Source organism: Lithobates pipiens, unplaced genomic scaffold, assembly GCF_037356315.1.
Source record: "Lithobates pipiens isolate NorthernLeopardFrog02 unplaced genomic scaffold, aLitPip1_a1.2 Scaffold_28, whole genome shotgun sequence".
NCBI lineage: Eukaryota > Metazoa > Chordata > Amphibia > Anura > Ranidae > Lithobates > Lithobates pipiens.
In genome coordinates, this window is record NW_027507789.1 from 47,194,180 (window position 1) to 47,338,358 (window position 144,179).

At 44.0% G+C, this 144,179-nt stretch overlaps 1 long non-coding RNA gene across 1 annotated transcript; it reads right to left on the reverse strand.

The window, feature by feature from the left end:
* Positions 1–4,809: 4,809 nt before the first annotated feature.
* LOC143934850 (uncharacterized) lies at positions 4,810–89,086 on the reverse strand. The gene is made up of 3 exons (XR_013263384.1): positions 88,404–89,086; positions 69,031–69,159; positions 4,810–6,304 (listed from the first exon to the last, which is right to left on the reverse strand). It is a non-coding gene; the product is annotated as an uncharacterized LOC143934850 (long non-coding RNA).
* Between the last annotated feature and the right edge of the window lie 55,093 nt (positions 89,087–144,179).

The following is a 144,179-nucleotide window of genomic DNA, read 5'->3' on the forward strand; positions in this document are numbered from 1 at the left end:
CAGGTGCAAGCAAAAATGCAGCATATTTTTTGTATAGTAAAACATCACCACGTTCTCTAAGCTCTGTAGCAAATTCCCTTGCAAGATACATATTCCCATGCGAAGGGAACCGATTAGAAACAGTGGGATTGATTTACTAAAACTGAAAAGTGCAAAATCTGGTGCAGCTCTACAGTTAAACCAATCAGCTTCCAGGTTTTTTGGTCAAAGCTTAACCACTTCAACTCCAAAGTGTACAAAGGGTATACCCCCCCCCCCTATGACCAGGCCATTTTTTTTTAAACGGCACTGCGTTACTTTAACTGGCAATTACGCGGTCGTGCGACACTGTACCCAAATAAAATGGATGTCCCTTTCCCCACAAATAGAGCTTTCTTTTGGTGGTATTTAATCACCTCGGTGTTTTTAGATTTTTTGTGCTATGAACAAAAACTCTGACAATTTTGAAAAAATAAATAAATAAAAGATGTTTTTACTTTCTGCTATAAAACAAAAAAAAAAAAAAAAAAAATCTAATTTCTTCATCAATTTAGGACAATACGTATTCTGCTACATATTTTTGGTAAAAAAATCCCAATATGCGTACATTGTATGGTTTGTGCAAAAGTTATAATGTCTACAAACTATGGGATATAATTATGAAAATGTTATTTATTTATTACTAGTAATGATGCAAATCAGTGACTTATAATGGGACTGTGATATTGCGGTGAAATATCGGATACTAACGGACACTTTTGACACATTTCTGGGAATCGGCGACACTAATACAGTAACCGGTTCTAAAAATATGCACTGCCACTGTACTAAGGACACTGGCTGGCAAGGGGTTAACAGTGGCACTTAAAGGGTTAACTGTCTGCCTAGCCTGTGTTTTATTACTGTGTAGGATGTGCTTTTAATAAGGGAAGACATGGATCCTTATTCCTGCTTTGCAGAGACACATGATCCATGCCTTCCCTCTTGTTAGAACGGTGATCTGCCTTGTTTACATAGGCTGGCTGGCGTTCTGCCTGGATGCAGGGTGATCAGCAGGGACTGACAGACATTGAATCTGCTGTATTCACCAATCAGCTTCCACAGCGGGAGCGAGCCGGCGGTGGTACGCACTTGTGCCCCCTTACCTGGAAGTGCAGGATCACATATATATATATACGTGATCCTGAGCATAATGGCCACCCTGGAGCAGTTAAACTACTACAGAGCAGTCGCAAGTGATTAATTGAACAAGCTGAAGTTAGAAGCTGATTGGCTATCATGCACAGCTGCACCAGATTTTGCATTCTCCAGTTTTAGTAAATTACTCCCAGTGTATTTAAATGAGAACTGAATTCAGCCAGTCCCTTGACTTTCTATTGGGACAGATCACAGTGATCTTCTTGCAAAATGTTGTTTGCAGTCAGCCCAGACACCCTCTCTTAAAGGGTTTGTAAACCCTCTTTTAAAAAAATAAAAAATAACAAACATAAACTTATCTCCATTTTGCACCGTCTCCTCTCTTTGCGGCTCCTCCTCGCATTGGTTAACCCACCAGAAGAAGCGTTCTCCTGTGGGGGTTACCTTGCGGGCATGCTCCCGAGTCCATCATTTGTGTCCATAGACACAAAATGGCGGACTCAGCCCCGCCCTCTGGCACCCGCATCATTGGATTTGATTGACAGCAGTGGGAGCTAATGGCTGCGCTGCTGTCAATCTATCCAATCAAGAGAGGAAGAGCGCATCTCCGCCGAGGGAACATAGGGCTCAGGTGAGTAATATGGGGGGGCGGGGGGGCTGGGGGGCCAGTCAGTGTCAGAAGTTAATTCACCTTAATGCATAGGATGCTTTAATGTGAAAAAACAACAAAGTTTACAACCCCTTTAAGTGACATCTAGGTGATGAAAAAACTTAGACAATAAGCAGTAGACATATGCATGACGAAAAAAATTGTTTTGTTTTGTTTAGACTCGTTAATCTAGTTATTTTGATTTGTTAAATTTGGTTGATTCGTTCAATCCATATTCGCGATTCGTATTCGGAATTCGTTTTATGTCTTTTTCGGATTTTCTTCAAATTTACCGATTGAAAATTTTATATTTTTTTTAGATTTAAATGTGGCAAAGTGAACAAACGAAAGAAAAATCTTCATCAAATGATCACAATGACTCTTTAAAAAACAGGATTATTCCGAAATGGTACTCTAATAACACACACAATCTGATTTCAGAAACATGTTTTACAGTTCGAATTTGAATGGAATTTGATGTAAAATTATATTCAATTTTGCAATTTGAATTTCGGAAATTTGGATGAATTTTGTTTTCGTTATTCGGAGCATTCGGTAAACTTTGTTTATACTTTGGGTATTCGGATATAGCCGAATCTCTGAATAACGAAAAATTTTGTCCGAATATCAATTCTAAACAAACCGCACATGTCTACACCAGGGAGAGACATGGATGTTGCAGAGAAGAATCCTTCCCTTCCACACTGCCAAGGCGAAAAAAAGGAGAATCGGACTCAGCCTTCCATCACGTGACCGCTTTTTCATGTATTTGTATGTTTCGTTTTTTTTTTTTAACAATTTTTTTTTTTAATCATCAAAGAGGTGATTTCAAGTTTTTTCAAATTAATGATTATATCGAGTTTTTTTTTTTATTATTTTCTTTTCATTGGTAAAATAAACATCCTTCCAGTTCAACATACCACCCACAATGATTAGAACAAAGAAGAATCTCCCAGAATCCTTTTCTAAACATCCAGATCTGTTTAATTCTAAAATTCCACTTTAAGGAGTCTTATTTCCACTGCAGATGTGCATTATCCAGAGTGGTTTCAATTTATCAGGTATGAATTGTTTACAGCAGAATGATTTCCATCTTTCTCTCTCTTTTTTTTTTTTTTTTTAATAATAATAAAAAATACATTTTAGGTTTTACAATTCTGCAGCGGTTCTGTCCTGACATGAGCCACAGTAAACTCTATTAATGGACTCTCAATTGCAAATCATTTTTTAAAATATGCTTTGCAGTATGTTTTACACAGTATTTATGGCCCTGTCTTGCCATTACATAAGCAGTTATTTTAGCTTTTAAATAGCAGTTTACAGAGGCCACAAATTTCAGCACTCCCAACACTGTGATTAGCAAACTGTATTTTCTAGGTCATTACAGAAAGTAATGCAGATAGAAATACATTTATTTTATCTGCCACCCTACAACTAAACCTTTTTTTTTTCCTTACAGAAGCCATTAGATATCCCTTGAATGGTTCAAAACATATTTTTTGAGTTTGCAGAAAATTGGTTCAGCAAGCCAATGCCTAATAAGATTATAGAAGTGCACTTAGTTACTCTTATTAAATTGCTTTAAGAGAAAAAAAATATCTAACGATTAAAAAAAAAAAAAAAAAAAAATTTAACATGAAGGCAGGCCAAGCAAATATAACCTTATACTATTTCCTTTCTCTTGGTATCCCTTGGGACCTGAACTGGGATCATTATGGATTCTGCCAGTTCAATGTAATTATTATGTATGCTTTCTAGGCTAGATTACAATTGGCTAGCAGGAAGCATGACCATCTAAAAGGATTTTCAGAGAAATTGTTAATTATGAAATAAAAAGTCCCCATGATGAGATGGAGGTGATGCCCAGCGGGAGCTAAAGGTAAGCATGCAGACATTCCAGGAGCTTTCTTTGCACCAAGGGTGTTGGTTAACGGAGGGCTGAGCTACCGAGGTGGGTCCATATTTGATTGCCGCTCATTCCATGCCTTAATTATATCTTCTTACATTTTACCATTCCTCTGTGTGGGACTTTAACATGACAACTAAGGAGTTACAAAAATCTGTTTCTATAAAAGTATAAATTCTGATTGCCTCTCGGGGGATCATAAAGGAATTTTTTCCCCCTGCTGGAGCAAATTGGATCATGCTTTGCTGGGGTTTGTTGCCTTCCTTTGGATAAATTGTGGGTATAGGATTGTATATATGGGATTGTTTATTTTTATTGTTTTCCTTTTATAGGTTGAACTAGTCTCAGTTTAGGCCAATTACTATTATTGTACAAAGTTTTGTTAAAAAAACGCAATAAGCGTATATTGATTGGTTTGTGCAAAAGTTATTACGTCTACAAAATAGGGGATAGTTTAATGGCATTTTTATTATTATTATTTTTTTATTAGTAACGGCAGCGATCTGCATTTTTATCATGACTGAAACGTTATGGCAGACACGTCGGACACTTTTGACACTATTTTGGGACTATTTTAATTTATACAGCGATCAGTGCTATAAAAATGCACTGATTACTGTGTAAATTACACTGGCAGGGATGGGGTTAAACACTAGGGAGCGATCAAGGGGTTAAGTGTGTTTTAGGGAGTGATTCTAACTGTGAGGGGATGGACTACCTAGGACATGACAGCGATCACTGCTCCCATTGACAGGGAGAAGTGAAACTCTGTCAAGCCACAAGGCAGAACGGGGAAATGCCTTGTTTACATAGGCATATCCCTGTTCTACCTCTCCACACCACATTCGCGGGACCCGCAGGCACGCCCCGATAGGCAGGAATTTTAAAGGGACGTACCTGTACACCCATTTGCCTGCCTTTGCCATTCTGCCAACGTATATGTGTGTGCACTGGTTGGAAAGCGGTTAAAGGTGGTGATTTTTTTCTATACCCACTGTATATGTAATGAATATGGGACTGTATTTTATATAATCTATAGACTATATGGATGGTTTTGCACAGTCATTCATTCATATGATACTTATATATTTGTTTTAAGAATTCACAAGGCACAGAGGTTGATTATTTAGCACAGGATTTATTATTGTTTCAGCAGTGCAACACAATTATGCACACATTGCCAAAGTAATCTATTTACTTTTTTGTTTGGCAGGTTCCTGCACTGCACAGTCGTTGGTGGATCTAAAGGAGATTGCGCATTCAGATGGTACCATGTATTGTCAGCTTAAGGCTAGGCGCCACCTGTTGGCACAACTCATATGCTGCATGAAGTGCAGCTTCTGTTTGGAATCTTTTTGGAGCCGATTAAGAAATTACTTTAAAAACCTGTGTTTTTAAAGTAATGTGGGTACGATGTACCCCATACATACATAGGGTGGGGGGCCGGGATCTGGGGGCCCCATTATTAAAGGGGGGCTTTCGGGATTCCGATAAGTCCCCTGCTCGCAGGCCCTGACAAACAACAGGCAAGGTTGTTGGGAAGAGGCCCTTGTCCTCATCAACATGGGGACAAGCTGCTTTGGGGTGGGGGGCCGCAGGGCGCCCCCCTTCCCCAAAGCACCCACTCTCTCATGTTGAGGGCATGCGGCCTGGTACGGTTCAGGAGGGGGGGGCGCTCACTCGTCCCCATTCCCTTTCCTAACCGGCCAGGCTGCGTGCTCGGATAAGTGTCTGGTATGGATTTTGGGGGGACTCCCACACCGTTTTTTCAGCTTAGGGGGGTTCCCCTTAAAATCCATACCAGACCCAAGGGCCTGGTATGCTCATGGGGAACAAATGCAGGTTTTTTATTTAAAATTTGGCGTAGAGTTCCCCCTCGAGAGCTGATTATTCTCTGATTGGCCACGGCCAAAGACGTGTTGTATGTTGCCCGAAGTCATGTTGAAGAAGCTCCAAGTCGCGCTGTTATTCATACTCATGTCCAAGTTGCCTCCAAAAGTTGTGCTGGAAGTCGTGTTGCCCCTTTCAAACCAAAGACATGCAAGTAGGTTCATTGGCTTCTGTCCAAAATTGGCCTTACTATATGAATAGGGACCTTGGCTTGTGGGCTCCTTGAGGGTAGGGACCGATGTGAGTGTGTAATGTACAGGGATAGGGACAATTGTAGACACTCGGGTTGAACTGGATGGACTGGTGTCTTTATTCAACCTTACTAACTATGAATGGTTCAGGAGGGGGGGGGGGGCGCTCACTTGTCCACATCCCCTTTCCCAACTGGCCAGGCTGCGTGCTCGGATAAGCATTTGGTATGGATTTTGGGGGACACTCATGCCATTTTTTTGGCGTAGGGGGGTTCCCCTTAAAATCCATATCAGACCTAAGGGCCTGGTATGCTCGTATAGGGGGAACCCATGCCGGTTTTTTGTTTTAAATTTGGCGTGGAGTTCCCCCTCGAGAGCTGATTATTCTCTGATTGGCCACGGCCAAAGTCTTAAAGTCGTGTTTTTAGTCGCCCGAAGTCATATTGAAGACGCTCCAAGTCGCGCTGTTATTCATACTCAAGTCATGTCCAAGTTGCCTCCAAAAGTTGCTCTGGAAGTCGTGTTGCCCCTGTATGAATGGACTCTAATTTTCTAGCAAAAAACAAAACAAAAAACAAAAAAGATTTTAACATAAATAAACAAAAAGTTACAGAAAAATGGCTGGTCCTTAACTGGATATTCCTTTTCCAAAAATGATATAACAGATATTCTAAGGAGCAGGTTATCTTAAATAAAAACATGCACACTATTACTCCGACTGCATGGAAACCTACACATGGACAGTCATTTTTCTGTAATTATATTTAAAACGGCAATGGGAAAAAGGTTAAGCTTCAGGAGTTGTCCTAAGTTCCTATTCTGCTGTCTAATTATTCTTTTAATGACAATGAATAGTTGCCATGACGACTCTCGGAGCACATACAGTGCATTGATGGATATTGAGAGCTGGATAACTAAATGTAGAGAGTTTCATTATGAGACAAAGTAGAGAATGGAGCAATCTCTAATGAATGTAATGTATGTTGATTGGATCTCTATTTTACAAAAAAAAACACTTATTCAGCAAGGCAAAAAAAAAAAAAGAATAATAAGCAAAGTGCAACCAATCAGAGGTTGTAATTCAGATTAGGGCGGCATCCCATTGGTTTTTAGTAGACAAATAGACTGGGAGTCAAAAAGTTTGATGGTTTCCTATATCAGCTGCCTTGCAAATTACTAAGAGTGATTTAGTTGAACATTAAAGTGAGTCATTTAATTTCAATAGACAGATATTTGAGTGGTTGGATGAGCCCGTCTGTCTGACCACCCGCTGATAACTTTAGTGGAAACAAATTGCTAGTAGAAAGCCTTTCATCCCAGAAGAGATTCTGTATTTATTTTATGCAAAATGGGCCTCTGCTAGGACCAGTATCTGTTTTATACTGGCATTTACAACAAAGTGACATTTAAAGTAGAACTAAAGGCAATATTTTTTTAATTAATTTTGGATAGAGTAATTCAGGATTATAACCCCTGTCAGCATTTTGCCATCTGTGTCCCATTAGGTAGACTTCCCTTGACTTCCTGTCCAATAGACAAAACAGGAAGTGAGAGAAAATCTGTTCAAACTAAGGGGGTCTCTGGTTATCCAGAACTAGTGTCCCCATTAGAAGATTTTCCATCTATTACTTACCTGGGGACAACCCAAAAATTTAGATTTTTTTTTTACCTTCACTTTCAAAGAGAATGGTATACAAGACAAAGGGGATGAATCCCCCTAAAGGGGACACAGACAGCAATACAATCTTACAGTGTTCTAATCCCCCTCTGTGCTATTTAAAACAAAAAAATTTAGTGACTTTAGTTATACTTGAATTCATTCTATGCACTGCAGCTGATCCATGGTGCAGAGAAATGCATTAAAGGACAGAAAGCACCAATGCATTGCAGGAAAATTAAATCCATGCTGCATTTTTATGCACCACATTATCCACACTGTGGGCTCCACAATAGTTTTCTGTGTGAGATCTGTGTATTTTAAGTGCAGAAAAATGCAGGTGCTCACAAAAGGGTTTTTCTAACCCACGTACATATATTTTTTATGTGTTGTGTTGAATTGTATCAGGTCACCCTTGTTTGATGTAGGCTAACATCTAGTGGTGGATTTGGAGCCACTATAACATGTTTACTTATGTTATTTGGGGTCTCTCTGTGTCCTCCCTAGGGATGAGCTTTGCGTTCGAGTCAAACTCATGTTCAACTCAAACATTGCCTGTTCACCCGTTCGCAGAACAGCGAACAATTTGGGGTGTTTACGGCAAATTCGAAAAGCCCCGGAACACCCTGTAAAAGTCTATGGGAGAAATCGAAAGTTTTAATTTTAAAGGCTTATATTGTCATAAAAAGTGTTTAGGGCATGCAACCTGGCAGGCCGCAGGAAAAGAGGAGGGGACTTTAAGCATTATTAAAATCATTGCTCCCGAAAAAACGGCAATTTTTAAAACTTTTTTTGCATTGATACATGTCCCCTGGGGCAGGACCCGGGTCCCCGAACACTTTTTATGACAATAACTTGCATATAAGCCTTTAAAATTATCACTTTAGATTTTTCATGTTCGAGTCCCATAGACTTTAATGGTGTTCGTTTGTTCAAACAAATTTATTGCCTGTTCGCATGTTCTGATGCGAACCGATCTGGGGGGTGTTCGGCTCATCCTTAGTCCTCCCTTCCTGTTTAGCGCTATTAAGTTAAGTTCTAACAGAAAAAAGAGAGAAATAGAACCCTATTGTCTCAAAACTAGGCAGACTGTAGGCATAACAAGAGTTCATTTACATTAAAAGTTATTAACAATTTTTTATTTTTATGAATATTTAAAAAAACAACTATATAAAATCAAGATTACACCCTCTATATTCAATAGATCAGAAGATACCCAATCCCAAATATGGAGATACAAATCCAGCCCAGCAGTATTATATGGTATAGAAAAAGTCCAATAGAAATAACATGTATGATGTCAGCGTGGATATCGGGAATCAAGTCCACAGTTCCTCTATACTCATATGTCAACGCGGTTCGCAAGATTAACTTGCTTCCTCAGGAGTCAGGACTGATTGGGTTGTTGCTTCTATAGGGTTCAAGCTGTATTGTATTGGATGAGTGGCATATATCTTTAGGGAAAACATTACATTTAGTATACATTTGTATTCGTGTACATGTGTCTATGCATTACATTTGTAAAAGCCGTTCAAATATTATATGTTAGTTATACTTGCATGACAAGTATAAGTTCTAGCAGTGTTAGGACTTCGGAGAGACAGGGCTTATGAAAGTCATCATCCTTTTACACAAAAGACTGGCAAAACATCCTCTTTACAGCAATCAGTGGCGGTTCATCCATTAAGGGCGCACAGGCGCCACCCCCTCTCTCCAGCCACCCCCCTGTAAAATGGATAGATTCATGCATTGCATGATTCTATCCATGGCCTCTGTAGCCACCCCCTATTTAGGCGCCTGGCCCCTTTTTGGACACTGGGCACCTAAATTCCAGTAGGGGGTATTTTTAAATCACCTGATTAGAACCATAGGCTCTAATAGGCTTCAAAAAAGGTAGACTCGTGGCGCAGAGCATTGCACTACGAGCCCACCCAGGTGTGTTAGCAAAGCAAATGAATATGGAGGATGCAGGAGCTGTCGTTTGCCCGTCCCACAGCTCGCCGCCGCCACTTAGATGGGAAAACTGTCGGTCTGACAGTGTGCGAGCGGGGGGGGGGGCACAGTGGCTCCATATTATGGGCACTGGCTTCATATGATGGGTACAGAAGCTGCATATGATGGGCACAGAGGCTGCATATGATTAATAGAACATTAAGGAATGACAGTGCGTGTATAACCTGGTCTGGCCAATCCAATGGACAAACAGACAAAGCCTAAAGCCCATGAGCATAGCATAACCCCTCAGGATTTAAGGACAGACCAGGAAAGTATTTAAAAAATATTGTTTATTATAGAAAAATTGGTTTGAAATATAGTAACAGTAGAGAAGAGTAGAAACATTAAAATCTATTTCGGTGCAGAGATACAAACATTACTGTAGCTGCCCTCTAGTATGATGGACTAGTGAACGTAGCTGTTAGAGATGATGCATCAGATGAATTTAAAACCAATTTTTCTATAATAAACAATATTTTTTAAAAACTTTCCTGGTCTGATGGGCACGGAGGCTGCATATGATGAGCACAGAGGCTGTGCACATAAGCTGCATATGATGGGCAAAGAGGCTGCATATATTAGGCACAGAGGCTGCATATGATGGGCACAGAGGCTGCATATGGTAGGCACAGAAGCTGCATATGATGGGCACAGAGGTTGCATATGATGGGCACAGAAGCTGCATATGATGGGCACAAAGGCTGCATATGATGGGCACAGAAGCTGCATATGATGGGTACATGCTGCATATGGTGGGCACAGAGGCTTCATGTGATGAGCACAGAGGCTGCATATGATGGGCACAGAGGTTGCATATGATGGGCACAGAGGTTGCATATTATGGGCACAGAGGCTGCATATTATGGGCACAGAGGCTGCATATTATGGGCACAGAGGCTGCATATGATGGGCACAGAGGCTGCATATTATGGGCATAGAGGCTGCATATTATGGGCACAGAGGCTGCAAAAGCATAAAAAAAGAGTTTTAATAATCATCATAACCTCTTTCTTTTTTTTTCCTTTCTCTTTTTCTCTTTTTTCTTTGCCTTTCTCTATATTTAATTATGGTTATTAATGCTCAATCCTTAATCCTTAATGTACACTTGCAAATCAATCTTAATATTTTTCATGGAAATCTATGTTAATGCCCATGGGTATATTAGCAATACTTATACTTAGGGAACCTATGGACTTTACTTTACGTTTTCATGTTGCTAATTGTGTTTCTTTTCTTTTGTAAATATCTATAAATTTCTACAATGAAAATTTCAATAAAAGTATATTAAAACGAAAAATACTGGCCATACTTTTAATTTATCATAACCTGAGTTCTATGTAACTGCAGCAAGACTTTAGAAAGCTCATCACATGTAAGGAGGGGGGTTCTGCTCCTAGAGCCTGTGCTGCGCTATCTCCTTTCGCTTACTGACACAAACAAATTCAAGCTTCCAAAGCATGCTTAAATCCGACTAGAATAAAAAAGCAAAGTGATTTTGCCAAAATACATATTGTTAGTTTAACAGTAGGAAAGGGTTAAAATCTTGATGAGGTTATTTTTGCTGTCTGTGTCCTGTTGGGGGGGGGGGGGGGGTATTCCTTCACTTCCTGTCCTGGAGACGCAACAGGAAATGAGAGGAAATTTCCCTAAGTGACTGGATCTCAGAGAATTGTTACTAAACATTGGAGGATTTTCCCTCACCTCTTGACTGGTGGCAGCTCAAAATGTTATGATTTCCGTTAACCATTTGTCTTGGTGATGATGGTTTGCAAGAGACATAAAGGGGTGAATCTCACTAGCAGGGGCATGGAACCCAATAAGAACTAAAAAGGGATTCATTCTTCCTCACTCTAATTATATTTTAGTGGAGAGGGGATTGGTTACAATGCATTATATCCATTATGTATCAAAGCACTGGACTTTATTGGTGTGCACAGACTAAAATATTTTGTTACCAATTTTTATTAACACATCTTAATTTAAAATACATAAATGTATTGCAGTTAAAATGCTTAAACACCTTATTTCCTGAGAGAAAACTCCCCAACGGCTTAGACATGCTGTAGATGGTATCAAGGGGTTCCTTATTAACCTTGTGACCGCCTTTACGTGTTTTGTGGTGACAAGGCCAAATTTTTCAGGAGGACTCCAAGGTTCAATTCTTATAGTAGCAGATTCCACTTGATAAAGACCCCCATTAAAGTACAACCAACACCAAAAACCCTGGAGGGAGGGACACAGAGACCCTCAACAGGAACAGCTATGTTAGGGGTATATATGGTGTAAATACCCATGGAGGTGGAGGGGGCAAACCCAATTGTTCTGTAGTTAGTAAAATATATACTCTAACTACAAGATTGAAGAAAGTTCCTCAGGTGATTTGTTTAGCAAGCCATCCAATTTAATCAGGACTTGTACGTTCTCTCCATTGAGCAACAAAGGTTTCTTCAATTTTTTAACATATTCAATCAGGATATAACTCAATTTACATTCTTACAACAACGGGTCCATACAAAGAGAGAGATTGCTTGCCCCCCTTTCGTGCCTTGAAGCCTCCTTCCCTAATCTATTCAAAACTAAGAAAAAATATGTGTTTACATAACGTGAACTGGACTTTTTGACTTTAGAACAGTTGTACAAGCATACTACAAATATTTTTCATTTTAAATTTTCTGGGGAAAGTGATAACATTTCATGCCCTAATATCAGAGCCAAAAATGAATTGCGCTGCAAAATAATGATAATAACTGAGCGATACATACCGTATGGCCAGCAAGACCAATTAAAGGAATCCAACTAACCTTATATTTTTCCCCATAAGGCTTTGACTCGGCTTCTCTGAACATCTTTTCCAACAAGGAGCAGTTATTTAATATGGATAATTAGACACTGCAGGCTATTCATGTTGAAGGCTACCATAGTTAATAGGCTTGCAGATCATTATATTAAGACCATAGCATCCACATGCTTTAGCACTTGCACATAAGACTAGCAGAACAGGCTGCATTAGGGTGTTTTTTAGTGTCAATGTATTCTTTTAGTAATCTTACCTGGCATTGAGTGAGCAGCCCACATAAATCTACAGCAGGTGTAACAACGCCGGGGGATGCAGACAAAGGATGGACTCACTTTCTATAAATATGCAGCTGTTAATTTAATTACAGGTGCAACTTAACCTGCCAAGAAAATAAGTATATTATTTTCACTGGCAGAGTTGAAATAAAAGTCAGTTAAATAAAATGTTTGTTTAATTGACCACACTAGTTAGAAAGATCAAAGTAGCTCTCCATACACCAAACTACATTTTGTTCACATATTGTATATGCTGCTTTTTTAAAACCCTTCCTGGGTATTACTGTAATAATTGGCCCATGTTGTGGTGATAGTGTGGTGACAAACACCAAACTCTGTGGGAGAATGAGGAAACACTGTGCCACCCTAATTTTCTTTTAAATACGCCTCTTGGTAACAAAAAGCCAGACTTAAATCTTATGTCTGAGATTTCATATCTGCATTAATGGGAGGTGACAACTTTTATGGAGCACAGCCCAGCTTAGAAAAAATTTGACCAAAGCAAAGAAAGTTAAATAGACTGTAGAGGGGCCAGAAGCTTCCACTAGCAGGGTCTGCAAAACGTTCCTAATACGGGCTTGTAATAAATAGTCTGTAAGAACAAAACAACCAAAGCCAAACTTTATACATAATTCATAATTCCTGTTGTGATGGAGTTACCTTCCTAAAAAGTAGTCATAAGAATAGAGAAGAAGATACCATATAGTTAGACACAACGTATTCTTATATTACAAAGGCCAGAAAGCTAATAAGACTCATTCAACTTCTTAGGGAAAACCTACATCGGCATTATACATTTGGTATCTAACACATTTTAATTTAATTTAACTAAATAATATGCTGGTTGTTGGATTGTGAAATCTTTTCAGATGCAAATATAGATGTATTTAAGGTAGTTGGCCTTTACGTATGCATCTGCTGGAACATAATAAAATACTTCAGTACACCCATCAACAGATCCCTTGAATCCTTTGATTGGGTGTGTTAATGTTTAAGCCCCCGTACACACAGTCGGACATTCCGGCAACCAAATCCGTCGGATTTAGTTTAGATTTAGTCCGGAAGAGGTCCGAAAGTGATGTTGCATACAACATGGTCGGACTAAGTTGTCGGAAGTTACAGTTGCCAAGAACGTGGTGACGTAAGCCGCGTACGCCGGGACTAGAAAATGGAAGTTCAACACCACGTCGGCATCCTTTGGACTCCTTCTGCTGATCTCGTGTCTATCGCGTGTTAGTAGAAGTTTGGTGAGAGACGATTCGCACTTTTCAGATTTGTGCTTCAGTTCAGTACTGCTCTTCAGTTTCTGCTTGTCTTTGCGTATCTGATTATCAGTGCTTGTAGTCAGTAAGCATTTGTTTCTCATTGTGGACTATATCTTGGTATAGTACGCTTTGATTTGCATTGCTTATTGTCGGCTTGCTTCTGCTTTTCAGGTCGTTCTTTCAGGCATTGCTGTTTATCGGTGCTTTCTGTTGTCCGTTCTGACCAGCCGACCGCTTTAAACCGTTTCGTGTACATACTCGTCGTAGAGTTTGTGCTGTGCAGGGGCTTGGTGTTGGGCTTTTAGCTTTCACACAAGCCCGGTCCATGAAAAAGAAGAGGAGGCGTTTGTGGACCAAGAATTGGTTGCGCCAGCGTGACCAGTTCTCGCACATGCCTTTGCTCCGGAAGAATAATCCTGATGATTTCAGGAATTATCTCCAGATGATGGACCCCGTTTTTCACCGTCTGCTGGCTTTGCTGTCCCCTTACATCACCAGGCAGGATACCTGCATGCGGCAAGCCATCACTCCGGAGCAGAGGCTCATCACCACGTTGCGCTACTTGGCGACAGGGAGAAGCCTTCAGGACCTGAAGTTCTCCACAGGCATCTCCCCCCAGGCTCTGGGGATCATAATTCCAGAGACCTGTTCTGCCATCATTCAGGTCCTGCAGAAGGACTATATGAAGGTAAGTTTTCTCCTTTAACATCACATTCTATCTATTTAATGATTGCTAATGTCTTGTATTTCTTTCCTCATTCCCTAATTACCATGATTGCAATATGCTCTAATTCATATGCTTTGCCCCTTTGTCCTCATGCATATTTGCCTTCACTAATGTCCCCACCATGCTCTTCTGGGCCCATAAAACTATAGTCTAGTCACTTAGCAATGTCTTTTGTCAGCTCCATAGTATTGCTTTCCCCTAAACACCCCCTAAAATTTCTACAAATGTTATGTGTGTGCTTCAATTCATGCAGAGTGCCCTTTTTTTTGGTTGGGCCAAACTCATTAGGAACTCCCCTCCCCCCAACTGCTAGGTCAGCTGATAGCAATCCTCTGACTTTACCAAACCCAATACACACTATACCTACCTTTTTTATGGTCACATTGGACGAATTCACCAAAGCATGTAGTGCAAGGGCCTGCCTCAATACTTTCAAATGCTATATGTTATTTTTTTCCCTATTATTATCCTGATAGGTAATAGCAGAATGTCAAAATGTGCTTCCATTTTTTTTTCTTTTTGGTATTATGAGACTTCTTACCTTTCCGGTGGGCTGCCAATAGTGTAAGTAAGGAGGGGCTTCCCAAAGTATCACACATTATTTAGGCATTCAGCTCTCAATCAAGTGGGTTACCAAATCAAGGGTTACCTGTCCAAAACATCCCCCCCCCTCATTTTTTGCAAGGGCCCATCAGATGGGGGGGGGGGGGGGGGGTGGCGATGATTCTGATAAGGGGACCATATACTTTAGGCTTTAAAAACTAATTTCCCAAAATGTTATACTGATCTTGGCCAAAAATGTTGGCGTCTAATCTGCTTCAATGTTGATGTGCAAAATTACAAATTTTTTGTCTTGTTTCACTCCACAGTTTCCTTCAACGCCACAGGAATGGCAGACTGTGGCCTCCCACTTTGCCAGTCGTTGGGACTTTCCCAATTGTGGAGGTGTGTCAGAGAGTTGCCCGTAGCGGACATGTCACTGGACGCGCTGCGGGGCATCGATGTGTGCTGGTGTGTGCTGGCGCTGCTGGGCGTGCGCGCAAGCGGTTGCGCGTGCACGTGCGTTGGTGCGCGTTGGCGCCAATCGGCCTACTTAAGTGTTCCCCCATGGTGTGCTCGGTGATGTCCGATCTGCAGCTTCCTGTGCCCTGTGGCCTGCGACTTTGCTTGTGTTCCTGAACTCCTGTTTACCCGGCTCGTCCCTTGGATTTTCCTGTCTGCTGCCTGCCTTTGACCTCGGCCTGTCTCTGACTTCGCATCTGCCTGCTCCTTTGTACCATGCTGCTCGCCTGTTGCCAACCCTGCTTGTGACCTGGACTCGAACTTGCTGATCCCTTTTCTGCACTGTCTGCCTGCTGTCATATGTGCCTGTGGCTGGACCTGCTCACCACCTTCTGCTCTCATCTACTCCTGCATCCAGCTGTGAGAGTCTGTCTACCTGTCTGAACCCTGCTGTCGGATCTCTCCTTCAGCATCTAACCCGCCAGGCTCTCATACCCGTCTGCGCTCCCGTGCCTCCTGTCCATCCTACCAGGGGCCGTGAACCAGACCTGTAAGGGAGACCTTCCCCTGCTATTTCAGGCTCACCTGTCAGGTACGTGGGTCTGACAGTATCGGACAGCCATGTCTGAGCCCGAGCAGGGAGCCTCCCCCATGGAGGAATTGTGAAGACACCTGGCGGGTCTCACTCAAGCCGTGAAGAGTCTGCAAGAAGGCTACACCAGACTGGAAGACCAAATCCAGGTACTGTCGTCACACCAACCAGGAGTTTCCGCTGCCGGACCAGCATCAGCACCCTCCGTAGTAATGCTGCCTCCCGAACCCAGGGTACCAACTCCAGAGAGATTCTCTGGTGACCGCGGTAGGTTCCGGTCCTTCCGCAACGCTTGTGAGCTTTACTTCACTTTACAACCTCGCACCTTCTCCCTGGAAGCGACTAAAGTGGGCTTCGTGATTTCTCTTCTGTCTGGTGAACCCCAGTCCTGGGCCCATTGTCTCCTAGAGCAGAAGTCGCCCTCCCTTGACAGTCTGGATACCTTTTTCGCCACTATGTCCCAACTCTATGAGGATCCCCAGCTGAGAGCAACTGCGGAGGCTGCCTTGCCCTACAGCAGGGGCGCTGGGCGGTAGAGGACTATGTGGTGGACTTCAGACGTTGGAGTTCTGATACAGAATGGAATGATGCCGCCCTGCGCTACCAGTTCCGCATGGGTTTGTCTGATTCACTCAAGGACGAACTGGCACGGGTCGGTGTCCCCCAGTCTCTGGAAGAGCTCATCAACCTCTCCATCCAAATCGATCAACACCTTAGGGAACGTCGTTCTGAGAGGTCCTCCAGCCAGTTTCGGCCTACTTGGGTCCTCCCCAAGGTTCCTAGTGCTTCCAGCTCTTCTCGGCCGACCACCCTAGCTCCTCCGGCTCCGGGACCTGAACCCCCTGAACCCATGCAGCTGGGTCTCATTCGTCCATCCCTCACTCTGGAGGAACGGCAACGTCGAAGAGCCAGTAACCTGTGTATGTACTGCGGGGAACCAGGTCACTACGTGAGATCTTGTCCTAACAAGATACATAAGTCTCTTCCGATTCCTTTCAAGCATGCTCTTAATCTGCCCAAGTCTACTTCTCACCTACTCTCTCTGTCGTTCTACAGCTTCCTGACAAGGATATCCCAGTTCCAGTCATAATTGATTCCGGAGCCTGTAGTTGTTTTATTGACCAGACATTTGCTGCCAATCACCGCATTCCCCTCCGACCGAAGTCCCAGAGCCTGGCGGTGCACCTTGCCGATGGCTCCATCCTAAGTTCTGGTCCTGTCACCCAGGAAACCATCCCCTTGCTGGCCACTATGGGTCCTAACCACCGTGAACTCCTTTGCTTGGACGCCATCTCTTCACCTCTTTTTCCCATTATCTTGGGAATGCCTTGGCTACAAGCCCACAACCCCAACATCGACTGGGCCACAGGGAGGGTTGAGTTTCTTTCCAGCTACTGCCAACAGCACTGCTTTCTTGAAGTCCCTTCCACGTCCACTCAGCTCCTCAGTCTGGACTCTGACCCTGAGTCACCTCAAGCAATTCCTGAGCCCTATCGGGATTTTGCGGATGTGTTTAGCAAGAAAGGAGAGGAAACCTTACCCCCGCACAGATCTTACGACTGCCCGATAGAGCTTCTACCCGGAACCGAGGTCCCTTTTGGAAGAATTTTCCCGTTAACTGAGCAAGAGCTGGAAACTCTGAAGGGCTATTTAGATGAAAACCTCAAGAAAGGCTTCATTCGCCCATCTACTTCCCGAGCTGGGACCGGCATCTTTTTCGTTGAAAAAAAAGACCACTCTCTACGACCTTGTATAGATTATCGGGAGCTAAATAAAATTACCATCAAAAATCGCTAACCACTACCCTTAGTGCCTGAACTCTTCCAAAGACTGGGATCCGCTGTTGTGTTCACCAAGTTAGATCTCTGCGGTGCCTACAACTTGATCCGCATTCGTGAGGGGGACGAGTGGAAGACTGCCTTCTGTACGCGGTTCGGGCACTTCAAATACCTTGTTATGCCCTTTGGTCTGTGTAATGCACCTGCCACTTTCCAACACTTTATAAACGACGTCTTCCGTGACCTGTTAGATTTATACGTTATCGTTTACTTAGATGACATCCTAATCTTCTCTTCCTCAGTCTCTGACCATCGCAGGCACGTCCGAAAGTGTTGACTCGCCTTAGGCAGCATAGACTTTACGCCAAGTTGGAAAAGTGCGAATTTGAGCTCCAAAGCATACAGTTCCTTGGCCTGGTTATCTCTGTTGACGGTATCAAGATGGATCCTCGGAAAGTGTCCGCTATTCTGGATTGGCCCGCTCCTACCAATAAAAAGGGTGTCCAGCGTTTTATTGGCTTTGCCAATTTTTATCGGAAGTTCATTAGGGGCTTCTCTGCTATAATCGCCCCCATCACTGAATTGACCAGGCAAGGAAACCATTTCTGTTGATCCCCTAAGGCCCAAGTTGCTTTCCAGAAACTGAAGGAAATTTTTACTTCCATCCTAAAGCACCCGGATCCTGCCCTGCCTTTTGTCCTTGAGGTGGACGCTTCGGAAATCGCGGTAGGGGCTGTACTCTCCCAGCGACAAGGTGCCAAGGCCCTTCTCTTCCCTGTGGCCTTTTACTCTCAAAAGCTCTCCGCAGCGGAGAGAAACTACGATGTGGGGGACCGGGAACTACTGGCTATAAAGGCAGCTTTGGAGGAGTGGCGTTACTTACTGGAGGGTGCTGCACATCCAATCCTGGTCTATACCGACAATAAGAATCTGGAGTATCTGAGAACGGCTAAGAGATTGAAACCACGGCAGGCGAGGTGGGCACTGTTCTTCTCCAGATTCCACTTCTACATCACGTACAGACCCGGCTCCAAGAACATCAAGCCAGATGCCCTCTCCCATATGTTTCATAACTCCCAAGATACCTTGCTTCCAGATACCATCCTCCCTGCTGGAAATGTTTTGCTTCTCCAGGGGGACCTCCTGTCCCGGATTAGACAAGCTTCTGTGGGGTGGTCCCCGTCGGTTGAGAATGTTGTGAGGTCACAAGATGGCTTGTCCCTCAAGGAAGCTGGGTCCTAAGTTTTTGGGTCCCTTTGCAGTCAGGAGGAAAATTAACGATGTTACTTATGAGTTGGACTTACCCGGTTCCCTAAAGATTCATCCAGTCTTCCATGTATCTTTGTTAAAACCTGTTACTCCTAATCCTTTCACTGGCCGGAACTCGGGCCCACCTAAACTCGTAATCGTTAATAATGAAGAGCAATTCGAAGTGGAAGCGATACTGGACTGTAGAAGGAGGGGTAACCAAATTCAGTATTTAATCAAGTGGAAGAGGTATGGTCTGAAAGATAACTCCTGGGAACCTGAAAGTAATTTACATGCGGAGGAACTGCTCAGTGCTTTTAAAAGTGCCAACTTGGATAGATTGGCCCGGGTGGGCATCCGGAGTCTGCCCTTGAGGAGGGGGCACTGTCAGAGAGTTGCCCGTAGGGGACATGTCACTGGGCCTTCTTGCGGGGCTTCAATGTGTGCTGGTGCACGCTGGCGCTGCTGGGCGGGCGGGTGCGCGTGTGCAATTGCGGGTGCGCGTACGCGAGCTGGTGAGCCTGCGTCGGTGCGCGTTGGTGCCAATCGGCCTACTTAAGTGTTCCCCCATGGTGTGCTTGGTGCTGTCCGATCTGCAGCTTCCTGTGCCCTGTGGCCTGCGACTTTGCTTGTGTTCCTGAACTCCTGTTTACCCGGCTCGTCCCTTGGATTTTCCTGTCTGCTGCCTGCCTTTGACCTCGGCCTGTCTCTGACCTCGCATCTGCCTGCTCCTTTGTACCACGCTGCTCGCCTGTTGCCAAACCTGCTTGTGACCCGGACTCGAACTTGCTCATCCCTTTTCTGCACTGTCTGCCTGCTGTCATCTGTGCCTGTGGCTGGACCTGCTCACCACCTTCTGCTCGCATCTGCTCCTGCATCCAGCTGTGAGAGTCTGTCTACCTGTCTGAACCCTGCCGTCAGATCTCTCCTTCAGCATCTAACCCGCCAGGCTCTCATACCCGTCTGCGCTCCCGTGCCTCCTGTCCATCCTACCAGGGGCCGTGAACCAGACCCGTAAGGGAGACCTTCCCCTGCTATTTCGGGCTCACCGGGTCTGACAAGGTGCAATTGATGAGAAACACGTCCGCATCGTCCCACCCCCCAACTCGGGGTCGTACTATTATAATTACAAGGGGTTTAATAGTATCGTGATGTTGGCGGTGGTGTCAGCGACCTATGACTTCCTGTATGTGGACGTGGGGCAAAAGGGCCGGATGTCGGATGGTGGAGTGTTCTCACAGACGGAATTATACTGGCGTCTGCAGAGTGGCAGTCTGGGCTTGCCACCACCAGAGGAGAATCAGGAAGGACTCCCGTTCATCTTTGTCGCGGATGAGGCGTTTGCCCTGGCAAACCATCTGATGCGGCCTTTCCCGATGAGGACCCTCACCCCGGATCAGAGGATCTTTAATTTTCAGCTGGCCAGAGCCAGAAGAGTCATGGAGAACACTTTTGGAATACTGGCCAGCTGGTTTGCGCCTTTTTTTAACGCCAATCCACATGGCGGAATATAAAATCAATCACATAGTGCTTGCCTGCTGTAGTCTGCACAATTTCTTGAAAAGACATTCAGCAAACTATGTGGTCTCAGTTGGCCCAGATGCAGACTTGCCAGAAAATGATAATCTCACGGCCCTTGAAGCTGCTCGTCCTGGCTTGCCCCCCCAAAGCGCCCCCGCGAGGTCCGAACCTAAAACATGGAGTACTTTGTGGGTATTGATATGCCAGACAATGTCTGAGAGGCATTTTTGTAATAAGTTTTTCTTTGAAACTACAATAATCTTTGTTTTCATTTACTGCTTGGCTTGGTTTTAGGTGTCTCATATGTAAATTTATAATGTTTGTTGTGCCTTTTTCTACAACAGTGCAAACCCAAGTTCTGAGCGAGATGAGGGGACAGTCTCTTCTTCAGATAATCTTATTATGTTGTGGGTCTGCTACACACACACCTTGTTTTTTTTAACTAATGTATGTAGTGCATTACTGACCAAAATCTTGCTCATTTTCCGCACCATGGCAGAAATATGTGGGGTCAGGAAAATAGCATGATTGGCAAAATTTACACATCACTGTGGGTGTTAATTACTAAAGGCACATCCACTATGCACTACAAGTGCACTGCAAAAGTGCACATGAAACTGCACTTGGAGTGCAAAGTGGAGTTGCCTTTAGTAAATAACACCCATTTTTACAGAAAACAACAACTTTACTCCAAATACTGCTTTTGCGCATTGAAAAATGAAGCCACACATTTTTGATAATTTAACTTTTTAATCAAAGCACATTCACATGTTCATTTATAAAAGGGTTTTACAACAAACCAACATATTGGGTGTATCAAAAACATTATTTGCGGTTATTTTTTTGTAACTTGGCGTTTTGGTGTAAACAGGCATGTATCAAAGCGTAACATACAGAACACAGGAACTTACAAAGTTCAACTTTGAAAAGTGAAGACAATATCAGACATGAGTATGTACAAACTGGGCTGATATTGCTGTTATCACATGGGGTGTCACCCCTGGAAAAGCCAAAATTGGTAGATGCACACAGTGTGTCAACATGTGCTATCTCCCATCATGGGGGATCAATGTACATGTTTTGGGGCTGCAACCCCTTCATCTCAGCCACTTTCCACAAAACACGTACATTGATCCCCCATGATGGGAGATAGGGCATGTTGACACACTGTGTGCATCTACCAATTTTGGCTTTTTGTAAAATACTAAATTTGTTTTTTCAAAACACAAAAATAAAACCCTAGCTAGTTTGGATTGTTTCAGACTCTCCCCAAAACATCAATGAGGTTCTTCATTTTATTTTGAAGATCATTGATGTTTTTCTGTATATTTTCTAAATCCCGATTGCACCCCATTATCTCCCCAATCAGGATCTGGGCACTTTCACTGGTAAAATGTGATTCTTCTTCCACATCACCTAAAAAACAAAGCAAAACAAAACACCATGTATTATAAATATGACAACATACATTGATGAGCTTACCGGAAGCTGTGGTCTCCGACACTCATCTGTTGTGGTGACAATTTGTCCAACTTAAACGATCTCTCCTTCCTCCTCCTCTGGTTCTGGTGTTGGAATTTCGCCTTCTTTGGGAGGTGTGGTGTTCCTGGTGTCCTCAGACTTCCCGTCTTCTCTCCTCTATGAGAATGTAAAAAAGGAATACTTAGCACACAGAGGGCAGAAATAGGAATATGAAGCATTGCTTGGAAGTGTGGTACAATTGTGTTTTTTGGCCGAGTTCAAAGGTGAGAACATTATTGTGGACACTTTGTTAAGCTGAAATACTTACCCGCAGAACAATGTTTCTTACGAATGATTGAACCCATGAACTTGAAAGTGGCCATTTTAAACTGTACAACATGAAATCAAAGCACATGGAGCAGTATGCAAGCAAGAATAATCATATGAACACACGACAACTACTTACTTTTTTGAAGAACACGCTTGATCCTTCTGTACTGATCGTGCTCCCTCAGTTTCAGGTCTGACCAGCGTTTTCTCAGTTGATCCTTGGATCGTTGTACCTCAAAATTCTTCTGAAGACTCTTCACAATTTTAGTCATGATCTTGGCCTTTCTGATATTTGGGTTTGGGTAAGGTCCATACTTCCCATCATAGTCGGTCCTCTTCAATATGTCCACCATCTCCAACATCTCTCCAAAAGACATATTTGAGGCCTTAAATCTTCTCCTCCAGGATCGTGACGTTTCAGGCTCCGGGCTTTCCTCGCCCTCCTCCTCGTTAGTGGAACTCTGATTGCGCACCTGTGTTCTCTCCGCCATGTGCTCTCCCCACTGCACTGAAAGAGAAGGGGCAGGGAATAGTCTAGAAAGAACGTCAGGGGCGGGCGGAGTTTCACGCATGAACACTGTATATAAAACGCAACACGCATGTGTCATACGTACGATCTGTGAACCGAGTGAGGAGCTGACGCGCCGATCGTGCAAACGAAGGTACAATTTTTTACTTGGTACATCACTAGACTAGACTGCTTCTATCTAGGCCTATGTTGGGACAAGATTAGGAGGGTTGAGCATGGCATTATTCGTCTTGCAGAAGAGATGAATCCCTTCTAAAACTCCCAATTTATGGGGCTATTCCTTGATCTGCTGAGGGAGCTGCCCTGCCTGTGGCAGAAGAACAACCCCTTTTATACTGACCAAAGAAATAGAAAGGCAGCGCTGGAGAAACTTCTGGCTTTGGTGAAGATCATGGTCCTCACAGCAGACATGACCTTTGTGAAGGGCAAAGTTGGTGCCCTGAGGTGTATATATCTCAGGGAGCGAAAGAAGCACCATAATTCCCTGCGATCAGGAGATCCAGATGCCATTTATTACCCCAGGATGTTGTACTACGAGAGGCTGCATTTTATGGCAGACCAGGGGGAACCCACGCCACCACTCTCCAGTCTTCCTTCAAGGCTTCCTTCACCCCCAGCTGAGGCTTCTGATGTCCAACCTGGGCCTTCCAGGCAGCAACATGTGGAGGGACCCAGCTTGAGACAGGTATAGCATTGTTGAACATATTTCTTGTTGTACATTTAATGATGTTAACTAGATGTTATTATTGATCAGTAAGTTGTGATTTAACAAAGTGGTTTACATCTCAATAGACAGTAGTAACCAAAATTTTTGGGCCAAGAATGAAAAATTCTGGGCTCAGAATGATAGTCTGTTCTATTTGGTAACATTCAATTTGCAACAGTCATGAGCACAAAATTGTGTGATTGATGAGCACAAAACTAAAACTATGTCCCATTTTCATACACAGGAAGACCTCAGCCAGGGGGAGGCTGTGGCAAGTGGCAGCCAGGAGGTCAGCCATCGCCCTCCTTCTCCTCCTCCTGCCACAACTACAGGAGCCGAGCCACAGCCTCGAAGGATGCCTGGTGGGAAGTGCCTAAGGAAGACTAGAGAGTGATGGCCTGGGTTCAGTTTGGTCTGACAGAGGATGAAGCCTCTTGTAGAACCACATCCTGGGGACATAGATGGCATCTGCTCTTCTTGATCTCTCGGACTTCTGGACCAGACTTCTCTCCCTGAAATATGTACTCCTCAGGCCACCAAGTTAGCATTTTCTAATTAGTTCATGTCTGCCCTGGGGGCCAAAGGCTTCGCCAAATTGACAAGTTTCTCCAGCGATGCCTCCCTATTTAGTTGTTTGACATCTAAATAAAGGTTTTTTTTTTGTTTGAAGAAATACAGGCAGGTACATTTCAAAAATACAAAGTGAAATAAACAACAAGGGGCACCAACACTAAACAACTGTAGTATAAAAAAAGAAAAACAAAATACAAAAAAGATAATAATGGTGTTGTGGTAAGTTGAAATCCAAAACACACCCCAAAAAATGCAAAGATGAGCAAACTGTCAAAAAAAGGAGATGTTGATGAAAAAAACAAACCACAAAATTCACACAAAAAAAAGAAGATTGTGTAGATTTTTCTTTCTTTTTTTCTTTTTTTTGTGTTAGACTTTTTCAAATATCAAATTGGACTTACTCTGCTAGTGAATTGGACACTGCAGCAAAAACTAGGTGACCCTTGCTTGGAAATTTTTTACTTTTATTCTCTCTTATTTTACTGTTAAATATATCTGTTCTGTAATATATTTTCTGTAAATATTTTTTGCACTGTTTTCTTTTTTTTTTTTTTTATTAAAAAGACATTTAAAAATCGTTAATCTAAATCTCTGAATGCTCTATATAGAAATTAAGAATTTTTCCTCTTTGAAAATGCTATTGTAGTGTATAGTTGGGGAGCACTTTACAAGCTTTATTGATGGGAATTGTGAAATAATAGAGATACTGCTGGTGTATTATGTTTAGATTACAGAATTATCATTATGAGTTACAGGATGTGTCTATAAAAAAGGGTGCAGATAAAATAAATACACAAAAAATATATATATTTTTAGGTACCGTATATTTTTTACATTTTAAATATTTAGTGGGTAAGGTGCTGAATGCATCTATTGAGGTTAAATGGTTCTTTGTCAAACTCTCACAAAGGTATCATTCAGTAATAAAACAGAGGATTGTAAAACTATTTTATTATTTATACGTTTATGCATTTGAACTGAAAGTCTCCTAGATCTCAATGGAAGAAATGATAAGCTTTTTGGAAAAGAATGTGGATTTTGGAAATTTACTGCAAAAGGTCAATAAAGTGTTTTCAAATAAAGTATTGCCAAACCAAATAGATACTGCAATTATAGATACTGTTAGAGAGATCTGTAAAAAAACCTATGAGAGGGTATATAATCCTAATGAGAGATGGCCTGTTTAGAGAAATATGTAAAGAGAAATATGTAAAAGACAAATATGTAAAATAAGAGATAGAAGTAACATTTGAGTAAATATTTGGCCTAACTTCTGAAAAGACACTCAAGCATTTGCAGAGGTGTGGGATAAGATACAAACAAAATATACTATGTATTGTAATATCTTTTTGAAAAGATACACTTACCACTAGTAACATAAATATCCAGTTTACGAAAAAACAGAACATTAACAGATAAAAGAAAATTAAACCATATCCCGACTTTGTATCTTTGGAGAGAACACCAGCTAAACGTGTACAATGGCATTAAGATATGAGGAAACATAAAAAAATGTAAGCCCTTGTACACACGGTCGGAGATTCCGACAACCAAATCCGTCGGATTTTGTCCGACGGATTTTGTCCGACGGATTTTGTCCGAAACTGTTGTATACACACGGTCGGACGAAGTTGCCGGAAAATCCGTTCATTCAGAACGTGATGACGTTATTTCGTTATGACGGGACTACGTTCAGGCTAGTAGCCAATAGCTTTGATGTAGGAATTTGATCTGAGCATGCGTGGCACTTTGTCTGATCGGAATTCTCTACACATGATCGGAGTATGTCCGATCGGAGCATTTTGTCGGAAAATATTTCCGGCATGTTGGAAAATTTGGTCCGACGGATATTCCGACGGAAACAGTCCGATGCAGACCACACACAGTCGGAATATCCGACAAAACGCTCCGATCGGACACATTCCGTCGGAATCTCCGATCGTGTGTACAAGGGCTAGGATGGACTGTGTATGATGGAAGCTTTTCACAACTGTAAAAGTCTACATGTGGTTTTACATAGAAGATAGGTAAACACAAATTCCCTAAATAAATGAAAAAGCGGGTACTTCTACATCAAATAAACCAGAATTGGAAAAAAAACCAATCAAAGAGGATTTTTATTCCAACTCTGTTAGGGATTATTGAAGGAATGTGCATATACTCTCACAAAATGAGGAAGAGGAGCAGTAACTCAAACAGAAACCAATAGCCACCAATGTTAGAAATGGAGATATAAAGGAAGAACAGGACAAAATGTGAGTGTTTAATCTATCATTATTTGAGTTAGGACCAGAACTTCAAAAGTTGTTGGAGAAGGGATTATCCTTCATGCCAACAGTGGACTATGACCTGTTTGAGTGGGTCAAACACCTAAATATGTTTGCTAGGAAATTAGAATTAAGAAATGAGTACATCTATAATAGATATGGGCGCCGTCAATAAATTCGTTTCGTTCCGTTCCGATTCATGTTAGAATTAATTTGTACTTCGTATTTCGTGTCCGAAATTCAATTTTAATTCGTACGAAATACGAATTGTCGTTAGGTTCGTTAACTTGTACGAACGTTCTTTACGATGAATTTAAAGGAAAAAATATATACCTCAATATGACAATATGTCCAAATTTCGTTACTACGGAAACAACACGTGACTTGGTTGACCAATCAGAGGTTTTCTTCTGCTGCTGAGGCCTACAGGGCAGGCCCGATCATGTGACTTCCCTTTGTGGGTTAGTTAGTGTAGTGGAGCAGATCACACGATTATTTGTCTGTGCATCTGAGTGAATATCTTTGCAATCCTTAGCTTTTCATTGTTCATTTTAGTTTATATCAGTTGTAGTTTGCAAGTGTATCATCTCTTAGGCCGCGTACACACGGGCGGATTGTCTGCCCAACTTAGTCCGCTGAACCGTGTTTCAGCGGACAATCCGCTCGTGTGTGGGCTTCAGCGGACTTTTTCAGCGGACAGTCTGGCGGACTAAGTCTTTGGGAATTTCCGTAATTTTGTCCGTCCAAACTTGGTTTCAGCGGACAGTCCGCTCGTGTGTAGGCAAGTTGGACGGACTAAGTATGGCGCATGCTCAGAAAGGATTTACACGGCCGAAGGTTGCATTGCAGTGTATTGGACGTCGTTTTTCTAGTCCCGTCGTACGTGCTGTACACGTCATCGCGCAAGCTTTCAGCGGACTGTCTGTTCATCGTGTGTGGTCAAGTCCGTTCATTCAAATGTTGGACGGACTGACTTTCGGATTGTCTGACGAACTTAGTTGGGCAGACAATCCACCTGTGTCTACGCGGCCTTAGTGTTTCGTTTCTGGTTTTATTTGTTTTTTGGTTGGTTTTGAGAGATCATTTTTTTTTTAATTTCTTGTTTCATTTAGTTAATATTTTGTTATTTTCTGTTGGTATAATATTTTTTTTGTACATTTGGTGATTTTGGTGTTAGTTTGCTGCAATCAAAATCATATTTTTTTTGTCTACATTTTTCTAACTTTTAAAGGAAAAATGAGCAGCAAACAAGGCCAAAAAAGTAGTAAGAGTGCTGCTGGGAGAGGGAGAGCTATGAGCCGTGTACATGAACAGCAGGTGGGACGTTCTGTCTCTGCGCTCTCAGAGCTCAGCTCACCTCCCATAAAGCTGAGGCGACTGGGAGTGAAGACTGCTGGTGGTAAAGAGCCTGGCAAACAGCAGACATTTGCATGTCGCAAGCTGTCCCAGGATTTACCTCCTAGAACCAGCAGCACAATTCATAGCAAAAGTGGCGCTACCACCTCTGCCACTGCTGCTGGTAACATGCTGCCCATTGGTACCTTTTATGGAAGAGGGCATGCCAAATGGGTTCCCAGTGCACATACATTTGTGCAGCCAAAGCTGGAGATCCTGGCCATGCAGCAGGAAACAGGTCAGGAGGCCGAGGCTCATGATGATGTCACCACCACCATTGCTGCCAGTGCCATCACCATCAGCACTACAGGGAGCTTGGCAGTGGTCAGCAAGGAGACAGAGTTTACTGCTTCTAATGATCACTGTTCCCTTGGCAATGTGAAAGAGGTGGAAGCAGGCTTCCCTGACATTGTTGTAGACAAATTTAATTTCCAGCCCTCTACCCATGTTGGCACCACAGACAGCCCAGAAAGTATCTCCCCTCAGTCCCCACTACTTTTTTCTCCTGAAAAGACCCCTGCCCAAGTGCTTTCTAAGCCTCCAGCATCAGAATGGGCCAATGCAACCATTAGACCTCAATCCATCACAGCACCCAATATACCTGGGATGTTCAGGTCTCTTCCTCCCGCTCCTGCCGAACCTCAGAAAGAGAGTGTGACCACTGTAGTGGAAGGTATTCCATCAGGCAGTGTCCGAGGTGGTGGCTAACGTTCCAGCATTTGGCAGCATTTTCAAAGAATTGGTGTCGGTCAGAAGGCCAAATGCAATCACTGTGGCAGGGAGGTCAGCTGGGGCCGAGACATAGGGCATCTCAGTAACAGTGGCATGAACCAGCACATGCGAGTGCACCACCATGCAGTGCTGTTTGGAGGAGTGGCCATGATACTTTTCTCCCCTAACACCAAAAGGGGAACCAATAGTGGCACCACCACAGCCACCATCCCACATCCAATCTATACCAGCCAGGCCACCCTGGAAGATTTTGGTGGCTTTCAGAGTAAGGGTATGTCTCGGGCGCAGGTGCATAAAACAACACGCCTGATTGGCCAGCTCATTGCAGTTGGAGGAGCACCTTTCAACATGGTGGAAGGTGAGCCCTTCAAGCAATTGATGCAGGCTGTTTCACCACAGTACCGTGTGCCATCACGTAAGACCTTCAGCCAAACTGTGGTGCCAGCCTTATACAGGTCTTGTGTCGGGGTGCTCAAGGAGGAGATTGGAAGGGCAGGTGGACAGGCAGTACACCTGACCACTGACCTGTGGAGTGCGTGTAGTGCCCAGCATGCCTTCCTGTCCCTGACGGCACATTGGTGGCAGGCCAAGGTGTCCCATGATGTAGTTCAAACATCTGGATCCTTGTCAGTAGTTGACAAACATGGGTACAGTTCCTTCCTCCTGCACGCTGAGGTGCTTGATGAAAAGCACACAGCGCAAAATATCCTGCAAGCCCTGCAGAAAATGTTGTTGCAGTGGTTTGGACAGGCAGACAGCAACTACCGGATTTGACTATGTTGTCACTGATGGAGGCAGCAACATGGTCAAGGCTGTAAGGGATGGCAGCTTTGTGGGTGTGCGCTGCCCAGCCCACCTTCTCCACCAGGTGGTAACTGACAGTTTTCGGTTGGTGGAGACCATTTCTGGTGGCGATGGAAGGCTGTCCAAAGTGGTGGACTCTTGTCGGAAGATGGCTGGCCACTTCCATCGGAGTGTGAGGGACAGCCACCTCCTCAGGGTGGAACAGAGGAAGGCAGGCCTTCCAGAACACTGCCTAAAACAGTATGTGGGGACTAGGTGGAATTCAACCCTAGCAATGCTGGAACGCATCCTTGAGCAGCAGAAGGCTCTCCATGCCATGGCCTGTGATCATAACATTGGCATAGAGAGACCTTTAGGCAGGGAGGACTGGGCCATAATCGGGCAGATTGTGGCAGTCCTCAAGCCTTTCCTCTCTGTCACAGAACACCTAAGCCGCGAGGATGCCAGCATTGGTCATGTGCTCCCACTCTTCAACCACCTTCAGAGCAAATTGGAGCAGTTCAGGTCGGCTGAGGAACCTTTGCCTGGTGGTGGCCCTCAACCTGATGTGTTGGCTCTGCTAAACACATTTCTGATGGAGTTGGGCAGGCGCACACAGGAGTTGACCGCCTCTTGCCCAGAACTGATGCTGGCTACCATGTGTGACCCTCGCATGAAGGGCAAAATGGCTGTGCAATGTAGTGCTCTGACAACATGGCGGGACAGACTAATCGACAGGGTGCGTCAGAGGGAAAGGCAGATGGTAAGTCTGGGAGAAGGGGAAGAGGAGGAAGAAGATATTGAAGACCCCCTCTCCCATGCATCATCTACATCTAGTGAAGTGATCAGAGCTCCTGCCAGCGGAGCATCTTCTGTCTTGGCTGAGGCACTTGACACCCTAATGGGAACCTCCAGCATAGTGCACCCCAAGAAACCCATATCAGCAAAGGAGGTTGTGATGTCCTATTTGTCAGCCCCACCAGTGCACCCCACCACAGATCCAATGTTTTTTTGGCAGGGGAAGAGCGAGGAGTGGCCTGCGCTCGCAGATATTGCCAAGGAGCTACTGTCCTGCCCTCCGACAAGTGTCCAGAGTGAGCGGGTGTTTTCTGTGATGGGAAACATCCTGTCACCCCAAAGATCCCAGTTGTCCCGCCTGCTAATGGAGCAGTTAGCATTTTTGAAAATCAATTTGCCAAAGCTGGGGTACCCCTCCCTCACTCTGAACATTCCTTGAACTGACTGTCTGCAGCAGAGATGGCCATTTGGTCTTAGTAGTTGGTCCCTGTCCCTCCTCCACACAATCCCTCCCCTCAATTCTCATCTACCCCTATTTGCTTGTGACATCATCTGGGATGGACGAGAAGAGAGTGCCCTGATGTGCCCCAATGTGCCCTGATGTTCCCCAATGTGTCCCAATGTGCTCCAATATGACCTGATGTGCCCCAATGTGCTCCAATATGCCCTGATGTGCCCCGATGTCCCCCGATGTGCCTCGATGTGCTCCAATATGCCCTGATGTGCCCCAATGTGCCCTGATGTGCTCCAATGTGCCCTGATGTGCTCCAATGTGCCCTGATGTGCCCCCACCATTCTTCTCATTTACACATATGACTGCTAGAACAGATAAAAAGACATTTAGGAAAATTGATCAAGCTTGAAGCGAAAATAATCTGGAGCAGTTGCCCATGGCAACCAATCAGCTTCTCTTCAGTTTGTTCCATTAAGATTTGAAAATACAAGAGAGAAGCGGATTGTCTGCCATGCATCGCTGGTCCAGTTTTCGCCTGATCACCCCACACTGTTTGGGGTCACCGGGGATGTGCGGAGAGCACATGCTTGGTAACACCAAACTATTTCCAGTGACCCCGCATATCCCCGCTGACCCCGTACAGTGCGGGGTATAAAAACTAAAGCAGCTGTGCATGGCAGCCATGTGCTCATTATGAGGGGCTCCCACCATCCCTGTGCTGTGCTGACTTCCTTCTGGGGCTGTACCCCTGCTATGCTCAGTATGTCAGCACAGGAATGGTGGAAACCCCTCATAATGAGCACAGCAGAGGTACAGCCCCAGGAGGAAGTCAGCATAGCACAAGGATGGTGGGAGCCCCTCATAATAAGCAAAATGACTGAGTCGTCGATGCGACGACAACTGATCCGAAATTCGTAAACAAAAGTTCGTATTGCATACAAAATTCGGACGCATGGCAATTCGTATTCCGGATTCTCCCGAACGTACGAATTTAGGGAAATTCGTACGAATTTGCGATTCGTACGAAACGAATCGCACATGTCTAATCTATAAAGAAAAACCTATTCCTTTGATGGCAGAAGAAGAGATAAGTAACTTACAAGTCCCTACACAGGGAGAATGAGGACTAAGCATCTTAAATACTGGGTTCATTTACAAATTTACATTAAAAGAAAGCTTTAATGTGCGGCTTCCCTCCTTTTACAGTTTATACCAGGCATATTTCCAAGCCATTGGGGTCTTTGAACTGATCTTAAGTTTGGTAGGGCAAGATGTAGTTGTCCCCTAGTGTAAAATAAGCCTGAGGTATACCATGTTAATGTACCAATTAGTGTCTTGAAGAAGAACTGGGTTTACCCCACATGGACAGTGCATTCTATACCGATTGTGCAGTTTCTACTTTTGGAAGTCGTTTTTTCTTTGCTTTTTTATGTTAACATTTTTGCACCACTAACCATTCTGTATGTACTTTATTTACATTGCGGAAGAGCCGCATTCTTTGTCTTAACTTGTGTACCCTTGTGAAAAAGAAAAATATTGGAAAAGAAAAGAAAGCTTTAACACCCCCATTTGTATCATAAGGTAATATCCATTTCTTTGTAAAAATAGTAGAAAATTAAACTACAGTGCTCCAGTTTTATGTGATCCCCTGTGCCATCAATCATGTCAACATGAGGAGAGAGTGCTCCAACAATGGCTGGAATGCTTGTGTGGTGACGTCACCCATAGGCTTACTCAGTGTTGAGACAAGATCATCTGATGCCAGGGGTGAAGATGGCAAACTGCGCCCCCGTGGGTCTCCCCTGCTGAGCTGTTGTGTTCTGAATGTGGGAAGCCCCTCCTGCCAGAACACTCCGATCAGCGCTCTGGGCTGTGAGTTGACACATATGATCAGCATCTCCCAGCCATGAATCATTGGCTGGGACCTGCTGAAAGTCTCCTGCTGTGTCAAATCACAGTGGTGTAGGTGGGTGGGGACATGCGCCCAAAACCCTGAAACAGGCAGCAACGTATGACTGTAGCTTCCACCCTTTTGCAGTATATGTACTGTGATGGGTCGGCAAGTGGTTAATTACCAATGGTATTTGTAATCTGCAGCATGAGGGGGTTAATGTATTTGTCACTGGTCACTGATGTATTATTGCTCAGGCTGCATATTACAAATACCACTGGTAGATCCCCCCCCCCCCCCACCAATCCCAATCCAAAAAGTTAACTCCATATGCAGATGGCAATCTGCTTACTTGTGGGATTACAAGTGCTTGGATCCTCCTCGGCTCAGCAGCTCCTCTATGTCACAGATCTGGCAGCAGCATGCTATGACCCTCTCCTCTGGGTCCTTGCCAATCCCTCCTCCCGCCGGCGGCTGACTTCTCAGTGACATTGCGCCAGGCCAAGCCTACGAAGCGCCTGTCAGGTGGGGTATAGCCGCCGACAGGGAAGTGGAGGGCTGGGCTATGCTAGTGTTATGCCGGGTGCAGGAGTGCCCTCGACACATTGTTACAACTATTGCCAGACGGCCCCCGCTTAGTGTGTTGGTCTCACACACACACAGATTTTAGAAGCACTTCACCTGCACTGCATCCCCCTTACTTGAGTAAATTGTACTGCCCAGGGCATCTGCCCCTTCCGCCCCCGTTGTTCTGGCCTTGGGCTTACTATGGGCCAAATCATTGTCATCAGTCTCTCCTCTCCCCTGAAGCCGCTGCTAGCTGAGAGAGAAGAGCCAATCACATGATTGGACTGGAACGCCCTGAGAAAGGTAGGTATATACATTTTTCTTCCACAGGGTAGTTAGCATAGGTGTTACAAGTGGGTGGGAGCAGTTTTAAGATTAGATAGTTTTAGCCTGCAATTCTACTTAAAAAAGGACTACAAAAATGACAATCATAATAATAATGAAATTGTAATAAAAGCACCCAACAATGGCTAGAATGTTGTTGTAATGAATAAAGAACAGTATCTCAAAAAGTGCTAAAAATGCTTCGCAATACAGAAAACTACCAAATCTTAACAAAGGATCTAACTCAATGATATTTAAAATTTCTGCAGAAAATGTTAAAAAGAGGACTAGACTTGGAGATCACTTTGAAAGAAGATTATAGTTTTATGCTGAATAAGAATCCAGCAGTTGCAACTTTTTACTCACTGCTAAAAATACATAGGATGAGAGTGACCCACCGAGACATCCAATCATCTCTGGATATCAGATTTTAACCACCTTGCGCCTGCAATATAACCGAAAGACAGATACAACGTGGGCCCTAATTACGCTCCCTGCACGCGTGCAGCTGGTAAAACCTGTGATAACTGTGTCCAGTTTGTGTAAATGGCCAATCACAGCAGTCATTTATCAAGTGATCACCTCGTCCAATGAGAGATGATCTCAAATGTAAACATATCTCATAGTGTCACAGTGCCATAAGTGTCATCAGTGTCACACAGTGCCTCATATGAGGGCTGTCAGTGCCATCAGTGTCACACAGTGCCACATATCAGTTCTGCCTCATCAGTGGATCCTCATCAGCACCTATCAGTGTAGATAATAAGTGCTGCTTATCAGTGCACATCTGTGCCCATCAGTACAGGCTTATCAGCACCCATCTGTGCAGGCTCATCAGCACCCATCTGTGCAGGCTCATCAGCACCCATCTGTGCAGGCTCATCAGCACCCATCTGTGCAGGCTCATCATCACCATGTGTAAAAAATTATTTTCAGCTGAGGAGGTGTACAATATTCTTAGCATGGCCGACGAGAGCAACGGGGAGCTCTCTGTATCCGATTCTGACTCTGATGTCAATTACAAGACAGTCCTAAGCAGTGGGACACTGACAGACTCAGAGGAGGAAGATAGTCTGCCCGCTATACAAAGGCGTTCTGGTGACGAGGAGACAGTGGCACCCACCAGCACCGCAATGCCATCCACTAGCAGTGCAGTACCTCTACAAGAAATGCCAAGTACTAGTGGGGTGTCACCTCAGCCCCAAAGGGTTATGACCCAATGTCAGCCTTCCTTATGCCCTTCATAACCCCCTGTGGCTTCCTCCTAACTCAGGAGAAGCTAACATGCCCCCTTTCACTGGCCAGCCAGGAGTCCAGGTGGACACAGAGAATTGTGCCCCAAAAGATTTCTTTAATTAAATTTTTTCAGAGGACCTGTTATTATCTATTGTGGCCCAGTGAAACCTGCATGCCCAACAATTGTGTCATGGTTATGCAGTAATCTTCCTCTGTTTGACACTTCCACCTGGTGGTTTTTAAAACCTCTCCTCTAAGCATGGCTCCACCCCAGGCCCTATCAGGGAACCCTATATTAACCTGTGCACTGCAAACCAGAGGTGCTGATCAACCATTGTGCATCCATTGTGTATTTGGCTTCCTGTTTCCTGCTTTCCGTGTGCTCTACATTTGTCTCTGTTACCGACCTTGGCGTGTTCTCAACGATTCCTGTCTGCTTGTGACCTTGACCTTTTGGCATGTCCTCAACCATCTCTGTCTGCCTGTGACCCTGAACCTTTGGCGTGTACTCTGTTTTCCTGTCTGCTAGTTGCCCTGACCTCTGCCTTATCCCCTTACTATCCTTGTCGTCCCAGCCTGCTGCTTCCTTCTCCTGTAGTCTACTGTGAGCGTGAGCTGTGAGACCCTAGGGGCCGCGACCTGGACCAAGACTGCAGCGAAGTCCATCCTCACCACTGGAGGCTCTGGCGAACACCTGCTGGCTCTTAGACTCTGAGCCCTGGGGAATCTATGCTCCAGCTCCTATTGGGATCTGTGTTCGTGATCCTGTAGACCTGTGTCCTGAATCTCCCTGGGTACAATCCGCAGCAGTCAGTCCTAAGGTCCACTACCTAGCGGTGCACTTCCGACTCCTACGGAGTGCATCTGTCACCTGGTCTCAGGTGACCTGACAAATTGATATCAAATAACCCAATGTCCCATCCATATGAGTGGAGAGACCTAACAGTGGAGTAGTTTAAGAATTTTTCTGGGCCTCACATTCAGCATGGGACTCACCAAAAAAAAGGAGTTCCGTTCATATTGGCCAACCTACCCTATCCATCACATGCTGATCTACTCAGCAGTAATGCCCAGAACCAGATATTTAATGATAATGAGGTTCCTACATTATAACGACAATACTCAGTGCTCTCCCTGAAATGAGCCAACATATGACAAGCTTTATAAAATGTGCACACTTCTAAATTATTTTTCAGAAAAATTCCAACAGTTATTTACTACAGACCAACATATATGTGTGGATGAGGCACTTGTCAAATTTACCGTAAGGCTGGGCTTCAAGCAATTTATCCCCAACAACAGGGGTGAAAGTTTATAAATTATGCGACAGAGTCACAGGGTACACCTATGCCTTTATGATGTACAAAGGGAAGGACATCCAGCTGCATCCCCCTGAATGCCCAGACCACATAGGATCAAGCAGGAAAGCCATTTGGGACCACATATACCCACTCCTGGAAAAGGTTTATCACCTGTATAGATAACTTTTACACCAGTTTGCCCCTTTTCTGCAACCTTCACAAGAAGAATACTCCAGCATGTGGCACCATAAGAAACAACAGGAAGGGCTTCCCTCAAAGGCTCATTAATATGACGCTAAGAAGAGGGGAGTTGTGAGTCTGCGAAACAAAGAAATTTTGGCTGTGAGGTAGAGGGACAGAAGGTAGGTCTACATGCTGTCTTCAATCCACAATAACACCTATGTGGAAATCCCCAAAAGGAATGGCCAGACCCAAAAGCCAACAGCCTACGAATAAAATTTGTTCATGGGGGGAGTCGACTTCAATGATCAAATGCTCGAACCCTACCTTGGCGCAAGATGAACATACCATTGGTATAAAAAAGTCTACATTTAATTTTTTAATTTGGCCATATACAGTTCCCATATAATCTACCACAATCCCACCGAAAGACCCCAACCCTTCCTTGGCTACCAGGAGGAAATCATCACTGCCCTTATATTCCCTTATAACGGCCCACCAGAAAACATTCGATCAGATATGATAAGCAGACTCTAGGAATGCCACTTTCCCGATAATATCCCTCCCAGACTGTCACGTATCAGATAAGACCGTGTATAAGTGAAATATGAAGATTTAAGGCAAGTGAATAATATAAATACAACCACACAGTGCAATAAACCAACTAACAGACAGAGACTCCCAAATAACAACAGACAGATATGTACAAAATGGGAAATACCAGGATCATAAACAAAGCCAGGCCAGGGTCATGCACAGAGGATCAGCAGATAAACAAAAGGGCAGTTTCAGACTCAGAGATACAAGCCAGGCCAAGATCATACACGGGGAGATTAGCCGATGGGGGAAGGAACACAGGATAGGGAGAGGATGGACGGATCAGACTGCAGCGCAGGAATGACAGGAACAGGTGGGACAGGGTAGGGACCAGGACAGGGAAACAGGATCAGAAACCCGGGTAACAAGTTCAGGGCACAGGAACAGGTTTAGAAATCAGGATTAGATCACACAGCAGCAGATCAGGGCGCAAGGACAATACCAAGGCAAACATGTTTGTGTTTGCTGGGTATTTATATGCGTGTAATTGGTCTCAAGTAACACTGAAGGACGCCAGTACTGTGGCCCAAAGATGACATACTACTATCAACAGGGAAAAGCTCCCCTGGCAGTTCCAGACTGCCAGGAGACACCTGCTGGTGGACCACAGTACTGCACGCCAAATATCAAGCAGTGACACCAGCGAATGGAACTTTCCCTGACACAGACCAACAAGCTAAAAAAAAAGAAGAATCTAAAAAATGTAGCGTGTGTACCAGAGGAGGAGTTAAAAGAGACACCTCTTATTATTGTCCCCAGTGTCCTTTCCAACCAGGCCCCTGCATAGGTGACTGTTTCCACTGTTACCATACTTCTCTACATTATTAGTGAAGTATGGTAAACATAATCCTCAATTCTTGCCATTTACCTTGAATGAGCCCCTGCATGCTCTTGAAGTGACCCTGGCCTGTTATTCGACCACGCCTTTGCCTGACACTTTTGTACATACTTCAGCCTGCTCCGGAACTGACCCTGGCCTGCTATTCGACCATGCTTCTGCCTAATGCTTCTATACATACCTCTGCTTGCTCTGGAACTGACCCTGGACTCTTTGACCATGTTTTTTGCCTGCCTCTTGGACTGATCTTGTACCCTGCTACTGGAGTAGTGGGATTCATAACACAGGGGTCTCACATATGTGAGGGGCTCCAGAATTGTTTTTCTGGATAAAGAAAACACATTTTTTGATTTTCTCATGCCCAGGTTAGGGTCTGGACACTGAAGGCTCCAAAGAAATTTGGGTGGGAGAAGCCTCTACCCCTGTTCCCATTCTGTCCTGACTGAGGCCCTACTTTTGCCTGCTGCCTGTAGGACTTACTGCCTTAATGCCTCTGCCTGCCCCACAAACTGACCACACCTCTGCCTGCTACCTGTCCTATGGACCATGTTGCTGCCTACTACCAGGACCAATTGTTTGGCACTGCTGACAATATGTCTGCCTGCACTGACCCTGGACTGTATATGGACAGTATCCCTGCCTGATACCTGTACTGATTATGGACAGCATTCCTGCCTGTTGCCTGGACAATTCTGTTCGCTGTCGCTGACCAAGTCCCTGCCTGCTGCCTGGACCAGTGCTCTTCTCCTGTGGACAACTGCCCTACTAAAACCACAGGTAATCTGTGGAAAAAAATTACATGTTCATAAGACTCATTATGCCTCATAGAATATATACGTTGGGGGGTTTGCTTTACAAAACTGGGTCATTTTGTGGGTGTTTCCATTGTCCTGGTGCTCCAGGGCCTTCAAAAGTGTCAAAGGTAGTCAACAAGTTAGATGTGTAATTTATGCCCCTAGAACACCTGATGGTGCTCCCTGCATGTTGGGCCTCTCTATGTGGCTAGGTTGTGAAAAAGACACATGTGGTATCGCCATACCCAGAAGGATTAGCAGAATGTGTTTTGGGGTGTAGTTGCAAGTATGCAAATGCCATGTGAGAGAAATTACCTGTTAATATGACAATTTTGTGAAAAAATAAAAAAATTCAAATTTTGCAAAGAATTGTAGGAAAAAATGACAACTTTAAAAAACCATGCCTCTTATGAAATACCTTGGAATTTCTACTTTGCAAGTTGCAACTTTGGGGGTATTTGTAATTTCCTGGCTTATTAGTGTCTCAATTTAGTCAGTACATCAGTTGTGATCAATTTTCAGGGATTAGCACCATAGCTTGCAGACTCTCCAAGTTTCACACAAACCAAATAATATACACTTATTTGGGTTATTTTTACCAAAGCAATGTAGCAATATCATTTTTAGCCAAAATTTATGTAGAAAAATTACTAATTTGCTAAATTTTATAACAGAAATTAAGAAAAAAATATTTTTTCCCAAAATATTTGTTTATTTTTTCTTTAATAGCGCAAAAAATTTAAAACCCAATGGTGATTAAATACCACCAAAAGAAAGTTCTATTTGTATGAAAAAGGGACAAAAAATTCATATGGGTACAGTGTTGCATGAGTAATTGTCATTCAAAGTGTAAGAGCACTGAAAGCTGAAACTTGGTCTGGGCAGGAGGGGAGGTTTAAGTGCCCAGTAGGCAAGTGGTTAAGCCCCTGCACAGTGTCAGAATTTTTTTTCTATTATTACTAAATTATTTTTTACAATTAAATTTTTTCACAATGATTGTTGGTGGATGGGTGGACAGTGACAGTAGGGGAGTGGACAGTGTCAGCAGGATTTTGTTTTTATTATTTTATTATCTATTCTTTTTTACAATTTTATTTTTTCACAATGATTTTTTTTCAGAGTGCTTCTGGGAATGGGGGTAGGTGGGGGGGGGGGGGTTATGAGGCAGTGGTCTGTGTCAGTAGGGCAGTGGACAGTGTCAGTAGAGCAGTGGATGAAGTCAATAGTTTTTTCATTTTTATGTATTTTTTTTTCAATTTCGTTTGTATTAAAATTTTTTCACAATGCTTTTAGGAAGGGGGGGATGTTGGTCGGTGTTGGTAGGGCAAGTGGGGGGGTGGTCATTAGTAGTTTTTTTTTTTTTTTTTTACCCATTTTTATTCTTTATAATTTTTTTTCAATTTTTAATATTTATTAGATTTTTAAAAAAAAAATTATTTCAGTTATTCACTTTACAGTCAACAAAGAGGACAAGGGGGCACTCTTTACGTCTAGAGGAAAAGAGATTTCATCTCCAAATACGGAAAGGTTTCTTCACAGTAAGAGCTGTGAAAATGTGGAATAGACTCCCTGCAGAGGTGGTTATGGCCAGCTCAGTGGATTGCTTTAAGAAAGGCCTGGATTATTTCCTAAGTGTACATAATATAACTGGGTACTAACATTTATAGGTAAAGTTGATCCGGGGAAAATCTGATTGCCTCTCGAGGGATCAGGAAGGAATTTTTTCCCCTGCTTTAGCAAATTGGATCATGCTCTGCTTTTTGCCTTCCTCTGGATCAACTGTGGGTATAGCATTGGGTATATGGGCTGGTATGATATTTATTATATATATATTTTTTTTATTTTATTTTTGAGGTTGAACTGGATGGACTTGTGTCTTTTTTCAACCTGACTAACTATGTAACTATGTAACTATGTTTTCTACCCCTGTGGGAATCCTTTTCTGGCTGCTGTGTTTGCTGACCAAATAAACATGGGCAGGAGGCCCTTAACCTTGCACATGGCTGGATCACCTCTCTGAGAAATCTCTACTTGAAGCTAATCACCCACAATGGATACACTATATTACCAAATGTTTTAGGAGGCCTGCCTTTACACACACATGAACTTTAATGGCATCCCAGTCTTAGTCCGTAGGGTTCAATATTGAGTTGGCCTACTCTTTGCCGCTATAACATCTTCAACTCTTCTGGGAAGGTTGTCCACAAGGTTTAGGAGTGTGTCTATGGGAATGTTTGCCCATTCTTCCAGGGGCACATTTGTGAGGTCAGGCACTGATGTTGGATAAGAAGGCCTTGCTTGCAGTCTCCACTCGAATTAATCTCAAAGGTATTCTAACGAGTTGAGGTCAGGACTCTGTGCAGACCAGTCAAGTTCCTCCACCCCAAACTCGCTCATCCATGTCTTTATGGACCTTGCTTTGTGCACTGGTGCGCAGTCATGTTAGAACAGAAAGGGGTCATCCCCAAACTGTTTCCACAAAGTGGGGCGCATGAAATTGTCCAAAATGTCTTGGTATGCTGACACCTTAAGAGTTCCCTTAACTGGAACTAAGGGGCCAAGCCCAATCCCTAAAAAAACAACCACACACCATAATCCCCCTTCCACCAAACGATTTGGATGAGTGAACAAAGCAAGGTCCATAAAGACATGGATGAGTGAGTTTTTTGAGGTGGAGGAGTCCCGACCTCAACCCGATAGAACACTTTTGGGGTGAATTAGTGCGGAGACTGTAAGCCATGCCTTCTTGTCACACATCAGTTTCTGACCTCACAAATGGATTTCTGGAAGAATGGTCAAACATTCCCATAGACACACTCCTAAACCTCGTGGACAGCCTTCCCAGAATAGTTGAAGCTGTTATAGCTGCAAAGGATGGGCCAACTAAATATTGAACCCTATGGACTAAGAGACTAAGACTGGGATGCCTTTCATGTGCGTGTAAAGGCAGGCATCCCAATACCCTTATCTTTGTGCCGGTTGAAAATAATAAAATATCGAATTGGCTGATATAGAAACACTAACCCTTTTAGGCACTTTACCGTACATTGATAGCTTCAAGCCTACATTTATGCCTTTCTTTCTAAAACATAATTTTCTCGACCGCTTATATATTTTTTTCCGTGCAAAACAAACCAGCTGGATTATTTCTGAAGTTGTCAAACATTTTTACACAGCATTATTCAGAACTGAAAAAAAAACATGCAAGGTATGCAACCATTAGATATAAAGGAACAAAGAGAAAAATATATTTTTGTGCTATAACTACCCACACATGTACATGACTCACTTCTAATGGAAAAGCATTCTGTAAATTTCTTATATTCTCATCTGAAGATTTGGCAGTAATAGAGCCTAATGGAACAAGATGGGGTAGCACTAAAACATCTTGATTGGCATTATGGGCCCTCAAGGGTTTTTCTAAGTCAGTTTTCACCGTTATGGTGAGCACCTGCATTAAAAAAAATTTACCGGTGAACTAATAGGCTTCCTCCTGAAATTTACTCCAGTGTGTTTATGTAATTTTGAAGATATAAATGTTAAGCTTTTTTAGCACCAAAGACTAAAGCCTCACACACACGATTGGATTTTCCGCAGACAAAACCTCAGACTTTTGTCCGAAGGCGTGTGCCTGGATTTCGTCTTGCATACAAACGGCAAGGAATTGTCGGCCAACAAACACGAACGTACTGACATAGTATGTGGTTTTTCAGCTCTTTAGAATCACCCTTTGGGCTCCTTCTGCTAATTTCATGTTAGTAGAAGTTTGATGAGTGTTGATTCGTGCTTTCCAGTTCGCGCTTTTCATTTTGTGCTTTCGGTTTGTTTCTGAATGGCCGTTCGTGAAACAGATATGGTGCGGAATCGGAGGAGGAGTTATTGAACCAAAAATTGGTTGCTTTAGTAATCGTGGCCAATTATGTCATATGTCTTTGCTGCGGGAGCTCCAGGAGAATAATCCAGATGAGTTTCGGAATTATCTCCAGATGACGGACCCCTGCTTTCACAAACTCTTGGCATTGTTGTCCCCCTATATTAGGAAGCAGGACACATGCACAAGGCTTTTATTTAATTTTTTTGGTATATTTTCTATATTTTTGGATGCACTTTTTGGTTAAGTTCTATTGGCAGAGAGCATGTCTAATTTTATTTGTTTTCTTTTTTTAATGCACATACACAAATACGCATGCACATACACAAAAAATGTGTAGAATAATATTTGACTATGTGTTTTACTTCAAATGACAGTTTGGCAGTAGGCAGTTACATTTAAAAAAATACAAAGTAAAATTGACAAGGGACACCAACATAGTTGTATCTTTGATCTTAAAAACTAGGGGATAATGATGTTGAGGTAATTTGTTACATAGTTACATAGTAGGTGAGGTTGAAATAAAAACCATCAAGTCCAACCCATATGTCCATCAAGTCCAACCCATATGTGTGATTGATTATACTGTATGTCAGTATTAAATTGTATATCCCTGTATGTTGCTGTCGTTCAGCTGCTTCTCTAATAGTTTCTTGATACTATTGATGCTCCCCACTGAGACCACCACCTGTGAAAGAGAATTCCACATCCTTGCCCCTCCTACAGTAAAGAACCCTCTACGTAGTTTAAGGTAAAACCGCTTTTATTCTAATTTTAATGAGTGGCCACAAGTCTTGTTAAACTCCCTTCTGCAAAAAAGTTTCATCCCTATTGTGGGGTCACCAGCATGGTATTAGCTTTGTTGCCCTTCTTTGTACTTGCTCCATTTCCAGTATATCCTTCCTGAGGCCGGTGCCCAGAACTGGACAGCATACTCTAGGAACAGCCAAACCAGAGTTTTGTAGAGCGGGAGAATTATTGTTTTATCTCTGGAGTTGATCCACTTTTTAATGCATGGCAATATTCTGTTTGCTTTGTTAGTAGCAGCTTGGAATTGCATGCCATTGCTGAGCCTATCATCTACTAGGACCCCCAGGTCCTTTTCCATCCTAGATTCCCCCATAGGTTCTCCCCCAGTGTATAGATTGCATTCATATTTTTGCCACCCAAATGCATTATTTTACATTTTACTACATTGAACCTCTTTTGCCATGTAGTTGCCAACCCCATTAATTTGTTCAGATCTTTTTGCAAGGTTTCCACATCCCGTGAAGAAGTTATTGCCCTGCTTAGCTTAGTATTGTCTGCAAATACAGAGATTGAACTGTTTACCCCATCCTCCAGGTCGTTTATGAACAAATTAAATAGGATTGGTCCCAGCACAGAACCCTGGGGACCCCACTATCCACCCCTGAACATTCCGAGTACTCCCCATTTATCACCACCCTCTGAACTCGCCCTTGTAGCCAGTTTTCAATCCATGTACTTATTTTGTACAGTAAACGTTTAGGTGGAACTGTATGAAATTTTTTTGCAAAATCCAGATACACCACATCCACGGGCCTTCCTTTATCTAGATGGCAACTCCTCATAGAAGGTTAATAGATTGGTTTGGCAAGAACGGTTCTTCATGAATCCATGCTGATTGATTACTGCTAATGATACTGTTTTCATTACTAAAATCTTGTATATAGTCTCTTATCATCCCCTCCAAGAGTTTACATACTATTGATATTAGGCTAACTGGTCTGTAATTCCCAGGGATGTATTTCGGGCCCTTTTTAAATATTGGTGCTACATTGGCTTTTCTCCAATCAGGTGGTACCATTCCAGTCAGTAGACTGTCAGTAAAAATTAGGAACAATGGTCTGGCAATTACTTGACTGAGTTCCCCAAGTCCCCTCAGTTGCAAGCCATCTGGTCCCGGTGATTTATTAATGTTAAGTTTCCCAAGGCTAATTTTAATTCTGTCCTCTGTTAACCATGGAGGTGCTTCCTGTGATGTGTCATAAGGATAAACAATGCAGTTTTGGTTACTGAAGCCCCCCGATTCTCTTGTGAAGACTGAGGAGAAGAATAAATTCAATACCTTTGTCATCTCCCCATCCTTTGTAACCAGATGTCCCTCATTCTTTATGGGGCCAATATGGTCTGCCCTCCCTTTTTTACTTTTTACATACTTAAATAATTTCTTGGGATTTTTTTTGCTTTCCTCCGCTGTGTCTTTCATGTTCTATCTTAACAATCTAGGATGGAAAAGGACCTGGGGGTACTAGTAGATGATAGGCTCACCAATGGCATGCAATGGCAAGCTGCTACTAACAAAGCAAACAGAATATTGGCATGCATTTATAAGTAGATCAACTCCAGAGATAAAACGATAATTCTCCCGCTCTACAAGACTCTGGTCTGGCTGCACCTTTACATTTCTTGTTGCATTCTTTATAAAATCTGAATGCTGATGATGATCCCTCAACCTTGTTGCTTTGCTTTTATATGCATTTTTACATTGGAGTTAAGCCATCCAGAACATTCTTAAAGCAAACCCATCTCTCCTCCATGTTCTTTGTCTAAATAAAAAAAAGAAAAAAAAAAGAAGCATAATAATATTATATTTGATATCACTAGAAAAAAAAGCCTTTGAAAATGTGTTTGCAATAACACCATCAGTATCACCAGCAAAGCAGCTTCATTATTATTCCATTAAAGAAGAAGAGAATGTGCGCTGCATTTTCGAGATTTCATAATTTGCCACAGCACAAATGTTAATTCTCCATTACGAACGCTAGTTTACAAGACCGACCGCTTCTGACTCGTCCTTGCTTTTGAGCATGCGTGTTTGTACTTTGGACTTTTGTCCCATGGACTTGTGTACACATGATCGTAAAATCCGACAACACACATTTGTTGGTGGAAAATTTGAAGACATGCTTGTTGGCAGAAAATCCAACAACAATTGGAGCACACACACGGTCAAATTCACCAACAGCCTGTCATCGAACATTTCCCATCGGAAAATACGTTTGCGTGTACGAGGCTTTAGAGGAAAAGTGACAGTGTGCCATTAAAATTCACACACTGTGCTCCTGTCTAGAATCTCAGCTTTAGAACCTTTCTACGGTTTTAAAAGTTCACATAGAAAAGCTTAAGAATCCAGTTAAAACATGAACAGGAAAAGAAAAAGTCCACAGAAACAGTTGCAGAGTTTGACAATAAAAGCTCCAGTCTTGGCATGAGTCCATGAACAACTGGTCTTGCTAGTTCTACTCCATTATAATCCAATGATAGAGGCAGCAGTCATAAGCCATTGTGTATCTCCACATTTCATATTAAATTGTACTGTAGAGTTTTCTGATTGGCTGAGGCTGAAATCGCTATTGCAAAGGCTGGCAAAGGAATAAGGATTTTCAACAGACTTCTAATGGAAAATGCTATTTATCTTCCCAATAAATGCCACAGCTGTGCTAACGGGCCTATTGTAAGACATCGAGAAAGCTAAAAATAATTTTGTTTGGTGTAGGCTGCAGAGAGGGAAGGAAACGAGTTTGGAAATAAGAAAGTCTGTTGCAGTGTTAAAGGATAACAATCATTAAACATCGAACAACAACTAATTTGTCAATTAATTAATTTTACTCTCTGTCTTATACCACTGAGGCATTGTTGATGTCTTGGGTAGTTGTCCTATTGTCTCTATCCATTGGCTGTTCTTGGCAAGCTGTATGGATGTGGATGGCAGGCCTTTCTTCTATGTGAGATATGCAGACTGGGGGTTCGATCACCTAGAGGAAACTGTGCAGACTGCTCTCTAATCACCCTGTCTAAGCTCTGACATTAACATAGACCATTGGGAATGCTGCAGCGAGGGTTGATGTGTGTCTCTTTAACCACCTCAATACAGGGCACTTACACCCCCTTCCTACCCAGGCCATTTTTCAGCTTTCAGCGCTGTCACACTTTGAATGACAATTGCGCGGTCATGCTACACTGTAACCATGTGAAATTGTTATCTTCCTCTTCACACAATTAGAGCACTGCTTTGGTGGTATTTAATCACTCCTGGGTTTTTTTTTCAAAAAAAAGACCCAAGTTTTTGAAAAAAATAAAGTTTTTCTTATGCCGTGTACACACGACCGAACTTTCTGGGCAGGCTAGGTCCAACGGTCTTCCCGATGGACTTTTGGCGGACTTCCGACTGACTTTCTGAACGAACGGACTTGGCCACCCACAATCACCCCAAAGTTCGAAGGATTTGACCGTGATGACGTACGACCGGACTAGAACAAGGAAGTTCATAGCCAGTAGCCAATAGCTTCCCTAGCGTCGGACTAGCATACAGACAAATAAATTTTTTGACCGGACAAGAGGCTATCGGAAAGATTTGAAACATGTTCTAAATTTAAAGTCCGTCTGATTTTTCGACAGCAAAGGTCCAGTGAAGCCCACACACGGCCGAATTGTCTGACGGATTTGTACCGTTGGACCTTTGCTGTCGAAAAGTCTGACTGTGTGTACATGGCATTATGGGCACTGATAAGGTGGCACTTACAGCCACTGATAATGCGGCACGTATGGGCACTGATTAGGTGGCACTGATGAGGAGGCACGAATATGCTGCACTTATGGGCACTGATATGTGGTACTGATGAGCACTGATAGGCGGCACTGATGAGTGGTACTGGTGGGCACAGATTGGTGGCACTGGTGGGCACAGATAGGCAGCACTGGTGGACACAGATAGGAGGCATGGATAAGTGGGAGTGATGAGCATTGATGGGCAGCAGTGATGGGCAGCACTGATAGCCAGCACTGACTGGCATCACTAATGGCCACTGTTTGCTGGCAGTTGTGGGCACTGATTGCTGGCACTTGTGGGCAGATTGGTGGCAATTGTGGGCACTGGTTGGAACTGATTGCTGGCAGTGGTAGGCAATCATGGCTGGCACTGGTGGGCACCTAATTATAGTCAGAGCACCGATGATCAGCACCCCCTGATTCTATACCCAGCTGTCACCTGTGAGGAGATGCCGCTGATCGGCTCTCCACTCCTCACACTCTGTCAGTGTGAGGCGAGGAGTGCTGAGTACCGGCATCTTCGTGTTTACATGTGACCATGTGACTCCTCAGTCTCTCTGACATTTACCCCCTCACACTTATCGGCTATTCCCTAAGGTCAAAATGACAGTCGTCTGGTGCTGTATAAATACTGTAGCTTCAAAAGCTGCTGTTGTCAAAAAAACAAACCATTTGGCACAGTGTTTATAAACGCTGATCATATGCAAGATAGAGATAATCAAAGTAACTGACAAGTAAAAAATTGTGTTCCCTTATTAACCTGTGGTTTAACCGAAGTCCTAATTAACTAATTGTGTCTTTCTCCCCTTAGCTATTATATTCCTGATGATTGTTTTGTTTGTTTATTTCTATTTTTCTAATCACTAATATTTAAACATTTCTTTTGTTTTAATTTACTGTGCAAAATTGAAACAAACCCTTATTTCATTTGCAAATACATTTACAATGCATTGCACTTAAATGTTAATGCTGTTTTAAACAGGACAAATAATAGAATAAAATGCATACTTTTTATCCACAGTAACAATCATTTGTTAAATCAAAACTGATTTTTTTTTGTGTTATGTGCCTATGGATTGCATTAAAAATAAAATAGTTTTTGCAAGGCAACATCATCAAATAAAAGCTTTGTTTTTCTTAAAGAAAAAAAAACATCATGTGCACATTTATGTAATGCAAAAATGATTTTTGAAAATGGAATATACTTTCAGTAACTGAATATGAAAGGAACAAATACGAATGTGACAAAAACTCATAAAAAACTAAAAGGAACAAATATAGCGCTAAATAATAAAATTAAATTTAAATAGTGAAAATAGAAGAAGAGTCCACTAAAGTTCATCAGGATGAATAATGGATTCTCGAGACTAGGAGGTCAATCCTATATGGGGAAGTTCAGCAGACAGCTGTGCTTAGAAGAGTGGTAAGATCTGGATAAACAGGTATGATGAAATACTCTTACCGGAAGGGGTGGACCTGTGTGTCAGCGACACCAGATCCTACGAGCATAAAGCGATAATCACTTATCACTCATAGAGGACCTCATAGAGCCGGCTGCTCCAAGTGATTATTGCTTTATGCTCGCAGGATCTGGTGTCGCTGACACACAGGTCCACCCCTTCCGGTAAGAGTGTTTCATCATACCTGTTTATCCGTATCTTACCACTCTTCTAAGCACAGCTGTCTGCTGATCTTTCACATATAGGATTGACCTCCTAGTATCGAGAATCAATTATTCATCCTGAGGAACTTTAGTGGACTCTTCTTCTATTTTCACTATTTAAATGTAATTTTATTATTTAGCGCTATATTTGTTCCTTTTAGTTTTTTATGAGTTTTTGTCACATTCGTATGTAGCTGCTGTATGTATTATTTCACTGCAATTTTAGCGCAGTAATTATCACGTTCTCCAGTAACTGAATATGACCTCTTATTTCTGGCTAGTGAATATAACTTTTCTATTTTTTTTTAATAGAGGCACAAAAAAAATGACTAAGGCCTATGCAATAGGCTAAAGCGATTCAATAATGACAGGTATCGTTTCCTTTTATTTGATGGATTTAATAAAATCGTATATATGTTTTATTTTTGAGGCATGGTGGTGCCGGATTTTTTTTCTCTTTGACTGGAAAAAATAAATAAAAATAAAACAAAATATATTTAATGATCAATTAGATGAAAAGTTACATTTATGCTATTGGTGGAACCTGGTGAGTGGAGTCAGTCCTGATTTCTTATAGGTCTAGAATACGAGATACCCCTGCCTTAATTCCCAGCCCTATTCCTCCCCACCGAGTCTTACATTCTCCACAATATAAAAATTTTAGAAAAGGACTAACCCTTTAACAACAGCATGGAATGCTTAAAATATGGTTTATAATCGTATTTATTTTACTTTAGTCCTCCTGTATTATTTGTCTAAAAGATATAGTATACAGTATAAATACCAACATTATTACACTTTATTTAGCACATACATGCAATAAAAATTGATATTATTTGTTTCATTTTTATTTTTTCTGATATTTCTCATGTTTTTTAGTGTTTATCCTAAGCAACAAAATGTTCTCTTATTGTCTAGAGTGAAACAACTTAAATACATACCATGAAAGGATTTACATAAATCATAAATGTACTTATATTCCAGTGTATCTTGATTCGCATTTCAAGTGTGTGGGTGTTTTCTGTACAAAATAAAAAACATGCATTGTATATGCCATCCTTTGACTGATAAATAAAAAAAATAAAAATAAGATTACCGCGGTCATAAAAATAGATGTGATGGAGCGTTGCCCTGTAAGATTAGTCTTCTCGATATAATTTGTTTCCTGTGACCATAGATTCATTTGTGTGAAGTTTGTGATGTATGTTCTGTAGAATTTTAACAGCAAATTGGTTACAAATATTGCCAGCAGAGAAACAGAGAGAATAAACTCAGCACCTTCCTTAAAGGGAGAGAATTCACTGCCATATTCTATTTATTGCAAGATTACCGTGGTTTATTGCAGAACCATGGAGAACGAATGTAGTCACCCTCAAACAGAAAGTCAGATCATGGCAACAAAAAATGGAATTTAGGCATTTAGACATGGCTGAAAGCAAGTGACTTTTTTGAGTTAAAGAAGTTGTAAAGGCAGGTTTTTTTTTTTTTGCATCTTAATGCATTCTATACATTAAGATAAAAAACCTATTGTGTGTAGCAGCCTCCCCAGCACCCCCTAATTACTTACCTAAGTCCCATCTCTTTCCTGCGACACTCCTCCTGATTGGCTGGGACACAGCAGCGGCGCCATTGGCTCTCGTGCCTGTCAATCAAAGTCAGTCAGCCAAACAGTGCCCATTTGCAGCCCGATCTGTGCCCATCTGCAGTCTAATCAGTGCCTATCTGCAGCCTAATCAGTGCCCATCTGCAGCCTTGCTCCTCGCCGCAGCCTGATTAGTGCCAATCTGCAACATTACTTCTCACTGCAGCCTGATTAGTGCCCACCTGCAGCATTGCTCCTCACTAGTGATGGCCGAACGGTCCGCCCGTTCGGCGGACTATTGGCACCATTCGCCCGGCGGACTTCCGTGTTTACTGTGTAAAAGAACTTTGACCTATAATGACACATCCATCATGGGGTACAGGGCAGCCAATTAAGACATTACAGCACATGGACACTTGGACATTCCCCCTAACTTATAAATACACCTGATCCGGCGTCCATTTTACATTCTTTCTTCTGTCACTATAGGGAGAGTTTGCTGTGTGGAGCAGGGAGAGATTACAGTGACCCAAATCGCTAGCTATTTGGTACACAAAAGTTATTTTCAGGACTGGTATAGGTGTTAGGTGTAGTTCAGGATAGGCAGTGCTGTGCTAGTAAATGTTGCAGCAGCCTGAGTGTCTTTTGTCAGTTTAGAGAAAGGGACAGGACGGTGTGTGCTGCAGGGACTGCCAGTTTAGTCATTAGCTGTTACTATCAGGTCCACAAAAGTGCTATTTCAATTATTGTTCCAGTAGCCTCTGTTTTGTCAGTTTATATAGGGACAGGCAGGAAGCAGTGTGTGAGGCAGTGAGGGTCAGTTTAATCAGTAGCTGTTACTATTAGTTCCAGAAAGGTTCTCTTCAGGACTGGTATCAGTGGTATGGTAATAGGCTTGTACACGTATAATATTCTTTCTTCCAAATATAGAAAGAATATTATACTTGACTGCTGCCCTTCTGCTGCAGTCTGCTAATCATTCACAACCCACTTGTTCCACAAAGCTCCTTATAAGGACTGGTAACTTGGTCTGTCTAGGGTGCTACAGTACATAGGGTTGAGTGAGGTACAGTCTGCCATTCTATAAGGACTGGTATAGGTCCACAATACATAGGGTTGAGGTGCACTACTGCTGACCGCTGCCCTATACTGCAGCAGTCCTTCATCGGTATAGGGACTGACGTACAGTCTGCTAATAACTCACACACAACCTACTTGGTCCACAAAGGTCCTTATAAGGACTGGTAAGGTATAGGGTACTACAGTACATAGGGTTGAGTGAGGTACAGTCTGCCATTCTATAAGGACTGGCATCGGTCCACAATACATAGGGTTGAGGTGCACTACTGATGACCGCTGCCCTATACTGCAGCAGTCCTTCATCAGTATAGGGACTGAGAGTTTTGGTCACAGGGTCATTTAAAAAATGACAGGCAGAGGAAGAGGCAGGCCCTACCGCAGGGGTGGTAGGGGTAGGGCAGGAGCAACAGGCTTGAGCCAAAGTGGGAAGTTGCGGAAGGTGCATTCAATTACTTTAAAGGACGCACCAGACTTGGTTGAGTGGCTCGCTCAGCCTTACTCTTCTGCACCCTCCTCATTCTCTCGATCTGCACCCTCTTCTTCACTCTCTGCTATGTGCACCCCCAAAGACACTACCACCAACAACACCACCACCACCACATACCTTCCGCTTGAGTCACAGGAATTATTTTCCGATCCATATCAAGACATTTCTGATGCGCAGCCACTCTTGGTATTGGACCAGGAAGAGGAGGCAGCAACAACCGCTACTCAGCAGTCTGACGACAGTACCCAGATCAGCCCAAGGAGGAGGTTGGTCCCTGGTGTTGCTGCCTACTCCGAGATCTCTACTTATAGCGGTGGGGAAGGTGACGTTGATGATGACGTGTCTAGTGCCCACAAGAGAGGAAGAGGAGGGGAGTTCAGAGGGAGATATGGACCAGCAGATAGGGAGGAGAAGTAGGAATAACTTACATTGCACAGGAGGGACAAAGCAGACTGCAAATGTATCAGGAGCGAGTCATCGACCATGTTCGGTCACATCTGGCGCTCCCAGGACAATGGTACATGGCTCCACAGTGTGGGCTTTTTTTAACGTGTCCGCTGCTGACAATAGCGTTGCCATCTGTAATCTTTGCAGTCAACGCATTAGTCGCGGTAAGCCCAACACTCACCTAGGGACGACCGCCTTAAGAAGGCACATGAGCAGCCATCACTGAGCCGAGTGGGAGCAACGGAACACGCAAAGCCACACTGCAGGCTCTCACCATCCAGCCTCGTCTTCTACTTCTCCTTCTCCTCTCTCCTCACAATTGTCCTCCACTCCACCTTCCATCACGCCAAGCTTACGTTTTTCTGCAAAAAGGCAGGCTTCCGTGGGCCTAATGTTCGAGCGTAAAAAAATGATGACGCCAGATAACCCTCTTGCCCAACGGTTGACGGCTGGCTTGTCAGAACTCATAGCCCGCCAACTACTGCCATATAAACTGGTGGACTCGGAGGCCTTTCGCAAATTTGTGGCCATTGGAACACCACAATGGAAGGTCCCAGGAAGGAAGTATTTCTCACAGAAGGGCATCCCAGAGCTATATGGCCATGTTCAGCGGCAAGTGAATGTATCTCTGGCACACAGTGTCGGTGCCAAGATACATCTGACCACAGACACGTGGTCTAGCAAACACGGGCAGGGAAGGTATATCACTTTTACTGGGTGAACCTTCTGACGGCCGTCAAGCATGTAACCCGTGGCACCCGTGTAGATTTGGTTTTACCGCCACGGATTGAATGCAGGCCCGACTCTTCTTCTCCTCCTCCTACTCCATCCTCCTCCCTCTCCTCATCAGCTGACTCCTCCTTTTCCGCTGCTAGCGTCTCTTCCGCTGCGCCGCCCAAGCTCCCCAAACCTATTCGACATGCCAGATGAGACGTTGCCATGCCGTGCTGCGTCTGTTGTGCCTGGAAGCCAAGAGCCACACTGGCCCGGCACTCCTTTCAGCTTTGCGTTCACAGGCAGATCAGTGGCTAACACCGCTCAATTTGACAGTTGGTAAAGTGGTGTGTGACAACGGTGCCAATCTGCTTAGCGCATTGAAACAGGGCAAAATCACGCACGTGCCATGCATGGCACACGTCTTAAACTTGGTCGTGCAGCGATTCCTTGTCAAATACCCTGGGGTCCAGGACATCTTGCGGCAGGCAAGGAAAATCTCGGCCCATTTCAGAAGATCTTACACGGCCATGGCTCGCCTTGCTGACATTCAGCGGTGACACAATCTGCCGGTCAGACGTCTTATTTGCAATTGCCCGACGCGATGGAACTCAACCTTCTTTATGCTTGATAGGCTGCTACAGCAGAAACGTGCAGTTAACGTCTACCTGTATGAACTCTGCGGCAGAACCGGTTCTGGGGAGCTGGAGTTTTTTTCACCGCGCCAGTGGCTGCTCATGCGCGACGCATGCAGACTTCTGCGCCCATTTGAGGAGATCACCAAACTGGTCAGTCGCAGCCATGGCGCCATCAGTGACATGGTACCTTATGCCTTCTTTATGGAGCATGCATTGCATCGTGTCATTGATCAAGCTGTGGAGGAGCAGGAGCGGGAAGATGAGGAAGTCGCAATGCTGGATGAATTCTTAGGGGGGGCTACTCTATCTGAGACAAGTGAACAACAGGAGTCTGAAGAGGAGTCAGAGGAGGGTGGTGCCGGGGCGGATGAGGAGGAGCAAGAAGAGCATGCTTTAAACCTTTCTGGGATCCCTGTTGTGCGTGGATGGGGAGAGGAGAATGAAGAGGACGACATTATCCTGGATGATGAGCAGGAGCCAGGCCACCACACCGCTTCCACTTTAGTGCAAATGGGGGCCTTCATGCTCCAGTGTTTTAATAGGGACCCCCGTATAAAAAGCATAAGGCCGCGTACACACGCGCGGACTGTTGGCCCAACCTTGTCCGCTGAACAGTGTTTGGGCGGACAGTCCGCTCGTGTGTGGGCTTTCAGCGGACAGTTTCAGCGGACAGTTGGACGGACAAGGTTTTACGGAAATTCCGAAAAACTGTCCGCTGAAACCTTGTTTCAACGAACAGTCCGCCCGTGTGTAGGCTTGTTCGTCAAACTAAGTTCCGCGCATGCTCAGAAAGGATTTTCAAGCCGAAAGTTATAATGCAGTGTATAGGACGTCGTATTTTGTGTCCCGTCGTACGTGCCGTTCACGTCATCGCGCACGGTTTCAGCAAACTGTTCGTTCGTCGTGTGTGGCCATGTCCGTCCATGCTAAGTTTGAGCGGACTGTTCGCTCAAACTGTTGGACGGACAAAGTTGGGCCAACAGTCCGCGCGTGTGTACGCGGCCTAAGGGTCAAGGACCAGTACTGGGTGGCAACGTACTTAGACCCCCGATACAAACACAAAACGGCGGAAATGTTACCGCCGTCACAGAGGGCTGTCAGAATGCAGCACTTCCAGGCCTTGCATCGAGAAATGCTGCATTCTGCTTTTGCGTGCGCTGGCAGAGGAGCAATTCCCACTCCCAGAGAAGGAGTTGCGGGTACCAATCCAACAGCGCCTGCAAGAAGAGGCCGGTTTGAAGATGTGTTGGTGACTTCAGATATGAGGTCATTCTTTCAGCCGACCCATCGACAGGTGTCATCCGGATCCAGCATCAGCGAACACCTAGACCGTCAGGTGTCCGACTACATCGGGTTAACGGCCGATGTGGACGCTCTGAGGAGTGATGAACCCCTGGACTACTGGGTGGGTAGGCTTGACCTCTGGCCAGAGCTTGCCCAATTTGCAATCGAACTGTTGGCTTGCCCCTCATCCAGTGTCCTGTCCGAAAGGACGTTAAGCGCAGCAGGGGGGATCGTGACCGATAAGCGTACTCGCCTAGCTCATGACAGTGTTAACTACCTCACATTTCTAAAAATGAATGAGGCATGGATCTCGGAGGAATTCAACACATGTGACCAGTAGACCATGTATATGTCTATAAACAATTTTTTTAATCGAGCACAGAGACCTTCTTTCTTCATTTGGCTCACTTCCTTGTCCAAAAAAAGCACACCGTACTATATGCCCGTACCCTCCTCTTTGAAGAGGTTGAGCGGTGTCATATTTCTACTGGGGCTGCTTATTATGAGGGACTCCCACCATCCCTGTGCTGTGCTGACTTCCTCCTGGGGCTGTACCTCTGCTGTGCATATTTTGAGGTGCTCCCACCATCCCTGTGCTATGCTCATTATGAGGGGCTCCCACCATCCCTGTGCTGTGCTGACTTACTCCTGGGGCTGCTTATTATGAGGGGCTCCCACCATCCCTGTGCTATGCTCATTATGAGGGGCTCCCACCATCCATGTGCTATGCTGACTTCCTCCTGGGGCTGCTTACGGTGCAGGTGTCAGTGCTGTATATCACGGTGCTGATGTCAGTGCTCTCTGTCACGGTGCTGCTGTCAGTGCTGTATATCACGGTGCTGGTGTGAGTGCTTTATGTCACGCTGCTGATGTCAGTGCTCTCTATCACTGTGCTGCTGTCAGTGCTGTATATCACGGTGCTGGTGTGAGTGCTTTATGTCACGCTGCTGATGTCAGTGCTCTCTATCACGGTGCTGTTGTCAGATCACTCTATCACGGTGCAGGTGTCATTGCTGTATGTCACGCTGCTGGTGATCATCTCCTGCACCCTCTTCTTTGCCTACCCTGGTCCCTGACCTTCCCTCTCCTCCATTGCCTTCATGCACTCCACAGTCCTGAATTGTCACAACAATTTCCCATATAAAAAAAGAATGCTTGTAGTTGTCGATCCCAGATTCACCTCATACATGTGTTATGTCATTGGCCATGTGGTGGGACTATGTTTGCACAGCTATTAATTATTTTGTGGCTGCAAATTTGACCTGTAGGTTTGCGAAGTTCGCCTCCCATTGAAGTCAATGGGGCCCGCCGCGAACGCTCCGGTTCGCGAACTATCGGCCGCGTTCGCGGTCCGCATTCGCGAAATGTCCCGTCGGAAGTTCGTCCATCACTACTCCTCACTGCAGCCTGATCAGTGTCAATCTGAAGCCTTGCCAAAATATAGGCTGCCACCAAGGGGAAGGAGGGGATGAGCGATGTCAAAATAGAGCCGGATCTCCTGTGTACTTGGCTCGGTGTCATGCCCAGTCCTGCCCCTTGGATCCTATGATGGACAAAACGCCGGTCCAATGCCGGGACGTCAGTGCTATAGGCCGTCCAGGGGGCGGGACTGAGCATGACTGCAAGCCGAGACGAATGCACTATTTCATCCCCTCCTTCTCCTCAGTGGCAGCATATATCGATGTATAACATGCACACACGATTTCCCCCCTACTTTAAGGGGGGAAAAGTGCAATTTAAAAACAAAAAACTAAATTTAATGTTACTTTAAAGGATAACTAAACCTTTTTTTTTGTTTTTGTTTTTTAAATAACAAACATGTCATACTTACCTCCTAGTGTAGTTGGTTTTGCACAGAGTGCCCCGATCCTCCTCTTCTGGGTTCCCTCAGCGGTGCTTCTGGCTCCTCTTCTTCTCGAGTGCCCCACTGGAGAAGTGCTCTCCCTCAGGGCACTCGCGCAGGTGCGCTCCCGTGTCCTGCTGCTGCGTCTATTAACACAGACAGCATGACTCGGCCCCGGCCCCAGGCTCCTATGTCATTGGATTTGATTGACAGCAGCGGGAGCCAATGGCTGCGCTGCTATCAATCTATTCAATCAGGACCCGAGACACCGACTGGAGCTGGTGTGCTCGTTCTCAGCGCTGGAAAGATGGAGCTCAGGTTATTAAAAGGGGGAGTCTTGGGGGGGGGGGGTGCTGCACTATAGAAGGGCTTTCATCAAATACATAGAATGCATTAAGGTGAAAAAGCATAAGGGTTTACAGCCCCTTTGGCCTCTTGCACACGATATTTCTGTTTGAGCATCTACTTTTTCAGACTTCTTTTTTTAATGTATTTTCACCCATATGCAGTCGTGTAATTTTCACGCAAATTCACACACATTTTTGTGCATGCGCAGAAGCTTGTTCCCAGATTGACAATGTCAATGAACAAATCTGTGTGCATTTGCATGCAAACGTGTGCGAATGCGCACATTTGTGTGCATGAGGTGTAAATTACTGACCAAAAATGCATATTTTTCTATATTTTTTTTTCATTTTTATGCAATTTATTACAATTAATGGACTGTATTTTAGCTCAGTACAAAAAATAAGCTGTAGTGTACAGAGCATTTTCAAGCTGCCGTGTGCAAGAGGCCTTTAAGTGTAAGACACTGCTGACTCCCCGCCTATTTTTAGGGTGATTTATTATTCTTGGTATTTATTGCGTACATTCGTTTTGGTTGGTTGTGAGGTCCATAGCAGCGTACTTCATATTTAATTCCTGCTGCCTCCCTGCCTCTTACATAGTTCACTGATGCTTTATGGGCCGAATTCCGATGGGTCGAATTCCAAACGAACTTTCTTTCGAAAATCAGAAATTTTATGTGTTTTATCATAAGATGGTGCCATCATTCACTTTGAAATTCGACCAACTAAACTTTCAATATCTCCTCATGTTGCTACAGAAAATAATTTGCGTGGTTGTGAGTAGTGATGGACGAACGTTTCGCCCGGCGGTCGTTTCGCGGCGAATTTCCGACATTCGCGGTCCGCACGTTCGAACGCCTTTTTCCGTCGTTCGCCGCGGCGGACTTACGTGTTTAATGTATACAAGAACTTTAACCTTTGGTGACACGTTTATCATGTGATACAGGACAGCCAATTGAGACATGACAGCACATGGACACTTGTACATTCCCCCTAACCTATAAATACACCCGATCCGGTGGCCATTTTACATTCTTTCTTCTGTTACGATAGGGACAGGTTCCTGTGTGGAGTAGGGAGAGATAAACCACTAGCTATTTGGTACACAAAAGTTCTTTTCAGGACTGGTATAGGTGTTAGGTGTTGATAGGTTTGCTGTGCTGCTGATTCTTGCAGCAGCCTGAGTGTCTTTTGTTAGTTTAGAGAAAGGGAAAGGACGGTGTATGCTACAGGGACAGCCAGATTAGTCTTTCATCATCATCATCATCATCATCATCATTAGCTGTTACTATCAAGGTCCACAAAAGAGCTGTTCCAGTAACCACTAATCGTTCTCTTTTTTTGCCAATTTGTATAGGGACAGGAAGGAAGCAGTGTTGTCAGGCAGTGAGGGTAATTTTAAAGACTTGCTGTTATTATTAGTTCCACAAAGGTTCTTTTCAGGACTGGTATCAGTGGTACAGTAATAGGCTTGTACATGTATAATATTCTTTCTTCCAAATATAGAAAGGATATTATACTTGACTGCTGCCCTTCTGCTGCAGTCTGCTAAACATTCACAACTCACTTGTTCCACAAAAGTTCTTATAAGGACTGGTAACTTGGTATAGGGTGCTACGGTACATAGGCTTGAGTGCGGTACAGTCTGCTGTTCTGTAAGGACCGCTATCGGTCCACAATAGATAGGGTTGACGTGCACCACTGCTGACCGCTGCCCTATACTGCAGCAGTCCTTCAGCGGTATAGGGACTGACGTACAGTCTGCTAATCACTAACACACAACCTGCTTGTTCCACAAAAGTTCTTATAAGGACTGGTAACTTGGTATAGGGTGCTACGGTACATAGGCTTGAGTGCGGTACAGTCTGCTGTTCTGTAAGGACCGCTATCGGTCCACAATAGATAGGGTTGACGTGCACCACTGCTGACCGCTGCCCTATACTGCAGCAGTCCTTCAGCGGTATAGGGACTGACGTACAGTCTGCTAAACACTAATACACAACCTGCTTGGTCCACAAAAGTTCTTATAAGGACTGGTAACTTGGTATAGGGTGCTACGGTACATAGGCTTGAGTGCGGTACAGTCTGCTGTTCTGTAAGGACCGCTATCGGTCCACAATAGATAGGGTTGACGTGCACCACTGCTGACCGCTCACCTATACTGCAGCAGTCCTTCAGCGGTATAGGGACTGACGTACAGTCTGCTAATCACTAACACACAACCTGCTTGTTCCACAAAAGTTCTTATAAGGACTGGTAACTTGGTATAGGGTGCTACGGTACATAGGCTTGAGTGCGGTACAGTCTGCTGTTCTGTAAGGACCGCTATCGGTCCACAATAGATAGGGTTGACGTGCACCACTGCTGACCGCTGCCCTATACTGCAGCAGTCCTTCAGCGGTATAGGGACTGACGTACAGTCTGCTAAACACTAATACACAACCTGCTTGGTCCACAAAAGTTCTTATAAGGACTGGTAACTTGGTATAGGGTGCTACGGTACATAGGCTTGAGTGCGGTACAGTCTGCTGTTCTGTAAGGACCGCTATCGGTCCACAATAGATAGGGTTGACGTGCACCACTGCTGACCGCTGCCCTATACTGCAGCAGTCCTTCAGCGGTATAGGGACTGACGTACAGTCTGCTAAACACTAATACACAACCTGCTTGGTCCACAAAAGTTCTTATAAGGACTGGTAACTTGGTATAGGGTGCTACGGTACATAGGCTTGAGTGCGGTACAGTCTGCTGTTCTGTAAGGACCGCTATCGGTCCACAATAGATAGGGTTGACGTGCACCACTGCTGACCGCTGCCCTATACTGCAGCAGTCCTTCAGCGGTATAGGGACTGACGTACAGTCTGCTAAACACTAATACACAACCTGCTTGGTCCACAAAAGTTCTTATAAGGACTGGTAACTTGGTATAGGGTGCTACGGTACATAGGCTTGAGTGCGGTACAGTCTGCTGTTCTGTAAGGACCGCTATCGGTCCACAATAGATAGGGTTGACGTGCACCACTGCTGACCGCTGCCCTATACTGCAGCAGTCCTTCATCGGTATAGGGACTAAGAGTTTTGTCACAGGGTCATTTAAAAAATGACAGGCAGAGGAAGAGGCAGGCCCTTCCGCAGGGGTGGTAGGGGTAGGGCAGGAGCAACAGGCTTGAGCCAAAGTGGGAAGTTGCAGAAGGTGCGTTCAATTACTTTAAAGGATGCACCAGACTTGGTTGAGTGGCTCGCTCAGCCTTACTCTTCTGCACCCTCCTCATCCTCTCGATCTGCACCCTCTTCTTCACTCTCTGCTATGTGCACCCCCAAAGACACTACCACCAACAACACGACCACCACCACCACCACCACATACCTTCCGCTTGAGTCACTGGAATTATTTTCCGATCCATATCAAGAGGACATTTCTGATGCGCAGCCACTCTTGGTATTGGATCAGGAAGAGGAGGTAGCAACAAGCGCTACTCAGCAGTCTGACGCCAGTACCCAGATCAGCCCAAGGAGGAGGTTGGTCCCCGGTGTTGCTGCCTACTCCGAGATCTCTACTTATAGCGGTGGGGAAGGTGACGTTGATGATGACGTGTCTAGTGATGTCACGTGGGTGCCCACAAGAGAGGAAGAGGAGGGGAGTTCAGAGGGAGATATGGACCAGCAGATAGGGAGGAGAAGCAGCAATGACTTACATTGCACAGCAGGGACAAAGCAGACTGCAAATGTATCAGGAGCGAGTCATCGACCATGTACGGTCACATCTGGCGCTCCCAGGACACCGGCACATGGCTCCGCAGTGTGGGCTTTTTTTAACGTGTCCGCTGCTGACAATAGCGTTGCCATCTGCAATCTTTGCAGTCAACGCGTTAGTCGCGGTAAGCCCAATACTCACCTAGGGACGACCGCCTTAAGAAGGCACATGAGCAGCCATCACCGAGCCCAGTGGGAGCAACGGAACACACAAAGCCACACTGCAGGCTCTCACCGTCCAGCCTCGTCTTCTACTTCTCCTTCTCCTCTCTCCTCACAATTGTCCTCCACTCCACCTTCCATCACGCCAAGCTCACATTTTTCTGCAAAAAGGCAGGCTTCCGTGGGCCTAATGTTTGAGCGTAAAAAAATGATGACGCCGGATAACCCTCTTGCCCAACGGTTGGCGGCTGGCTTGTCAGAACTCATAGCCCGCCAACTACTGCCATATAAACTGGTGGACTCGGAGGCCTTTCGCAAATTTGTGGCCATTGGAACACCACAATGGAAGGTCCCAGGAAGGAAGTATTTCTCACAGAAGGGCATCCCAGAGCTATATGGCCATGTTCAGCGGCAAGTGAATGTATCTCTGGCACACAGTGTCGGTGCCAAGATACATCTGACCACAGACACGTGGTCTAGCAAACACGGGCAGGGAAGGTATATCAGTTTTACTGCCCACTGGGTGAACCTTCTGACGGCCGTCAAGCATGTAACCCGTGGCACCCGTGTAGATTTGGTTTTACCGCCACGGATTGCATGCAGGCCTGACTCTTCTTCTCCTCCTCCTACTCCATCCTCCTCCCTCTCCTCCTCAGCTGCCTCCTCCTTTTCCGCTGCTAGCGTCTCTTCCACTGCACCGCCCAAGCTCCCCAGAACCTATTCCACATGCCAGGTGAGACGTTGCCATGCCGTGCTGCGTCTGTTGTGCCTGGAAGCAAAGAGCCACACTGGCCCGGCACTCCTTTCAGCTTTGCGTTCACAGGCAGATGAGTGGCTAACACCGCTCAATTTGACAGTTGGTAAAGTGGTGTGTGACAACGGTGCCAATCTGCTTAGCGCATTGAAACAGGGCAAAATCACGCACGTGCCGTGCATGGCACACGTCTTAAACTTGGTCGTGCAGCGATTCCTTGTCAAATACCCTGGGGTCCAGGACATCTTGCGGCAGGCAAGGAAAATCTCGGCCCATTTCAGAAGATCTTACACGGCCATGGCTCGCCTTGCTGACATTCAGCGGCGACACCATCTGCCGGTCAGACGTCTTATTTGCGATTGCCCGACGCGATGGAACTCAACCTTCTATATGCTTGATAGGCTGCTCCAGCAGAAACGTGCAGTTAACGTCTACCTGTATGAACTCTGCGAAAGAAACGGTTCTGGGGAGCTGGGTTTTTTTTCACCGCGCCAGTGGCTGCTCATGCGCGACACATGCAGACTTCTGCGGCCATTTGAGGAGATCACCAAACTGGTCAGTCGCAGCCATGGCGCCATCAGTGACATGGTACCTTATGCCTTCTTTCTGGAGCGTGCATTGCGTCGTGTCATTGATCAGGCTGTGGAGGAGCAGGAGCGGGAAGATGAGGAAGTCGCAATGCTGGATGAATTCCCAGGGGGGGCTACTCTATCTGAGACAAGTCAACAACAGGAGTCTGATGAGGAGTCAGAGGAGGATGGTGCCGGGGCGGATGAGCAGGAGCAAGAAGAGCATGCTTTAAACCTTTCTGGGATCCCTGTTGTGCGAGGATGGGGAGAGGAGAATGAAGAGGACGACATTATCCTGGATGATGAGCAGGAGCCAGGCCACCACACCGCTTCCACTTTAGTGCAAATGGGGGCCTTCATGCTCCAGTGTTTTAATAGGGACCCCCGTATAAAAAGCATGAGGGTCAAGGACCAGTACTGGGTGGCAACGTACTTAGACCCCCGGTACAAACACAAAATGGCGGAAATGTTACCGCCGTCGCAGAGGGCTGTCAGAATGCAGCACTTCCAGGCCTTGCTTCGAGAAATGCTGCATTCTGCTTTTGCGTGCGCTGGCAGAGGAGCAATTCCCACTCCCAGAGAAGGATTTGCGGGTACCAATCCAACAGCGCCTGCAAGAAGAGGCCGGTTTGAAGATGTGTTGGTGACTTCGGATATGAGGTCATTCTTTCAGCCGACCCATCGACAGGTGTCATCCGGATCCAGCATCAGGGAACGCCTAGACCGTCAGGTGTCCGACTACATTGGGTTAACGGCCGATGTGGACGCTCTGAGGAGTGATGAACCCCTAGACTACTGGGTGGGCAGGCTTGACCTCTGGCCAGAGCTTGCCCAATTTGCAATCGAACTGTTGGCTTGCCCCTCATCCAGTGTCCTGTCCGAAAGGACGTTCAGCGCAGCAGGGGGGATTGTGACCGATAAGCGTACTCGCCTAGCTCACGACAGTGTTAACTACCTCACATTTCTAAAAATGAATGAGGCATGGATCTCGGAGGAATTCAACACATGTGACCAGTAGACCATGTATATGTCTATAAACTATTTTTTTAATCAAGCACACAGACCTTCTTAATTCATTTGGCTCACTTCCTTGACCCAAAAAAGCACACCGTACTATATGCCCCTACCCTCCTCTTTGAAGAGGTTGAGCGGTGTCATATTTCTACTGGGGCTGCTTATGATATCCCTGTGCTGTGCTGACTTCCTCCTGGGGGTTCTTATTATGAAGGGATCACACTATCCCTGTGCTGTGCTGACTTCCTCCTGGGGGTTCTTATTATGAGGGGATCACACCATCCCTGTGCTGTGCTGACTTCCTCCTGGGGCTGCTTACGGTGCTGCTGTCAGTGCTGTATGTCACGGTGCTGCTGTCAGCGCTGTATGTCACGGTGCTGCTGTCAGCGCTGTATGTCACGGTGCTGCTGTCAGCGCTGTATGTCACGGTGCTGCTGTCAGCGCTGTATGTCACGGTGCTGCTGTCAGCGCTGTATGTCACGGTGCTGCTGTCAGCGCTGTATGTCACGGTGCTGCTGTCAGCGCTGTATGTCATGGTGCTGCTGTCAGCGCTGTATGTCACGGTGCTGCTGTCAGCGCTGTATGTCACGGTGCTGCTGTCAGCGCTGTATGTCACGGTGCTGCTGTCAGCGCTGTATGTCACGGTGCTGCTGTCAGCGCTGTATGTCACGGTGCTGCTGTCAGCGCTGTATGTCACGGTGCTGCTGTCAGCGCTGTATGTCACGGTGCTGCTGTCAGTGCTCTGTATTACGGTGCTGCTGTCAGATGCCTCTATCACGGTGCATGTGTCATTCCGGTATGTCACGCTGCTGGTGATCATCTCCTGCACCCTCTTCTTTGCCTACCCTGGTCCCTGACCTTCCCTCTCCTCCATTGCCTTCATTAGCTCCATAGTCCTGAATTGTTAGAACAATTTCCCAAATAAAATAAAAATGCTTGTAGTTATCGATCCCAAATTCACCTCATACATGTATTATGTCATTGTCCAGATGGTGGGACTACGTTTTACCCCCTAATAATTACCACGTGGCCGCAAATTCGACATGAAGGTTTGCAAAGTTCGCCTCCCATTGAAGTCAATGGGGCCCGCGGCGAACGTTCGGTTTCGCGAACGTTTGGGTCCGTTCGCATTTCGCGTTCGCGAAACGTCCCGTCGGAAGTTCGTCCATCACTAGTTGTGAGTAGGGATGAGCCAAACACCCCCCGGTTCGGTTCGCACCAGAACTTTCGAACGGGCCCCAAATTTGTACGAACGTTAGAACCCCATTTAAGTCTATAGGACTCGAACGTTCGAAATTAAAAGTGCTAATTTTAATGGCTAATATGCAAGATACTGTCCTAAAAAGGGTTGGGGGACCTGGCTCCTGCCCCAGGGGACATGGGTGAATGCCTAAAATGTTTTTAAAAATGGCCGTTTTGGCGGGAGCACTGATTTTAATGACGATTAAAGTGAAAAAAAAGTGAAATATTCCTTTAAATATCGTGCCTGGGGTTGTCTATAGTATGCCTGTGAAGTGCCACGTGTTTCCCGTGTTTAGAACAGTCCCTGCACAAAATTACATTTAACGGAAATAACGTCATTTAAAACTGCTTTTGGTTTTAATGTTATATCTGGTTCCTGCAATATGGTTGAAAATCATTGAGAAAATTGGCATGGGTAGCCCTCCCTGCCCATTACCAGCCCCTTTAGGTCTTGTACGGATATTAAGGGGAACCCTTTACCCATATTAAAAAAAGGAAATACGTGTGGCCCCCATGCCCTATATACTCAGAACAGCAGTATACAGGCGGTGCAAACAAGACAGGGACTGTGTAGGTTTGTTGTGTTAAGTAGAATCTGTTTGTAATTTTCAACTGTTACATTTTTAAAGTGTAGCTCCAGTCAAAAAAATCTATTTTTAAGCTTTTTGGAAAACATAGGGAAGGGTTATCACCCCTGTATAATTTGTTTTGCCATCTGTCTTTTTTCATCTCACTTGCTGTTGTCTCCTTCCGTTTGCAAGTAGGAGATGTTTGTAAGTTGGATGTTTGAAAGTAGGGGGCTGCATGGCCATATGCAGTGACCCTGTATGCCATCAGGAGAAGGTCTTATGGGTGTGAGACTACGTTCACTGATACAGGGATTCACCTGGCCCCTCAAGGTCGGTTAATCCTGTACCCAACAGGGGATGTTGAGGCCCTGGGGATGCTGTGTGGAAAGTGTGAAGGACTGTTTGTGAACCCCCGGCCATTTGTCCGCTGTCCTGCCTGTGGGGAATACTTCAATTGCACTACCAAGGGCCTACCGCATGGACTGGGCCACGGGCGTGACAACCGAGGAGTCGGCCATCGTTGCTCCATCAGTGAGGCCTTCCACAGCGGTGATACCTGTTGTTGCTGACACCCCTGAGAGAGATGCTGCTACTTCTACCACTGCCACTGCCGGAGAGACCACTTTGGAGCAGATGGACACTGCTTCAACCACCATTACTGAAGCCACCATGCCTTCTTTGGAAAAAGTGGGGCGTACAAAATCTTCCCGGAGTCGCAACGGAAGACCTCTACCGAGTCTGGCTGGACCCAATCGGTGGAAGAAGGTTGCTTTGGGGAAAAGTCAGACTAAGTAAAACTTTGGTGAATTATTTACCGGCAGAGGAGTCCTTGTCAGATACTGGGGACAATGACATTTTTGAGACACTGTCCCAGGAGTTGTTATGGGCCAAAGGGGATGATGTAGCCACCACTTGTACAGATGTTTCGGGCTGGTTATCCCTAACTTCAGGGGGTGAAACGCCAAGTGTAGAAAACCCCATCATGGTGAATGCGACTCTCCCTAAACCCGTGAATTTGCCCGCACTTCAAAAGGACTCCGCCGTGCTGGTGCAAAGGTCTCCAAATTCAAATTCCAAATACCTCCCGGGGAGGGAAGGGCCCGCGCACTGCCAAGGCTAGCACTTTATTTTTGCATATATTGTACATTATGATATAAGTATATATTGTTATATTGTTGCATATCGTGACATCTAGTTTTGCACTGCACTAGCACATTTTTTTTCAATTTTTGCATATTTTGCACTTTATGATAGAAGTATATTGCTATATTGTTGCATTTATATATTTTGGTGTTTGCAGTATCTATTTTAGTAGTCACTACTTTGTGGATATGTTTCCCAACACAGATGGGATCATCAGATTTGTTTTTGGCCACCGCTGCTCTCCTTTTTTCCATTTTTTAGTATTGTTTTTGATAAGGGGATCGAAATCAGAGCAGCGGCAGTTTGTAGTTTTCTTCAACACCAGATATTTTCAGGTTTCAATCTCAAATACTATCATTGGCACTGTGAACTTTCTCCTACATGGTACAATGCAGAAAAGGTACAGGGTATCTTGACTCAAAACAGTGTAGTAATTTATACTTTATGTTACTCTTCATCTAACTTAGCTTGGTGAGCTTATTATTATTATTATTATTATGTTTTTACTATTACATCCTAAGTATGTAACATGTCAACTGTAATTCTGTTCTAGTCCTTCACAAGCCTTTATACAGAATTGGAAATATGGTGGGTTTTTTTTCCTCAATTTTGTTAGGTTGGCTTTTATGTACACGCGATCAGATTTTCCAATGGTAAATGTTGGATGTGAGCTTTTTGGCGGGAAAGTCCGACCGTGTGTATGCTCCATCGAACATTTGTTGTCAGACTTTCCACCAACAAATGTTTGCTAACAGGTTCTCACATTTTCCGCCAACAAAATTTTGTTGTTGGACTTTCCGATCGTGTATACACAAGTCTGTCGCACAAAATTTTACAAAGGCTCGGAATCAAGTACGAGCTGGAAGCGCTCGGTCTTGTAAAACTAGCATTCGTAATGGAGATATCACATAACTATTGAACTTCCTTTTTATCGGCTCGCTGTACGTCTTGTACGTCACTACGTTCGTAATTGTAGGCCAACATTTGTGTGACCGTGTGTATGCAAGACAAGTTGGAGCCAAAAACCTTTGAACAAAATTCCACAGTTTTGTTGTCGGAAAGTCAGTGAAAGTCGTGTGAACGAGGCTTTAGAGTTATTCTTTTTAGGTGGGACTTCCATGTTAGCCAAGATAAGCAACAGCATTTGTATGTAATGATTCTTCATATGTTTTCTTATGAAAATAATAATGAATATGAAATAAATATAAATATCCAAACAATTAGATGTCAATTTTGGTATGTGTACAGTTTTCTATATATCTAGGAGAGGTTCAGCAGTGAAGTCTGAGCACGTGACGTATAACAGTCATCCCACCTTGGCAGCTTTGTTGGGGGAGGGTTTTCCTCTCAGTTTACAATTTAGACATTGGTGAATAGGGAAAGGGTGAATGATATTCAATGGTTTGGGCAGATACAATCTGGAAAGGAAGATCCATGAAATATATGATTTTCCTGAGTGATTCGACCTAGCAGTGACCTCCTACGATGAAAACAAACAATTATAAGTGATTTGGTTTGTAGAATTGAATGGTTCCTATGAAATATTCCTATGTAATATTCCATCTCCTTCTGGCCTTTGTACTTAATATCTTTCAAACAGCAATTAAAATAAAGCTTTCAATGGTCCGTGAATCTTGGTATCTTATTTATTGATGTTATGTACTATTTGGTTTTCTAATTCTTCTGCCATAAGACATTATGAATAATGAGAATAAATCTAAGACTTGCTGAAAGCTTGCCTGTAATTGGACCTCAGACTCTGTGATGACTTCAGGGAGAGGTGATAATCCATTTAAAAGAGCAATAGGTGAGCATTTGTGGAAATGAGTATTGTTACCATGGCTACAAGGAAAAGAAATTGGCATTTTTCACAGTTACAGAAACTCTTAGCATATCATAGTTTTGAATGGAAAGATCATTTTTAATAACATTGTAGCTGAGGTACAAACATATATAAAAACACCAATGAATGATTTATATATTTACATGAAATAATTATTTTTAGTTTAGTTATTCTTTTAGTATTCAACATGTGTACGTGTACATATACCAAAATTTGGACAACTGTACCTTGGCTACAACTTTTGCAAAATTCATCCCTGCCAAATTAAACAGTGCTTCCTTCGTTCCACCTAGCTGCCTATAATTTAGTTCTGGAGCGACAGCCTCCTTTGGTGTCTCCAGCCTGTTGGGTGAAAATTCCTTGAGCACTGGCCAATAACTTGAATGGGGCCATATAAAAAGACTGGAGACCCTCGATATACAGCCCCATTAAACTTTACAGGTGCGACCAGTGCTAAACTTATTTTTGTCTGATGGGTAATACACACTAGAGGAGGTTCTGGAACCAAGGCTAAGTAATTCTTTATAAGCATTCAACATGTGTACAACGTATGTACCCAAATTTGGAAAGCTATACCTTGGCTACAACTTTTGCAAAATCCATCCCTGCAAAATTAAACAGTGCTTTCTTTGTTCTACCTAGCTGCCTATATCTTAGTTCCGGAGCTGAAGCCTCCTTTGGTGTCTCCAGCCTGTTGGGTGAAAATTTCTTGAGCACTGACCATATAAAAAGCCTGTAGATCCTCGATATACAGTCCCATTAAACTTTACATGTGCAGCCAATGCTAAAGTGATTTTTGTCTGATGGGTAATACACACTAGAGGAGGCTTGGGAACCAAACCTAAGTAAGCAGATTGGGAGGAGGGAGTTAGGCAGCCCATTGGGTTAAGAGCAGAGGTCAAGTAAGGAAAACTGCCTTTTTTGTCCATTTAAAGCTATATAAGTAGCTATCCCTTGCAATGTGAGGACAGTTCTACTGAAAGGAAGTATTTTTCCTTTCTCCAGATATGGGCTTTAAAGTGGTTGTAAAGGCAGAAGGGTTGAAATCTGACCTAGGCACATATACTGTATCTGTACTGTTTTCTTACCTATCTCCAAAGCCCCAAGTCCAATGTCTTTCTGCTGCTCCGTACTTCTGTTATCAGCATGATCATTTCTGACAAGTTCTCTGACAACCGAGATAAAACCAGCCGGAAATTTGTGTCAGGGTGGGTGCTCTAAATAGATTAGTAGAGAGCTGGTTTATTCACAGCAAATTACTCCCTTCCTCTGTTACACAGTGTATGCCAAGACTACACTTCAAGTGCTGAACAGAAAGAGAACATTTCTAACACGATGTGCACTTTCTAAAGAAATAGCAAGCTCAAGACAGCAGATATATGAAAAACTTATGTAGAGAGATTTGTTTCATCTCTGTGTATCATCTGAGGTTTACTTCACTGGTTATATGTGAGGGTTTACATCCACTTTAAACACTTACCTATTCGGCACTTAAATCCTCCTCCAGCCCAGACCGCTTTTCAGCTTTCAGTGCTCTCACACTTTGACAATTACTTAGTCACGTAAAACACTGTACCCATATGATTTTTTTTCTTTTGGTGGTATTTAATCACTACTGTGTTTTTTTTAATAAAAAAAGACCGAAAAATTTGAAAAAAAATGCATTTTTCTTAGCTTCTGTTATACAATTTTGCAAATTAGTAATTTGTCTTCATAAATTTTGCCCAAAATTTATACTGCTGCATATATCGGTAAAAAAAAAATAACTCAAATAAGTGCATATTGTTTGGTCTGTAGGAAAGTTAGAGAGTCTACAATCTATGGTGCCAATCGCTGAAAATTGATCACACCTGACGTACTGAAGGCCTATCTCATTTTTTAAGACACTAACCAGCCAGGAAAGTACAAATGCCCCCTAAATGCCCCGTTTTTGAAAGTAGGCATTCCAAGGTATTTAGTAAGAGGCATGGTGAGTTTTTTGAAGTTGTAAATTTTTCCCCAAATTCTTTGCAAAATTAAGATTTTCTTTTCACCAACTTGTCATTAACAGGTTATTTCTCTCACATGGCATATGCATACTTGCAACTACATCCCAAAACAAATTCAACATAAAAAAAACTGTGGTGATAAATATCACCAAAAGAAAGCTCTATCTGCATCAAGCAAAAGATAAAAACGTCATATGGGTACAGCATTGCATGACCGCGCAATTGTCATTCAAAGTGTGACAACGCTAAGAGCTGAAAATTGGCCTGGGCAGGAAGGGGGTGGAAGTGCCTGGTAGGCAAGCAGTTAAACAAACTATACAATATATTCTTAAAAAAAAGGATAAATACAGTATATGTGTACCTAGAACACACCTCAATCTGTCCTGATATCCATCTCCTCTAATCCTTTGCACACCTGGAACATATGGGGTCCACAGATAATAAATGCACGACACCAGCCAATGGATTTGTATTTTTGAAAGGAGAAGCAACACACCGATGAGCTCATCTCTCTGTCAAAATGCAAATAGATCAGCTGTCGCCTGGTTTCTCCTATAGACTAAATAAATATTAAACATGATAATTAATTTCTTGTGACCAGGGCAGTCGTTAATATTGATTGGACCCGGGCAAAAATTTTCTTGGGCCCCCCATGTCATTTCACTCTCCACCTGCTCTGAGACATACACTAAATAGCAGCTAGACTTAAAATCAGTTAACTGTATCAGATCAGGCAGCAATTGCGATTGGTTGCCAACTGTTACAGCATATCATTACTGCTTACTGATTGGTTGCTAGAGGTTACAGCACACATTACGGCTTAATATTAGTTGCTAGAGATTACAGCAATGATTTCTGCTTGTTAATTGGTTGCTAGAGATTATTGTACAGTAATACTGCTCACTGATTGGTTGCTAGAAGTTACAGCACATCATCTCCTCACTGCAGGGGGGGGGGGGCATGATATACATATGAATGCCACCTTTATTTACATATCAATGCCTCTGTTGTTTACTTATGAATGCCGCCGCTATTTACATATGAATGCCGGTTATTTACATGTAAACACAGGGTCTGCAGGTGAGTCATCTGTACACAACAATAGGGCAGAGCATGGCAGCACTAGAACCAGCACTTCACACTGAGATATTGGGACACAGCACAGGATTAAAGCTTCAAGGGAATTTAAACTGAGATAGTTAGCAAGTATGAGGCAGCTCCTTTGGGCCCCACAACAATGACAGGGCCCAGGGCAGCTGCCCCTTTTGCCCTGCCTTAAAGACAGCCCTGCTTGTGACTTTGCTCTCTACTGCTATCAGCACATACATACTGCAGCTAAACTGATTGATTCCTTGTGCTGCTATTCTGAACTCTGCATTTGGGATTTCAAGAGGCTGAATTCAAGTCAAATCCAGGTACTTACACAAAAAAAAGACCATTGAATGAGTACTGCATTAAATTGTTACTAAACCCAGGAGCCTGCATTCACTATATCTGGTCTCCCAAGTACACAGAACATGGAAATGCAATTATTTTAGTAAATATAATATACTAATACAATACTAATAATAATAGTGCTAAATACCTTTTCTCATCAGCAGTTAGAGCCGTCTTGTGACTTCTATCAGTATCTGGTTAAAGCTTGTAGGAGGAGTTTTTATTCTCCTCTGACTGACCTATGAGGCTGCATGACTCCCGACCCTCTGTCTGCACAGTGCCGATTGGCCCTGTGCTGGTCACATGCACCCTCTAAAAAACTCTCTAGCAATACACACAAAACTGAGCATTTGCAGCTTGCCCCCAAGGCTCTGTACTATCAGGAGATGGATTGGGGACAGTGGAAGAAGGGGAGGATCAGAGAAGACAGGACCAAGCAGCCTTTTTACACAATGCAGAGGATTAACCCATAAGGTTCCACCCTGAGTATAACAGGCATGCTTTACTGTATATACAGACTGATTTTACTGTTGTAAGTTTAGTAACAATTTAATTTATGTATTTTATATTTTCCTGGAGTTCATCTTCAAATAAAACACTTGGTTCTCTGTAGGATTGTTCCTTTAAGTGGTTTGTAAAAAAAAAAAAAACATACCAAACATAACCCATCAGAGTAAAGCAGAACACGGGCTGTGACACTTACTATATAAGGAGCGTGGCTTTATTTGATAGTTTATACGATAGTCACAATAAAAAGTGAAGAATGTATAATGTGCCAAAACAAGGCAACACAGTATCCACTTCTCTATAAACACTTGTCAGACTCCGAAAAATGATTAGAAATTCAGTGTAAAGTAGTGATTTATGGTTCTGGAGTTCAAAGAGGGGATTTACTGCCTGCATGCTGCTGGGGAGAGAAGAACAAAGGAGGGGAAAATAAATGCATGTATTTAAGTACATAAGACAGGGCCAGAAAGACCTAACAATGGACCCAAGATGTCCTCATGTGAGTCATTAGTTCACATATCTCTGTATATAACTGGGCTCATGTTTTATCTGCGTGCAGCAAAGAAGTGTGCAGGCAATGTCTTTTTTTTTTTTTTTACAGTATATGGTAATTACTCTTTGAAGGTTTTCTAGCGGAGTACCTATTTGCCCATTAGGCTTATATACAGGGCGGGCCCCTTTAACTCCTTTTCCCACAATATGTGAGAAAGGGTCCCCCAAGGAGGATTGGGATTTTAAGGGCAACTAAGTAATTGTACAAAACCAAGTATTGATTTATAACAAATTGTAATTTATTAAATATTATAAAAAGCCAATATCTGCATAGAAATTGTGATTTGACTATTTAAGAACAACATCAGAATGTACAACAAACGATGCGTTTTAGGAACTTGTCCTTTCCTCAGGGGCGGTTCCTTGTGGAAGACAATGGGGGTTATTTATGAAAGGCAAATCCACATTGCACTGCAAGTGCACTTGGAAGTGTAGTCACTCTAAATCTAAGGGGTAGATCTGAAATGAGTGGAAGCTCTGGTGATTTTATCATCCAATCACGTGCAAGCTAAAATGCTGTTTTTTTATTTTCCTTGCATAAGTTGAGGAAGTAGCTGTTAAGTAGTAGTCAAGCCAGAAAATACAGGTAGAAAATGACCGTGTGTGAACAATTAAAGTAGTCAGAATGCATGATGGACACCAATGCTGGTGCTTAAAATCTCTTAAGCAGTATATCAGGAAGACCAGACATCGGGAAGCAATGATGTGAATTTTTTTACCAAAAATATGTAGAAGAATATATATTGGCCTAAATTGATGAAGACTTTTTTTTATTTTTTATTTGGGGATATTTATTATAGCAAAAAAAAGTAAAATATATTTGGGGTTATTTACAAACGGGAAATCCACACGTGCAAGCTAAAATGCTGTTTTTTTATTTTCCTTGCATGTCCCCCTCGATTCTACAGTGACTGCACTTCCAAGTACACTTGCAGTGCAAAGTGGATTTTCCTTTAGTAAATAACCCCCATTGCTTTTTTTCTCAAAATTGTCGCTCTTCTTTTGTTTATTGTGCAAAAAAAAATAAAAAATGCAGAGGTGATCAAATATCACCAAAGGAAAGCTCTATTTGTGGGGAAAAAATGGACACAAATTTCATTTGAGTACAGTGTTGAACGACTGCGTAATTGTCATTTAAAGCGACGCAGTGCCAAATTGTAAAAAGTGCTCTGGTCAGGAAGGGGGTAAAATCTTCTGGGGCTGAAGTGGTTAAAGGCTAAGTTCACCCAGAGGGTGAACTTAATTTGCAACCTCTATTTCCCTCTGTGGGTGGTGCTCCACCTGTTGGACCCCAACATGTCCCTGGTGAGGTCCCTTTGGAGAGAGGTTCTCTAGGGTTATTAGGACCAAACAGTTGGGGTTTTCCCAAACCCATACAGGGCACCAAAAGGCAGGGAGAAAGAGGAGAGGAACCAGAGGAGGGAGGAAAATCAGAACAGCAAAAAAGGCCCAGGATGTAGTAGGTAAAGGGATCTTCAATCTGAGCTATAAACCCTTACTAACATCTGAACAATTAATCTTGGATAAAGGGTTAAAGTTTGTGCCTCCAACTAGTCTGAATAAATTTCAGACGTACATGGACGTTCACAAGTTTGTAAGGAAACTTAATATAAAAAGATATATGGTTGGCTGTTCCACTAAAAACATAGGGGATAATTTCAATATTTCAACCCCACAGGTGGCTCATTTGGGTCTAGCAAACGCGTCACTTTTTAACCCTCCAGGTATACTTCCACCTGCCCTACGAGTATTTAGAGACTTAGTATTAAAAGACTTATACTCATTGGAAGTCAAAAAAACTAGGATGAATAAAAACCAACAAGAAGGCTTGGATTCATTGTGCAATAGGAAGGACTTGGTCATCAGACCAGCCGATAAGGGCGGCGCAATAGTGGTTTTAGACCGCGTGGATTACCTATCGAAAATGAGCAGGATTTTGGGCGACACCGACACCTATGTTGTCTTGCCCTCCGACCCCAAGACACAATACAAAAAGGAACTTGAAAGAATAGTTGCTGTAGGTCGTGAGACCGGGATTTTGAATGTTAAGGAGAGTCTATTTTTGATCCCACAAACCCTGCGTACCCCTATTTTGTATTATTTGCCCAAATTACACAAGAACCCTATCTGCCCCCCGGGACGACCCATAGTTAGTGGGATAGATTCTGTCACGTCCCGGGTGGGCAGATATATAGATTTTTATTTACAACCGTTAGTTAGGGATACGCCTTCTTATGTTAAGGACTCAAGGCATATTATTAACATGTTGGGAGCCATTTCAGCCAAATCTGGCATCTGGCTGGTTACAGCTGATGTTACATCACTGTATACCATCATCCCACATCATTTGGGATTTGAAGCAGTTCAATCTTATTTAAATAGATATTCTGGCCTGTCTGGTGAACAAATTACTTTTATTATGCGTTTATTAGAATTTGCGGCCTCACATAATTATTTTTGGTTTGGTAAACAATTTTACAGGCAAGTTAAGGGTGTCGCCATGGGGGCCAAGTATGCCCCCAGTCTGGCGAATATTTTTATGGCCCGTTGGGAGGAGGACGTCATCTATGCCAAAAATGTACCACAAATAGTCCTATGGGCTAGGTACATTGATGACGTCCTCCTCCTATGGGACGGTAATAGTCATGATTTGAATGTGTTCCTGGATTCTTTGAACATGAACGAGAGGGGCATACGACTTAATTATGTGACTAGCCAATCTATGATTCATTTCTTGGACCTTGTCATTACCGTGAAGGATGAACGTTTTGTTACTTCTACGTTTTTCAAGGATACATATAGGAATTCCTTCATCCCCACTGACAGCTGTCACCATACCCCTTGGCTTAATTCAATCCCGAAGAGCCAATATATACGACTGAGACGGAATTGCTCAGAAGTTGGGGAATTCCTGTCTCAGGCAGAGACTCTTACTGCAAGGTTCCTCGAGAAGGGTTACCAGCCAGATTTTTTTATCTGACACTATTAAGATGGTGACCAGTATGAACAGACAGGAACTACTTATTGAGAAAGGCCCACGAGCTGACAATGTCCAAGGGTTTGTTCCCTTTGTGACTACTTATTCTATTCAACAAAAGAAGATCAAACAACTTGTTAATAAGCATTGGCACATTGTCAGCAGTGATGCGGTATTAAAAAAGATAGTTCCAGAGAGACCGAGAATAGTCTTCAGAAGTGCCTCATCACTGCGGAACCGACTGGCCCCTAATGTCATTGATCCACCACAGAAGAGTAAAGGTTTTTTTGATCAGTTGACTGGCTTCTATAAATGTGGAAGATGTAGGGTCTGCTCCCTAAATTCTTGCCCACGCAGACGTACTACCTCTTTTGTTGGTACAGTTACGGGGCGGAATCATGTTATAAAACCTTGTATCACATGTTCCACTACGGGGGTGGTTTATTTGCTCCAGTGCCCATGTGGGTTACAGTATGTGGGTCGGACCAAGCGCCCACTACAGGTGCGCCTGAACGAACACATAACCAATATTTTGATAGGGTTCCCTAAGCCCTCTGTGTCCAAGCATTACCTGGTTGCCCATAATAAAGATCCGTCAAATACGCTATTTTTGGGAATAGATAAATTTCAGCCCCATTGGCGTGGTAGCCTTTTGGTGAGAGGGATCTCAAGACTTGAAATGTCTTGGATCCATTGTTTAAAATCTTATATTCCATATGGATTGAACATCGATACCGATATTAACGCCTTTATTGATAATTCCTGAACCTGCTCTTTCTATTCTAATATATAGTGTAGTATTCTCATTTATTATTACCATTTTTATTTAGAGTATTATTGTACAAGTTATGGGTATATTTGTATATTTAACATATATTTTTTATTTTTAGTGTTCCTTCGTGTAAACCTGCTCTGAGATGCTGATTAGGCCCAAAATATTACTAACCAAGTATATAATTGAATTGGGGTGGTAATTATTTATTAATTATTTTCTATTTAAATTTTGGATTATATATTAATTATGGGCACATTCTTTGTAAGATGGGCACATCATTAACTTATTTTCTATTTCTCTTTTGGTTTATTCCTATTTTTATTTTGGTTTATACCCATCAACTATGGGTATATGCTTGTAATGGTTTGTTGTATTGACAACTTTCCCTTTCAGTTATATTAATTCTCACATAATTAATATATATATTTTTTAGGTATACACATTCACTTAATTAATTTAGGGCTTTTACACATATTTTTTTGCACTGCATACACTTTTTTTTGCTCTATACACATATTTCTGATTTTATATATGTTCGACATTTATATGTCTTATATATTATCGTTTTTATATGTTTTTGTGATGTGTACTCCTATCATATGCACATCTCCGTAGTAATTTTCAGGTTTCATCACTATATACTTATATGTATATTTTTTATTGTCTTGTTGACATATACATGTATGTAGTTTTTATTTATATATCGGAACTCATATCCCCACTTGCGATCTGGTTTTTCCAATATCGCATTTATGGTGGAAGTTTCCGGGACTATCACTTAGTACCACTACTATTGCTAACCTTTGCCATCAGGTACGGATCTGCAATACCCTTTTTTTCTTCCTTTTTTCCTTTTCCCCTTTCATTATATGGGAATATTAGTTACTTTTGCCATCAGTTAAGATGGCATCGGAGGCCGGATCTCACATCTCAGAACGAGGTCCGGGCATAAAAGGTGGTGCGTTGCTGCGTTGCCCGTTCCCCATTGACAACGTCATCTATGACGAAACGCGTCTGGGAAGGTACGCAGTGACGCCACCACGCTCTACGAGGGGAGGACGGGACGCTTGTTTGAATGTCGGCCGGCGTTGTTTAGCTCTGTTTCGATGCTGACACAAAGTTATTTTATGTAAGTGTGATACTTTTATTTTAATAAACTATCCGAACGGTTTTACACTATGGAGGCATCTCTTTTTCTTTGATGTTGTTACCGGTGATACACGTGACGATTGACCATTGAAGCTCTAAAGGCTGGGGTATTGCCATATACCTACGTTAAGGGGTATCTGGATGCAAGAACCTTGATTTGATGTCCTACCACTCTGCTTCGGATTAATACCAATAAGGCTGTTACTGTTTTTATATCTGGTAAGCGCATCACTTATCTGGTGACGGGCACAGATCTACAGTTGTGTGTGGACTCACGGTGGTGACTTGCTAATCTCTGCTACATTGGAACATTTTATTGGACTTTAATTTTTTTTATTTTTTCCCAAAAATTGTTTTTATTTCACATTGATTATATGTTTCCTACTCAAATATTTTTTTGTGATTGTTATATGCACGATAAGTGATCGCTTTTGGCAAACAGACATTTACCCTGTAAGAATGCCATTTAACCCTTCATTCACCTTTATCTATGCAGTTAGTTTAAGCACATAGTGCTACTGGCGCAGCTCTCCACATTTTCTTTCATTTATTTCAGTGCTTGTATCCCATTCAGAGCTGCTGCCTATAGTTTATGTTTATTATTTTTCTATCTTTTAGTTATAATTAATTTGTATATTTCTCTCATGTAATTTTCTCCTGAGCGCAGTTTATTTATTCTAAGTTCACCTTTGTTCGCCTTTTTTTCTAAATTCCAGCTCCCCTATGTACCAATTTAGCATTAATGTACTTCTTTTGCAAAAATAAAAAAAACTTTCCATTTATTCTACATACACTTAACTCACTGTCCTCATGGCTGTTTGAAAACACTGCTCCAATACATCTGCCTTACTTCCTGGACAGACTTTAGGTCATGACACAGGAAGGAGTTGACCTACTGATCTCATTAGCACACACCCTGCATCATCTACCCTCTGCTGGTCAACTCTTTCCTGTGTCATGACCTAAAGTCTGTCCAGGAAGTAAAATAGTAAAGTTGAAATTTGTTACTGTTGTACTTAGAGATGCGGATACATCCGAATTTCCAAATAACGAACATCTGGTTTGAATTTCACTTTAGAATGAATGAGCCACACATGTCTAGTTCTCATGTCCTTGGGCTTTGGATCCCTCCAGCTGTTCATATATGTTACCAGAAGACTGGACTTAGCTGAGGACACTGTTTATGAGGATAAGCACAATATATTGTTTGCATTCTGAACTGTTTTAATGAAGTATTGACCTCAGCTAGCACTCTGTTGTTATAGAGAGTGTCTTATAGATACTATGCTAGGCAGCCATGTTACCCTCATTGAGTCACTGCTGTGAAGAGTCCAAGCTTTCATGATCTTGTTTGTAATATTCTGCAGTGTATGCATGCTCTTTGCCATTGTGTCTCTCTTTAGCATTATGATTCTAACTTGCACCTGTTTAGTAAACCGAAAGTTACAGTTATGCCACATACACACGATTGGAATTATGGTCAGAAAAAGGTCTGATGGTTTTCCCGATGGAATGCCAATGGAATTCCACTCAAGCTGTCTTGCCTACACACAGTCACACCAAATTCCAATTGTTTAGAACGTGGTGACGTACAACACGTATGACGGGACTAGAAAAAGGAAGTTCAATAGCCAGTAGCCAATAGCTTCTGTCTCGTAGTTGAATCTGAGCATGCGTGAGTTTTTGCGTGTTGGAATTGCATACACACGATCGCAGATTTCCGACAGAAAATTTTTCCATCAGGAAAATGGAGAATATGCTCTCAAATTTTTGCTGGCGGGAATTCGGCCAGCTAAATTCCGATGCACGGTCACATTTTCCGATGAAAAGCTATCATCTGTGTTTTGCTGGCTGAAATTCTGATCACGTGTACGCGGCATCACTCTCTGTCTGATCATTCGGCCTGTTACCCATTCTGTTACAGTTTTAGTGCATTTTGAAAGATAACGCTAGTCCCATTTGAGGAACAGTTAAAAGGGTCAGCCCACTCAAAAGTGACATTTTTAGTTATATAAAGCCACTGGTTTCCTTATACATATGTTTAATGATCTTTAACAGAAACATACACCTGTCACAGAGTTAAGGTACACTATATTACCAAAAGTATTGGGACACTTGCATTTGCACGCACATTAACTTTAATGGCATCCCAGTGTTAGTCCGTAGGGTTCAATATTGAGTTGACCCACCCTTTGCAGCTATAACAGCTTCAACTCTTCTGGGAAGGCTGTCCACAAGGTTTAGGAGTGTGTCTATGGGAATGTTTGTGATGTTGGATGTGAAGGCCTTGCTCGCAGTCTCTGCTCTAATTCATCCCAAAGGTGCTCTGTCGAGTTGAGGTCAGGACTCTGTGTAGGCCAGTCAAGTTCCTCCACCCCAAACTTGCTCATTCATGTCTTTATGGACCTTGTGCACGAGTCCAAAAAATTTGGTGGATGGAGGATTATGGTGCGGGGTTGTTTTTCAGGGGTTGGGCTTGGCCCCTTAGTTCCAGTGAAGGGAACTCTTAAGGCATTAGCATACCAAGACATTTTGGACAATTTAATGCTCCCAACTTTGTGGGAACTGTTTGGGAATGGCCCCTTCCTGTTCCAACATGACTGTGCACCAGTGTACAAAGCAAGGTTCATAAAGACATGGATGAGCGAGTTTGGGGTGGAGGAAATGTAAAAAAAAACTAAGCTACTTTAAATACACCCCTAAAAGAAAACATGCCCTTGTAACAAAATGGAGCAATTGCTTTCAAGCAAATTTAAACCCATGCAGCTCAATTAAAAGTTTCTGAATCTTTACTAAAAGTTTTTTTACTTTTGCGAAGTTTCAGTAGTTTTGTGGCCAAATCAATTTAGACAAAGTCCCTCCATTCATCCCTAGTTGCTAGTTGTTACCCTATAACAGGACGTGCCATTAACAAGGACCTTTGTAATATCATAGCCCTGGCTTGTCAGCCCCTATATACCACTCAGCAGCCCATCATGACTTCTGTGCAACTCATATTTCTCTATCTGTAGGTGACTTATGGAGAGAGCACAAGGAGTGAGGAGAAGAGGACTCTTCGTTAGTCATGCCAACAACAAGAGAAGAAGGTACCGTAACTGGGTGTCGGGGGGAGGTGTTAAGAGCAGGGAAAATTGAGGAGAGCATTCGAATTGGTGCTTGGAAAGGATCCTGAGCAGTACATGCAGGGGTGAGAGAGGCAGAGGGGGAGCAGTATGCCATGCAGGGAAAGCTTTGCGGACCCCTCCGCCGAGGACCTGAGCCAGAGGAAGGTGCACTCAAAAAGTATGCCAGCATTGCTGAGGGTCTAAGGGTCAGTGCAGCCTAACCCTCATCCACCTCCATCTTGCCTGAAGGAGCTACCATCTGAGGACAGACTGAACCCAGAAGGACATCCTTGAGGCATCAGAGTTTTTTTTTTCAAATTATTATTATGTTTTTTTTATTTTATTTTGCTGCCTCCTTCCTTTTTCCTTCTATTTCCCTTCTTGAAGGGGAGAGGGAAGGAGGAAAAGGTCTGTGTCTTAAACAGAGGACAATGCAAGTTATACGTATGCTCGAAATACATTGGCATTTAAATCCAATATTGAATTAAATAATAATTTGCAAGCTACATGCTTAAAGAAGGTGTGATTTAATGGTAATATATGTGTAATTTGATATATTGTATACTGTATTGTCTTTCTATTTGAAATTGCAATAAAAAATGATTACTCTATATATATAAAAAAAATCGGAGTGGCGAGCTGCCTTTAGATTCTGCTACTTTGTGAAGATACCTTTATTGCCTTTTGGATTATAAACACCTTCTTGTCTGAGTTGAGTGCTCTATTATAGAGTTTAAAGGGCCTAATGCTGGTAGGATGTGTATGAATTCCCCCTGGCCAGTGGTTAGTTAGGGTCTAAAGATAGCAGTTTGGCCCGGTAGCTAGCCGTATATCTCTCACTCTGGTTTGGGGAAATATTTGCTGTTATTTACATTTGCAATGTTGTTCTCTACTGACCCAGTGCATTTTGGCAAGGCTTTTCACTGTCAATAAATGAGAATGAACACCAACACCATTTACCACATTGCGCTATTGTATTAATCATTGTTATGGACCACTGCATTATATCAGTCCTGTTGACTACCTCTTTTCTGGCACTCTATGACACAAAGTGTGTTAATAGCACAATCACTAGGTGATTATACTGTATATATATATATATATATATATATATATATATATATTCACCACCAACTTTATTAGGTACACCTTGCTAGTTCTGGGTTGGTCCCCCTTTTGCCTTCAGAAATGCCTTAATTCTTCGTGATATAGATTCAACAAGGTGTTGGAAACATTCCTCAGAGATTTTGGTCCATAGTGGCATGATAGCATCACACAGTTGCTGCAGATTTGTCATCTGCACATCCATGATGCAAATCTCCTGTTCCACTAGATCCCAAAGGTGCTCGATCGGATTGAGATCTGGTGACTGTGGAGACCATTTGAGTACAGTGAACTCATTTTCATATTCAAGAAACCACTGGTGAGGTGATTTGAGCTTTGTGACATGGTGCATTAGTCTGCTGGAAGGAGCTATCAGAAGATGGGTGCACTGTAGTCATAAAGGGATGGACATGGTCACCAACAATACTCAGGTAGGTCATGGTGTCTAAACGATGCTCAATTGGTACTAAGGGGCCCAAAGTGTGCCAAGAAAATATCCTCCACATGATTACACCACCACCACCACCACCAGCCTGAACGGTTGGTACAAGGCAGGATGGATCCATGCTTTCATGTTTTTTTATGCCAAATTCTGACCCTACCGTCTGAATGTCGCATCTGAAATTGAGACTCATCAGACCAGACAATGTTTGCAGTCTCAAGGCACACCGATATGCTGTAAGATTGTTATTGGATTTCAATACACTTTACACTTTTTTTGGGCTTGGTTTCTATGTTCCCCATATTGCTTTTAACATTGTGATCACTATTTTTACTCTTACTTTAATTTTGTATGCTGGTTTTATGCAAATAAACAGCCAACTTGTTTTTTGACCTACAACATAGGAAGCCGTTGTTCCTTTTTTTTTACAAACTACCCGCTCGGTGAGCCTTTTTAACACCATTTGGCGACTCATTGTTTGGTGGCTACCTCCTCACCCTCGGATTTTATCGAGAGTGGACTAGAGTTCCTGAGGACATCGCAGATTGTTCCCTATCGGTTAAAGGACCATCTGTGACCTGCCACATTGTTCCTGCAAGATCGAGGATTTATCTGTTCATGCTCGGTTGACCTGGTGTTGCCCACACGCAGGTCCATTGGCTCTGGTAAGAGTAGCCACCTTTAATATACCTGTTTGATGTCACTGTCTTCAGATGCCCATCAGAGCATCCTCTGTTTTTCCATTATTATTATCTATTATTATGAACCACTGTATCTGTGATTGACTCATCGATCTATGTGACTGATTTATTTTTATATTTAGTCTTCACTGACTTGTTTTTTGTTTTTCATCTGTTTAGGTGTTGGTTATTTCATCACTGTGTTTATTATGAGCACATTTTTTGTATTTTTTACAGTATATTAGCACTGTTCTAATTGCTAACGCTACATTGTTAATTTTCCTCTATATATGAATTTTATTTTTGAACATTCGTGTGGAGCAGCTGTCCTACGTTTTTCTTTCCACAGGTTAGCGCAATCATTTTTTTCACATTCCACAATACACTTTAACAGGTTGAGCATATGTTTTACGTTTAGATTTTTTTTTTTAGTTCTGAAAAACCCTACAGCTTAACCACTTAAGGACAGCCTCCTGCACATATACGTTGGCAGAATGGCACGGCTGGGCACAAGCACGTACCGGTACTTTGCTCTTTAAGTGCCCAGCCGTGGGTCCTGAGCTCCGTGACCCGGTCCTGAGCTCCGTGACCATGGCCCTGGGGCCAGCGGACCCGATCGCTGCTGGTGTCCCGCGATCGGGTCACAGAGCTGAAGAACAACGAGAGGTCTGTGTAAACAAACCTCTCCCCGTGCTTCCTACTAGGGCTGTCACCGATCATTTTTTCCCTGTTATAGGAAAAGACGATCAGTGACGTCACATGCCAGGCCACGCCCCCTACAATAAAAAAATAAACACATAACATCATACATAACCCCTCCTCGCCCCCTAGTGGTTAACTCCTTCACTGCCAAAGTCATTTACACAGGAATTAGTGCATTTAAATAGCACTGATTGCTGTTTAAATGACAATGGTCCCAAAAATGTGTCAAAAATGTCCGATGTGTTCGCCATAATGTCACAGTCACAATAAAAATCGCTGATCGCTGCCATTACTAGTAAAAAAAAAAAAAAAAAAAAAAAATATTAATAAAAATGCTATAAAACTATCTCCTATTTTGTAAACGCTATAACTTTTGCGCAAACCAATCAATAATCACTAATTGCGATTTTTTTTTACCAAAAATATGTAGAAGAATACGTATCGGCCTAAACTGAGGAAAAAAAAATATTTTTGGGGGGATATTTATTATAGCAAAAAGTAAAAAATATTGAATTTTTTTCAAAATTGTCGCTCTATTTTTGTTTATAGCGCAAAAAATAAAAACCACAGAGGTGATCAAATACCACCAAAAGAAAGCTCTATTTGTGGGGAAAAAAGGACGCCAATTTTGTTTGGGAGCCACGTCGCACCACCGCGCAATTGTCAGTTAAAGCGACGCAGTGCCGAATCGCAAAAAGGGGCTTGGTCCTTTGGCTGCAAATTGGTCCGGGGCTTAAGTGGTTAAGAACAATGGTATGGGAACTAGAGCATGTGAATTCTCTAAAAAAAATAAAAAATTCCAATCCTAACTACTAGGAGCCTATTGGTGGCTGTAGGCAACACAGACAGCTCTCACGTAGCACATGCTGATGAACGTGACAGTGTAGCAACCATACATTACCTAATCCTGTGCAGTAACTCCAAGTTTTCCATCTATCCTATGAAAGAGGGGGATGACTCACCCAGAATTCACTGCTCATAAACCTTCTGCAAAACATGTTTTCAAATGAATAGAAGCCAAAGTACTTTTAAAAAAAAAAAAGTAGTTACAAAAATGATGTTTATAGTGTACACTGCACAGGCAATGTGATTGAAGAAAAAATTACATTTGCATAAAATTTCACTTATGATCTGCTCTACATAGAAGGATGATTTCATATTTCTCTGACATCCAGAGGAAAAACTGCCATGGAAATTTCTTCCTATTAAGTTCAATTAAATAAGCGCTTAGCCTCTTAGGCATACAGTATTTGAGTAGAAATGTTTTGTCAGAAAAGCTTAAATGTAATTCTCTCTCCTAGCGGAGACAGAACAAGCCTTTTCTGCCTCACACCTAGAGAGCTGCATGTCGTTTTGGGGTTTCTACCGCAATCATTTAAATCCACATATGTAGAAATGAGGAGGTGCATAGCAAAAGAAAAAAAAAAGAAAGCAACATCACTGTTAAGTGCAAAGGTTTCAGAGCAAGGAATTCATGATGTTGTATGCAGGAATCACATCAGGGCCATGTCACATCTACATGGGTATTTTGACTTTGAGCAAGTAGAAAAAAGTGTTCTTTCATGCCTTAATCCCTAGTAGTATTAAATCCTCAGCATTTTTTCATTTTTTTTCTTTGAATCCTTTATTTAAATTTATGCATCAAAGTAAGGATAATATGAATGGGTACATAGAGGCCATGAAAAACAATCATCAGCGGAACAGAAAATTGTGCTGGAAAATAAATTAGCCACTAGCACAATACAGATATATTTCCTAACTTGAACTACCGTTGAGATAAAAGGTGTGGAACCTCATTGAATCCCTTTAAACATACATCTTGAGGTAGCGCCTAGTGAGAAAACAAAACAAGTTCAAGGAGCACAAGAATCAGAATATCTGCACATATACATGATGTGCACGTACACCAAAAACCTTTTTTATTTTTTTAGAAAATATTTTCAAAAAGGGGAGAGAAGCACCATAGGGTAACAAAGATATGGCCCCAGCTCCCACCTATAACTGGCCTTCACAGCAAGGAACACATGGAAGGGCAAACACATTAAAGACAAAACCAGAGAAAATTCCCAGCTCAATTCACCAACCAGTCTGTTTGCCAACCGAATTAACCTGTCCAACAGTATGCGTTAAAAACAGGGGTTTAGTTAGTACACATTTGCAAACGTATGCGTAAGCTGCAAGGCCTCTTCGTGGCACTCTGTATTGCTTACAGTCCTTACACTACTAAATTTATGAGCGTCTCCACAGTGGGAGCACATGCATTCTAATGGATAGACCTGTTGGACGGGTTAATCCAATGCATATGCAGGTCACCCTTCATCCCAACCATAGGCAGCCAGAGCAGAGAACAGGCACAGGGCCATACACTCATTCTACGCCATACATTAGCAACAGGGGAGGGGGGCTGCTTTCAAAAATGCAGCGCAGTGCACCTGCAGCTTTCCTGGGAGTTAGCTGCACTTTGCCATAGACTTCTACTATATCCCGCGGGTGTGGTGCACTTGCAGAAAGCACACCAAACCCACAGAATAAAATAGTGTGTTTCCCTGGTTTGAGGTCGCGGGCCACATGAGAGGGCTCCAAGGGCCACAGATTGGGCACCACTGTAGTCCCTGCAAGCAAGGGTGACTTTATAGGATGCTGCCACCCTGAAAATCTGGGGCACCAGCTTAAGCAGGAACATAGTCAAGGATTAAAGGATAAAGAAACTGCATATTCTGTAAGTCATTAAATCAGTTTCTGAAAGTGTTTAAAAGACTGAGGGTTTAATATTACTTTAAAGTCTAAGTTCACCTTTTCCATGAAATAGCCTGTGCTGTCAAGGGGCCCCAATGGGTATTAAAAGACTGCGTGACTTTGAAAAATGTCCATTCATTTTATTATCATACTCACTTAGCAATCCCTATGTCCAGCCTTGTTTCTAGAACATGAAAACTATTTTTCCTAAAATCTACCAGTTTTCCCATCCTAGCAAAAAAGCAGGATGTGGTAATTACTAACTGGGAGTTTTTTGACCAGGCTTCCGGGAGTGGGGGGGCCTACAGGTATGATAATAAAAAATGATTAACATTTTACAAAGTAGTGCTATTTTTCAAAACCTACAGGGGCTCCTCGAATGCATAAGCTATTTTATGGAAAAGGTGAACTTTAAGCCCTTTAAGTTGAACTCAAGGCATAGCACTCCTACGTTCCCCTCTCAAGTAATCACTGGGTTAGCTTAAAAATAACTTACCCAAAAGCCCCAGATTCCAACCCAAGCTCACAGTTACATAAACTGTTGGGTCCCGTGTTTTCAATTTTTTGGGGCAAACTTATAAAATCTGCAGGGGATCAAATACGGTACATATTTTCCCCACTGTATTATGTTATATTATATTTTTATTATAGAAATGTATATTTAGTATTTATTATATTTATATCTCTTTTTTAGGTATGAACTCATTAACAATTTATAATGATATTATACAATATGAATGAAGATTTCACATCATCACATGAACTGTGTATATTGTTTTTTCAGCAAGATGGACAATTTCTGGTGTGAATTCGATTTTTGCACAAATAGGGGCGGAGGATTATTATTTTGTGTTTGTATGTTGATGACACTATGTTGAAAGCAACATTTTTTATGTGTACCATTTTATTGATGCATTTTATAGAATGTAAGTATAGAAATCACAAGAAGATGTTTTTCAGATTAACAAAATTACAGTATGTTGGTCCTATGTATAAATAACATTGTAAGATTTTATTTAGGTACCTAGTAGTGCTCCACTATTTGTATTGATGTAATTATTGATGATATAGATACACATCAGAGTGCTGGCTAGCTGCTATTTTATGGGTACTAGTGATGGTGTGGTAGTGCAGGAGAATATAAAGATATATTTTACTTTCCTTATTACAAGGTAATATGTACGTATGCATTATGGAGGAAATTAGTGCTTTAGACACACAACCCCCTTCATGTCATTAACGTCTGAAATGTTGTACATAGTATAGGGCTAACAAGTCAATGGATTGCTTATGGGGGATTTGAATTATCTGGATTTTTTTATATTGTATATACAAGTATCCTTTCACTCTGACTATCCCTATCTATATAATTAAGCCCATGTTGGGTGAAACGCGTTGGAACAGGATGGTGTGCAGGTGGGGACTCTCTGTGTGTTCATGCTGGCTAAGTAAAGTTTGACAATTGACAGCATCGGCGTGTGACCTTGTGCTCAATTAGTGACAACAAAATGGAGTGCAGATGGTTTCCTTTGGTATGCTGCTGATATGAACAGGACCAAAACTTAGAAGGATTAGGAGCGATATGGACCAGTGTTCTTTATCCCTAGATTTGCACAGACAAAAAAAAAATGTTGGCTTTGGATAAGCTTTAACCCCTTTACAACTGCCCAACACAAATGTGGGCAAAAGGGTGGACTTTAACGTACATATACCACACATATGCATTGCTGATTGTGTGCTCACCAGCAGACAGACTGAGCTGTTCAGCTTTCAGTGGTGTTTGCATTTTGAATGGCAATTGCGCGGTCATACAACACTGTACCCAAACAACATTTTTATATTTTTTTTCACACAAATAGAGCTTTCTTTTGGTGGTATTTAATCACTACTGGGTTGTTTATTTGTTGTTAAAGAAATAAAATAGATTGAAGATTAAAAAAATAAAATAAAAAAGGTTTTCATCGTTTGGTATAACATTTTGCAAATAGGTAATTTTTCAACTTCACTGATGTGCACTGATGAGGCTGCACTGATGGGCACTGATAAGGCGGCACTGGTGGGCACTAATGGGTACTGATGAGACGGCACTGATGAGGCTGCACTGATAGGTGGCACTAATGGGCTCTGATAGGCAGCGCTGATGGGCACTGAGGTGGCACTTATAGGTGCCACTGGTGAGCACTGATTGGCAGCACTGGTGGGCACTGATAGGTGGCACTGGTGGGCAATGATAGGAACTGATTAGCAGCACTGGCGGGTACTGCGGCAGGGACTAATGCCCCTGTAACAGTTACCGGCTGTTACGTACCTGGTTGGAGGCCGAAATGCCGAGAGGGCTCCTATTGCGGCTGAGTGCAGTACACCCCTGAAGTTGGGTACAGAGGGTGTAGTGCCCAGAGAAGCACAGGTTGCCAGATGGATTCCGGAGATAAGAGCTGGTGGGCACCTGAAGGACACCAGGTAATGCAGGAAGCACAGCAGAGTTAAAGTCTATAAGAATCCTCGGTAATACTTGGCAAGGTGTGCATAAGGAGCAGTAGTGGAAGACAGGCCAGGGGTCAAACACAGTAGATCCAGCAGGAGGATGAGGCAGGTTGCAGAAACGGGGACAAATCAAAGGTCTGGTATCAGGAAGCAGGCAGGAACAGGTAATTGTAGCGAAGTCCGTAATACTAGCCGGGATCAGGTATAGGAGAAGACAGCAAGTCGGTAAAGCAAGCCAGGGGGTCAAAACCAGAAGAGCAGATCAGACAGGTCAGGAACAAGCCGGGTTACAACAGGAATCCAAATAGTACTTTCACAGAGGTTCAGGAACACAGGAAGACTGACAAACCAGCAACTGCAGACACCAGCAGACTTCCTTATATAGGACCATGTGACCTGCTGGTAGAGATACTGGGTCCTAAAGTCCTTCTCCTGCCAGAGATTCTGGGTCCTAGAGCCCTTCTTCTGCTGTTGGCTCCCTGACAACTGACACTATAGCCAGTTCTCCTACGGCCATTTCCCTGACATCGGCTTTCCGTTTCTCTCACGCTGGTTGTGAGGAGAAAAAAAGCAGATAACTGGCTTCTGTTTACTTCCATGATCAGCTGTCATTGGCTGACAGCTGATCACGTGGTAATGGGCCCACTGTGATTGGCCCTTTACCCTGTTTTGTGATCAGCCGAGTCGACAGGACTCAGCTATTACAGGGCACGTGGCCCACTTGCCCCAGGGGGCGAGCAAGCAGTATGTTAACGGGAGGACGTCTATTGACGCCCTCCTGGCACTGGAAGCCCATGCCGTCATTCAGCTATAGCATGGACAGAAAGTGGTTAAAGGGATGCTGGGGTTAATGGGAAGGGGTTAAAATTAATAGTAAGGGCTTATATAAAGTAATGTTTTTAAGATGCACTTTTTTTTCCTAGGACGCACATTATTTGTGGGTTTTGTTGACACCTTTTCACACATTCATGTGCGACGCTCATGAATAACAGAACGTAACAGAACATGAGGCTATATGCATTATGCAGGCAAAAGCTAAAAGCAGCCTTTGAAAGCTAGGAAAGCTAAAAAAGCAGCACAAATACAAAGCATTAAACTCACGATAAAAAAAAAAAAAAGCTGTAATATCAGCATAACAAAAAAGAGGACTTTATTTCACTGTGTATTTACAACAGTTTGGAAGCTAAATTAAATGCAAAACCGTCTATGTTTATGAGATCTAAATCAAAACAGAAGATGATTTATATGCTGGATCACACTACAAAAAGCACTTGTAACTAAATTCTTAACTTGCTGAAATGAGTAAATGCTAAGAAAAAAAAATGCCAGTGGGACTTAAAGCAAACTTGTTACAAAGCGGGCCAATTGAAAATGAGAATATGATGAAAAATGCTTAAACAGATGTTGCTTACAGGGAAAGCATGTTGTTAAAATGTTCTATAAATCCAGAAATATCAGTAGCTGAAGTTATGTCCAAATTTAGACTTTTATTTTAAAAAGGCTTGACTCCAGCTCTGCTGCTTCTTGTGCCTCATATTTGCTCCTTGTGGGGAGCTACGTCATTATTAGGGTGCTTTGGAAAATATCAGGGGCGGGGCTAAACAAAAGTCAAGATTTGCCCTTAACTTCAGCTGTCTAAGGCCGCGTACACACGGGCGGACTGTTCGCCCAACCTTGTCCGCTGAACAGTGTTTGGGCGGACAGTCCGCTCGTGTGTGGGCTTTCAGCGGACAGTTTCAGCGGACAGTTGGACGGACAAAGTCTTTCGGAAATTCCGAAAAACTGTCCGCTGAAACTGTGTTTGAGCGAACAGTCCGCCCGTGTGTGGGCCTGTCCGCTGTACTTTCGAAATGAGCGGACTGTTCCCGCTCGGAAAGTCCGCCCATTTCGAGCGCGTGTACAGGTAGGCGGGGCCCGCGAAGGAGACGTCGCGGGCTCCGCCGCCTGGAATGGGCTTAAAGGGGAACCCCAACGCCGAAAAAAATCGGCGTGGGGGTTCCCCCAAAGTCCACACCAGACCCTTGTCTGAGCACGCTACCCGGCCGGCCAGGAAAGGGGGGCGAGCGAGCGCGCCCCCCCTCCTGAGCCGTACCAGGCCGCGTGCCCTCAACATGGGGGGGTGCCTTGGGGAAGGGGGGGCCGCGCGGCCCCCCCCACCCCAAAGCACCTTGTCCCCATGTTGATGAGGACAAGGGCCTCTTCCCGACAACCCTGGCCGTTGGTTGTCGGGGTCTGCGGGCGGGGGGCTTATCGGAATCCGGGAGCCCCCTTTAAGAAGGGGGCCCCCGGATACCGGCCCCCCACCCTATGTGAATGAGTATGGGGTACAATGTACCCCTACCCATTCACCTGTGAAATAAAGTACAAAAAAAAACACAACACAGGGAAAAAATATTTTATTGCACAGCTCCGGGGGTCTTCCGTCTTCGGGGGTCTTCTCGCCGGACTCCTCCGCTATCTGTGTGTAGCTCTTTTACTAGCGGAGGAGTCCGGCTTTCTTCCTCCCCGCCGCCGGCCTCTTCTCCCGACTTCGGGGGTCTTGTCCCCCTCTTCGGTTCTTCTGCCGGGCCACCGCGCCTTCTTGTAGCTCTTTTGCAGGCGGTGGCCCGGTCTTCTGTCGCCGCTGCCTTCCGTTCTTCTGTCGCCGCCTTCGGTTCTTCTGCCGGGCCACCGCGCCTTCTTGTAGCTCTTTTACAGGCGGTGGCCCGGTCTTCTGTCGTCGCCGCCGTCGCCGCCGCCGCCTTCCGTTCTTGTTCTTCTTCTTGTTCTTCTTCTTCTTCTTCTCCAGGAGATGTTGACTCGACGAGCTCTCCGGCCGGAATGCCAGAGCCGCGCTGTGCGGTCACTTATATAGTGACAATGGGGCGGTGTCACATGGTATATGTCACATGGGTTGGTCACATGGGTTGATGTCACATGGGGACTATGACATCGTAAGGGGGCGGGGTCACCATGTGACCAACCCATGTGACATATACCATGTGACACCGCCCCATTGTCACTATATAAGTGACCGCACAGCGCGGCTCTGGCATTCCGGCCGGAGAGCTCGTCGAGTCAACATCTCCAGGAGAAGAAGAAGAAGAACAAGAAGAAGAACAAGAACGGAAGGCGGCGGCGGCGGCGACGACAGCGGCGACAGAAGACCGGGCCACCGCCTGTAAAAGAGCTACAAGAAGGCGCGGTGGCCCGGCAGAAGAACCGAAGAGGGGGACAAGACCCCCGAAGTCGGGAGAAGAGGCCGGCGGCGGGGAGGAAGAAAGCCGGACTCCTCCGCTAGTAAAAGAGCTACACACAGATAGCGGAGGAGTCCGGCGAGAAGACCCCCGAAGACGGAAGACCCCCGGAGCTGTGCAATAAAATATTTTTTCCCTGTGTTGTGTTTTTTTTTGTACTTTATTTCACAGGTGAATGGGTAGGGGTACATTGTACCCCATACTCATTCACATAGGGTGGGGGGGCCGGTATCCGGGGGCCCCCTTCTTAAAGGGGGCTCCCGGATTCCGATAAGCCCCCCGCCCGCAGACCCCGACAACCAATGGCCAGGGTTGTCGGGAAGAGGCCCTTGTCCTCATCAACATGGGGACAAGGTGCTTTGGGGTGGGGGGGCCGCGCGGCCCCCCCTTCCCCAAGGCACCCCCCCATGTTGAGGGCACGCGGCCTGGTACGGCTCAGGAGGGGGGGGCGCGCTCGCTCGCCCCCCTTTCCTGGCCGGCCGGGTAGCGTGCTCGGACAAGGGTCTGGTGTGGACTTTGGGGGAACCCCCACGCCGATTTTTTTCGGCGTTGGGGTTCCCCTTTAAGCCCATTCCAGGCGGCGGAGCCCGCGACGTCTCCTTCGCGGGCCCCGCCTACCTGTACACGCGCTCGAAATGGGCGGATTTGCCTCCTCCTTACGTGGGCGAGTCCGTTCATTTCAAAAGTTGAGCGAACTGTTTGCCCAACCTTGTTCGTCAAACAGTCCGCTCGTGTGTGGGCAAGTCCGCTCATGCAAATTTTGAGCGGACTGTTTGACGAAACTGTTTGACGAACAAGGTTGGGCAAACAGTCCGCGCGTGTGTACGCGGCCTTAATCTATGGATAGCTTTGGCATTTTCACTGACTGGGGTTGATTTACTAAAACTGGAGAATGCAAAATCTAGTGAAACTGTGCATGGTAGCCAATCAGCTTCTAACTTCAGTGCGTTTAATTAAGTTTTGACAATAAAACCTGGAATATGATTGGTTTCTTTGCACATCCGTTACAGATTTTGCACTCCCCAATTTTAGTAAATCAATCCCAGTATGTCTTGTGCTCATCATATGTTCAGTTTATGCCATCGCTGAACCCTATTTTAGCAAATGCTAGTTGTGGGGCTGTTATGCTGATCCAGAGGCTTCAATTCTGAGTAACCGACCTGCAATTTTCAGTATTATGCTGAAGTAAGCAAAAATGTTGATTTGGCCATCAGTGAAAGCTCTCCAAAATGTGACCCCCTCAATTTCACTGACATTAAACAATAGCTATATCCTCCAAGAATATTTTGCATTAAGAATACAAGTTTAGATTTTTTAAAGAACATTTTATTTATTAATAGACTTCTTTTTAAAACCGGGGTTTTGTGTCACTGTAAGCTGCTTGAAAAAAAGTGATTTATTCATTTTTTCCTTTATTTGTAGGGTTTTTGTTTAATGGGTGTTTTGAGAGTAGTTCAGTTTATATAATTTAGTTCTGTTGGTATTTGTTTTTTTTTTTTTTATGTGTGTGTGCATTTTATCAACATTTGGGTACTATATTTTTGTATTTAAATTTTTAATGTTACTGTTTATTTTAATTTAACTTTTTTTCACTGTTTTATAATGTGTGAAAAACGGTAAAAAATAACAATAACACCATTAAGGTATAATTTTTGGTAAAAGACCCAAGATAGCTGAAATGAGCTTCTGTAACTTTCTGGAGTCATTTAAAGTCCATTGCACATTTAAAAACAACTAAAAAAAACACCTTCTTTTTCTGATTTTGCTGAAGCTTCGAAGCAATGAAAGCTCTCAGTTTTGCTCATCCCTAATCAGAAGATCTAAAATTCCTCTAAAATCACTATGTGCAAGCCGTGGTGGTAGCCTTCATATTCCTCTAGGTAAGGGTTACCTTTAAAATGCTTACAAAGCCTAAAATAAAACTTTTGCAACTTATCAGTCCTTAAAGTGATACTAAGCACACACACTGTTTGTTTTACATTGTCCCTTCCATTTCTGTATGTGAATGATGGCACTGTAATTTTTTAATAAAATAAACATCTAAGTACCTTTTTCCTAATCGATATACAGCTGTCACATGACCCAGATCTTTCCCATCCTGTTTGCTGGAAGACACAGCTTTTGGAATATAGATTAAAAATAAATAATTAATATCAATACGCCATTTTAAATTGTCATGCAAATATATATTAGAAATCATATATTTATTATTGTTGGCAATAACATGTTGTGGGTGAGTTTCTGTCAGCCACAGGTTGTCACCCCCCTCCAGCCTGTGTCTTAGAATAAGAGAGAGGCGAAGCCTCCCATAAACTACGTGTAATATCCCACCCCCATTATGTAGAGCTGGTTAGTGAGCATGAAGGAGGCTGTCATTTTCCACTGTTGATACACCCACATGTGTGACTCTATAGTCACATGGCCTGCTCAGATGTGATAAGGAGGAAATGCTCTGCATAGAAACTCACTGAAAACTTAACATGCGCAGAGCTGCCAAAACTGCTGTGCAAAATCCCTAGCTGAATTGGGAACATGAACACAAGGGGGAGATAAAGAACAGTAGGATCATCCAGTTTTTTTGCAGAATATAGAAAATGAATCCCAGACTGTGTGAGTATGAACAGCATGGGATACACCATTTTTTGATAGTTTTTTTATGATGTGGGTTTATACTTTAAAAGTACTGGTTGAAATAGTTTTCTTTTAACAATCTTATTTTTCTTTATTTTCACCTTTTGCTAGTAACACAGTTACAGTCCTAGGGTGACAACGCTCACGCTCCCTTCCCTTTCAGGAAAACAGAAACAAGATAGGGCTATGGAACCACACCCATTTATTATTATTCATCATATGGATGGGCTAAGTCATGTAGTGCTCAAAAAAAATCTAACTGTTGACAGTAAAACTTATCAAACTGCTATATCTAAAACACTTTTAGTGGTATATTTAACTGACCAAAAGGGACCAATTAAGAACAGTTAATTGTTAGGGTTTGTGACAGGAGTCACTTTGGGTGGGTGGCCCGTGGAACCCAGCTTACCTTAGAGAGGTCAGGAAACTCCTTGTCCAGCTCCCCAGGCTCCATTTGTGTGTAAGTTCCTATGTATGTCTATTAGGGACACAGGATGACCGAGAAGCCACACTTCTTTCAGCCGGGCCTATGGGGTTAATGCTTGTCACTAACGCTACCCCACCCTCTTTACTATGTGTATAATGCATGTTTCAAGCATGAAGACCAGAGGTAAAGTACGAAATGGGGAAAATTTCCTCATGTGTCCTTTCCAGTGACAAAGTTGGCTGCATGCCCAGTTCTTGTTTATAAGATTTGTTGAAATGTTTGAATGTACCTGTGTCTCGCTTGTGTTATTGGATGTAAAGTTTACCCTGCCCTGTGTCTCTGTGACAACATGGAGGGGGGATTGTCTCCAGGGATATATACTTGAGTTACAGTGAGTTACAGTGAGTTACGGCTAGTGACTGGGTAGGCTAAGGGATCTTGGATCCTGCTGGTACCGGACAAGGGAAGCATATAAGGCGGACATACTCCTCAGGAGTAAGGGGGTCCATCACAGGGTTTACATTAAATGAGAGATGTTATTTGAATACAAAGTAGAACAAATTAATTGTATATTTCTTTTTCTATTTGGACTTAATATACTATTGTAACGTTCAGTCCTTGTCATTTATCAGTTGTGACATAAGTAGGTATTTGCTGCTACAGGGCTAATTCCTGGAATACATAACCATGTGGATATACAGTTTTGTATGCAGGAGCCAGTTAATTTTGGCAATTTTGATTTAGCTGTAAAGTGATCAATGTAGTTGCTGGTCGAATTTAACCAAACCAGAAACTCTAAACATACCTCTAAAAACGACTTAGGCAACATTTTTGTTTCTCTATTGGGTATAAATCAACTTTTCTTTTTTTAGAGGGTGTATTTTGTGGGCACAGGGTGTATTTGGGGTAGGTTAGTTTTTTGTTTAATTTAGTGTTTTGTTTTTTACTCTTTTTTTTGTGCTTATTTGATAACTGTGTATTTTTCTCTACATTTTTTTATTTGTTTGTTTTGTTTTTTTAACTTCTGGGATAAAATTGCAAAATAGGGGTGTGTTTTTGCCACACCCCTAATAACCACCGTAATTTCTCCTTAACCATTGCTCTATTGCTTAATACCAACATTTGTACAGTTTTGTTGAAATGTCCAATTTTTGCAGGAAATATAAAAACTGTCAATTTTGCTCCTCCCTATTTTGTACCAGAAGAAGATTAGCAACTAAATGAGCATTGCCCTTTTTAAAATTTGTTAACCAAATGAATACATCTAGCTAATTCCTCACTCATGTGTTTTCAATACTTTCCGAGCTTATAATGCCGTTCTCCAATTTTTGGAGAGTGAACTCCAAAGGGTTTGTGAATAAAGAACTCTAAAGAGCAATGTTAAGCTCTTTACACCCTTAAGAAGAACCACCATAATTTCACCTTAACCGTTGACTCTTAGTACCAAAATAGACACATTTTGCTAAAATGTCCAATTGTTACTGAAATTTTGGGGATGTGGAAACTCTCAGTTTCACTTATGCCAATTCCATATCAGAAGAAGGCATTTCATTGGCAATCAAATGTGTATTTTTATTTTTTTATTTGTTAAAGTGAACCCATCCCAGACTGGCACTTGTATCTGAGCTGATAATGCTGCCCTCCAATTTTTAGAGAGTTACAATAAAGAACTCTCCTCCATAATGACCCCCACCGCTTTCCCTGTGATAATCTCAATCCTTCCCTGTAGCGTGTTGGCCTTCCCACAGGTCCTTAGTTTTAGGTCTCTCATTAGGTACTATTGGAAGATAGCAGAGAGATGTTGGAGTCTGGTTGCAGCCCATATACAACCAATTCACATTCGGTGCTGCTATTGATTGATATCACACCCAGGCCATTCTCTGAAGCTATAATCAATATGCATAATCATAGCTCTGTGTATATGTGGTTGATAACACATCACTAACTGTGTGCTAAGAAAATTGGATAATTGTAGGCTAATATACCCACTTTCCTGTTATATTATCTGCTACAGTTCTACCCCTGAATGCAGAGAAATAACACAAACAGGATCTTACGGGGAAAATAAATTGAACCTTAAAGGAAAGCAGAGTTAGGTTTCTGGACTTTTGGGTAGCATCTAAGCCATATTAGTCCAATTAGTACAGCTCAAGAGGAATTGGCTAAACCCAAGCAGAAAAACATTCTTAGGTGTGCTGCCAATATTATTCTTCATTTTTAGGGCTAAGGACATTTTCCTTGTCCTTTTATCGTCTAACTGAACTCTCAAACAATGTTATCATCCTTCCAAGTTATCTTCAGTAAATTACAAATTATCTCCCCCAAATGAGGATATAGTGATGAGAACTTTGTAGTTCAAATTTGGGGAGCAGTCAAAGATGACAACAAGACAGATACAAAGGAGTGAGTGATTGTAGCCACCCAGGACCAGCATCTTCCACTGGAAATTAAAGAAGAAGAAAAAAAAAAAAGATAAAAAAAAAGAGAACAAATGCAGCTACCACACCTGAGGATCAATAATTGTGAACTCAAAATATTAAATTCCCAAAGTGCATATATAGCAATAAAATGAAATGTAAGCCCTCATTGATGTATTGTGACTGCAATACTCCAGTGGATATGGTGAATAATCACATACAGAAAAAAATGTAAGTATTTTTTAGGTGTGCAAAAATATACATTTAAAGTGCAAATAAACAATCCATATACAAACTCATAAACAGATGTGCGCTTACCCCTACAATGATGACACAAATATATGGAAACAAAGTGCAGAAAAAAGTCCATACAAAAACGTGCTAATGAGCTTTATAGGTGTAGAACAGGGATATGCAATTAGCGGACCTCCAGCTGTTGCAGAACTACAAGTACCACGAGGCACAGCAAGACTCTGACAGCCACAAGCATGACACCCAGAGGCAGAGGCATGATGGGACTTGTAGTTTTGCAACAGCTGGAGGTCCACTAATTGCAGATCCCTGGTGTAGAAGAAGGTATTGAACAACTATGCACATGGAAGGACATAGTTGTCAAACCCACGGACAAAGGTAGGGGCATTGTGATCCTTTAACAAAAAAATGTAAATTATATGGAAAGGATTCTATCGGATACTGATATTTACGCCACTCAGAAGTAATCCCACTTTTGCTTATAAAAAGGTCTTAAGATGTTAGTGGATAGCTGATCCAGTGAAAGAATCCTAAGTAAGGAGCAAGCTTTATTGTTGCCCTTAGCCCCCAGGGTACCAGTGATGTATGGTTTTCTATAATCCATAAGAGCTTACAGAACCTCCAGAGCATCCCACCATAGATTTCGTTACAGCAAGAGTGGGGAAATATATTGTTAGTTACAGCCTGTCAGGTCTGGGCTCAGCCCTTCCTTCTCTGAGCTGGCCGCTCAGCTGTCGGCTAATTGCCAGCTCCTATCTTTCCATAGCGACTCACCTGTTGATGATATCCTGCTCATCACTCCTGCCTAATTAAGCCGTCCAGCACAGGTGATCTCTGCCTTCGCCTTGGTCACATCTCTAGAGGCGCTCTCCTGTGTTCCTGTTAAAGACTTTCTTGGCTGAAATTCCTTCTGGCTCCAGATCCTGCTTGCTGTTCTACTACGCTCATCTCTGGCTCCCTGACGTTTTGTCTGACTATCCGTTCCAGTTCCTGAACTCTGGCTATGTTTTGACTAAGATTACTCTGTTTACCTTTTTTTATTATTAAACAAGTGAGATTTAACGTTACTTCTGTCTCAGTCTGATTCATGTTTTCTGACACAGCCACTAGTGATGCGGACCCTTTTATTTTTTATGAACACAAAACATGCTATTAACATCTTTAAAGACATGCTGGTAGGTTAAATGGCTCCTGTCTAAATAATACATATGTAAATTGACAGCGCTATATGATTAACTGAAATAAATAGATTAAATGAATAAGATGTGTAATGGCAACATGGATATATTTTAGCTACGGTACATATAGCTTCCCTATACAATGTCTTATCACATTGATTAGGCAATTAAGCAGTTCAATACTTCTTAAACCAGGATACCACCTTGCCTGAGATTCACAAAAAAATAAAATCGTTCTCCACCCTCTGGAATGTTGGAATAGAGCATGAAATATAACTACTTCTGGTTTGGGGAATTTTTTTATTTACAAAATAAAAGTGCAACCAAGGGAGACAAATTTCCTCCCAGTATGGCCAAACTATATATGGCCAAGTGGGAGGAGGATATAGTTTTGACTGACAAAAAAACTGAGCTTGTATTGTGGAGAGGATACATCAATAATATTATTCTTGTTTGTAACATTTGACATTTGATCCTTTGTGTCTTGTAGTTCAAAAAATGTGGTTTATATATTGCAGTGCCAATGAATATATTGGAAATATAAAAAGAACATTCAGGGGGCATATTGTGTTAAAGCACTATTCCACATATCATAATAAGAATCCAGCTGGCACTTTGTTCACTGTAATAGACAAACATATTCAACAATTGAGAGGGAGCAACACCAGGCGAGATATATCACGATTAGAGACCAGGTGGATTTATGAATTAAAAACATATGCACCAATCTGTCTCAATATAAAATGGGACATACATTGTTTTATTATTAATCGTTAATCATATTATATTATAAACCTTCTTTTTATTACATTATTAGTCGGCTAACATCTTTTTGGATAGTCAAACTTTGATAGAAACGTGTATTCATATGTACTCTATATTTTAACGGGCATTATTAGTGGAGTTGTAAGTATTGTATCTATGTATATGAATTTATATATATATATATATATATATATATATATATATATATATATATATATATATATATATATGTTCCATTTATTGGATTGTTTTTTCCATATATGATTTTTATTAGTAAATTTTTGTATTTGTAAAATGCTTTTTGTTTATCAGTTTGAATTAATTGATATTTTAGAATGCCTTCTGTAGAGAGCAATGATTGAGACATGGAGCATTATTCATCAAGATTGAAAGGAACTTGTCCTCCTTTTCTACATCAGCCATTGGGGGATTGTATATCTGCATAATGGGCCCTTATGCTTTATGCCCATCTATTCAATGAGCACTGATCCCCCTCTATATTTCCTCTTCATATAGCTTGGTAAGGAACATGTGTCCCGGGACCCTGATGACATCACATATGACGAAATGTGTAGGCAAGAGACAGGACACATGTTAACACATATGCGTGCTGACTGGTGACCATCTTGGATTGCTGCTGCTATTTTATACATTGTGAGTGTATTTCTGTCCAATAAGGGGTCTTATTTTAATGGTTTTATACTGTGGGCAATGTCCCTGTGATTTATATTTATGCATGAAATACTGATCCCTCTGAGCTGGATGGGGGCTTTGTGGTTCTTCATCCCGTTCAACTTGTCAGTGTCAGAAGACTGAAGGAGTTCTGAGTTACTTCACGCCTTAGAGAAATATGTAGTCTAAAGCTTTTTATGACAATTCTATATACGAGGGTCATAACCTTCTGGTAAGCCTTCTGTACACATTGTGTGTGTTAAGGCACAGTAATGGAGTTTTGGACATCCCTTCACTGGCATCAACAAGGGAACTGTTTACAGGAGTGTCACATTTAACGCTCACCATCATGTTTTTGCTCAAACTTTTGCCAGCATTGTGTTTCTGTATATTTGTGTCACATATAAGGTTGTGCACACATTTGTTGTGCGAGTTTGTACATGGATTGTTTATTTGCACTTTAAATGTAAACTTTTGCACATATAAAACATATTACATTTTTTTTCAGGTGATGTGATCATTCAGCATCTCCATTTGAATTTAACATTTTATGTTGCTATCACAATATATAAATGAGGGTTCACATTTTATTTTAGTGCAATATATGCAATTTGGGTGTTTAATATTTTTGGTTTCACAATTTTTGTTTGCACTTGATATAACTTTCATATGTATTTTTTATGACACTGTAATTTTATTGTCTTTTTGTATATTGTATCAGGATTTAGTGGTAGCTGCTGACCGTGGATACTTCTTAACCACTTGACCTCCGGAAGATTTACCCCCCATGACAAGGCCATTTTTGGGATGTGGCACTGTGTTAATTTAACTAACAACTGTGTGGTCATGCAACCTTGTACCCAAATAAAATTTGTGTCTGTTTTTTTCCCCACAAATAGAGCTTTCTTCTGATTGCCACTGTGTTTCTTATTTTTTGCGCTATAAACAAAAAAATCGGTAAACTTTCTGCTATAAAACATATCCATTAAAAATTTTTAGACCCCTTTCACACTGGGGCGTTTTTCAGGCATTTTTCAGGCATTTTTCAGGCGCTTTAGCGTTAAAAAAAGCGCCTGTAAAGCACTTGAAAGAAGCCTCATCTGCAGTCCCAATGTGAAAGCCCAAGTGCTTTAAGAGCCCTTTCACAATGTCAGCGCCCGAAAAACGCTCGTAATGCGTCGCTTAAACTAGCAGCGCTTTACCAGCATTTTTCGATCGTTATTGGGGCGCTTTGCTTTTAACCCCTGCTAGTAGCCAAATAAAGGGTTAAAAGCGCCCACAAAACACTGCTGCCAATGGCGCTTTTTAGGCGCTTTTCAGGTGTTTTACAGGCTCTTCCCATTGATTTCAATGGGAAGGGGTGCTTTAGGAGCGTTGAATTCACTGCTCAAGAAAGCGCTGCAAAGAAGCTGCTTGCAGGACTTTTTTTGACACCCTGCCAGCGCAGCACCTCAGTGTGAAAGCACTCGGGCTTTTACATTTGGATTGCAGTTGCAGCTTCTTTCAAGCGCTTTACAGGCGCTTTTTTTTTTAACGCTAAAGCGCCTGAAAAACGCCCGAAAAGTGCCCCAGTGTGAAAGGGGTCTTAATGTAGGCAATATGTATACTGCTGCATGTTTTTGGTTAAAAAAATTCCCAATAAGCATATGTTGATTGGTTTACATGCGCATTATTGCATCTACAAACTATGGTGAATATTTATGGAATGGCAGTGATCAGCATCTTATAGTGGGACAGTGATATCAGACACTTTTGCCACTTTGCCGGAACCAGTGACACTAATACAGTGATCATTGCTAAAAATATGCACTGTCACGGTACTAATGACACTGGCTGAGAAGAGGTAAACATCTACAGGGCTAACTGTGTGCCTAGCCAGTTTTTTGTGACATGTGTGTGCTCTGCAGGAACACAAAATCCAGCCCTACCCTCTGTCATAACCGGCACGTGTCTCCTAGGCGGGAATTGCAGAATCACATATATATCCATGATTCTGCATAGGAGAGCCACCCTGTAGCAATAAATCTGTTATGGGGCAGACGGCAAGTGGTTAAGCGAAGCATGGATTCCTTACTACTCATAAGCTGCAATATATTGCATTTTTGTTTTCAGGTATAGATGTATTTTTGCAGAAGAAAAGCATGTGCAGTCTAATTTAAGTGTCAACATGTTCTTTCAGAACTTGGAAAGCTGCCCATAAAGGCTTACTATTATTGTTGTTTAAAGCCCTAGGGCCTAGATATGTGCCATAGACGGATCTGTAGATCTGACCCTGAGAAGGCTCCTGGCTCTACAGGTCTCTATTATGCAACCACCTTTTAAATGTTTTTTCCTTTTCTTTTCTTATCAACTATAGAGGACAACAACATTGGATTACCTTATTAGGTGCTCCTACGACGTATTCCAACCCTCCCCTCCACAAACACTTGCCTTTCTTTGTATTTCCTAATTAGTTATATTGCTGAACGATTAGAGAGTGGCAAGGACTGTTTGCTACTCTCCTTTGTAATGTTAATTTTTTATTCTTCAGAAACCTTTCAATAAAAATAACTGAAACAGAACTTGGAAAGCTGGGCTGCCACTGTCAATACAAATGGCTCAAAAAAATGTGGCACTGGTGGTAATTTTGTAGGAACTTTGGTGACCTGGTTCCTGGGATTTGACCAGCTTTGGTTAACATGTTGCACTGAAGTCTCTGGGCAGTGCAACTTACAGGTATGTAGGGATGTCTGACTTTATGTAGTGAGTATGCTTACCTTTAGCCAAAGGCACAATAACACATTTTGATTGGCAATAAACTAAACTGTCTTATTCACGGTATACCCAAAGGGTACCATAGAGCATGAACTACCATACATGGCCATAATGGTATTTAAAGTTGATCAATACAAATCCTGAACCATTTAAAACATGTTTATAATACTTTAGATTTAGTTGTTTTTCAATCAATTATTAATTTAATTTAATTATTTAAGTGATCTAATTAACTGTTATATCAATATCTCTGCCCCAGTCAGGTAATAAATAAGTCAATAAGTAAATAAATCAATACAAACATACACCAATCCAATTAATTTTGGTGGCTACAATCAAATCTGGTCCCAGCAATATATTTATACTAACATGCTGTTAAGTAATTATCGTAAACACTTGCACATTCATACAATACAGAAAAGGGCAACTATATCTCCAGTTACTTTATACTTGCTGTAGTATCTAAATTTACTAATAATCAACATTTTAATCAGTTAAACATGACATACTGTACTGCAAATTATTACTTAAAATGTACAATTTCCAGCCGTCAATTAGAGGTCTATGCAATAATAGGAGCTCTGCAAAGGAATTTTCTTACAGTCTTTCAGTTATGCTAATAGGTCAGACCTGGGAGCTTCACGGCAGTAGGTAGTGTTGGGCTTTCTTATTTTAAAGTCTAGCATTCTTTGTAAACTGAGACTTAAAGGCTCCCAGGAATAAAAGCTCATCTGCAAAATGCTTATGCGTATAATAAAAAAAACTCTTGCGCACATTCTATATATAAGCTGCAAGTATGAAGTGAATAAACACCTAAACTGATAAATAACTAAGAACTAAGAATAAAGAACTAAGTATGCTGTGCTAATATAATCAACTTTGTGCTGAATTGTGCCACAAGTCACAAGTGCTAATATCATACATATTCACCAACTTTGTGCTGAATTGTGCCACAAGTCACAAGTGCTAATATCATACATATTCACCACTTTTTTGTAATAATCAATACCACATGTGCCATAAACAGGTGAAGACTTGCAAATATATGTGTGTTGAACAACTGTAAGTGTTAAGAAACGAAACTCACCAATAATGAAAAACTTCTATAAGTGAAAAATTATTGCGTTCAGGTATAGCACCACCACCCCTTATGGGTATACTCTCACTATCTCATTGACCTCTAATATAAAGGGTCTTATGTGCATATCCCTTTTAGAGCCTGGACAGGGCTGCCATTTCACCACTGTTTTCAGATCTAAAGCGTCAATGGATCAATCCAAATAACCAGCTCAGAGAGATAGAAAAGGAAACACTATAGTGCTCTCTGTAAATCAAAATATTTAATAATGAATAAAAATACACTTACATGAAGACAGATAACTTTAACTTTAAATCACACATGCTGCACTCTGGGGTGGGACAATGAGCAAAGCAAAAGGCAATGTCAAGAGTGGAAGACTGTACAGCAATAACAGGGATATTGTCTCACCCCAGTGTGATTTATAGTGTATATATATATATATATATACACACACACACACACACACACATTATATATATATATATATACACAGTGCTGTGAAAAAGTATTTGCCCCCTTCCTGAGTTTTTATTTTTTTGCATATTTTTCACACTTAAATGATTCAGATCATCAAAAAAAATTATTACACAAAGATAACCCGAGTAAATCCAAGATGCAATTTTTTAAACTATTATTTCATTTATTAAGGAAAAAAGCTGTTCAAACCTGCCTGGCCCTATGGGAAAACGTAATTGCCCCCTCCCATGTTGAATCATAAATGAACTGATTAACCACAATTTTTTGGAAAGCTGAGTTAAATTTCACTTGCCACACCCAAGCCTGATTACTGCTAGACCTGTTAAATCCAGAAATCACATAAATAGAAGCTGTCTGACAAAGTGAAGCACGCTAACAGATCACAAAAAGCCACACATCATGCCACAATCTAAAAAAAATCAAGAACAGATTAGAAACAAAGTAATGTACATGTATTGGTCTAGGAAGGGTTTCAAAGCCATTTCTAAGGCTTTGGAATGCCAGTAAACCAAGGGGAGAACAGTGGTGAACCTTCCCAGGAGTGATCGGCCTACAAAAATTACTCAAAGAACATGACGACGACTAGACCAGAAGGTACAGAACAACATCTAAAGAGCTGCAGGCCTCACTTGCCTCAGGTAAGATCAGTGTTCATGATTCAACAAGAAGAAAGAGACTGGGCAAAAATGTCATCCATGGGAAAGTTCCAAGGCTAAAGTCAATGATGACCAAAAAAGAACACAAAGGGTCATCTCACATTTACCAAAAAAAATCTTGATTATCCCCAAGACTTTTAGGCAAATATTCTGTAGACTGGTGAGACAAAAACTTAACTTTTTGGAAGGTGTGTGTCCCGTTACATCTGGCACAAAACGAATACAGCATTTCACAGCAAGAACATCATACCAACAGTCAGACATGGTAGCATAATGGTCTGGGGCTGCATTGCAGCTTCAGGACCTTGATGGAACCATGAATTCTGAGCTCTAACAGAAAATCCTAAAGGAGAATTTCCAGCCAGCGGTTCATGACCTCACGCTCAAGTGCACTTTGCTTATGCAGTAGGGCAATGATCCGAAACAGCAAGTCCACCTCCAAATGGTTCAAACAAAGCAAAATTTAGGTTTTGGAGTGGCCTAGTCAAAGCCCGGACTTAAATCCAATTGAGATGCTGTATCATGACCTTACACAGGCCAATAATTCAGCAATAAAGGGTTTGAAATTGGTCTCTACAAGTGACGCTAAAGTAGAAGTAAGTGTGATCCCCAAATATGGGATACTGTGATCTGCCCAGGAGTAAGGAAGTTGTGATGTTAAATGTGTTCAGGTGTGTTTTTTGATGCCTAAATAGGTTTAGAGATATATTGAAGCTGACCTTATAGTAGGAAATTAAACTGAATTCGGTCAGGGTGTTGTGTGCGAAGGGTAAGGAAATAATAGGGTTGGACAGTAAGAGAATTGTCGGCAAAAAGGTTGATTATATGAGAGTGTTGCCAAAAATGAAAGCCTGAAATGTGGGGGTGGGAATAGAGGCTCTAAAATTAATTTTAATATGAAGGGTGAAAGGGGGCAACCCTGGCGAGTGCCATTGGAGATTATGAAGGGTTTTGAAAGAAGGCCTGATACATAAACTTGTGCGGATGGATTGGAGTACAGTGCTAAGATAGCGGATAGTATGCTACCCTGGAAGCTACATTTGTGTACAACAGCAGACATATAGCCCCAATGGACTCTATGGAATTCCTTCTTCACATCTATGGAAAGAAGGAGAGAATACATTTGATGGGACTCTGCGTGATGTATGATGTTGAGGACGTGTCTGGCAGCATCTGATGCTTGTCTACCTTTGGTAAATCCCAGTTGGTCCGGTTAGACCGACGTAGGGATTATATCTATTAGTCTACTGGGTAGGAGCTTGGTGTACACATTTATATTTGCGTTGCGCAGAGAAATGGGGTGAAAATTAGCAGTCTTTGCCTGGCTTAGAAAGAGTAAATATATGGACTTTTTACATTTCTGAAGGAAAGCCACCTGTGGTTACGGGCATGCGAAAAAAGGTAGTTAAATGAGGAGAAAGGAGTTGTTTGTTTACTTAAAATCTTAATTGCTCACGCAGATACTGCTGACTAGCAACTCTCATATTCCAGTAATTAGTTTCCCCACATAGATTCATGCAGTAAATCCCTATTTAAAGTCCATTCAAGGGCCTTATTTTACCTGATGAAGGTTTTTATTCTTTCTGCCCCCCCCCCCCCCCCTGGTTGGTGCAAGTTTTAGTCTGGTAACCTGCTGGGTACAGAAGGTTAAAACTGTCAGTTGGTACTTAACCTGAGCTAGTGAGCTCTCTGAATGTTTTTGCCCTCTCTCTACTTTGTATGAACTCATATCAATGTCCCAGCCATTATTGGATGCTTTTTTTTTCTTCACGGAAGCTCAAAAATCCAGACACCCCATTTAAATACTTACAACACTATTGGATAATTATATCAATAGGATACTCCCAGGGTTCCAGCAGTATGTTTTCATTCCTTCATGAAATGTAAAAAAAAAAACTAACAGAGGCTTTATACTTTCTCACTTAAAAAAAAAAAAAAAAAAAAAAAGCTTTGGCTGGAGCTGGGGTTTACATAGCCTGAAGCAGAATGGATGGAGCAGCCTTTTTCAACCAGGGTGCCTTGAGGTTTCTTCAGGGGTGCCTCGGCAAAATTCCTAAAAATGTATACAAGCCGGTGTGTTAATGAAGCCTGCCTTTTAGTTACACAAAGCCACAGGTTTTCATTGTGTACCATTACAAACTTCTAGCTGCTGGCCTCCTAACGACCAATGAAATCACCTGGAGGATGTTAGTTGCTTGCACAGCATCCTTGTTTGAACCTCCCCTGCCCCTCCCAGTGTTGGGGTTACATTAGCTGAGTAATGGAGGAAAATTGAGGGAGAAGAGAAACATTGGAATACTAGTCAGTACCAGTTTGAAGAAGTGTATTTGCTTTAGAAGTATAAATCACCTCTAATGTTGGGTGTCCTACTTGTGTGGATATTGCTGCATTATGTAAAACTATTAGAATAGTTTTTACATTTTAGAATGGGGTGTCTCAAGACTTTGCATCATTTTTAAAGGGTACTTAGAGACTGTCCATGGTTTTTAAAGGGCACCTTGACTGAAAAAAGTTGAGAAACACTTGGCTGGAGTCACACCATTGAAAATGTAATGACGAATGATCAGAATCATGTAATAAATGTTACAATGGTAGGAGGATTATGGGGAAAATTGTTTCTAGAGTAAATCTTTTAGAATCTGAAATCAAAGCCATGTTGACTCAACCAGGAGAAATTCTCTAGTACCCAACTGCACTCTAAATACGGCCATGCCCACCACTCCCTACACCCATTTGGGACCACGTGTTTCTAGATAGGTTGAAGACAAAACATTTGGAGGTCTACTACTACTTGCTCTTCTCTTACTCTACATTCATGGAAAAGTTAATGAAAACATCTACAGCCCAAGCGACTGTTATGAAATGACTGATTGCATGGAAAATGTTGAAAAGATCCCATCCTCTTACCTGCACTTTCTGCCTAAACATAAAACACATCATTAAATATAAATAGATTATGTGATTAGTGTTGTTGCCTTTCACATTCATCTCGCTTGCACAGGGAATCTATGGATCACAAAGTTTGTCTGAACATTCCGCTTTTTCTCAAACTGCCATTAACCAGAGTGCCGAGCCTCAAACCGCACATCTTCAAGCAGAGCGTTCTATCAAATGCTTTTGATCTGTATTGATTTTTCCTCATTGATTGGGCTCTGGTTGGAAGCTCCTCTCTATATTACAGCTTCCCACAATGCGCATGTTCTGTAGAAATAGGTCAGAGTTCCAGCTTTCATAGCCCCCATGGCACACATTACACTTCCAAATGATATTAAAAATACATTAAGAAAATCATCTTTGGAAATGGAAACTGGCGGTTGGGGTTTCATATTTAGAATGTAAATGCTTCTGTAATTATTTTATAATGTCTTTTTTTCCACCACTGCAGAAAGGCATAACGATAATAGCACTGATGCAAATGCTCCTTTCTCTATGATATATATATATATATATATATATATATATATATATATATATATACATATATATATATATATATACACACACACACATATTATATAACCAAAAGTATCCCAGTCTTAGTCCGTAATGTTCAAAATTGAATTGGCCTACCCTTTGTTATAGTTGAAGCTATAACAGCTTCAACTCTTCTGGGAAGGCTGTCCACAAGGTTTAGGAGCGTGTCTATGAGGATGTTTGACCATTCTTCCAGAAGCGCATTTATGAGGTCAGATACTGACGTGGAAGACGAGGCCTGGCTCGCAGTCTGCGCTCAAATTCATCCCAAATGTTTTCTGGCGGGTTGAGGTCTGGGCAGTCAAGTTCTCCACCCCAAACTCGCTCATCCATTTCTTTATGGACATTGTTTTGTGCACTGGTGCACAGTCATTTTGGAACTTGAAGGGGCCATCCACAAACTGTCCAAAATGTCTTGGTATGCTGACGCCTTAAAGTGGTTGTAAAGTCAGGATGATAAAACACTGCCATTTCCTCTGTTGTATCAGCACTATGTGTCCATTTTTTTTTTAATGGACTATGTGTCCTTTAAAAAAAAAGTCTAAGGCCGCGTACACACGGGCGGACTGTTCGCCCAACTTTGTCCGCTGAACAGTGTTTGGGCGGACAGTCCGCTCGTGTGTGGGCTTTCAGCGGACAGTTTCAGCGGACAGTTTGACGGACAAAGTCTTTCGGAAATTCCAAAAAACTGTCCGCTGAAACTGTGTTTGAGCGAACAGTCCGCCCGTGTGTAGGCTACTTTCGAAATGAGCAAACTTCCCGCCCGGAGGAGTCTGCTCATTTCGAGCGCGTGTGAAGGTAGGCGGGGCCCGCGACGGAGACGTCGCGGGCTCCGCCGCCTGGAATGGGCTTAAAGGGGAACCCCAACGCCGAAAAAAATCGGCGTGGGGGTCCCCCAAAGTCCACAACAGACCCTTGTCCGAGCACGCTACCCGGCCGGCCAGGAAAGGGGGGCGAGCGAGCGCGCCCCCCCTTCTGAGCCGTACCAGGCCGCGTGCCCTCAACATGGGGGGGTGCCTTGGCGCGGTGGCCCGGCAGAAGAACCGAAGAGGGGGACAAGACCCCCGAAGTCGGGAGAAGAGGCCGGCGGTGGGGAGGAAGAAAGCCGGGCTCCTCCGCTAGTAAAAGAGCTACACGAAGATAGCGGAGGAGTCCGGCGAGAAGACCCCCGAAGACGGAAGACCCCCGGAGCTGTGCAATAAAATATTTTTTCTCTGTGTTGTGTTTTTTTTTGTACTTTATTTTACAGGTGAATGGGTAGGGGTACATTGTACCCCATACTCATTCACATAGGGTGGGGGGCCGGTATCCGGGGGCCTCCTTCTTAAAGGGGGCTCCCGGATTCCGATAAGCCCCCCGTCCGCAGACCCCGACAACCAACGGCCAGGGTTGTCGGGAAGAGGCCCTTGTCCTCATCAACATGGGGCAAGGTGCTTTGGGGTGGGGGGGCCGCGCGGCCCCCCCTTCCCCAAGTCACCCCCCATGTTGAGGGCACGCGGCCTGGTACGGCTCAGGAGGGGGGGCGCGCTCGCCCCCCTTTCCTGGCCGGCCGGGTAGCGTGCTCGGACAAGGGTCTGTTGTGGACTTTGGGGGAACCCCCACGCCGATTTTTTTCGGCGTTGGGGTTCCCCTTTAAGTCCATACCAGGCGGCGGAGCCCGCGACGTCTCCTTCGCGGGCCCCGCCTACCTGTACACGCGCTCGAAATGGGCGGATTTGCCTCCGCCTTACGTGGGCGAGTCCGTTCATTTCAAAAGTTGAGCGAACTGTTTGGCAAACAGTTCGCTGAAACAGTCCGCTCAAAAAGTGCCGTGTGTGGCCATGTCCGTCCATGCTAATTTTGAGCGGACTGTTTGCCGAAACTGTTTGACAAACAAAGTTGGGCGAACAGTCCGCCCGTGTGTACGCGGCCTAATTGTAAATATAATACCTTATCTCACAGCAATAACTTGTTGTCAATAACATTCCTGTGCTCCATCTTTTCAATGTAAAGAATGCAGAGGGAGAGACTGAGATAACCCTCAGAGGAATGTCATGTGACCACTGATTTTTACGATTTTTACGATTAGAGTTTTAAAAGAACAGACACGTAGTTGTTAAAATCTTGATAAAACAGAAGGGATGCAAGTTATTTTTCAAAGGTATGTCAAGTGATAGGGAAGAGCAGTGGGGGGGGGGGGGGGGGGCTGTTGGAGAATATATATCTATATTGTTTGGGTTTACAAACGCTTTAAGAGTTCCCTTCACTGGAACTAAGGGGCCAAGCCCAACCCCTGAAAAACAGCCCCGTACCAGAATCCCCCCTCCACCAAATTATTTGGACAGGTGCACAAAACAAAGTCCATAAAGACACGGATGAGCGAGTCCTGACCTCAACCCGATAGAACACCTTTGGGATGAATTAGAGTGGAGACTGCGAGCCAATGCCAATTCTGGAAGAATGGTAAACATTCCCATAGACACACTCCTAAACATTGTGGACAGCCTTCCCACAAAAGTTGAAGCTGTAATAGCTGCAAAGGGTGGGCCAACTCAATATTCAACCATACGGACTAAGACTGGGATGCCATTAAAGTTCATGTGCGTGTAAAGGCAGGTGTTCCAATACTTTTGGTAATATAGTATACAGTAAAACTTTGGTTTGAGAGTAACTTTGTTTGAGAGCATTTTGCAAGACAAGCAAAAATTTTAAATAAACTTTGCCTTGATATACAAGCGATATCTTGATATACAAGTAGCATCATGTCACAACTGAGTATAAAAGAGAACAGAGGCGACTCTAAGCCCTTGTACACACTGTCGGACATTCTGACGGAAAATGTCCGATCACACCGTGTTGTCGAATAACCTAACTGTGTGTGGGCTCCATCGGACTGTTTCCGTCAGAATATCCAACCGACAAAGTTTTAGAGCAGGGCTATAAAATTTTCCGACAACATTATCGGATCGGACATTGTCTGATCGTTTGTAGAAAATTCCAATAGGACAAAGTGCCACGCATGCTCAGATCAAATTCCTAGACCAAAGCTATTGGCTACTAGCTGCAACGTAGTTCTGTCGAAACGACCAAACGTCATCACGTTCTAAAAAATCTGATTTTCCGACAACTTTGTCCAACCGTGTGTATGCAACACCAGTTTCGGACAAAATCCGCCGGACAAAATCCGACGGATTTTGTTGTCGGTATGTCCGACCATGTGTACAACGGCTAAGAGTAGCAATATGGTTACATTTAATGAAAGTACAACATTTAGTAACTCATATGGTTGATGATTAAAACAGACACATCTAAGTATACAGGCACCCAGGGTAAAGCTTTTCACATAGACAATCCTCCACGCCACCATTGACGTCATCCCTTCCACTCTGCGCTCCACAAGCGATTCAAGCCTTGCTTTCAAATCGTTCTATGGCATGGTAGTCTTCCCGGTCACGATTGCAGAATGACAGCGGTGAGAGCCAGCAGTGCAGAGGATGTTCTATGTGGGCAGCTTTACCCCAGATGCCTAAATTGCCTAGAATTGCCTCTTTTAATCATCAACCATGTGAGTTGCTAAATGTTGTACCTTCATTAAATGTAACCATATTGCACTTAGAGGCGCCTCTCTTCTCTTTTATACTCTGTAGCTCCTGCTGGATTTTGCTTCTAATCCCCTTGTGGATGGACATTTTATGGTTACACAACTTAGCTAAAGCTATAATCTTTTCATATGGAACATAAACTGAAGGACTTCTGAATAAATGGTTGTGGAACAAATCATTTGAGTTTACATTGGAGAAAATTTGCTTTGATATACAAGTGCTTTGGATTACAGGCATGTTTCCGGAAATGAATTATGCTCACAATCCCAGGTTTTACAGTATATGGTATACACAGGTACATTCGAATGAGAATTTTTAAGGATACCTATACCCGAGAAGAAAAGTGCATTATACTGCAGCTTACTCTTACACTTGGTGGCTGCATTAGCTTTCTTTTTTCTTTTTTTTTTGTAAGTATCGAAAAAACCTGTTGATCTTGCCAGAATTCCACTGAACTGAGATCTCAAAAAAAATGTTGACAGCTTTTCCAGCTATCATCTTTCAACTACAGAACACCTACAATATATGTATTTGACAGTATTTAGCTGATGATGGGAAAAATGTGTGGCTGACATCAGTGAAAGAAAAAGCCTCTCCTTTATCGCAGCCAAACATAGACCCAATGTGCCTAATGCTAAAACCAGCCCAGGTTACCATATTATAGTGAATGAATAAAAAAAATAAAAAATAAAAATTAATAATAATAATAATAATAATAATAATAATGAAAAATAAGCATAATCCTTTAAAGCAGGGGTCTCCAACATGGGGCCTTCCAGCTATTGCAAAACTACATGAGTCATGAAGCCTTGCAAGTCTGACAGTTACAAGCATGACTCCCACAGGCAGAGATACGATGGGACTTGTAGTTTCACAACAGCTGGAGAGCCGCCAGTTTGAGACCCCTGCTTTAAAGGGTCAATTGGCAGAGTTCAGAGCCACCTGCTAATTGCCCCTATAATTGCCTCAGTGTCAACAAAGCCTAAGTAGTGAAAAGCATGAGGCTGACAATGACAGCCATGGAGCTTGCAACCTTAAAAATCAATCAGCAATGCCAGTCTTTGTACTTCTATCTTGGCAGTTTCCCTATATTGTAAAACAATTCCAGGAAAAATTAAACCATAATGTATAAAAGTGACCAGATACAGGTAATCCCAGAGTTACAAATATCTGACTTACATATGACTCATACTTACAAATGGAGAGAGACAACAGGAAGCATAGGCGTGTGCACAGGGTGTGCCGGAGGTGCCTAGGCACACCCTAATTCCCCCATGTGCATTAGCATTATCCAGGGGCAACACCGGGTGGGTGATTAGGGGTGTCAGTAGCCAGTGCAAATGCCCCCATTATATTAAAGGCTAGGTTCAACTTTAGGAACACATTACACCTGTATTTATGGTGTAACGTAATAGACTCCCAATCAACTGCCTCCCACCACCAGAGCCTCTTCCTTTTGGGGTGCACACCCTAATGTAATAGGCCGCACACACCTATGACAGGAAGTGTGAGGAAATCTACCCCTAGGAAGGGAAATTCACTCCTAAAAGATTCATCATGGCAAAAAGATGTCTCCACTGAAGCTTTATCATCAATCCTTGTTTCCACAACAACCCAACATTTTCAAAATCCAATTGCCACAGGGACAGAAAGTGAGGTGAAATCTTCTGAATAGGGTCACAGACAGCAAAACAAATGTTACAGGGGTGCTACCTCTTCCCTAAGCTATCCAAAACAGTTACACTTAAAAAAGGTAAATGTTTTAAATTACATACAAATTCAACTAAGTGGTTATAAAGGCAGAAGATTTTTTATCTTAACGCATTATATGCAATAAAGTGATTGTAAAGCTTAGATTTTTTTTAAATAACAAACATATCATACTTACCTCCACTGTGCAGTTCGTTTTGCACAGTGTGACCCCCGATCCTCAACTTTTGCGGCCCCTCTGCGGCTCTCGAGGCTCCTCCCCGCATCATATAACCCCCTAAGAGAAGCACTCTCCCGGCGTTACCTTGCAGGCATGCTCTCAAGTCCATCATTCAGCGACCATAGATGCCGTATGTAGGACTAGTCCCCACCTCCCGGCACCCATGTCCATGGATTTGATTGACAGCAGCAGGAGCCAATAGCTGAGCTGCTATCAATCTATCCAATCAAGAGCCGAGAACCCCAGGCAGTGGGACAGTGCGTCTTCGTCGTGGGAAATTCCAGGGCTCAGGTAAGTAAAATGGGGAGTCTGGGGGGCGGTCGCTGCCAGGTGTTTTTTCACCTAAATGCATAGGATGTATTTAGGTGAAAAAACACCAGGGTTTACAACCCCTTTAAGATAAAAAAAAGTTTGTGTGCAGCAGACCTGTAATACTTACTTGAGGTCCATCTACATCTAGTGATGTTGCAGGAGTGTCTCGGCTGCATGGGACTCGTCCTCCTCATTGGCAGAGACAGCAATGTGGTGCCATTGGCTCACGCTGCTGTTAATCAAAGTCATTAAGCCAATGAGAAGACAAAAGGTGCAGGGCCGGGCTGCGGCTCAGTGTCTGAAAGGACACACGGAGCTGTAGCTCGGTCGGGTGCCCACATAACAAGCTGCTTGCTGTGGAGACACTCAACAGGAGGGAGGAGCCAGGAGCACCGGTGAGGGACCAGAGAAGAGAAGGATCCCAGCTGTTCTGTGCATAATAGACATGTGCGATTAGTTTCTTACGAATCTCAAATTCATATGAATTTCCCTAAATTCTTACGTTCGGGAGGATCCGAAATACGAATTGCCATGCGTCCGAATTTTGTACGAAATACGAACTTTTGTTTACGAATTTGAATCAGTCGTCGTCGAGAACTCATTTTGCTTATTATGAGGGGCTTCCACAATCCCTGTGCTATGCTGACTTCCTCCTGGGGCTGTACCCCTGCTGTGCTCATTATGAGGGGCTCCCACCATCCCTGTGCTGTGCTGACATACCGAGCACAGCAGGGGATAAAAACCAAACTTCCATCAGCATCGACTGTCATATTGAGGTATATATATTTTTGCCTTTAAATTCATCGTAAAGAACGTTTGTACAAGTTAACGAACCTAACGACAATTCGTATTTCGTACGAATTGAAATTGAATTTCGGACACGAATTACGAAGTACGAATTAATTCTAATACGAACCGTAACAGAATGAAACGAAACAAATTTATTGATGACGCCCATGTCTAGTGCATAACCACAGAGCAGGTAAGAATAACATGGTTATTTTTAACTTAAAAAAAACAAGACTTTGCAATTACTTTTAAGAACAAACCTACAGACCCCATCTTGTTTGTAACCCGGGGATTGCCTTTATAGAATAATTAAATGCTTAGAATTATTTTGTTACTGCATTTACTGTTTCATTTTAAATTGCATTGTATCCATCAGTTTGGTTTTAGTTATGGCAGGATTTTTGCAGTTTTACAGCAATATTACATTTTTTTGTTAAGTCCTTATTTTTCTTAAATAAGCATTTAATGTTTCAGTATTTTCAGGGCATTCTGAGGTATCTAATAAGAAAGCCCAGCACTAGCTCTGCACTAGAGAAGGATGTGCCTTCTCTGAGTCATCCAGCTGGCTAGTCCGACTAAATGTGTAAAACGACATCCTGACTGGCTATATATACTGTTTCATATTTTCATATTTACCCAATGGGAAACATTTAAAAAGTCATAGAATGTATTGAAGTATTTCATGTTTAAGTGTGTGCAGTGCTCTTTGAGATATCTAATAAGAAAGCCCAGCACTAGCTCTGCACTAAAGAAGGAGTAATGCCACGTACACACGACCGGACTATCGGTCTTCCAGACGGACTTTCGGCGAAGGTCCGACAGACTTTTTGAACTAGCGGACTTGGCCACACACGACTGGACTAAGTCCGTTCAAAAGTCTGTTCATTTTGAACGTGATGACGTAAACGGGACTAAACAAGGAAGTTCAATAGCCAGTAGCCAATAGCTGCCCTTGTGATGTATTTGGTCCATCAGACTAGCACACAGACGAGCAGTTTTCCAGATTTTTACTCGGTCAGATTTGAGTCCGTCGGATAGATTTGAAACATGTTCTATTTCTAGGTCCGTCAGATTTTATTTTATAAAAAGTGGCTGGACTAGCCTACACACGATCGGATTGTCCGATGGACTGATCCCGTCGGACCTAGTCTTCCGGAAAGTCCGGTCGTGTGTAAGCCGGATAAGATGTCCCTCCTCTGATATATCCAGCTGACTAATTCAACTAAATATGTAATCAGACATCCTACTGCACATAATACTTCATATTTATCTAACTGAACAGACATTTAAGTGTCATAAGATGTATTTTTGGTGTGCGCTGCAATATTTTTAATGTATTGCAATATTTCTGTGGTTTTACAGCATTATTATTATTTTTTTTGTTAAGTTAATGTTGTTTGTACTAATGTATTATTGTTTAAAAGTCCTTACCTTACAAATAAGCATGTAATGTTTCAGCATATTCAGTGCATTCTGAGATATCTAATAGGAAAGCCCAGCACTAGCTCTGCATTCGAGAAGGATGTCCCTTCTCTGAGTCATCTAGCTGGTTAAAGGGGTTCTGCACTCATAATACAACATTTGCCCATTCTGTTGCCTCTAGTTAATATATCTCATAATGCCACCTGTTTTTTTTTTTTGATTCACCTACCTTTTGTAATCTTCAGTAGTTTATTTTAAACCCCTGCGGCGATGGGCGGTCTCTTGCGGGGATCAGCGTAATTTCCTGTTGAAGCCCGCACTGTCTCCTGGGATCTCGTTCGTGTAATCCCAGGAGACATTGCGGCTAATGCACCCGACATCTCGCGAGATTTCGGGTGCTACAGCCGACATCTCGCGTGATTTTGGTAATTACAGCCGAGATCTCGCGAGATCTCGGCTGTAATTACCGAAATCACGCGAGATGTCGGCTGTAGCACCCGAAATCTCGCGAGATGTCGGCTGTAGCACCCGAAATCTCGCGAGATGTCGGGTGCATTAGCCGCAATGTCTCCTGGGATTACACGAACGAGATCCCAGGAGACAGTGCGGGCTTCAACAGGAAATTACGCTGATCCCCGCAAGAGACCGCCCATCGCCGCAGGGGTTTAAAATAAACTACTGAAGATTACAAAAGGTAGGTGAATCAAAAAAAAAAAACAGGTGGCATTATGAGATATATTAACTAGAGGCAACAGAATGGGCAAATGTTGTATTATGAGTGCAGAACCCCTTTAATTCAACTAAATGTGTAATCTGACACCCTGCTGTACATAATACTTCATATTTATCTAACTGAACAGACATTTAATGTCATAAGATGTATTTTTGGCGTGCGCTGCAATATTTTTATTGTATTGCAATATTTCTGTGGTTTTACAGCATTATTATTACTTTTTTTTGTTAAGTTAATGTTGTTTGTACTAATGTATTATTGTTTAAAAGTCCTTACCTTACAAATAAGCATGTAATGTTTCAGCATATTCAGTGCATTCTGAGATATCTAATAGGAAAGCCCAGCACTAGCTCTGCATTCGAGAAGGATGTCCCTTCTCTGAGTCATCTAGCTGGTTAATTCAACTAAATGTGTAATCTGACATCCTGACAGGCTACACATACTATTTCATATTTTCATATATACCCAAAGGGAAACATTTAAAAAATCATAGAATGTATTGAAGTATGTAATGTTTAACCACTTCCCATCCGGCCAATGCACATATACGGCCGGGTGGGAGCCGCCTACTCCTGATATGACGTTCAGGAACGTCATTCAGGAGTAGCGGGATCGCGCGTGCGCGCGCCCGCGCAGCGGCGCGATCCCGATGCGCCCGTGTCACCCGGACACGGCGCATCTCAGATCGGCAGGAGGGCTCTGTGATTGGCCCTCCTGATCACATGACGGCCGTGTCCAATCACGGCCGTCATGTGATGTAAACAAACAGCCGGTTGCTAGGCAATCGGCTCCTCCTCTCCTCACACAGAAGTCATCGCTGTGGAGAGGAGAGCAGATCGCTGCAGCCGGCTGCTGATCAGTGAGTAGTGATGGCCGAACGGTTCGCCCGGCGGTCGTTTCGCGGCGAATTTCCGACATTCGCGGTCCGCACGTTCGAACGCCTTTTTCCGTCGTTCGCCGCGGCGGACTTACGTGTTTAATGTATACAAGAACTTTAACCTTTGGTGACACGTTTATCATGTGATACAGGACAGCCAATTGAGACATGACAGCACATGGACACTTGTACATTCCCCCTAACCTATAAATACACCCGATCCGGTGGCCATTTTACATTCTTTCTTCTGTTAAGATAGGGACAGGTTCCTGTGTGGAGTAGGGAGAGATAAACCACTAGCTATTTGGTACACAAAAGTTCTTTTCAGGACTGGTATAGGTGTTAGGTGTTGATAGGTTTGCTGTGCTGCTGATTCTTGCAGCAGCCTGAGTGTCTTTTGTTAGTTTAGAGAAAGGGAAAGGACGGTGTATGCTACAGGGACAGCCAGATTAGTCTTTCATCATCATCATCATCATCATCATCATTAGCTGTTACTATCAAGGTCCACAAAAGAGCTGTTCCAGTAACCACTAATCGTTCTCTTTTTTTGCCAATTTGTATAGGGACAGGAAGGAAGCAGTGTTGTCAGGCAGTGAGGGTAATTTTAAAGACTTGCTGTTATTATTAGTTCCACAAAGGTTCTTTTCAGGACTGGTATCAGTGGTACAGTAATAGGCTTGTACATGTATAATATTCTTTCTTCCAAATATAGAAAGGATATTATACTTGACTGCTGCCCTTCTGCTGCAGTCTGCTAAACATTCACAACTCACTTGTTCCACAAAAGTTCTTATAAGGACTGGTAACTTGGTATAGGGTGCTACGGTACATAGGCTTGAGTGCGGTACAGTCTGCTGTTCTGTAAGGACCGCTATCGGTCCACAATAGATAGGGTTGACGTGCACCACTGCTGACCGCTGCCCTATACTGCAGCAGTCCTTCAGCGGTATAGGGACTGACGTACAGTCTGCTAATCACTAACACACAACCTGCTTGTTCCACAAAAGTTCTTATAAGGACTGGTAACTTGGTATAGGGTGCTACGGTACATAGGCTTGAGTGCGGTACAGTCTGCTGTTCTGTAAGGACCGCTATCGGTCCACAATAGATAGGGTTGACGTGCACCACTGCTGACCGCTGCCCTATACTGCAGCAGTCCTTCAGCGGTATAGGGACTGACGTACAGTCTGCTAAACACTAATACACAACCTGCTTGGTCCACAAAAGTTCTTATAAGGACTGGTAACTTGGTATAGGGTGCTACGGTACATAGGCTTGAGTGCGGTACAGTCTGCTGTTCTGTAAGGACCGCTATCGGTCCACAATAGATAGGGTTGACGTGCACCACTGCTGACCGCTGCCCTATACTGCAGCAGTCCTTCAGCGGTATAGGGACTGACGTACAGTCTGCTAAACACTAATACACAACCTGCTTGGTCCACAAAAGTTCTTATAAGGACTGGTAACTTGGTATAGGGTGCTACGGTACATAGGCTTGAGTGCGGTACAGTCTGCTGTTCTGTAAGGACCGCTATCGGTCCACAATAGATAGGGTTGACGTGCACCACTGCTGACCGCTCACCTATACTGCAGCAGTCCTTCAGCGGTATAGGGACTGACGTACAGTCTGCTAATCACTAACACACAACCTGCTTGTTCCACAAAAGTTCTTATAAGGACTGGTAACTTGGTATAGGGTGCTACGGTACATAGGCTTGAGTGCGGTACAGTCTGCTGTTCTGTAAGGACCGCTATCGGTCCACAATAGATAGGGTTGACGTGCACCACTGCTGACCGCTGCCCTATACTGCAGCAGTCCTTCAGCGGTATAGGGACTGACGTACAGTCTGCTAATCACTAACACACAACCTGCTTGTTCCACAAAAGTTCTTATAAGGACTGGTAACTTGGTATAGGGTGCTACGGTACATAGGCTTGAGTGCGGTACAGTCTGCTGTTCTGTAAGGACCGCTATCGGTCCACAATAGATAGGGTTGACGTGCACCACTGCTGACCGCTGCCCTATACTGCAGCAGTCCTTCAGCGGTATAGGGACTGACGTACAGTCTGCTAAACACTAATACACAACCTGCTTGGTCCACAAAAGTTCTTATAAGGACTGGTAACTTGGTATAGGGTGCTACGGTACATAGGCTTGAGTGCGGTACAGTCTGCTGTTCTGTAAGGACCGCTATCGGTCCACAATAGATAGGGTTGACGTGCACCACTGCTGACCGCTGCCCTATACTGCAGCAGTCCTTCAGCGGTATAGGGACTGACGTACAGTCTGCTAAACACTAATACACAACCTGCTTGGTCCACAAAAGTTCTTATAAGGACTGGTAACTTGGTATAGGGTGCTACGGTACATAGGCTTGAGTGCGGTACAGTCTGCTGTTCTGTAAGGACCGCTATCGGTCCACAATAGATAGGGTTGACGTGCACCACTGCTGACCGCTGCCCTATACTGCAGCAGTCCTTCAGCGGTATAGGGACTGACGTACAGTCTGCTAAACACTAATACACAACCTGCTTGGTCCACAAAAGTTCTTATAAGGACTGGTAACTTGGTATAGGGTGCTACGGTACATAGGCTTGAGTGCGGTACAGTCTGCTGTTCTGTAAGGACCGCTATCGGTCCACAATAGATAGGGTTGACGTGCACCACTGCTGACCGCTCACCTATACTGCAGCAGTCCTTCAGCGGTATAGGGACTGACGTACAGTCTGCTAATCACTAACACACAACCTGCTTGTTCCACAAAAGTTCTTATAAGGACTGGTAACTTGGTATAGGGTGCTACGGTACATAGGCTTGAGTGCGGTACAGTCTGCTGTTCTGTAAGGACCGCTATCGGTCCACAATAGATAGGGTTGACGTGCACCACTGCTGACCGCTGCCCTATACTGCAGCAGTCCTTCAGCGGTATAGGGACTGACGTACAGTCTGCTAATCACTAACACACAACCTGCTTGTTCCACAAAAGTTCTTATAAGGACTGGTAACTTGGTATAGGGTGCTACGGTACATAGGCTTGAGTGCGGTACAGTCTGCTGTTCTGTAAGGACCGCTATCGGTCCACAATAGATAGGGTTGACGTGCACCACTGCTGACCGCTGCCCTATACTGCAGCAGTCCTTCAGCGGTATAGGGACTGACGTACAGTCTGCTAAACACTAATACACAACCTGCTTGGTCCACAAAAGTTCTTATAAGGACTGGTAACTTGGTATAGGGTGCTACGGTACATAGGCTTGAGTGCGGTACAGTCTGCTGTTCTGTAAGGACCGCTATCGGTCCACAATAGATAGGGTTGACGTGCACCACTGCTGACCGCTCACCTATACTGCAGCAGTCCTTCAGCGGTATAGGGACTGACGTACAGTCTGCTAATCACTAACACACAACCTGCTTGTTCCACAAAAGTTCTTATAAGGACTGGTAACTTGGTATAGGGTGCTACGGTACATAGGCTTGAGTGCGGTACAGTCTGCTGTTCTGTAAGGACCGCTATCGGTCCACAATAGATAGGGTTGACGTGCACCACTGCTGACCGCTGCCCTATACTGCAGCAGTCCTTCAGCGGTATAGGGACTGACGTACAGTCTGCTAATCACTAACACACAACCTGCTTGTTCCACAAAAGTTCTTATAAGGACTGGTAACTTGGTATAGGGTGCTACGGTACATAGGCTTGAGTGCGGTACAGTCTGCTGTTCTGTAAGGACCGCTATCGGTCCACAATAGATAGGGTTGACGTGCACCACTGCTGACCGCTGCCCTATACTGCAGCAGTCCTTCAGCGGTATAGGGACTGACGTACAGTCTGCTAAACACTAATACACAACCTGCTTGGTCCACAAAAGTTCTTATAAGGACTGGTAACTTGGTATAGGGTGCTACGGTACATAGGCTTGAGTGCGGTACAGTCTGCTGTTCTGTAAGGACCGCTATCGGTCCACAATAGATAGGGTTGACGTGCACCACTGCTGACCGCTCACCTATACTGCAGCAGTCCTTCAGCGGTATAGGGACTGACGTACAGTCTGCTAATCACTAACACACAACCTGCTTGTTCCACAAAAGTTCTTATAAGGACTGGTAACTTGGTATAGGGTGCTACGGTACATAGGCTTGAGTGCGGTACAGTCTGCTGTTCTGTAAGGACCGCTATCGGTCCACAATAGATAGGGTTGACGTGCACCACTGCTGACCGCTCACCTATACTGCAGCAGTCCTTCAGCGGTATAGGGACTGACGTACAGTCTGCTAATCACTAACACACAACCTGCTTGTTCCACAAAAGTTCTTATAAGGACTGGTAACTTGGTATAGGGTGCTACGGTACATAGGCTTGAGTGCGGTACAGTCTGCTGTTCTGTAAGGACCGCTATCGGTCCACAATAGATAGGGTTGACGTGCACCACTGCTGACCGCTGCCCTATACTGCAGCAGTCCTTCAGCGGTATAGGGACTGACGTACAGTCTGCTAAACACTAATACACAACCTGCTTGGTCCACAAAAGTTCTTATAAGGACTGGTAACTTGGTATAGGGTGCTACGGTACATAGGCTTGAGTGCGGTACAGTCTGCTGTTCTGTAAGGACCGCTATCGGTCCACAATAGATAGGGTTGACGTGCACCACTGCTGACCGCTGCCCTATACTGCAGCAGTCCTTCAGCGGTATAGGGACTGACGTACAGTCTGCTAAACACTAATACACAACCTGCTTGGTCCACAAAAGTTCTTATAAGGACTGGTAACTTGGTATAGGGTGCTACGGTACATAGGCTTGAGTGCGGTACAGTCTGCTGTTCTGTAAGGACCGCTATCGGTCCACAATAGATAGGGTTGACGTGCACCACTGCTGACCGCTCACCTATACTGCAGCAGTCCTTCAGCGGTATAGGGACTGACGTACAGTCTGCTAATCACTAACACACAACCTGCTTGTTCCACAAAAGTTCTTATAAGGACTGGTAACTTGGTATAGGGTGCTACGGTACATAGGCTTGAGTGCGGTACAGTCTGCTGTTCTGTAAGGACCGCTATCGGTCCACAATAGATAGGGTTGACGTGCACCACTGCTGACCGCTGCCCTATACTGCAGCAGTCCTTCAGCGGTATAGGGACTGACGTACAGTCTGCTAATCACTAACACACAACCTGCTTGTTCCACAAAAGTTCTTATAAGGACTGGTAACTTGGTATAGGGTGCTACGGTACATAGGCTTGAGTGCGGTACAGTCTGCTGTTCTGTAAGGACCGCTATCGGTCCACAATAGATAGGGTTGACGTGCACCACTGCTGACCGCTGCCCTATACTGCAGCAGTCCTTCAGCGGTATAGGGACTGACGTACAGTCTGCTAAACACTAATACACAACCTGCTTGGTCCACAAAAGTTCTTATAAGGACTGGTAACTTGGTATAGGGTGCTACGGTACATAGGCTTGAGTGCGGTACAGTCTGCTGTTCTGTAAGGACCGCTATCGGTCCACAATAGATAGGGTTGACGTGCACCACTGCTGACCGCTCACCTATACTGCAGCAGTCCTTCAGCGGTATAGGGACTGACGTACAGTCTGCTAATCACTAACACACAACCTGCTTGTTCCACAAAAGTTCTTATAAGGACTGGTAACTTGGTATAGGGTGCTACGGTACATAGGCTTGAGTGCGGTACAGTCTGCTGTTCTGTAAGGACCGCTATCGGTCCACAATAGATAGGGTTGACGTGCACCACTGCTGACCGCTCACCTATACTGCAGCAGTCCTTCAGCGGTATAGGGACTGACGTACAGTCTGCTAATCACTAACACACAACCTGCTTGTTCCACAAAAGTTCTTATAAGGACTGGTAACTTGGTATAGGGTGCTACGGTACATAGGCTTGAGTGCGGTACAGTCTGCTGTTCTGTAAGGACCGCTATCGGTCCACAATAGATAGGGTTGACGTGCACCACTGCTGACCGCTGCCCTATACTGCAGCAGTCCTTCAGCGGTATAGGGACTGACGTACAGTCTGCTAAACACTAATACACAACCTGCTTGGTCCACAAAAGTTCTTATAAGGACTGGTAACTTGGTATAGGGTGCTACGGTACATAGGCTTGAGTGCGGTACAGTCTGCTGTTCTGTAAGGACCGCTATCGGTCCACAATAGATAGGGTTGACGTGCACCACTGCTGACCGCTGCCCTATACTGCAGCAGTCCTTCAGCGGTATAGGGACTGACGTACAGTCTGCTAAACACTAATACACAACCTGCTTGGTCCACAAAAGTTCTTATAAGGACTGGTAACTTGGTATAGGGTGCTACGGTACATAGGCTTGAGTGCGGTACAGTCTGCTGTTCTGTAAGGACCGCTATAGGTCCACAATAGATAGGGTTGACGTGCACCACTGCTGACCGCTCACCTATACTGCAGCAGTCCTTCAGCGGTATAGGGACTAAGAGTTTTGTCACAGGGTCATTTAAAAAATGACATGCAGAGGAAGAGGCAGGCCCTTCCGCAGGGGTGGTAGGGGTAGGGCAGGAGCAACAGGCTTGAGCCAAAGTGGGAAGTTGCAGAAGGTGCGTTCAATTACTTTAAAGGATGCACCAGACTTGGTTGAGTGGCTCGCTCAGCCTTACTCTTCTGCACCCTCCTCATCCTCTCGATCTGCACCCTCTTCTTCACTCTCTGCTATGTGCACCCCCAAAGACACTACCACCAACAACACGACCACCACCACCACCACCACATACCTTCCGCTTGAGTCACTGGAATTATTTTCCGATCCATATCAAGAGGACATTTCTGATGCGCAGCCACTCTTGGTATTGGATCAGGAAGAGGAGGTAGCAACAAGCGCTACTCAGCAGTCTGACGCCAGTACCCAGATCAGCCCAAGGAGGAGGTTGGTCCCCGGTGTTGCTGCCTACTCTACTTATAGCGGTGGGGAAGGTGACGTTGATGATGACGTGTCTAGTGATGTCACGTGGGTGCCCACAAGAGAGGAAGAGGAGGGGAGTTCAGAGGGAGATATGGACCAGCAGATAGGGAGGAGAAGCAGCAATGACTTACATTGCACAGCAGGGACAAAGCAGACTGCAAATGTATCAGGAGCGAGTCATCGACCATGTACGGTCACATCTGGCGCTCCCAGGACACCGGCACATGGCTCCGCAGTGTGGGCTTTTTTTAACGTGTCCGCTGCTGACAATAGCGTTGCCATCTGCAATCTTTGCAGTCAACGCGTTAGTCGCGGTAAGCCCAATACTCACCTAGGGACGACCGCCTTAAGAAGGCACATGAGCAGCCATCACCGAGCCCAGTGGGAGCAACGGAACACACAAAGCCACACTGCAGGCTCTCACCGTCCAGCCTCGTCTTCTACTTCTCCTTCTCCTCTCTCCTCACAATTGTCCTCCACTCCACCTTCCATCACGCCAAGCTCACATTTTTCTGCAAAAAGGCAGGCTTCCGTGGGCCTAATGTTTGAGCGTAAAAAAATGATGACGCCGGATAACCCTCTTGCCCAACGGTTGGCGGCTGGCTTGTCAGAACTCATAGCCCGCCAACTACTGCCATATAAACTGGTGGACTCGGAGGCCTTTCGCAAATTTGTGGCCATTGGAACACCACAATGGAAGGTCCCAGGAAGGAAGTATTTCTCAGAGAAGGGCATCCCAGAGCTATATGGCCATGTTCAGCGGCAAGTGAATGTATCTCTGGCACACAGTGTCGGTGCCAAGATACATCTGACCACAGACACGTGGTCTAGCAAACACGGGCAGGGAAGGTATATCAGTTTTACTGCCCACTGGGTGAACCTTCTGACGGCCGTCAAGCATGTAACCCGTGGCACCCGTGTAGATTTGGTTTTACCGCCACGGATTGCATGCAGGCCTGACTCTTCTTCTCCTCCTCCTACTCCATCCTCCTCCCTCTCCTCCTCAGCTGCCTCCTCCTTTTCCGCTGCTAGCGTCTCTTCCACTGCACCGCCCAAGCTCCCCAGAACCTATTCCACATGCCAGGTGAGACGTTGCCATGCCGTGCTGCGTCTGTTGTGCCTGGAAGCAAAGAGCCACACTGGCCCGGCACTCCTTTCAGCTTTGCGTTCACAGGCAGATGAGTGGCTAACACCGCTCAATTTGACAGTTGGTAAAGTGGTGTGTGACAACGGTGCCAATCTGCTTAGCGCATTGAAACAGGGCAAAATCACGCACGTGCCGTGCATGGCACACGTCTTAAACTTGGTCGTGCAGCGATTCCTTGTCAAATACCCTGGGGTCCAGGACATCTTGCGGCAGGCAAGGAAAATCTCGGCCCATTTCAGAAGATCTTACACGGCCATGGCTCGCCTTGCTGACATTCAGCGGCGACACCATCTGCCGGTCAGACGTCTTATTTGCGATTGCCCGACGCGATGGAACTCAACCTTCTATATGCTTGATAGGCTGCTCCAGCAGAAACGTGCAGTTAACGTCTACCTGTATGAACTCTGCGAAAGAAACGGTTCTGGGGAGCTGGGTTTTTTTTCACCGCGCCAGTGGCTGCTCATGCGCGACACATGCAGACTTCTGCGGCCATTTGAGGAGATCACCAAACTGGTCAGTCGCAGCCATGGCGCCATCAGTGACATGGTACCTTATGCCTTCTTTCTGGAGCGTGCATTGCGTCGTGTCATTGATCAGGCTGTGGAGGAGCAGGAGCGGGAAGATGAGGAAGTCGCAATGCTGGATGAATTCCCAGGGGGGGCTACTCTATCTGAGACAAGTCAACAACAGGAGTCTGATGAGGAGTCAGAGGAGGATGGTGCCGGGGCGGATGAGCAGGAGCAAGAAGAGCATGCTTTAAACCTTTCTGGGATCCCTGTTGTGCGAGGATGGGGAGAGGAGAATGAAGAGGACGACATTATCCTGGATGATGAGCAGGAGCCAGGCCACCACACCGCTTCCACTTTAGTGCAAATGGGGGCCTTCATGCTCCAGTGTTTTAATAGGGACCCCCGTATAAAAAGCATGAGGGTCAAGGACCAGTACTGGGTGGCAACGTACTTAGACCCCCGGTACAAACACAAAATGGCGGAAATGTTACCGCCGTCGCAGAGGGCTGTCAGAATGCAGCACTTCCAGGCCTTGCTTCGAGAAATGCTGCATTCTGCTTTTGCGTGCGCTGGCAGAGGAGCAATTCCCACTCCCAGAGAAGGATTTGCGGGTACCAATCCAACAGCGCCTGCAAGAAGAGGCCGGTTTGAAGATGTGTTGGTGACTTCGGATATGAGGTCATTCTTTCAGCCGACCCATCGACAGGTGTCATCCGGATCCAGCATCAGGGAACGCCTAGACCGTCAGGTGTCCGACTACATTGGGTTAACGGCCGATGTGGACGCTCTGAGGAGTGATGAACCCCTAGACTACTGGGTGGGCAGGCTTGACCTCTGGCCAGAGCTTGCCCAATTTGCAATCGAACTGTTGGCTTGCCCCTCATCCAGTGTCCTGTCCGAAAGGACGTTCAGCGCAGCAGGGGGGATTGTGACCGATAAGCGTACTCGCCTAGCTCACCACAGTGTTAACTACCTCACATTTCTAAAAATGAATGAGGCATGGATCTCGGAGGAATTCAACACATGTGATCAGTAGACCATGTATATGTCTATAAACAATTTTTGGAATCAAGCACACAGACCTTCTTAATTCATTTGGCTCACTTCCCTGACCCAAAAAAGCACACCGTACTATATGCCCCTACCCTCCTCTTTGAAGAGGTTGAGCGGTGTCATATTTCTACTGGGGCTGCTTATTATGAGGGGTTCCCACCATCCCTGTGCTGTGCTGACTTCCTCCTGGGTGTTCTTATTATGAGGGGCTCCCACCATCCCTGTGCTGTGCTGACTTCCTCCTGGGGGTTCTTATTATGAGGGGATCACACCATCCCTGTGCTGTGCTGACTTCCTCCTGGGGCTGCTTACGGTGCTGCTGTCAGCGCTGTATGTCACGGAGCTGCTGTCAGCGCTGTATGTCACGGAGCTGCTGTCAGCGCTGTATGTCACGGAGCTGCTGTCAGCGCTGTATGTCACGGAGCTGCTGTCAGCGCTGTATGTCACGGAGCTGCTGTCAGCGCTGTATGTCACGGAGCTGCTGTCAGCGCTGTATGTCACGGAGCTGCTGTCAGCGCTGTATGTCACGGAGCTGCTGTCAGCGCTGTATGTCACGGTGCTGCTGTCAGCGCTGTATGTCACGGAGCTGCTGTCAGCGCTGTATGTCACGGAGCTGCTGTCAGCGCTGTATGTCACGGAGCTGCTGTCAGCGCTGTATGTCACGGAGCTGCTGTCAGCGCTGTATGTCACGGAGCTGCTGTCAGCGCTGTATGTCACGGTGCTGCTGTCAGCGCTGTATGTCACGGAGCTGCTGTCAGCGCTGTATGTCACGGAGCTGCTGTCAGCGCTGTATGTCACGGAGCTGCTGTCAGCGCTGTATGTCACGGAGCTGCTGTCAGCGCTGTATGTCACGGAGCTGCTGTCAGCGCTGTATGTCACGGTGCTGATGTCAGTGCTCTGTATTACGGTGCTGCTGTCAGTGCTCTGTATCTCCTGCACCCTCTTGTTTGCCTACCCTGGTCCCTGACCTTCCCTCTCCTCCATTGCCTTCATTAGCTCCATAGTCCTGAATTGTCAGAACAATTTCCCAAATAAAAAAAAAATGCTTGTAGTTATCGATCCCAAATTCACCTCATACATGTATTATGCTATTGTCCAGGTGGTGGGACTACGTGCTACCCCCTAATAATTACCCCGTGGCCGCAAATTCGACCTAAAGGTTTGCGAAATTCGCCTCCCATTGAAGTCAATGGAGCCCGCGGCGAACGGTCGTTTTCGCGAACGTTTGTGTCCGTTCGCGTTTCGCGTTCGCGAAACGTCCCGTCGGAAGTTCGTCCATCACTATCAGTGAGTATGAGCTGCTTTTTGCAGCTTTTTACTCACTGATCACCAGTCTAGTGTACACAGTAAACACACCACACAGTAAACACATCACACAGTATAAACACAATGTCCCCACACATGTCCCCAAAACATACATGTCCCCAAATAATAAAAACACATGTCCCTAATAATAAAAACATGTCCCCCACATATGTCCCACTAAAATCACATGTCCCAATGATTATCTGCACACATATGTACGTGATCACCTGCACACATATGTACATGATCATTTGCGTACATATGTCCGTGATCACACAAACCAATTATTATACACTTAACGGATTTTTTTTTACCAAAAACATGTAGCAGAATACATTTTGGCTTAAATTTATGACAAAATTTGATTTTATTGGATTTTTATTGAAGTAGAAAAAAGAAAATATTGTTTTTTTTTTCCAAATTTCCGCTTTTTTGCGCTTATATCACAAAAAATAAAAAACGGAGTCGTGAATAAATACCACCAAAATAAAGCTCTATTTGTGCGAACAAAATGATAAAAATTTCATTTGGGTACAGTGTAGCATGACCGCGCAATTGTCACTGAAAGCGCTAGAGCGCTGAAAGCTGAAAATTGGGCTGGGAAGGAAGGGGGCGAAAGTGCCCTGTATTGAAGTGGTTAAATGTTTGCAATGCTCTCTGAGATATCTAATAAGAAAGCCCAGCACTAGCTTTGCACTAGAGTAAGATGTCCCTCCTCTGATTTATCCAGCTGACTAATTAAACTAAATGTGTAATCAGACATCCAGCTGCATGTAAGGTTTCATATTTATCTAACTGAACAGACATTTAAATGTCATAAAATGTATTTTTCGACTTGTGTAAATTATACATGAATAAAGGAAACATACGAAAACCAATCTTTTCTCTATAAATCTTACTGTCCATTCCTCTCTCCTCTTCAAAAAAAAAATTATATTTTTTGTTTTATTTTTGGAATCGGAGCTATTTTTTTCCCCCTTTTTCTAAATCCTGAACAAACCGCGGCTCACACCAGAAAAAAACTCCAGTCTCTGGATACAAACACTTAATTGATGCGATTTATAATATCAACAAACAGCCGGAACCCTAATTAAAAACAAAGACAATCTGTTCTGTGTTTCTTCCAGCAGGAATTAGAAAAGCATAATTAGTTTTGTAATTTTGTTTTTCTGACTCTCAGCGTAATTCTTAACAGCATACTTGTAGCCAATCGAGGGAAAGTAAGCGCGAATCTCCACCATGATGTCATGACTTGTAATCCCTAACCCAACAGGAGGCAGATGTCAGTGATGAGCTCAAGCAACATTGTTTATTAATTGAATTGCACCTTATTTTTTTTATTTCTGATGCATCATAAAATCTGAAAACTTTTTTTGCTTTTCCAGTAGCAAGTTAATGCAGTTTGTTTCCTTAGGTGATTTTTAACATATGTTAAAAAAATCACATGTTGTTCTGCATTTTACATTTAAAGTGGAACCTTAATTGAAGCAGTGTAGGATTAGCATCATGTTTAAGTGGGACTTATGCCCAACTTGAGTTAAAAGACCCATAGCAACTTGCTATGCGCTTGGGCAGCAATTTTACACTTTGGACACCTAGAGTAGAGGTTCACTGGTGCTAAAGTATATCTAAAGGTAATTTTTTTTGTTTTGTATAGAGTCGGGAAGGGTTAGAACCCTGTCAGGGTTTTATTTCCGGGGGACTAAAAATCAAATTTTGAGTTGTCACTGGGTCAGAATCAGAAGGGAAATCTTGCAGTGAAAACACATGTTCAGACAACATCTGTCTAATGCCGCGTACACACGAGCGGACTGTATGGCGTACTTAGTCCGTCATACAATCCGACGGACAGTCCGTCATACTTTCCACTGAACGGACTTGACCACACACGGATACCCAAACAGTCCGACGAAAGCTTGCGCGATGACGTGTACAGCACGTACGACGGGACTAGAAATAGGAAGTCCAATACACAGCAAAGCACCCTTCCGCCGTGTAAATCCTTTCTGGGCATGCGCCATTCTTAGTCCGTCGAACTAGCATACTGATGAGCGGATTGTCCGCTGAAACCATAGTATGACGGACAGAATTTCGAAATTCTTAGTACGCCGGACTGCACGCTGAAAAAGTCCGCTGAAGCCCACACATGAGCGGACTGTCCGCTGAAATGTGTTTCGACGGACTAAGTACGCCATACAGTTCGCCCGTGTGTATGTGGCATAAGCCCTTGTACACATGGTCGGACATTCCGATGGAAAATGTCCGATCGGACCGTGTTGTCGGATAATCTGACCGTGTGTGGGCTTCATCTGCCTTTTTCCCGTCGGAGTGTCCAACCAACAAAGTTTGAGAGCTGGATATAAAAATTTTCCGACAACATGATCCGTTCAGACTTTCTTTCGTTTGTAGAGAATTCCGACAAAGTGCCACGCATGCTCAGATCAAATTCCTAGACCAAAGCTATTGGCTACTAGCCTGAACGTAGTCCCGTCGTAACTAAATAACGTCATCACGTTACGATTCATCGGATTTTCTGAAAACTTTGTCCGACCGTGTGTATGCAACACCAGTTTCGGACAAAATCCGTCGGAAAAAATCCAACAGATTTTGTTGTCGGAATGTCCAACCGTGTGTACAAGGGCTAAGGACTCATTCGTACTAGTGATTGAGGAGTGGTAAAACCCTATGGTTGAGCCATGTGCTTACTGCCCCACCCCCCAAATGTTACTCCTAGCTTCAGCCAAGGGATTACATATGCTGTTGCAGCAGGCATTATGCCCTCTGTTGCTTTCGGTGGGTGTAGTGCTTCCAAACATAGTCCATTCAAGTTAATATGGCCGCTCTGCAAGGGCCCTGCAACTAGTGATGGACGAACTTCCGACGGGACGTTTCGCGAACGCGAAACGCGAACGGACACAAACGTTCGCGAAAACGACCGTTCGCCGCGGGCTCCATTGACTTCAATGGGAGGCGAATTTCGCAAACCTTTAGGTCGAATTTGCGGCCACGGGGTAATTATTAGGGGGTAGCACGTAGTCCCACCACCTGGACAATAGCATAATACATGTATGAGGTGAATTTGGGATCGATAACTACAAGCATTTTTTTTTTATTTGGGAAATTGTTCTGACAATTCAGGACTATGGAGCTAATGAAGGCAATGGAGGAGAGGGAAGGTCAGGGACCAGGGTAGGCAAACAAGAGGGTGCAGGAGATACAGAGCACTGACAGCAGCACCGTAATACAGAGCACTGACATCAGCACCGTGACATACAGCGCTGACAGCAGCTCCGTGACATACAGCGCTGACAGCAGCTCCGTGACATACAGCGCTGACAGCAGCTCCGTGACATACAGCGCTGACAGCAGCTCCGTGACATACAGCGCTGACAGCAGCTCCGTGACATACAGCGCTGACAGCAGCACCGTGACATACAGCGCTGACAGCAGCTCCGTGACATACAGCGCTGACAGCAGCTCCGTGACATACAGCGCTGACAGCAGCTCCGTGACATACAGCACTGACAGCAGCTCCGTGACATACAGCGCTGACAGCAGCTCCGTGACATACAGCGCTGACAGCAGCACCGTGACATACAGCGCTGACAGCAGCTCCGTGACATACAGCGCTGACAGCAGCTCCGTGACATACAGCGCTGACAGCAGCTCCGTGACATACAGCGCTGACAGCAGCTCCGTGACATACAGCGCTGACAGCAGCTCCGTGACATACAGCGCTGACAGCAGCTCCGTGACATACAGCGCTGACAGCAGCTCCGTGACATACAGCGCTGACAGCAGCTCCGTGACATACAGCGCTGACAGCAGCACCGTAAGCAGCCCCAGGAGGAAGTCAGCACAGCACAGGGATGGTGTGATCCCCTCATAATAAGAACCCCCAGGAGGAAGTCAGCACAGCACAGGGATGGTGGGAGCCCCTCATAATAAGAACACCCAGGAGGAAGTCAGCACAGCACAGGGATGGTGGGAACCCCTCATAATAAGCAGCCCCAGTAGAAATATGACACCGCTCAACCTCTTCAAAGAGGAGGGTAGGGGCATATAGTACGGTGTGCTTTTTTGGGTCAGGGAAGTGAGCCAAATGAATTAAGAAGGTCTGTGTGCTTGATTCCAAAAATTGTTTATAGACATATACATGGTCTACTGATCACATGTGTTGAATTCCTCCGAGATCCATGCCTCATTCATTTTTAGAAATGTGAGGTAGTTAACACTGTGGTGAGCTAGGCGAGTACGCTTATCGGTCACAATCCCCCCTGCTGCGCTGAACGTCCTTTCGGACAGGACACTGGATGAGGGGCAAGCCAACAGTTCGATTGCAAATTGGGCAAGCTCTGGCCAGAGGTCAAGCCTGCCCACCCAGTAGTCTAGGGGTTCATCACTCCTCAGAGCGTCCACATCGGCCGTTAACCCAATGTAGTCGGACACCTGACGGTCTAGGCGTTCCCTGATGCTGGATCCGGATGACACCTGTCGATGGGTCGGCTGAAAGAATGACCTCATATCCGAAGTCACCAACACATCTTCAAACCGGCCTCTTCTTGCAGGCGCTGTTGGATTGGTACCCGCAAATCCTTCTCTGGGAGTGGGAATTGCTCCTCTGCCAGCGCACGCAAAAGCAGAATGCAGCATTTCTCGAAGCAAGGCCTGGAAGTGCTGCATTCTGACAGCCCTCTGCGACGGCGGTAACATTTCCGCCATTTTGTGTTTGTACCGGGGGTCTAAGTACGTTGCCACCCAGTACTGGTCCTTGACCCTCATGCTTTTTATACGGGGGTCCCTATTAAAACACTGGAGCATGAAGGCCCCCATTTGCACTAAAGTGGAAGCGGTGTGGTGGCCTGGCTCCTGCTCATCATCCAGGATAATGTCGTCCTCTTCATTCTCCTCTCCCCATCCTCGCACAACAGGGATCCCAGAAAGGTTTAAAGCATGCTCTTCTTGCTCCTGCTCATCCGCCCCGGCACCATCCTCCTCTGACTCCTCATCAGACTCCTGTTGTTGACTTGTCTCAGATAGAGTAGCCCCCCCTGGGAATTCATCCAGCATTGCGACTTCCTCATCTTCCCGCTCCTGCTCCTCCACAGCCTGATCAATGACACGACGCAATGCACGCTCCAGAAAGAAGGCATAAGGTACCATGTCACTGATGGCGCCATGGCTGCGACTGACCAGTTTGGTGATCTCCTCAAATGGCCGCAGAAGTCTGCATGTGTCGCGCATGAGCAGCCACTGGCGCGGTGAAAAAAAACCCAGCTCCCCAGAACCGTTTCTTTCGCAGAGTTCATACAGGTAGACGTTAACTGCACGTTTCTGCTGGAGCAGCCTATCAAGCATATAGAAGGTTGAGTTCCATCGCGTCGGGCAATCGCAAATAAGACGTCTGACCGGCAGATGGTGTCGCCGCTGAATGTCAGCAAGGCGAGCCATGGCCGTGTAAGATCTTCTGAAATGGGCCGAGATTTTCCTTGCCTGCCGCAAGATGTCCTGGACCCCAGGGTATTTGACAAGGAATCGCTGCACGACCAAGTTTAAGACGTGTGCCATGCACGGCACGTGCGTGATTTTGCCCTGTTTCAATGCGCTAAGCAGATTGGCACCGTTGTCACACACCACTTTACCAACTGTCAAATTGAGCGGTGTTAGCCACTCATCTGCCTGTGAACGCAAAGCTGAAAGGAGTGCCGGGCCAGTGTGGCTCTTTGCTTCCAGGCACAACAGACGCAGCACGGCATGGCAACGTCTCACCTGGCATGTGGAATAGGTTCTGGGGAGCTTGGGCGGTGCAGTGGAAGAGACGCTAGCAGCGGAAAAGGAGGAGGCAGCTGAGGAGGAGAGGGAGGAGGATGGAGTAGGAGGAGGAGAAGAAGAGTCAGGCCTGCATGCAATCCGTGGCGGTAAAACCAAATCTACACGGGTGCCACGGGTTACATGCTTGACGGCCGTCAGAAGGTTCACCCAGTGGGCAGTAAAACTGATATACCTTCCCTGCCCGTGTTTGCTAGACCACGTGTCTGTGGTCAGATGTATCTTGGCACCGACACTGTGTGCCAGAGATACATTCACTTGCCGCTGAACATGGCCATATAGCTCTGGGATGCCCTTCTCTGAGAAATACTTCCTTCCTGGGACCTTCCATTGTGGTGTTCCAATGGCCACAAATTTGCGAAAGGCCTCCGAGTCCACCAGTTTATATGGCAGTAGTTGGCGGGCTATGAGTTCTGACAAGCCAGCCGCCAACCGTTGGGCAAGAGGGTTATCCGGCGTCATCATTTTTTTACGCTCAAACATTAGGCCCACGGAAGCCTGCCTTTTTGCAGAAAAATGTGAGCTTGGCGTGATGGAAGGTGGAGTGGAGGACAATTGTGAGGAGAGAGGAGAAGGAGAAGTAGAAGACGAGGCTGGACGGTGAGAGCCTGCAGTGTGGCTTTGTGTGTTCCGTTGCTCCCACTGGGCTCGGTGATGGCTGCTCATGTGCCTTCTTAAGGCGGTCGTCCCTAGGTGAGTATTGGGCTTACCGCGACTAACGCGTTGACTGCAAAGATTGCAGATGGCAACGCTATTGTCAGCAGCGGACACGTTAAAAAAAGCCCACACTGCGGAGCCATGTGCCGGTGTCCTGGGAGCGCCAGATGTGACCGTACATGGTCGATGACTCGCTCCTGATACATTTGCAGTCTGCTTTGTCCCTGCTGTGCAATGTAAGTCATTGCTGCTTCTCCTCCCTATCTGCTGGTCCATATCTCCCTCTGAACTCCCCTCCTCTTCCTCTCTTGTGGGCACCCACGTGACATCACTAGACACGTCATCATCAACGTCACCTTCCCCACCGCTATAAGTAGAGTAGGCAGCAACACCGGGGACCAACCTCCTCCTTGGGCTGATCTGGGTACTGGCGTCAGACTGCTGAGTAGCGCTTGTTGCTACCTCCTCTTCCTGATCCAATACCAAGAGTGGCTGCGCATCAGAAATGTCCTCTTGATATGGATCGGAAAATAATTCCAGTGACTCAAGCGGAAGGTATGTGGTGGTGGTGGTGGTGGTCGTGTTGTTGGTGGTAGTGTCTTTGGGGGTGCACATAGCAGAGAGTGAAGAAGAGGGTGCAGATCGAGAGGATGAGGAGGGTGCAGAAGAGTAAGGCTGAGCGAGCCACTCAACCAAGTCTGGTGCATCCTTTAAAGTAATTGAACGCACCTTCTGCAACTTCCCACTTTGGCTCAAGCCTGTTGCTCCTGCCCTACCCCTACCACCCCTGCGGAAGGGCCTGCCTCTTCCTCTGCATGTCATTTTTTAAATGACCCTGTGACAAAACTCTTAGTCCCTATACCGCTGAAGGACTGCTGCAGTATAGGTGAGCGGTCAGCAGTGGTGCACGTCAACCCTATCTATTGTGGACCTATAGCGGTCCTTACAGAACAGCAGACTGTACCGCACTCAAGCCTATGTACCGTAGCACCCTATACCAAGTTACCAGTCCTTATAAGAACTTTTGTGGACCAAGCAGGTTGTGTATTAGTGTTTAGCAGACTGTACGTCAGTCCCTATACCGCTGAAGGACTGCTGCAGTATAGGGCAGCGGTCAGCAGTGGTGCACGTCAACCCTATCTATTGTGGACCGATAGCGGTCCTTACAGAACAGCAGACTGTACCGCACTCAAGCCTATGTACCGTAGCACCCTATACCAAGTTACCAGTCCTTATAAGAACTTTTGTGGACCAAGCAGGTTGTGTATTAGTGTTTAGCAGACTGTACGTCAGTCCCTATACCGCTGAAGGACTGCTGCAGTATAGGGCAGCGGTCAGCAGTGGTGCACGTCAACCCTATCTATTGTGGACCGATAGCGGTCCTTACAGAACAGCAGACTGTACCGCACTCAAGCCTATGTACCGTAGCACCCTATACCAAGTTACCAGTCCTTATAAGAACTTTTGTGGAACAAGCAGGTTGTGTGTTAGTGATTAGCAGACTGTACGTCAGTCCCTATACCGCTGAAGGACTGCTGCAGTATAGGTGAGCGGTCAGCAGTGGTGCACGTCAACCCTATCTATTGTGGACCGATAGCGGTCCTTACAGAACAGCAGACTGTACCGCACTCAAGCCTATGTACCGTAGCACCCTATACCAAGTTACCAGTCCTTATAAGAACTTTTGTGGAACAAGCAGGTTGTGTGTTAGTGATTAGCAGACTGTACGTCAGTCCCTATACCGCTGAAGGACTGCTGCAGTATAGGTGAGCGGTCAGCAGTGGTGCACGTCAACCCTATCTATTGTGGACCGATAGCGGTCCTTACAGAACAGCAGACTGTACCGCACTCAAGCCTATGTACCGTAGCACCCTATACCAAGTTACCAGTCCTTATAAGAACTTTTGTGGACCAAGCAGGTTGTGTATTAGTGTTTAGCAGACTGTACGTCAGTCCCTATACCGCTGAAGGACTGCTGCAGTATAGGGCAGCGGTCAGCAGTGGTGCACGTCAACCCTATCTATTGTGGACCGATAGCGGTCCTTACAGAACAGCAGACTGTACCGCACTCAAGCCTATGTACCGTAGCACCCTATACCAAGTTACCAGTCCTTATAAGAACTTTTGTGGAACAAGCAGGTTGTGTGTTAGTGATTAGCAGACTGTACGTCAGTCCCTATACCGCTGAAGGACTGCTGCAGTATAGGGCAGCGGTCAGCAGTGGTGCACGTCAACCCTATCTATTGTGGACCGATAGCGGTCCTTACAGAACAGCAGACTGTACCGCACTCAAGCCTATGTACCGTAGCACCCTATACCAAGTTACCAGTCCTTATAAGAACTTTTGTGGAACAAGCAGGTTGTGTGTTAGTGATTAGCAGACTGTACGTCAGTCCCTATACCGCTGAAGGACTGCTGCAGTATAGGTGAGCGGTCAGCAGTGGTGCACGTCAACCCTATCTATTGTGGACCGATAGCGGTCCTTACAGAACAGCAGACTGTACCGCACTCAAGCCTATGTACCGTAGCACCCTATACCAAGTTACCAGTCCTTATAAGAACTTTTGTGGACCAAGCAGGTTGTGTATTAGTGTTTAGCAGACTGTACGTCAGTCCCTATACCGCTGAAGGACTGCTGCAGTATAGGGCAGCGGTCAGCAGTGGTGCACGTCAACCCTATCTATTGTGGACCGATAGCGGTCCTTACAGAACAGCAGACTGTACCGCACTCAAGCCTATGTACCGTAGCACCCTATACCAAGTTACCAGTCCTTATAAGAACTTTTGTGGACCAAGCAGGTTGTGTATTAGTGTTTAGCAGACTGTACGTCAGTCCCTATACCGCTGAAGGACTGCTGCAGTATAGGGCAGCGGTCAGCAGTGGTGCACGTCAACCCTATCTATTGTGGACCGATAGCGGTCCTTACAGAACAGCAGACTGTACCGCACTCAAGCCTATGTACCGTAGCACCCTATACCAAGTTACCAGTCCTTATAAGAACTTTTGTGGAACAAGCAGGTTGTGTGTTAGTGATTAGCAGACTGTACGTCAGTCCCTATACCGCTGAAGGACTGCTGCAGTATAGGTGAGCGGTCAGCAGTGGTGCACGTCAACCCTATCTATTGTGGACCGATAGCGGTCCTTACAGAACAGCAGACTGTACCGCACTCAAGCCTATGTACCGTAGCACCCTATACCAAGTTACCAGTCCTTATAAGAACTTTTGTGGAACAAGCAGGTTGTGTGTTAGTGATTAGCAGACTGTACGTCAGTCCCTATACCGCTGAAGGACTGCTGCAGTATAGGTGAGCGGTCAGCAGTGGTGCACGTCAACCCTATCTATTGTGGACCGATAGCGGTCCTTACAGAACAGCAGACTGTACCGCACTCAAGCCTATGTACCGTAGCACCCTATACCAAGTTACCAGTCCTTATAAGAACTTTTGTGGACCAAGCAGGTTGTGTATTAGTGTTTAGCAGACTGTACGTCAGTCCCTATACCGCTGAAGGACTGCTGCAGTATAGGGCAGCGGTCAGCAGTGGTGCACGTCAACCCTATCTATTGTGGACCGATAGCGGTCCTTACAGAACAGCAGACTGTACCGCACTCAAGCCTATGTACCGTAGCACCCTATACCAAGTTACCAGTCCTTATAAGAACTTTTGTGGAACAAGCAGGTTGTGTGTTAGTGATTAGCAGACTGTACGTCAGTCCCTATACCGCTGAAGGACTGCTGCAGTATAGGGCAGCGGTCAGCAGTGGTGCACGTCAACCCTATCTATTGTGGACCGATAGCGGTCCTTACAGAACAGCAGACTGTACCGCACTCAAGCCTATGTACCGTAGCACCCTATACCAAGTTACCAGTCCTTATAAGAACTTTTGTGGAACAAGCAGGTTGTGTGTTAGTGATTAGCAGACTGTACGTCAGTCCCTATACCGCTGAAGGACTGCTGCAGTATAGGTGAGCGGTCAGCAGTGGTGCACGTCAACCCTATCTATTGTGGACCGATAGCGGTCCTTACAGAACAGCAGACTGTACCGCACTCAAGCCTATGTACCGTAGCACCCTATACCAAGTTACCAGTCCTTATAAGAACTTTTGTGGACCAAGCAGGTTGTGTATTAGTGTTTAGCAGACTGTACGTCAGTCCCTATACCGCTGAAGGACTGCTGCAGTATAGGGCAGCGGTCAGCAGTGGTGCACGTCAACCCTATCTATTGTGGACCGATAGCGGTCCTTACAGAACAGCAGACTGTACCGCACTCAAGCCTATGTACCGTAGCACCCTATACCAAGTTACCAGTCCTTATAAGAACTTTTGTGGAACAAGCAGGTTGTGTGTTAGTGATTAGCAGACTGTACGTCAGTCCCTATACCGCTGAAGGACTGCTGCAGTATAGGGCAGCGGTCAGCAGTGGTGCACGTCAACCCTATCTATTGTGGACCGATAGCGGTCCTTACAGAACAGCAGACTGTACCGCACTCAAGCCTATGTACCGTAGCACCCTATACCAAGTTACCAGTCCTTATAAGAACTTTTGTGGAACAAGCAGGTTGTGTGTTAGTGATTAGCAGACTGTACGTCAGTCCCTATACCGCTGAAGGACTGCTGCAGTATAGGTGAGCGGTCAGCAGTGGTGCACGTCAACCCTATCTATTGTGGACCGATAGCGGTCCTTACAGAACAGCAGACTGTACCGCACTCAAGCCTATGTACCGTAGCACCCTATACCAAGTTACCAGTCCTTATAAGAACTTTTGTGGACCAAGCAGGTTGTGTATTAGTGTTTAGCAGACTGTACGTCAGTCCCTATACCGCTGAAGGACTGCTGCAGTATAGGGCAGCGGTCAGCAGTGGTGCACGTCAACCCTATCTATTGTGGACCGATAGCGGTCCTTACAGAACAGCAGACTGTACCGCACTCAAGCCTATGTACCGTAGCACCCTATACCAAGTTACCAGTCCTTATAAGAACTTTTGTGGACCAAGCAGGTTGTGTATTAGTGTTTAGCAGACTGTACGTCAGTCCCTATACCGCTGAAGGACTGCTGCAGTATAGGGCAGCGGTCAGCAGTGGTGCACGTCAACCCTATCTATTGTGGACCGATAGCGGTCCTTACAGAACAGCAGACTGTACCGCACTCAAGCCTATGTACCGTAGCACCCTATACCAAGTTACCAGTCCTTATAAGAACTTTTGTGGACCAAGCAGGTTGTGTATTAGTGTTTAGCAGACTGTACGTCAGTCCCTATACCGCTGAAGGACTGCTGCAGTATAGGGCAGCGGTCAGCAGTGGTGCACGTCAACCCTATCTATTGTGGACCGATAGCGGTCCTTACAGAACAGCAGACTGTACCGCACTCAAGCCTATGTACCGTAGCACCCTATACCAAGTTACCAGTCCTTATAAGAACTTTTGTGGAACAAGCAGGTTGTGTGTTAGTGATTAGCAGACTGTACGTCAGTCCCTATACCGCTGAAGGACTGCTGCAGTATAGGGCAGCGGTCAGCAGTGGTGCACGTCAACCCTATCTATTGTGGACCGATAGCGGTCCTTACAGAACAGCAGACTGTACCGCACTCAAGCCTATGTACCGTAGCACCCTATACCAAGTTACCAGTCCTTATAAGAACTTTTGTGGAACAAGCAGGTTGTGTGTTAGTGATTAGCAGACTGTACGTCAGTCCCTATACCGCTGAAGGACTGCTGCAGTATAGGTGAGCGGTCAGCAGTGGTGCACGTCAACCCTATCTATTGTGGACCGATAGCGGTCCTTACAGAACAGCAGACTGTACCGCACTCAAGCCTATGTACCGTAGCACCCTATACCAAGTTACCAGTCCTTATAAGAACTTTTGTGGACCAAGCAGGTTGTGTATTAGTGTTTAGCAGACTGTACGTCAGTCCCTATACCGCTGAAGGACTGCTGCAGTATAGGGCAGCGGTCAGCAGTGGTGCACGTCAACCCTATCTATTGTGGACCGATAGCGGTCCTTACAGAACAGCAGACTGTACCGCACTCAAGCCTATGTACCGTAGCACCCTATACCAAGTTACCAGTCCTTATAAGAACTTTTGTGGACCAAGCAGGTTGTGTATTAGTGTTTAGCAGACTGTACGTCAGTCCCTATACCGCTGAAGGACTGCTGCAGTATAGGGCAGCGGTCAGCAGTGGTGCACGTCAACCCTATCTATTGTGGACCGATAGCGGTCCTTACAGAACAGCAGACTGTACCGCACTCAAGCCTATGTACCGTAGCACCCTATACCAAGTTACCAGTCCTTATAAGAACTTTTGTGGAACAAGCAGGTTGTGTGTTAGTGATTAGCAGACTGTACGTCAGTCCCTATACCGCTGAAGGACTGCTGCAGTATAGGGCAGCGGTCAGCAGTGGTGCACGTCAACCCTATCTATTGTGGACCGATAGCGGTCCTTACAGAACAGCAGACTGTACCGCACTCAAGCCTATGTACCGTAGCACCCTATACCAAGTTACCAGTCCTTATAAGAACTTTTGTGGAACAAGTGAGTTGTGAATGTTTAGCAGACTGCAGCAGAAGGGCAGCAGTCAAGTATAATATCCTTTCTATATTTGGAAGAAAGAATATTATACATGTACAAGCCTATTACTGTACCACTGATACCAGTCCTGAAAAGAACCTTTGTGGAACTAATAATAACAGCAAGTCTTTAAAATTACCCTCACTGCCTGACAACACTGCTTCCTTCCTGTCCCTATACAAATTGGCAAAAAAAGAGAACGATTAGTGGTTACTGGAACAGCTCTTTTGTGGACCTTGATAGTAACAGCTAATGATGATGATGATGATGATGATGATGAAAGACTAATCTGGCTGTCCCTGTAGCATACACCGTCCTTTCCCTTTCTCTAAACTAACAAAAGACACTCAGGCTGCTGCAAGAATCAGCAGCACAGCAAACCTATCAACACCTAACACCTATACCAGTCCTGAAAAGAACTTTTGTGTACCAAATAGCTAGTGGTTTATCTCTCCCTACTCCACACAGGAACCTGTCCCTATCTTAACAGAAGAAAGAATGTAAAATGGCCACCGGATCGGGTGTATTTATAGGTTAGGGGGAATGTACAAGTGTCCATGTGCTGTCATGTCTCAATTGGCTGTCCTGTATCACATGATAAACGTGTCACCAAAGGTTAAAGTTCTTGTATACATTAAACACGTAAGTCCGCCGCGGCGAACGACGGAAAAAGGCGTTCGAACGTGCGGACCGCGAATGTCGGAAATTCGCCGCGAAACGACCGCCGGGCGAACCGTTCGGCCATCACTACCTGCAACCACTTGCAATGCAAGCAGTTGTGACATGTGACAACTTTTTTTTAACCCTTGAGAAGATATATTATAAAAAGTTAAGGTGGGATCCAGAGTTATATATGATAATTGGAGTTCTCTTTCCAATGATTTGGAGCAGGTGTCCCCACTGTATACTATTATATACAGTAGGTAGGTCGGAAAGAAGGAAGGCAAGGTGTGCTAATCGGGCCTCCCTCCACCATCCAATCACCTTACCATGCCATTAATCTGTGGGAATTTAAGTTAGATAGGATAGTTACCTTACCTGTACTTTCCACCCAGGAGAAGGTGACTACATGCCTTCTGGCTCAAGAGTAGGTGCTCCTGAGATATGGAATACTCAACCTTGAAGTCCTCATTTACACATTCGGTGCACTCTGAGAGCGAGAGGGCGGAACCGCAGCTCAGTGTGTGAATTGACACTCAGAGCTGCGGCTCTGTAATGAGCCTACTGGGGGGCACCATTTCAAGCTGTTTGCTCTGGCAGGAGGGAGGGGCCAAGAACGCATGCGAGGGACCCAGAAAGAGGAGGATTGGGGCTACTCTGTGCAAAAAACACTATTTAAAAAAAAAAAGAAAGCCTTTAATATCACTTTAAGTACTTAGGAGAGAGGTGGTAAAAATGAAGCCCCACCACAAGTGTAAACGAGCCCTTAGTGCAAGGTTCACTTTATTTTGATTTTAAGGTAAAGTTGGTTTCTTCCTTTCCCCTGTCACCTCTTTCGCTCTCTATATACAGTATAGTGTATATTAATAGGTAACAATATCATATGAAAAAGGGTTGCAGCACAAAGTAAGAATTTTTAACTTCATAAGATATACAACATATTGGCAACTGTTTTTAACAAATAATTTAATTGAAAAACAAATTGATATAGGGTGAAATACTGTATAACCATACTATATATACAGTATCTCACAAAATACACCCCTCACATTTTTGTAAATATTTTATTATATCTTTACATATGACAACACTGAAGAAATTACACTGTGCTACAATGTCTGCCTTAACCCTCTTGGGCATGGAGTTCACCAGAGCTTCCCAGGTTGCCACTGGAGTCCTCTTCCACCCCTCCATGACGACATCACAGAGCTGGTGAATGTTAGTGACCTTGTGCTCCTCCACCTTCCGTATGAGGATGCCCTAC